This window comes from Elephas maximus, chromosome X (assembly GCF_024166365.1).
Source record: "Elephas maximus indicus isolate mEleMax1 chromosome X, mEleMax1 primary haplotype, whole genome shotgun sequence".
NCBI classification, from domain to species: domain Eukaryota; kingdom Metazoa; phylum Chordata; class Mammalia; order Proboscidea; family Elephantidae; genus Elephas; species Elephas maximus.
This window is the reverse complement of record NC_064846.1, coordinates 44,755,736-44,899,914: the sequence shown is the minus strand read 5'-3', so window position 1 is coordinate 44,899,914 and position 144,179 is coordinate 44,755,736. Positions and strand designations below refer to the sequence as shown.

At 41.2% G+C, this 144,179-nt stretch overlaps 1 protein-coding gene across 1 annotated transcript; it reads right to left on the bottom strand.

The window, feature by feature from the left end:
* Positions 1–28,964: 28,964 nt before the first annotated feature.
* Positions 28,965–115,325, bottom strand: LHFPL1 (LHFPL tetraspan subfamily member 1). The gene is made up of 5 exons (XM_049872321.1): positions 115,278–115,325; positions 105,702–106,340; positions 87,566–87,664; positions 56,761–56,974; positions 28,965–28,982 (listed from the first exon to the last, which is right to left on the bottom strand). Exons 2-4 carry the CDS (start codon positions 106,081–106,083, stop codon positions 56,793–56,795), a joined length of 663 nt encoding a protein of 220 aa, XP_049728278.1. The 5' UTR covers positions 106,084–106,340; positions 115,278–115,325; the 3' UTR covers positions 28,965–28,982; positions 56,761–56,792.
* Positions 115,326–144,179: the final 28,854 nt, after the last annotated feature.

Genomic DNA, 144,179 nt, shown 5'->3' with positions numbered 1-144,179 from the left:
ATACCATGGACTGCCAGAAGATTGAACATATCTGTCTTGGGAGAAATACAGCTAGCATGTTCCTTAGAAGCAAGGATGGAGAGACTTCATCTCACGTACTTTGGACACGTTATCAGGAGGGTCCAATCCCTGGAAAAGGACATCATGTTTGGTAGATTGTCAGCGAAAAAGAGGAAGACCCTCAACGAGATGGATTGACACAGTGGCTGGGATAATGGGCTCAAGCATAACGATTGTTGAGGATGGTGCAGGACTGGGCAGTGTTTTGTCCTCTTGTACACAGTGTTGCTATGAATCAGAACCCACTTGATGGTACTTAACAACAACAGAAATCCTGAATCTTTATCACATAATTCACCCAAGCATCAGATTCAAATAACTGAAAGCTTATCGGGCATCTATCTTAGTTATCTAATGCTGCTGTAACAGAAATACCACAAGTGCATGGCTTTAACAAACAGAAATTTATTCTCTCACAGTCTAAGAGGCTAGAAGTCTGAATTTAGGGCACCGCCTCCCAGAGAAAGCTTTCCCTCTCTTTATTCATTCTGGGGGAAGGTCCTTGTCATCAATCTTCACTTGTTCTAGGAGCTTCTCAGCGCAGGGACCCTGGATCCAAAGGATGCGTTGTGCTCCTTGTACCTTCAGGTTCTGCTTCCTGGTTCCTTGGCCTCTCTGTCTTTTGGGCCCTTGAGTTGGCCTAGTGTCTGCCCTGCTTGAGCAGGTGTTCCAAATCTCTTTGGCTCTACCAATAAGTGCCTGGAGGCACCCTACTCTGCCAGGAAGCCTCTTGCACACAGATACTCAGCTCTCTCACTTTGTGGGTCAGCTCCAGCGCTGTCTGGTGCTGGTCTCCTGGTTCTGCTGGTGCTGGTTCTCTGCTGCTGCCACTTCTCTGCTTCTGCCACAGCCTGGCTCCCTCAGTGCCATATTTTTTTAATTTTTATCTTTCCCCTTCTCCATTTTCCTTCTCATTCCCATCTAGGCCCTGTGCTCCCTCTGCCCCTTCCTGATGGGCTATGCCACACTGCTCCATGAGAGAGACATCGTCTCACCACCACCCCAATTCCGCCCTACCCCCAACAGCCAGCTCCCCAGCACCATATTTATATTTGTTTTTGTGTTTGTTTTTCCTCTCTCTCTTTCCTTTCTGCCTTTTCCTTTCTCCTGCCTACCTAGCCTTTGGTGACATCCACACTCCTTCTTGACAGGCCAAGCTGCACTGCACAGCTAGAGAGCTACTGGCACACGTCTTGCCAGGTTAGGTCTGTTTCCACCCACCAAATCCTACTGCACCACCTTTTTACTTATTTTTATTTTTTCTCTTTCATTCTTTTCTTTTTTTGCTTCTGTTTCTCTCTCTTCTTTCTCTCACCTGCTTAGCTTCACACAACATACCCTCTCCCTTCTTTCCTGACTATCTGCACTGCATGCTGAGCACCACACCACTGAGCAACACAGGTATGGACCACTGGACCCTGCCCTACACTGCTCCCCAGACCTTCCCCATTGGCCCCAGCAAAAGACCCATTCCCACCCCTCCCCCCGCTGGACATGCCTTGCTACACCACAGCTGACCAACTGGCCCTGTCCACCTGGACAAGGTGGTGAGAAGTATTGTGCCCACTGATGAGCAAGTAGCAAAGCACACCCAACCTGCCTGCACAGACATAACCAAATAAAACAAAAAGTCAGAACAAAACAAACAAATCTACAATCAATAAACAAAGAAAATAATTCCTGAATGTCCTGAAGAGAGCAGACAATATCAAAACATATTTAAAAAATTGGGACAAGAGATAAAAGGAAAGGGAAGCAAGCAGAGAGTGGGGACTTCATACCACCAAGAAAGCAGTGCCAGGAGAAAAGCACGTCATTTGAACCTGGGGTTCCTGCACAGAGAAGTTCCCAGTCCAGGGGAAGACTGATGAGAAGAACCTTTCTCCAGAGGCAACAGAGAGAGAAAGCCTTCCCCTGGAGCTGACACTCTGAATTTGGACTTCTAGCCTACTAGACTGTGAAAAAATAAATTTCTCTTTGTTAAAAAAAAAAATCAGGACAAGATGGCTCCAGAAAGTGAACAAAATAAAACACCAGGTGAACCTCCAGTAGAAGAAAAGGCACTGGAACTACCTGATGGGGAATTCAAAACTCTAATATTCAGGATTCTCCAAGAGATTAAGGAAAAGACAGACAAAAATAAGGAAAATATAGACAAATTCAGGGAAGACACAGGCAAAGAAATGGAAAAATTCAAGCTAATAATACAGGTACAAAATGTCAAAATAAACTAACAACTAGAAATCATACAAAACAGCAATTAGAAATCCAAAAGAAAAACAAGATTTCAGAAACGGACAGTGCAATATACAGAAAGTTTTCAGAGCAAATTTGAAACAATTCAAAACAGGATCAATGAAATAAAAGACAAATCCTTGGATACCACTTTGTTGAGGAAAAATTAAAGAAAAGAATGAAGAAACCTAGGGAATGATGTGGGATATAATCAAAAGCAAAATTTTGCCTGTGATCAGAGTTCCAGAACAGGGGGAGAAAACAGAAAACACAGAGAGGATCACTGAGGATTTGCTGACAGAAAACTTCCCTGGTATCGTGAAATATGAAAAGCTGGCCTTCCAAGAGGCTCAATGAACACTATATTGGATAGACCCAAAAAGAAAATCACCAAGACATATCATAAACATACTTGCTAAAACCAAAGACAAAGAAAGAATCCTGAGACCAGCTCAGGAAAAATGAAAAATCACACACCAAGGAGAAACAATAAGACTAAGCTCTGATTACTCAGCAGAAACCATGCAGGCAAGAATGATATGATATACATAAAACCTTGAAAGAAAAACATTGCCAACCAAGAATAATAAAGAATAATACATGTCGCAAAATTCTCATTCAAATATGATGGCGAAATTAGGACATTTCCAGATAAACAGAAATTAAGGGAATATGTAAAAACCAAACCAAATTTACAAGAAGTATTAAAGGGAGCCCTTTTTTTATGGTTAGAGAACCAACAGCATCAGACAACAGCCTGAATCTAGGATGCAAGACCACATCAGGCAGATACCAACCTAGGTAATGAACTCTCAAGGATAAAACAAAACTGAAAGATTTACAACAGTGAACCAAAGAGATCAATCTGTAAATGACAACAAAGTCACAACAATAAAAGAGGGAGTACAGAACGTAGGTATAGAACTTTCAAACGGATTGAAAGTCAATATCAGGTAATAAATGACTGGTTTAAACTTAGGAAGATAGGAGTAAATTTCAAGGTAACCAAAAAGAAATTTAGCAAACCTACTCATCAAAATAAAGAAGAAAAACATAAAGTCTCAGTAAACACAAAATCTACAAAAACAGGAGAAACAAACAAAAAAAATCCACAAACAAAATGAATTCAACACAGAAGAGTAAGAGGAACAAAGAAAACATCAGCACCACAAAAAAGTACTATGAAATGACAGCAATAAATTCACACCTATTAATCACGCTGAATGTAAATGGCTTAAATGCACTCATAAAGAGACAGGGAATGACAGAATGGATTAAAATCAGGACCTATCAATATGCTGTCTACAAGAGACACACCATAGAAACAAAGACACAAAAATATTAAAAATCAAAGGATAGAAAAAATATGTATCAAGCAAACAACAACCAAAAAAGAGCAAGAGTGGCAACACTAATCTCAGATAAAACAGGCTTTAAAACAAAATCTACCATAAAAGACAAAGAAGGGCATTCCATAATGATTAAAGGAAAAACCCACCAAGAGGACATAACCATAATAAATATCTATGTACTCAATGACGGTTCTCCAAAAATACATAAAACAAACTCTCCACAGAACAGAAAACAGAAATTGATATTCCACAATAATAGTAAGAAACTTCAACACACCACTCTCGGTAAAGGACAGAACATCTAGAAAGAAACTTAATAAAGACACAGAAGATCTAAAGGCCACAATCAACCAACCTGACCTCATAGACGTATATAGAACACTCCACCCAAGAGCAACAAAGTGCACATTATTTTTCAATGCAAATGGAACATTCTCCAGAATAGACCATATCTTAGGTCATAAAGCAATCCTCAACAAAATACAAAAAATTGAGGGAATACAATGAATTGTTGCTGATCACAATGCCATCAAAGTAGAAATTAGTAACAGGAAGATTAAGGAAAAAAACATGGAAACTGAATAACATCTTGCTTAAAAACTATTGAGTAATAGAAGAAATCAAAGACAGAATAAAAAAAATTCTAGAATCAAATGAGAATGGAAACCGATCATACCAAAATGTTTGGACACAGCAGACATAAATTTTTGGCACACCATCAGGGGTAATTTAAAGCAATTGAAACACACATCAAAAAAGAAGAAAGGGACAAAATCAAAACATTAGCTATACAACTTGAACAAATAGGAAGAGAACAGCAAAAGAAGCCTACAGCCACCAGAAGAAAGGAAACAATAAAGATTAGAGCAGAAATAAATGAAATAGAGAATAGAAAAACCATAGAAAGAATCAACAAAACCAAAAGTTGGTTTTCTGAAAGGATCAACAATATCAACTAACCATTGGCCAAATTGACCAAAAAAAAAAGGAGAGGACAGAAATAACCCAAATAAGAAATGAAATGGGGATATTACAACAGACCCAAATGAAAAAAAAAAAAAATCACAACAGAGTACTATGAAAACCTATACTCCAACAAATTTGAAAACCTAGAGGAAATGGGCAAATTTCTAGAAAAACACTACCTACCTAAACTAACACAAAATGCAGTAGGAAATCAGAACAAAACCATAACAAGAGATTGAAAAGGTAATAAAAAAAACTCCCAACCAAAAAAAACCCTGACCCATATTGCTTCACTGGTCAATTCTATCAAACATTCAGAGAAGAGCTTCCACCAGTATTACTTAAACTATTTCAGAGCACAGAAAAGGAAGGGATACTTCCAAATTCATTCTCTGAAACCAGCATAACCTTGATATTAAAACCAGGCAAAGACACTGCCAAAAAAGAAAATTACAGAACAATATCTCTCATGAATATAGATGTAAAAATTCTCCACAAAATTCTAGCCAATAGAATTCAGCATCATATCAAAAAAATAATACACAACGACCAAGTGGAATTCATGCCAGGTATGCAAGGATGGTTCAACATTAGAAGATAAATCAATGTAATCCACCATATAAATAAAACAAAAGAATCACATGATCATCTCAATCGACACAGAAAAGGCATTTGATAAACTCCAACACCCATTCCTGATAAAAACTATCAATAAAAATAGAAGGGAAAATTCTGAATATAATAAATTTCATCTATACAAAACCAACAGCTAACATCATTCTTAATGGAGAGAGACTGAAAACATTCCCCTTGAGAACAGGAACAAGACAGAAAAGCCCTTTATCACCACTCCTATTTAACATTGTGCTGGAAGTCCTAGCAAGAGCAATAAGGCAAGAAAACGAAATAAAGGGAATCCAAATTGGAAAGGAAGAAGTAGAACTGTCCCTATTTGCAGATGACATGACACTATACATAGAGAACCCAAAGGACTCCACAATGCAAGTAGTGGAACTAATAGAATGATTCAGCAGAATAGAAGGATACAAGATAAACATACAAAAAAATCAATTGGATTCCTATACACAGATAAAGAGAACTAAGAAAAGGAAATCAGGAAAGCAAAGCCGTTTGTAATAGCCCCTAAAAAAAATCTAACCAGGGACATAAAAGACCTACACAAAGAAAACTACAAAGCACTACTGGAAGAAACCAAAACAGACCTACATAAATGGAAAAAACCTACTATACCCATGGAGAGATAGGCTCAATATCGTGAAAATGTCAATTCTACCCAAAAAAAAAAAAAAAAAACCTAGTGCCATACCCAAAGCAAACTACAAATACAATGCAATCCGGATACAAACACCAACATGTTTGTGGAGATGGAAAAAGTAATCATTACCTTTATATGGAAGGGGAAGAGGCCCTGGGTAAGTAAAGCACATAAGAATAAAGTAGGAGGACTCGCACTATCGGACCTCAGAACCTACTATACAGCTATGGTAGTCAAAACAGCCTGGTACTGGTACAATGACAGACACATTGACCAATGGAACAGAGCTGAGAACCCAGATGTAAATCCATCAACGTATAGTCTTCTCATCTTCCAAAAGGTCCAAAGTCCATTAAGTGGGAAAAGGCAGTCTTTTTAACAAATGGTGCTGACAAAACTGGATGTCTGTCTGCAAAAAAATGAAACAGGATCCATAACTCATACCATACACAAAAACTAACTCAAAATGAATCAAAGACCTAAGTACAAAATGAAAAACTATAAAGATCATAGAAGAAAAAATCAATGGTAGAGGCCCCAATACATGACATAACCAGGATACAAACCCTAACAATACACAAATGCCAGAAGATAAGGTAGATAACTGGGATCTTCAAAAAATTTTTGGATATGACAAATCTGACAAAGTTCTAATCTCTAAAATCTATAGGAAAATCCAACACCTCTACAACAAAAAGACAAATAATCCAACTAAAAAATGAACAAAGGGTATGAACAGACACTTCACTAAAGAAGACATTCAGGTGGCTAACAGATACCTGAGGAAATGGTTGCAATCACTAGCCATTAAAAAAAAAAAATTAGAGAACTGCAAATCAAAACTACAATGAGATACCATCTCACCCTGGCATTACTGGCAGGAATCAAAAAAACAGAAAATAACAAATGTTGGAGAGGCTGCAGGGACATTGGAATTCTTATGCACCGCTGGTTGGAATGCAAAACGATAACAATTGTGGAAAATGATATGACACTTCCTTAAAAAGCTAGAAATAGAAAATACCATATGATCCAGCAATCCCACTCCTAGGAATGTATCCTAGAGAAATAAGAGTCATCACACAAATAAGACATATGCACACCCATGTTCACTGAAGCATTATTCACAATAGCCAAAAGATGGAAACAATATGATGTTTTCAATTGCCTCACATGCATGTTAAGAGTGGACACTGAATAAGGAAGACCGAAGAAGAATTGACACATTTGAATGATGGTGTTGGCGAACAATATTGACTATACCACGGACTACCAAAAGAACGAACAAATCTGTCTTGGAAGAAGTACAACCAGAATACTCCTTAGAAGCAAGGATGGCGAGACTTTGTCTCAGATACTTTGGACGTGTTGTCAGGAGGGATCAGTCCCCGAAGAAGGACATCATGCCTGGTAAAGTAGAGGGTCAATGAAAAATAGGAAGACCCTCAATGAGATGGATTGACGCAGTGGCTTCAACAGTGGGCTCAAGCGTAACAACGATTGTGAAGATGCTACTGGACCGAGCAGTGTTTCGTTCTGTTGTACAGAGGGTCACTATGAGTCGGAACCTAATCGGTGGCACCTAACAGCAACAAGGAAGACCACTCAATATAACTATTATTCTAATTTATGAACCTACTACTAATGCCAAGGAAACCCTTGTGGCGTAGTGGTCTTATTCTTTGCCTCTCGTAGATCAATTTACTACTGTTAATAATTACTTCACCTTCTAAATTGCCCTGAGTCAAAGGGTAAAATTGGTCCATTACTTTAAAGAGAAATGCTTTGCATTTTTATAGCTCCTTACAATTTTCAATAGACTTTGTCATCCATTATCTCTGTTAACCCTTAAAACAATTTTAGAAAGTGGGTGTGTTGCTGTTGTTGGTTGCCGGAGAGTTGGCTCCACTCATTGCGTTTTTTGTATAATAAAATGAAACTTTGCCCCGTCTTGACCATCTGCATAACCTTTGCTATAGATGAGCCCATTGCTGAGGCTACTGAGCCAATCCATCTCATTGAGGCTTTTCTTCATTTTCACTGGGTTGTGCTCTTTTAATAGATGAGAAAACCTAGGCCAAAGGAAGTTATTTTTCTGGGGCTACTAAATGGCAGAACTAGGATTTCTGTTTTCTAGTCTGTGCTTTTCTTAGTTGGTATTGCTTTGCTGGTCCCTTTCTATTAGTCCTCAAGATGCAGGAATGGATTGCCCAATAAGCGAGGCACACAAGGGCTTGCTTGTGCTTACTTACTGATCTGTGGTGCACAATTTCACCTGTTTTGCACTACATGTGAAATTGTGCACTACAGATTAATAAGTAAACACGATTGAGCCCGTGCATACTTTGCTTACTGTAAGCCCATGAGTACCTTGCTTACTGGTTAATCCACCCCTGTCAAGATGTGTGCCCTGTCAAGTACCCCAGTAATCAGAATATAAAATTATCAGGTATGCCTATGGGAAATGCTTAGTCCTTTGATTTCCGAGCCAGAGATAAAACTTATATAAACCTGTGAAGAGTGGGAAAATGTTAAAATAATGAGAAAGTGGAGGGTTAGTAGAGCCATAACTTATAACATGTGGGCTCCAAGCAAGGGCAGTCAAAGATTATATGACAAAGTTGGTGCTCTGGCTTGCTGGTTTATTGTTTGAGTCCAAGTAGACTCTTGGTAAAATGTAAAGTAAGAAAAGCTTGGCATCAGGACTGACACTTCCTGTGCTACCCCCGTCAAGCCCACGCCCTCTCTGGACCACCCACACTTTGCTAACATTACCTCTGTCTTTTATGTGCTCAACCTACCTTGCAACAGTGTCCTGGTTCCACATCCTCTCACTAAAGCCTAGATCTCCAATGCGAGCAACTTAAAGACAGCAGAGGAAAGGGACTTCATTATTTAATTTATTCAAAGTGAGTGGAGAAAAGGTGATTTGAGACTTCATCCTCCCAGTGGTATTGTATGTATTTGGAGAGCAGGTACAGAAGCCTTTCCAGTATCCCTTTCATACAGCTCATCTGACTACTTACAAAGGAGGAAACAGCAGCACAGAACGCTCCTCTGCTGACCCAGAAACCAGACCTTGCAAAGAGGTAGAACAGGCAAAGATGAGGCCACAGTGGTATTGTCTGAGACTTGGAGCTGCAGCCAACTACTGCCTTCTCTGACCAGTCCTCAAGCATCCAAGATACCTCATAGAAATTTCTCTTATTTTTTTCTTTTAAGAATGAGATTGGAAAACAGGAACTGTCAATTCTGTTTCTGGATCTACTATACTTAGTCTCTGTTGCCATGGGTTAACACCTGATCTGTATTCAGTCATTTAGTCAACAAACATTAAGCACCTACTTGCATCATGTCCTGTAGAAGGTGCTGGCGATACAGCTATGAACAAGACATGGACCCTGCTTTCGATGAGCTTACAGTCTAATGGGGATGACAAGCAAGGAAATAGATCATTACAATAGAGTGTAACTAGTGTTAATCTTTCTTCAGCAAACATTTATTGAGCACCTATTATGTGCCAAACACTGTACTAGGTACTAGAAACACTGTGGTAAGCAGGAAAGTTCAGAGGCATCTTCCCTATTTGTGTGCCCCTAGGACCCTGCATCCAACACAGTTCCTGGCACAAAGACAGCTCTCAGTAAAGATAGGAAATCATCTACTCTGAAGGTTTCCTAAAAATTTTTTTTTCCAAATAGTGGAACCCTTTCTTCAAAGCAAATTTTGCACATAAACCTAATGTATAAAAGAAAGGAAAGGGGAATTTTCTGACTAAACTTGGGAGTGTGAGCCCAAGAACTTTCCTTTAGCATCCTATTCTTCTTGCCTCTTCTCTCTTCCCTCCAACATCTCTCCTACATCTAAGCAGTCCATGAAGCATCTCAGAAGTATGAGGAAACCAGTGGAGCAGTTTGTTTCTTACATTCTGGGTCTCAGCCCAATAGCATGAAAGTCACATGGAGAGTTTGTTAAATAGCCTGATTCTTGGGACCCATCCCAGACGTAATGATTTAAATTCCTTGGAGGTAGAGCCCAGGAGTATGTATGTTTAACAAAACCTTTCAGGCGATTCTGATGCATTTGAGAACCACTATCTAAGAGGTTTTGTCCACAACAGGGCATGTTAGTTATCTATTACTGCATAGCAAATTCCTTAAAATTTAGGGTCTTAAAACATGTAAAAATTGCATGGTGGAGTTGTCTGACCTCCTTGTCTAACTTCGCAAAGGAGGAGAAGAATCATTATCAGCGTCAGCCCAAAGCTAATTCTATAAGGTAGAGGTCAAACATACCTCTACCCTCCAAACTCTTTTACCAATTCTGACATCAGCTGTCCCTCTCACAACACTTTCTCCTTTTCTCCTGGGTTTAATAATTCATTACAATGGCCATACAGAACTCACAGATCATACTCACAGTTGTGGGGTTTATTAGGGAAGTAAGAAGTTACAATTCCGGATACAGATCTTAGATCAGGACAGCCTCTGCTCAGCTGTGCATGCAGGCAGGACTCTCTCTGGCCCTCAGCCCCTTGACAGAGCAGAGTAAGTCTCAGCCCGAAGGTGCTCAACTCTCTCGCTCTGTAGGTCTATGAGCCTAGCTCTGCCACATGCCCAGAGGCACCCCATTCCACCAGCAAGCCTCCTGCCTGAAGGCTGTCTGCTTTCTCGCTCTGTGGGCTGGAAAGCTCACCGTGCCATCTCCTGCCAGTCTCCTGGTTCTGCTGCCACTGCTGCCACCATTTCTCTGCTGCCGCTTCTTGCCATCTTGCCTCTTCAATGTTACAGCTATGTCTCTCTGTCCCCTGCGTCTAGGAGGGTCTCAGCACAGGGGTCCTAGGCCCAAATGGCACGCTCTGCTCCCATCTCTTCTTCTTGTGGTGGTCAGGTTCCCCCTACTTTGGGGTTGACTTTATTTCAAGCCTAGGGGAATAACAAAACTGACCAAAATGGACCAAGCATGGTCCCACCCCAACTAGGGTAATATGCACATTATTTGCATAGTCCTACCCACTCATTTAGTGGGAGCTATAAGACCATGGCTAGAAGAAGGGCCATATTATGTAACTCACTGTACCATAAAAAAATACCCATTTGTTTATTTATTTTATTATTTTTTAATTTTATTGTGCTTTAAGTGAAACTTTACAAATCAAGTCAGTCTCATACAAAACCTTATATACACCTTGCTATATACTCCTAGTTGCTCTGCCCCTAATGAGACAGCACACTCCTCTCTACCCTCTATTTTCCTGTCCATTCAGCCAGCTTCTGTCACCCTTGGCCTTCACACTTCCCCTCCAGGCAGAAGCTACACACATATTCTCATGTCTCTCCTTGATCCAAGAAGCTCACTCCTCACCAGTATCATTTTCTGTCTTATAGTCCAGTCCAATCCCTGTTTGAAGAGTTGGCTTTGGGAATGGTTCCTGTCTTGGGGTAACAGAAGGTCTGGGGACCATGACCTCTAGGGTCCTTCTAGCCTCTGTCAGACCATTAATTCTGGTCTTTTTATGAGAATTTGTGTCTGCATCCCACTGCTCTGCTGCTCCATCAGGGATTCTCTGTTGTGTTCCCTGTCAGGGCAGTCATCGGTTGTAGCCAAGAACCGTCTAGTCCTTCTGGGTTCAGGCTGATGTAGTCTGATTTATGTGACCCTTTCTGTCTCTTGGGCTCATACTTACCTTGTGCCTTTGGTGTTCTTCATTCTCCTTTGCTCCAGGTGGGTTGAGATCAATTGATGCATCTTAGATGGCCACTTGCTAGCATTTAAGACCCCAGATACCACTCTCCAAAATGGGATGCAGAATGTTTTCTTAGAAGATTTTATTATACCAGTTGGCCTAGATGTCCCCTGAAACCATGGTCTCCAAATCCCCACCCCTGCTACGCTGGCCTTCAAAGCATTCAGTTTATTCAGGAATCTTCTTTGCTTTCTATTTAGTCCAGTTGTGCTGACCTTGCCTGTATTGTGTGTTGTCTTTCCTGTTAAATAAAGTAGTTCTTATCTGCTAATTAGTGAATACCTCTCTCCCACCCTCCCTCCCTCCCCCTTCTCGTTACAATCAAAGAATATTTTCTTCTCTCTTTAAACTATTTTTTGAGTTCTTATAATACTAGTCTCATACAACATTTGTCCTTTTGCAACTGACTAATTTCACTCAGCATAATGCCTTCCAGATTCCTCCATGTTATGAAATGTTTCAAAGATTCATCGTTGTTCTTTATGATGCATAGTATTCCATTGTGTGAATATACCATAATTTATCCATTCATCCATTGATGGGCACCTTGGTTGCTTCCATCTTTTTGCTTTTGAAAACAGTGCTGCAATGAACATAGGTGTGCATATATCTGTTCATGTAAAGGCTCTTATTTCTTTAGGATATATTCCAAGGAGTGGGATTGCTGGATCGTCTGGTAGTTCTGTTTCTAGCTTTTTAAGAAGGTGCCAAATCGATTTTCAAAGTGGTTGTACCATATTACATTCCCACCAGCAGGGTATAAGTGTTCCAGTCTCTCCACAACCTCTCCAACATTTATTATTTTGTGGTTTTTGGATTAATGGCAGCCTTGTTGGGTGAGATGGAATCTCATTGTAGTTCTGATTTGCATTTCTCTAATGGCTGATGATCGTGAGCATTTCCTCATGTATCTGTTAGCTGCCTGAATGTCTTCTTTAGTGAAGTGCCTATTCATATCCTTTGCCCATTTTTTAATTGGGTTATTTGTCTTTTTGTTGTTGAGTTTTTGCAGTAACATGTAGATTTTAGAGATCAGCTGCTGATCAGAGATTGTCATAGCTAAAAACTTTTTCCCAGTCTGTAGGTAATCTATTTACTCTTTTGGTGAAGTCTTTGGATGAGCATAGGTGTTTGATTTTTAGGAGCTCCCAGTTATCTAATTTCTCTTCTGGTGTTTGTACAGTTCTAGTAATGTTTTCTATACTGTTTATGCCACATATTAGAGCTCCTCATGTTGTCCCTATTTTTTCTTCCATGATCTTTACCATTTTAGAGTTTATATTTAGGTCTTTGATCCATTGAGTTCGTTTTTGTGCATGGTGTGAGGTATGGGTCTTGTTTCATTTTTTGCCAGTACCCTTTGTTAGAGAGACTGTCTTTTCCCCATTAAACACAGTTTTCACCTTTGTCGCATATCAGCTGCTCATATGTGGATGGATTTATGTCTGGATTCTAAATTCTGTTCCATTGGCGTATGTCTGTTGTTGTACCAGTACCGGGCTGTATTGACTACTGTGGTGGTATAGTATTTCTAAAATCAGGCAGTGTGAGGACTCCCATTTTGTTCTTCTTTTTCAGTAATGCTTTACTTATCTGGGGTCTCTTTCCCTTCCATATGAAGTTGGTGATTTGTTTCTCCATCTCATTAAAAAATGTCACTGGTATTTGGATCAGGATTACATTGTATCTATAGATCACTTTGGGCAGAATAGACATTTTTACAATGTTGAGTCTTCCTATCCATGAGAAAGGTATATTTTTCCACTTACGTAGGTCTCTTTTGGTTTCTTGAGGTCGTGTCTTATAATTTTCTTTCTTTAAGTCTTTTACGTCTCTGGTTAGATTTATTCCTAAGTATTTTATCTTCTTAGGGGCTATTGTAAGTGGTATTGATTTGATTTCCTCTTTGTCGCTCTCTTCATTGGTGTAGAGGAATCCAACTAATTTATGTAGGTTTATCTTGTATCCTGATGCTCTAATAAACTCTTCTATTAGTTTCAGTAGTTTTCTTGAAGATTCTTTAGGTTTTTCTGTGTGTAAGATCATGTAAACAGAGAGACTTTTACTTCTTCTTTGCCAATTTGGATGCCCTTTCTTTCTTTATCTAGCTTTATAGCTCTGGCTAGGACCTCCAGCACAATGTTGAGTAAGAGTGGTGATAAAAGGCATCCTTGTCTGGTTCCTGATCTCAAGGGGAATGCTTTCAGTCTCTCTCCATTTAGGATAATGTTGGCTGTTGGCTTTGTATAAATGCCCTTTATAATGTTTAGATATTTTCCCTTTATTCATATTTTGCAGAGTTTTTTTTATCATGAATGGGTGTTGGACTTTGTCAAATGCCATTTCTGCATCAATTGATAAAATCATGTTGTTCTTGTCTTTTGTTTTATTTATGTGATGGATTACAGTGATTGTTTTTCTAATGTTGAGCCATCCCTGCACATCTGGTATGAATCCCACTTGATCATGGCAAATTATTTTTTTGATATGTTGTTGAATTCTATTGGCTAGAATTTTGTTGAGGATTTTTGTGTCCAAGTTCATGAGGGATATTGGTCCGTAATTTTCTTTTTTTGTGGTGCCTTTACCTAGTTTTGGTATCAGGGTTATGCTGGCTTCATAGAATGAGTTTGGGAGTATTCCGTCCTTTTCTAGGCTCTGAAATACCTTTAGTAGTAGTGGTGTTAACTCTTCTCTGAAAGTTTGGTAGAACTCTGCAGTGAAGCTGTCAGGGCCAGGGGTTTTCTTTGTTGGGAGTTTTTGATTACTTTTTCAATCTCTTTTTTGTTATAGGTTTATATAGTTGTTCTGCCTCTCTTTGTGTTAGTTTAGGTAGCTATTGTGTTTCTAGAAATTTGTGTATTTCCTCTAGGTTTTCAAATTTGTTAGAGTACAGCTTTTCATAGTACTCTTTTACGATTCTTTTAATTTCACTTGGGTCTGTTGTTGTATCCCCATCTCATTTCTTATTCATATTATTTGCTTCCTTTGCTTTTTTTTCTTTTGTCAGCTGGCCAATGGTTTATCAATTTTGTTAATCTTTTCAGAGAACCAGCTTTTGGTCTTGTTAACTCAATTTTTTTTCTGTTTTCTATTTCATTTAATTCTGCTCTGATCTTTATTATTTGCTTTCTTTTTGTACTTGAAGGTTTCTTTTATTGCTCTCTTTCTATTTGCTGAAGTTGTAGGGATAATTCTTTGATTTTGGCCCTTTTTGCTCTTTGTATGTGTTCATTTATTGGTATAAATTGACCTCTGAGCACTGCTTTCACTGTGTCCCAAGGCTTCTGATAGGAAGTGTTTTCATTCTTGGGTTCTATGAATTTCTTTATTCCATCCTTAATTTGTTCTATAATCCAGTCATTTTTGAGCAAAGTGTTGTTCAGTTTCCATGTGTTTGATTTCTTTTTCCTGATTTTTCTGTTATTGGCTTCTAGTTTTATGGCTTTATGGTCAGAGAAGATGCTTTGTAATATTTCGATGTTTTGAATTCTGTTAAGGCTTGCTTTACGGCCTGATATGTGGTCTATTCTAGAGAATGTTCCATGTGCATTGGAAAAGAAAGTATACTTGGATGCTGTTGGGCGGAGTGTTCTGTATATGTCTATGAGGTCAAGTTGGTTAATAGTGGCATTTAGCTCTTCTGTGTCTTTATTAAGCTTCTCTCTGGATGTTCTGTCCTTCACTGAAAGTGAAGTGTTAAAGTCTTCTACTATTATTGTGGAGCTATATTTTATCGATCTCACTTTTCAATGCTGTTATAGTTTGGTTTATGTCTCTTGAAGCCCTGTCATTGGGTGCATAAATATTTAATATGGTAATGTCCGCCTGGTATATTGTCCCTTTAATCATTGTATAGTGTACTTCATTATCCTTTGTGGTAGATTTAAGTTCGAAGTCTGTTTCTCAGAAGTTAGTATAGCCAGTCCTGCTCTTTTTTGATTGTTCTTTGCTTGATATATATTTTTTCCAGCCTTTGAGTTTTAGTTTGTTTGTGTCTTTAAGTCTAAGGTGTCTCTCGAAGGCAACATATAGACGGATCATTTTTTTTTTTATTCATTCCGCAACTCTCTGCCCCTTTATTGGTGCATTTAGTCCATTTACATTCAGTGTGATTATAGATAGGTATAAGTTTAGTGTTGTCATTTTGATGCCTTTTTTTGTGTGTTGTTGATGGTTTCATTTTTCCACTTACTTTTTTGTGCTGAGTTTTTCTTTGTAAATTGTGTGTTCCTCTTTTTCATTGTAGTTGATTTTGTTTTCACTGAGTCTTTATGTTTTTCTTCTTCTTTTGACGTGTAGTATTGTTAGTCTTCTTTGTGGTTACCTTAATATTTACCTCTATTTTTCTAAATTTAAACATAATTGTTATCTCCCTATATCACCTCGATTTCCTCTCCATATGGAAGATCTATGCCTACTTTATTATGTCCCTCTTTATTGATTTAATGTTCTCATACTTTACATAATGACATCACTGACTCCCTGTTTTGAGAGTTTTTTTTTCTTGATTTATTTTTGTGATTTCCCTATCTGAGTTGATATCTGGTTGTTCTGCCCTGTGTTCTAGTGTTGGGTTGACATCTGATATTATTGATTTTCTAACCAGAGTATTCCCTTTAGCATTTCTTGTAGCTTTGATTTGGTTTTTGCAAATTCCCTAAGCTTCTATTTATCAGTAAATGTCTTAATTTCGTCTTCATATTTGAGAGACAGTTTTGCTGGATATATGATTCTTGGCTGGCAATTTTTCTCCTTCAATGCTTTATATATGTCATCCCATTGCCTTCTTGCCTGCATGGTTTCTGCCAAGTAGTCTGAGCTTATTTTTATAGATTCTCCTTTGTAGGTAGCTTTTCGCTTATCCCTGCCTGCTCTTAAAATTTTCTCTTTACCTTTGGTTCTGGCAAGTTTGATTATAATATGTCTTGGTGATTTTCTTTTGGGATCTACCTTGTATGGGTTTTGATGAGCATCTTGGATAGATATACTTTCATCTTCCATGATGTCAGGGAATTTTTCTGCCAACAAATCTTCAACAGTTCTCTCTGTATTTTGTGTTATGCCTCCCTGTTCTGGTATTCCAATCATTCACAAGTTATTCATGTTGATAGAGTCCCATATGATTCTTAGGGTTTCTTCATTTTTTTTTTAATTCTTTTATCTGATTTTTTCAAATATATTGTTGTCAAGTGTTTTATCTTCAGTTTCACTAATTCTTTCTTCCACTTCCTCAATTTTGCTCCTCTGACTTTCTATTCATTGGTCTAATTCTGTAATTTTATTGTTAATTTTCTGAATTTCTGATTATTGTCTCTCTATGGATTCTTGCAGTTCATTAAATTTTTCATTATGTTCTTGAATGATCTTTTTAATTTCTTCAACTGCTTTATCTGTGTGTTCCTTGACTTTTTCTGCATATTGCCTGATCGCCTTCCTGATGTCTCATTGTTCCTAATGTCTTGAAAAGTTCTGCATATTAATCTTTTGTATTCTGCATCTGGAAACCCTTGTGGGGTAGTTGTTAAGTGCTATGGCTGCTAACCAAAGGGTCGGCAGTTTGAATCTGCCAGGTGCTCCTTGGAAACTCTATGGGGCAGTTCTACTCTGTCCTGTGGGGTTGCTATGAGTCAGAATTGACTCGATGGCAGTGGGTTTGGTTTTTTGGTTTGGTATTCTGCATCTGGTAACTCCAGGAAGGCACTTTCACCTATAAGATGCCTTGATTCATTGTTTCGAGAGCTTGTTGAAGCGAACATGGTCTGTTTCTTTATGTGATTTAATATTGACTGTTGTCTCTGAGCCATCTATAAGTTATTGTATTAGTTTATTTTATGTTTGCTTACTGTATCCTAGCTTCTTGGTTTGTTTTGTTTTGATATGCCCAGATAGGTTGCTTGAGTGAGCTAGCTTGATTATTTTCACCTTTGAAGCTCTGACGTCCTGTCACCAGATGGCTAGAGCTGTTATCAGGTATATCAGTCTAGGAGTCCATTCACTTTTCTTGTATGAATTCAGCTCGGGTGTCCAGGTAGCTGGTCATCAAGTGTGTGGTACAGGCTCTGTCCTACAGTCTTAGAGGGGCAGGGGTGATTGGTGTAGGTACCGATATCTGGTTGCAGCAGGAGGTCACACTCTGAACAAGGCAGGGGGCTGAGAATAGTCCCCCACGTGTCTCTAAGGAAAGCATGTCCCTGTTCCCTCGAGTGTACAGGTGGGTAGGCTCTTCAGATGGACCGTTGGCACCCAAAGTTTTCGATTGTAGAGACTGGGAGGTACCAGTTGTCCTTGGAGTTATGTGTGTATGTATATGTGTACATACATGTATATGTATGTATGTATAGATAGATATAGATAAGTGTACAGATAAAAAAGTGAATTTTAGATAGGTATAGAAAAGTAATTTTTATAGATAGGTATTATATATTAGATTGAGGAAGTTCACTTCTATTTCTTATGTCTGTGTAAGTAATTATATATTACAAAACAGTCAGTGAATTTTTTTAGATTGAATTTAAAAATATATCATATCAAAATATAAAGCTACATAAAATATGGGGCAATAATCATGAAGAATATGTCGGTAAAATATAAAAGATAGTCATTGTCATTAACCTCCCACCTGAAACAATAAATCAACCATACAAAGTATGTTCTTGAAGAACCTTCTCAATTTCCTTGACTGCTTTATCTGTGTGCTCCTTGGCTTGTTCTGTGTTTTGCCTGATCTCCTTCCTGATCTCTTGAAGAGTTCTGTATATTAATCTTTTGAATTCTACATCTGGTGATTCCAGGACTACATCTTCATCTGGGCGAGTCCTTGATTCTTTTTTTGGGGGGGGGAGTTTGTTGAAGCAATGATGGTGTTTTTATGTGATTTGATATCGATTGTTGTCTCCAAGCCATCTATAAGTTATTGTATTAATTTTTTTAATGTTTTCTCACTGTGTCCTAGTTTCTTGCTTTGTTTTGTTTCAATATATCCAGATAGGCTACTAGAGTGAGGTAACTTGATTATTGGAGCCTTTGAAGCACTAATGTCCTGTTACCAGATGGCTAGAGCTGTTAACAGGTATATGAGCCTAGGAGTCCACTCACTATTCTTTTATAGGTTCAGCTCGAGTGTCCTTATAGTCGGTCACCTAGTGTGCAGTGTAGGCTCTCACCTACTATAGTAGAGGAGCAGTGGTGATGGGCGTATGCACAGGTTTCTGGTAGCAGCAGGGGGTCACACTCTGAGGAAGGCAGGGCCTGACAGCCTTCCCCTGAGTGTCAGTGAGGAATGAGCATCCCTGTTCTCTACAGCACTCTGGTGGGTGGGCTCTGAAGCTGTACCTTAGGCACCCAGTGCTTATACCTGTAAGGACTGGTAGGCACCACTACCCTTGGACCCCTTTTGCAGGTGGGTAGGTGACGTGGATGGAGCCTCCAGTCCTCAGGCCCCTGCTGTGTGTAGGTGAAGGCCCTGTTTAATAGGCAGAGTGGTATCAAACCTCCAAAACCTGCTTTTCCACCACATAGCTGAAACAGTTACAATCAGGCCTCAAACAGATTTGCCCTTGCAATATAATAGCCAGATCCTATCTGGTGTAGTCGAGCCACCTGGATCCATGCAGGAGTGAAAGACAAAGTCTGTGGATTGCTTGTGCCTGGACTGGAGCTGCTTCTGCTCTGAGCTTTCAGATTAGGGGAGTCAGCAGATTATTTTTTCCCCGTTTGTTAGTTTGTTCCTTCTCCAAGGCCAGGAGAATGGCTCAGGGAGAGCAGCAGGACGTATCTCAGGTCCAGGGAAATCAACTGTTAATGAAGCCAGCAGGGTCAGAGGGAGGAGGGATCAGATAGATAGGAGAGAGTTCTTTCAGAAGCAGGAGATATTAGATCCCCACAGTAAATTAGATAAAATCACTTATCTTATGCCAAGAGCACAGTTTTATCTCAGATTCCAGAGGCATGTGTAGCTTGTGTGCACTGGCTGGGTCCTCACAGAGACTGCCCCAGGGGGTCAGGGCTGTGTCCTGTGCTTGCCTTCTTTTGCTGAAGCAGCTATGTTCTAAACTCCACTGCCAGTCCAACGGCCATCATACCTGGGGGTCAGGGATGCCAGCACTTCAGTTGCCTTCTTTCCCTGAAGCTGCTGCTTCCTAAATGCCATGGCCAGCCCCACTGTAGACCTGCTACGGGGTCAGGAGTGTGTCACTCTGCTTGCCTTCTTTCGCTGAAGCTGCCATGTCCCAGGAAACTACCATCAGCTCCCCCACAGTTGTGCCAAGGAATGAGCCAAGGAATTGGAGCTGAGGAGCAGCTGTGGGCTCAGCAACCCCTCGCTTCTGTTGCACTGTCTTTCCTTCCCCTGTCACTCAATCTGATTCCTTAACTTTGCCTTTGATGCTCAGGGTTCCTAGCTTGTCATATATATAATTGATTCACTTGTTTTTTTGGGTCTTTGTTGTAAGAAGGATCACCGGAAGCATCTGACTACTTCACCATCTTGGCCCCCCCCAAAATACCCATTTATTAACTCATAGTTCTTGTAGATCAGAAGTCCAGGCACGGTGTTGCTGAGTTCTCTGCTCAGGGATCTTCCAAGGCCAAAATGAAGGTATCGGCTGGGCTACATTTTCATCTGGAACTCAGAGTCCTCTTCCAAGTTCATGTAATTGTGGCAGAATTCAGTTCCTTGGGGTCATAGGTCTGAGATCCTATTTCCTTGTTGGCTGGCAGTCAGGGACTTTACGTAGCTACTAGAGGCCATCTGCATTCCTTTCCAAATGGCCCCCTCCAGCAACAGATCCTCTCCCTTGTGTTAAATTCCTCTCACAAACTTCAAGTCTCTTTTGTCAAGAAGATCCCAGTCCCTTTCAAGGAATCACCTAGTTAGGTAAGACCCAGCAAGAATAATCTCTCTTCCTTAAAATCAACTGATTTAGGATTTTAATTACATCAGCAAAATTCCTTCACAGCAGCACCAAGGCTTATGTTTGATTAAATAATTGGGAGAAGGTATGTGTATACCAGAGTGTGGAAATCTTGGGGGCCATCATAGTATTCCGACTACCATACAATATCTTTTTTGAAAAACTCATTTACTCTTTATTTTGCAGTTAGGTTTCATACTAGAATAATGAGCCAAAAACAGTGAAACCCACAGGGGGACTCTGGGGACTCATATTTTCCAGAGCTCTGAACTCCTACCACTTATCAGTCACGAATTGGGAGGAGGATTGGTGATCCCACCATGGCAGGCCAGGGCAGGAGGCTTGAAAAAAAAGGATTAAAAAAATCCAACATCCTGGGTGATTAAATTTTTACAGGGGTGAGCTTAGTATTAGCTGTGAATAACAACCAGCAGTTGTATGGTGTGATTTTAACACGAAGAAAACTAGAATTTGAAAATCACTGTTCTAAAACCATCATTCTCAATTCTGTCCCTCCTCAGCAATACCTGTAGCCTCACTGCAAACCTAATGAATCAGAGCTTTAGGGACAGGGTCAAAATATCTTTAGTTTTGCCATCCTTGTTGGTGAATTTAATGATGTACACCAATGCCCTGGAAACTAATGTGTCTGGCACATTATAGTCGCTCAATAAATATTTCTTCTACTTGGAAAGAAAACTTTAGATAATTTTCAATCATTTATTTAGTTGCATTTTTATAACTTATTTTATTTTATTTTTTGTTGTTGTTGAGAATAGACTCAGCAGAACATACACCAATTCAACAATTTCTATATGTACAATTTGGTGACACTGATTACATTCTCAAGTTGTTCAACATTCTTACCCTCCTTTTCCAAATTGTTCCTTCCCCATTAACACAAACTCACTGCCCCCTAAGTTTACTATCTAATCTTTGAGTTGCTATTATTAATTTATTTCCATATAGATAGTTCTTAAAAGAATTCAGTGCTCAAGGCAGGCATTCTTCACCAGTTAAGCTGAACTATAGTTTTAAGAAGAATTCAGGGGACATTTTTAGTTTAAGTTTTAAAGATTACCTCAGGGCAATAATTTTAGGGGTTCAACCATTCTCCATGGCTTCAGAAAATCTGGATTCCATGAAAATTTGAAATTCTGTTCTGCATTTTCTCCCTTTTGATCAGGATTCTTCTAAGTTGCATTTTACTGTCATCTAGAACTTTAATTTTGGAAAGTAAACTCAGAGTCTAATGAACCTACAGGTGATATTCATCCCCAGGTTCTATCTGAAAGCCAAGGGCAATGATATTTGTTTTTCTGTTTCTGACTTAGGCTTCAGACAGAACCTGAGGGTTCTGTTGCTTGTGTCTTGACAAGCAGCACTTTACATATGAGGTCACAGGATCCAAATTATTGACCCTAATCCTCACCATTCTGCAGATGAGTGGAGCCCGACTGAGCATATGTCTGGCCTCTTGCTCAGAAACCATTCTTATCCAGGCTTTCATTGGATCAGTCTTAATTACCTTGCGTGAAGAAACAACTTGTTCCTCAGCCAAGCAGTATCACCCACCCTGGCTGGTCAGCAAACCTTGTTTGTGACACAAAGCAGTTTAAAAACATATTTTTTAAAAAAACAAGTTCTAGGAAGCACACGAATCAGAAAATAAGCAATTAGCATATGCATCTGGGGTCATAGAACAGCAGAAATGTTGGCATGCGTGTGTCATAGATTGAATTATGTCCCCCCCAAAATGTGTGTATATTGATTTGGCTGGACCGTGATTCCTGGTATTAAGTGATTTTCCTGTACGTTGTAAATCCTGCCTCTATGATGATAATGAGGGAGCATGGGCTGCAGTTGTTTCAGTGAGGCAAGACTCAATCTACAAGATTGGATTGTGTCTTGAGGCAATCTATTTTGAGATATAAAAGAGAGAAGCAAGCAGAGAGATAGGGGAACTTCATACTGCCAAGAATGAAGAGCAGGAGCACACATCCTTTGGACCCAGTATCCCTGCGCTGAGAAGCTCTTTGACCAGGGGAAGATTGAGGACAAGGACCATCCTCCAGAGCTGAGAAGAAAAAGCCTTACCCTGGAGCTGATGCCCTGAATTTGGTCTTGTAGCCTACTAGACTGTGAGAGAATAAATTTCTCTTCGTTGAAGACATCCTCTTGTGGTATTTCTGTTACAGCAGCACTAGATGACTAAGACAGTGTGTGACAGGGGCGAGAGCAGAGACAAATAAGAGGGGTGGGAGCCATGGGTACAGCTTGCATCCTATAAAAGAGAAAGCATGGAGGGCAATGAGGAGAGAGAGGAGTGGGACCATGAGAAGATCTATTAATAAATGGCAGAGCTGGGCTTTGAACTCTGGTCTGCTGGAGTTCAAAAACACACTCTTAATCTCTACAATGCTGAAAGTGGAATCTAAATGGATTATGGTGATGGCTGCACAATGGTTAATGTACTTAAAACCATTCAGTTGCACACTTAAACCAGGTGAATTTTATGATATGTAAATTATACCTCAATAAAGTTGATAAACCCACACGCGTCTGTAGTTTGTCGTACTGCAGGGGGCTTGCATGTTGCTGCGATGCTTGAAGCTATGCCACTAATACAATAAGGGTCACCCATGGTGGACAAGTTTCAGCTGAGCTTCCGGACTAAGACAGACTGGGAAGAAGGACCCAGCAGTCTACTTCTGAAAAGAATTAGTTAGCGAAAACCTTATAAATAGTTGTTATACCAAAAAGAGTTGGTCGACTTTCAAGCATTTCAAGAGGTGGCATATGATCAGGAACCTATGATACTGAAAGAAAAAGTCCAAGCTGCACTGAAGGCATTGGCAAAAAACAAGGCTCCAGGAATTGACGGAATATCAATTGAGATGTTTCAACAAATGGATGCAGAGCTGGAAGTGCTCACTCGTCTATGCCAAGAAATTTGGAAGACAGCTTCCTGGCCAACTGACTGGAAGATATCCATATTTATGCCTATTCCCAAGAAAGGTGATCCAACTGAGTGTGGAAGTTATTGAACAATATTGTTAATATCACACGCAAGCAAAATTTTGCAGAAGATCATTCAAAAGCGGCCACAGCTGTATATCAACAGGGAATTGTCAGAAATTCAGGCCGGATTCAGAGGGGAACGTGGAACCAGGGATATCATTGCTGATGTGAGATGGATCCTGACTGGAAGGAGGGACTACCAGAAGGATGTTTGCCTGTGATTTATTGACTGTGCAAAGGCATTCGACTGTGTGGATCATAGCAAATACGGATAACATGTTGAAGAATGGGAATTCCAGAACACTTAATTGTGCTCATGAGGAACCTATACACAGATCAAGAGGCAGTTGTTCGGGCAGAACAAGGGGATACTGAGTGATTTAAAGTCAGGAAACGTGTGTGTCAGGGTTGTATCCTTTCACCATACCAATTCAATCTGCAGGCTTAGCAAAATAATCCGAGAAGCTGGACTGTATGAAGAAAAACATGGCATCGGGATAGGAGGAAGACTCATTAACAGCCTGAGATATGTAGATGACACACCCTTGACTGCTGAAAGTGAAGATGACTTGAAGCACTTACTGGTGAGGATCAAAGGCCACAGCCTTTAGTATGTATTACACCTCAACATGAAGAAAACAAAAATCCTCACAACTGGACCAATAAGCAGCATCATGATAAACGAAGAAAAGACTGACGTTGTCAAGGGTCTCATTTTACTTGGATCCACTATCAACACCCATGGAAGCAGCAGTCAAGAAATCAAAAAAACTCGTTGCATTGGGCAAATCTGCTGCAAAAGACCTCTTTAAAGTGTTGAAAAACAAAGATGTCACTTTGACAACTAAGGTATCCCTGACCCAAGCCATGTTATTTTCAATCACCTCATATGCATGTGAAAGCTGGACAGTGAATAAGGAAGACTGAAGAAGAATTGACGCCTTTGAATTGTGATGTTGGTGATGAATATTGAATATACCATGGACTGCCAAAAGAATGAACAAATCTGTCTTGGAAGAAGTACAGTCAGAATGCTTCTTAGAAGCAAGGATGGCGAGACTGCATCCTACATAACTTTGAACACGTGGTCAGGAGGGATCAGTCCCTGGAGAAGGACATCATGCTTGGCAAAGTACAGGGTCAGTGGAAAAGAGGAAGACCCTCAATGAGATGGATGGACACAGCGGCTGCAACAATGGGCTCAAGCATAATAATTGTGAGCATGGCGAAGGAGCAGGCAGTGTTTTGTTCTGTGGTACATAATGTTGCTATGAGTTGGAACCGATTAGATGGCACATAACAACAACAAAGTTGAAAATGCAGATTCCTGGGCTCCACCCCAGACGTACTGAACCAGAATCCCTTGGAGTGGAACCCAGAAATGTGTGTTTTAACAATCTCCCCTGTTGTTTCTGATGAACGATAAAGTTAGAGTTGCATCTGGAAACAGATGAATCATAAATCTTTGAGCCCAGGGGTAAAAGAAGCAGAATGAGATTTATAACACCATTTATGTAAATTAAAATCCATACATATTTTGCAAGAACACGCACAAACAAAAAGATATGCGTTGACTACCTTAGAATAGTTGCCTGCAGTAAAGATAAACGAGAGAAACAGGTAGAGAGACTGGAGAGAGAAAGAGAGACAGAAAAACAGAGCAAGGGCCTTTGGGGGAGACCTTTGACCAAGTGTGGGGAGCATGAAGATCCTATCTTTAAACTCATCAAGGAGAGGAGATCCTTCTGCCTCTTTCCCAGCTTGCCCATTCTAGTTTTACAGCTGGCCTGGTCTTTCTGTTTAACAATGATCCCTCCCAATGCCATGCAAGCCCAGTACTTCCTGATCTATCGTATGAACCTCTAAGCTTCAGCAACAAAACCACAGGGCAGAGTGTGTTGATGACTCGTCACTGGAGTGCTGCTGCCAGAAGTGAAGGACTTATATTTCAGGTTAGATTGAAATCAATTCTCCACTGGTTGCTTTTATGTGTTAAAAACAAAACACAAAAGAGCCACAGTTAAGTACTTCTGATGCCCAAGCTGTTTGCAGAATAAGGATGGGGTAATTAGCAACAGGAAGCATGTATTAAGAACATGCAATTAGAATCTATTGGGCTATAACTGCTGCCTAAGCCTTTCAGTATAAATCATCAATATGCTATTCAATGACTTATTCCTCTCCACCAGTGGTTGAGAACCAGGGGTTCTCAAAGTGTGGCCTCTGGACCAGCAGCATCAGCACCCCCTAGGAACTTGCTATTGTTGTGTGCCATTGAGTCAATTTTTGACTCATAGTGACCCCATGTGACAGAGTACAACTGCCCCCTAAGGTTTTCTGGGCTGTAATCTTTTGGGGAGAAGATCATTAGGTCTTGCTCCTGCAGAACTGCTAGGTGCGTTTGAACCACCAACCTTTTGGTTAGCAGCCAAGGGCTTAACTATTATGCTTCCAGGGCTTCTAAGTTGTTAGAACTGCAAATTCTTGGGCTCCACCTCACTTACTGATTCCAAAATTTTGGGGGTAGGGCCCTGTTATCTGGATTTTAACACACCATCCATGTGCTCCTGGTGCACTGAACTGCTGAACTTCTACACTCAAGGGGAGGAGCCAGCTTAGCCACCACCACTGCCTCACCAAGCTAAGTTCCCTGTTAACTTGGGGGTGAGTCACCTTTAACTGGGTTAAGAAAGGGATGAAACCCTTTGAGAGCTAGTCCCAAGAGTAAAATCCAGGCACTTTTAAAAATACTACACTCATTCCTCTCCTGCCAGAAGCATCTACAGCCCCTCTATGTCACAAGAAAACCCTGTCACAACTCCATGTCATAATGCATCTCATCCCGTAACTACAAAAAAAAAAAAAAAAAGACAGTTAATTGGAAAGAGACCTCTTTCAGCTTGTTAAAGTTTCTTAGCTAGTTCTGCATAGTTGTTCCATGTAAATTTGTGCAGAAGGACAACCTCAAGGTACTAAGGAGCTGAGCAAGTAAAGCAGTCCATCTGAGCTCTTCTTTTCTTTTCTCCCTCTTCTGCATGTAAATTATTAGTCAACATCTCAAACTCAAGTGCCAACAGGAACAAGATGAGTAACATGAATGAGTAATGATGTGGGTCTGGCATCAGAGAACCTGACACCCAGCCTCTATCAGAGAGTAAAAGGAAGTGGTGAGGACCCTGGCAAACTGGAGAACACATAATCAACTAAGCAGCCAGCTGCTACTCCACTCCAGCTGATTGTAAATAAGTGTGGATGGTGTTTATATGTGAAATTCTTGTATTTTTAAATGCTGGCCTCAATTAAAACTACAACACTGTGATAACCAAATGAAATATATCAGCTCATGGACAAACTAGTTGGGATTTCTGATTTATGTTAAGCTACTCTGCCCATACCGAGAAGGCTTGGATGTCCTCAGATGGTCTTCCTACTCTCCAAGCCAGAGAAAGGATCTTCAGGCCACCCAGTGTCAAGAGCCCAATAAGAGGTCTGGATTTAGAAAACTCCGATTGTCTTGTACCGTGGTTGGACTAAGCTCTTAAAGACTGGCAGTTATGTTTTCATGATGGAGCCTTCGAGAACTTGGATAGAAAGGGTTGCTTCTCTTTACCCCTCTTCCTGTGGATCTATACTTAAATTTTTCCAAGCCTCTTACAATGTGGCTTTCCTTGCAAGGGGTAAATGCCACTAACTCCTAAACGATGCCATTCCATAAGAGACACTGTAAACACAAAGCCAAAAGATTGGTGGAGAAAAATTAAAACTACAATAAGATGCCACCATACACCCATCAGGAGTCCTTGGGTGGCACAATCAGTTAAGGGCTTGATGACTAACCGAAAGTTTGGTAGTTCAGACACACTCAGAGGTGCCTCAGGAGAAAGGCCTGGATGCCAAAATTAGTGGATGAATGCTTAAGGAAAAACAGGAGATTTCCATAGTCTCAAAGTGCCTCCCCCAAGGTACGTATTAATTACAAAGGGAAAATCTAAAATTATTTCAAAATTAAAAGTAACAAAAAATTACACCTTGATAATTGTGCATTTTAGGATTTGTCTCGTGGGCTACAAAAGCATACATGCATACACATATGTATTTTACATGACTTTTTTTTTTTAAGGCAACTAGAAGTGCCTTTAAAAAGTCATGGTAGACAGAAATACACTGGCTATAGGCATGTTCTCAGGAGATTGATTTTGGAATTGATACATATGGAAGTTGAGATGCTGAAAATTGGTTCCCTTAATTCTCCCTTTGCCTGCATACTCTTTGGGAAGGCTTTGTGTTCCTCCAGGGAAAGGAGTGCTGTTGATTGAAAGGGTTTTAGAAAGAGCTGCCAATTTTTTCTTCAATCCTTCAATAGCTTCATTATGAGTGTTAATTATGATGGTTATAATTTATATGAATACTACTAATGTTATATAAGGCATATAAAAAAAGGCATAGTAATAACTTAAATTACAGAAGACTTTGGGATTTGCAAATTCTCTCACATATGTTATTTCATGTCATCCTGTCTTGGCTTTAGGGAAAAGATTGTGTATGTGTAAGTAGTGTATTCAGGAAGCCATCCCGAGGAGCAGGAATAAAGGATAGGGGAATGAAACAGGGAAGGAGAAAGTCAATATAAGGAGGCATTCTTCAGTTGGTTATCTCTGTGGGTGGTTGGGATCTTCTTAGGAACCTTAAGAAATGTGTCTCAGAACCATCAACCCAGGGGACAAAAGTGCAAGGTATTTATCCACTTGCTTTGGCTCCCATTGGAGTGGGTTGTCCCAAGGACATCCAATGCCAAGGTGTCCTCAAAAATACCATGGTAGGGAATAAAATATAGCAGCAGTGGGTCCAAGGCAAAGCAGTTACAGGTTACATGTGGCAAACTGGGTGGAAGTCTGCAAGGTTATACAGGCAGTCTCCGGGTTGTGAACAAGATCTGTTCCTGAGTGTGTCTTTAAGAATTTGTAGGTAAGTTGGAATAGATTCCTACGTTCTTCTTTAGCCTTACTTTAATGCAAGAAAAGGCTCGAAACCTTTTCAATGATCTAAAAGCTGCACTTGCAGCAAGCAAAGGTGCTTCTGATGAAGAATTTGTTGTGAGTAGGGGTTGGTTCAATTGTTTCAAAGTGAGGGTAAATTTACAAAACATCAAAGGGCAAGTACAAGTTGTCTGCAAGTCAGACGTTCATAACTCCAGACTGCTTGTAATCAGTGCAGTAGTGGCAGGAGTAGGAGGTAAATTCAAGAGGGTTTTAAAGCACCCAGAGGTGTCCCATACATACCCTTATAGCAACTCTATGACAAAGACAGGCATTAAAAGTCGAACTGTTAATTCCATTTTCAAAAGGGATAAATCTATCAATGATCTATTGTGCTATCATTAGTAAATGACTTGGCCACTCTGTGCCTCACATCTGAAAAAAGAAAAGAAAAAAAGGGTTAAAACCTTGCACCCCTTCCATTATGAAAATAAAAGAGAACACCTGAAAAATGCTGCGATGCCCCAGAAGAACACAGCTATGTAAATAAATTATTGTTATTATCCTTTATGGTCTATTTGAAAATAACATGAGTCTTTTTTCATTTTGAAATATTGAATTCTACATCTAGAAAAATTGAAAAATACGTAGGAACCAATTTTATCTTTTCATGCCTATCTCTCACTGACTTTAAAGGAAGTTTGGCACTCCCTGTCTATACATAATTATACAAAGTAATCATAAAATTCCATATTTTAGTACTTGTATAATTAGTCTCAAAAGTCAATAATGAACTACAAATATTCATAGAAAATATTCCTTTCTAATTTTAGGGTTGATAATTCGCTGCTGCTGCTATTTGTGCATGAAGAACAACTATTGGTATGATTATGTCTCAGAATTTATGCCTTCATTCTGGAGCTAAAAGACTTTTTTAAAAATTTTACTGAAGTTGTAGCATTCTTTGAAGGAAGCCATATCAAAACCTTCCCTGGCTGTCTGGCCATCTGTGACACAGTGCTAGTCCAATACATCCCCATCTCAAACTACAATAGGGGGCCATTTCTTTTTAGTCTAAAGTGACGCATGTATATAGAGATGACATGGAATTTCTGGTCTAGTAAGCAAGCCACTGCTTGGCCATGGTCTGGGCCCTGTGACATGAATGATTCTATTTTTCCTGATGAATTGGCCTTTTTTGTGTGTGTGTGGTCATAGAGTTATGGCCATAGCCTTGGGAATGTAACCCAGGTAACCACACATTTTTAAGCCATCATTGTCACCTTCCTGAGAGCCAGGAGAGTGACTCAGGCAGGCAATAGTATTTGAGAGAGAATTCTAGGACTGTGAGAGCTCATATCTTCCTCTTCTTATTCCTTTACTTCCTCTTCCTCACCTTTATTATCATCAACAGCATGTTCTGTGTTCTAGGTAATGTTCAAGGTGCTTTATATTTTTAACTCATTTAGTCCTCACCATAATGCTAAGCAGTAGGTCATATTATCAAACCCATTTTACTGTTAAGAAAACTGATGATTTGTTAGGTTAACTAAATTGTCCAAAGCCACTCAGTGGCTGAGGTAGGGTTCATACCCAAGTCTGTCTGATGCCAAAGCATTTATTTCTTCTCCCTAGGCAGAGTTCTGCCCCTGAAAAAGAATGGTTATTGTGCCCTCTGGACACTGATTATCAAAGTCACCTTCACTCTGGACTTGAATTTGTTCTCTCAGTCTTTTCTCATTGACCTAAGACAGATAAAATTACTGCTCTGGCTTCCATGTCATGCTCCCTGGCCACAATAATCTCTGGCACTGACCGTATCCTAAAACTGTGTACCTAATCCAACAGTCCTTGGTGTGGAGGTCTGGGGTCCAGAAAATTCATAGCTCTAGTCTCTCCAGACCTTCATGATGCCTATATCCCAGTTCTAAAATGCTTCCCCACTACTTCATTCATTCAAAATATTTCTATTCTACAACTACTATGCTGGGAACTAGAAATACATTGCCCTTGCATTCATGGAGCTTGCCACCTAATGGGAGAGACAGAATCACACACAAACCAACACACACACACGTATATATACAAGAACAGGTAAAATAATTTCAAGTTGTGATAAGTACAATAAAGGAAACTGATAAGGTGCCATACAAGAGAAAATCCAAGTTAGGTCTACTTTAGATAGCCAGGGAAGGCCTCCCTGAGTAGGTTAGGGTCAAAAGATAGGAAGGAGGAAGTCATGTGAAGAGCCAGAGAAAGAACACTGCAGACAGAGGAAAGAGGAAAGGCAAAGGGCAGAAGGAAAAAGGGCTTGACTCGTTCAATTAATAGAGAGGAGATCAATGTGGCTGGAACTCAGTGAGCAAAAGAGGGATGATAGGAGATGCAGTTTGAGAAATACACTGGGGCCAGATCTTGACCAGATTTTTTGGGCCTTGAAAAAGTATCTTCATTTCATTCTTAGAGTTATGGAAAGTCATTAGTTTTTAGTTAGGGGAGTGATATGATCTAATTCACAGTGTGGAAGATCATTCTGACTGCTCTGTGGAAAATGGATTAAATGGAGGAAAAAGTAGAGGCAGGGAGACCAATTAGGAGGCTCTTGAAGTTGTTCTGGTGAGAGGTAATAGCAGTTTGGATTGGACCAGTAGCCGTGGAGGTGGTGAGAAATGATCAGACCCTGATCCAGCATGTATTTATTTTGTTTGTTGTTGTTGAGAGTATACACAGCAGAACATACACCAATTCAACAGTTCGTACATGTACAGTTCAGTGAGACTGACTATATTCTTTGAGTTATGCAACCATTCTCACCCTCCTTTCCTGAGTTGTCACTACCCCATTAACATAAACTCACTGCACCCTATGTTTTCTAATCTTTCTAGTTGCTATTGTCAGTTTGATCCCATATAGATAGTTCTTAAAAGAGCAACAATACATAAGCCTTCATGCATTTTGATGGTGGAACTGACAAGATTTGTTGACAGATTGGAGGTAGAGGGGTGAAGAAAACATAGGAACCAAGGATAACTCTTAGGTTTTGGTCTGAGCAACTGGAGAACTGGTATATCCATTTATCTAGATGTGGAAAGAAGGCTGTGGGAGAAACCAGTTAGGGGGGAAATATCAAGAGTTCTGTTTTGGTCATATTGAATTTGAGGAGCCTATAAAATTTCAGTGGAGATGTTGAAATTGGCAATTGTATAAATGAATCCATAGTCCTGGGGAGATACCAGGGCTAGAGATGTAAACTGAAGAGTCAGAATACAGATGGTAAATAAAACCATGGGGCTGGATGAGATCACTTAGAGAGAGTATATTTGCTTATTTTGTTTATTGTCTGTCTCCTGCCTCACACTAGAATATAAGCTCCATGAGGGAAGGGATTTTTACTCATGGTGATTCCCTAGTATCTATAGAAGTGTCTGACATTTATTAGGAGTTCACTGAATATGTTGACCGAATGATTTTAAGTTTTTCATCAAATGCCCCACCAGTGGCCCTTACAGCTCTATTTGGTACCACCATTACCTCCCACCCTGTCTTTCTTTATTCTTTCTTGTTTCTTTCATGAAGTCATATTCACTCATTATAATTATAGTTGTCACATTTCTAAGGTTGAGGGAAAGTTCTTAGCTGGTCATGTCTGCCTCTCCTGACTTGTTCACTCTGAGCTTCCCTTTCCTAGACCGTCTGACCTTTTTACTTGCCACTATTCTCACTTTTCTGCCCTAGTACCCTAACTGCCCTAGTACTCTAACATAGACAGGACACCTACAATTGGACCCTACATAATTATGTATCTGAATTATAGTCAGGTTGCAAATTGGCAAAGACTGACCATAATTTGGATATACAATTATGTATCTGAATACACTGACCATGAAGAAACTGGAAGGAATAAATGGGCTAACACCAGATCTGATCACATTCCTTGAGGCAAATGCAGTCTACTGCTTATGCACAGATTGGGCGACTTAAATCTACTGTCTAGAGTTTGTAACTCCAGTAAATGTTTCCAGGATCCTTGTAATCTGATTTTAGTGTATAATTTTCTCCAGAAACTTTAAAACAAATCCTCGTTGTACGTCTAGTTTGCGTGCCACCAAATACAATGCCACACTAAGTCTACATCTCAATGTGTTGGCTGAAGCCAGCGCTCAGCCTTGGCGACAATGTCATTAGAGGCTGCCTTTCCTGAGTGCTTTCCCTTTTTCAGATACTCACTGAAAAAGGGAAAGAGCCTGCCTGGAACAGTCAGGTGGCTGGCATTCCTGTGGACTAATGGTGTTTCTTGCTTTAACAATGGATTACAGTTGAACAGACCATACAGTCTGCAATAGAGCACAAATAGTAATTTTCTAGATTGGATTGACACAACCCAACCCAATAGCGACCGAGTTACATTAAGTAGAAAAAGAGAGACAAGCTTCCTACCTGGATTAATACAGTACCTACTTCTGTGGGCTTTTGTCCTTCCCATGCACATGTTCTCTAGGTCACTTCCAGAGAAATTTCTCACTGGTCTATTCACATGCTTAAGAACCTCTAGCGCCTCTTCTGTAGGTTATCAACTTCTGAATTCCTCTGGCATCCTTTCAAGGCCACCATCATCTGACTCCAACTTAGGGTCTAGTCAGCCCCATCCTTCCCAACATACACACAAACACACACACCCTCTGCCTAAATAGTCAAGTTGCTCCACTGCTATGCTTTTTCCTCCACCCTGATGCCAGTGGCCATGCTCTTTCCTACTTTTGTGCCTTTGCCCACACTGTAGCCTCAGTCTTGAGCACTTTCTCTTTTTCTTGTCAATTGAAATCTTGCGTTTATTTTAAGGCCTAGCTTAAAGCCAACTTTTTTTGTGTGTGTGTAAGCCTTTTTTTTTTAAGCCAGCCCATTGTGATATTTTCCTTCCTCATTTTCCCCTCATTCTTTCATATACCTTTAATGTATAGATTTTATCATTCATATCATGGGGAAGTAACTCGGTCCTTCCCCATGATAAAGCTTTCTACTCATTTTAAACCCTCCAAGATGCTTATGGGGATGGAAAAACTACATATTCTCAATGACCCTTGCTAGGCCTTAGCACTGTTGACTATTTCCCCATAGGAGACAGTGTGGGGAAGACTGAGCAGGCATAACTCTGCCCTGCCACCAGATCCAGTATGTTCTGAGTGGTTCTGCTTTTACTCACTCTGTGTTTTGAGTTTCGGAGTAAGATTATATTTGAAAGAAAGGGGCTCTGATGATTTCTTTTAAAGTATGAAAATCACTGCTATAGACCATTCATTCATTCAACTTTTTTTTTAACATTTACTATGAGGCCAGCCCTGAGCTAAATACTCCTATGGGCAATTAAAAAAAAAATAAAAAACCTATTGCCATCAAGCACATTCCAACTCATAGCAACCCTATAGGACAGAGTAGAATTACCCTATAGGGTTTCCAAGGAGCAGATGGTGGACTTGAACTGCTGACCTTTCGGTTAGCAGCCTGAGCTCTTAACCAGGGCAATTAGAAAGGGGAATATTTAGGGACTTGAGTTATTGTGGAATCCATACAAATAGAATTTGGAAGTGTAGAGACAATGGGGAAGAGCTTTCTAGGGAATCACAGTAACTCATCATCTAGTGTTTGATGAACTAAAGAAGAGCAGACATTGGCTTTCTATCCCTTCTCTCTCAAAGTGAGGGGTGCAAAGAGTAGAGCATCCCTTTGCCAGTCCTCTTTACCAGTCCTTCTCTCATTGCCCATTCCCTTGCAGGTTTTGCCACACTGGCTAGACCTCAGAATGATGGAGTATTATTTTCATGCATGTTGTCTTGGTTATCTAGTGCTGCTAAAACAGGAAACCAAGAGTGGATGGTTTTAACAAAGAGGAGTTTATTCTCTCACAGTCCAGTAGGCTAGAAGTTCGAATTCAGGGTGCTGGCTCTGGGGAAAGGCTTTGTCTCTCTGTTGGCTCTGGAGGAAGGTCCTCATAATCAGTTTTCCCTTGGTCTGGGAGCATCTCAGCACAGGAACCCCGGGTCCAAAGGACTCGCTCTGCTTCTGGCACTGCTTTCTTGGTGGCATGAGGTCCCTCTGTCTCTCTGCTGGCTTCTCTCTTTTATGTCTCAAAAGAGATTGCCTCAAGACACAATCCAATATTGTAGATTGAGTTGCCTCATTAACACAACTGCTGTCCATACCCCCTCATTAACATCATAGAGGAAGGATTTACGACATACAGAAAAATCACACAATACCGGGAATCATGGCCCAGCCAAACTGGTACACACATTTTTGGGGATATATAATTCAATCCATGACACAGGTCTAAATCAAACCAGAAACATTGGTGATGGAGTGCCGAGTTGGTTGCTTTCCTTTTTAAGCACCAGTCTTCCCTGTGGACACTGGTATTTGTGTGTCTGCTCACATAGCAGGCTGCCTACATCAAATCTTCCTCCTGACTCTCCAGGTCTACTGGGAGACTGAGTTAGCATCAGGACACTGCTTTGCCCATAATTCATTTGTGTAATATTGAACGCCAAGCACCTGAAGCAAAGTGTTCTGCTGTCACCACCACCAGGGAAAACTGAATCATGTGCAGACACCAGCGCCCCAGGCTGCTGGCTAAGAATAAGATAAGCTCAAAATAGCTTGCATTATTCTCAGTGGACCTGATTGCCTGCCAGCCCCCTCTTTACCACAGCTTATGATTGGCTGAAGAGTCAGGTAGACAGCTAGTCCCTGAGCCGTGGAATAACAGTGACAACAGAAATAAATCTCCTGCCTGAGTTAGAGGCTCGTCAAAGCAGAAGGAAGACATGCTCAATCATTCTGCCACTTACACAGCTGTACTCAGGATTTCTAGTATGGGCTTCAGGGGTTTCTGGATCTCCCCAGTTCAGGTGGGTGTTACGAGCATTTGAGGAGTGAAGGTTGGGAATAGGTCAGGAGAGGTAATTGGGCTTTGTGGCCAGGTCAAGGCAGGAGGTGTGTGTCGATGAGCTCACACCCAGGCCCTGTTCTCTGTGCATAGACCTGTATTCAAACTGCCTGAATGGAAAACTAGAGCCAAGACATGCGTGACTAATGGGAAACAAGGAGGGTTAAGAATGGGAGCGCCTTTCTGACCACAAGAAGACACACTACTCCATACCAGCTCATCTAGAGCTGGACACACCTTTTCTGAGAATGAGCTCAAAGCAGGAAGTGAAATCATTGGTGTTTCCTAGACTTGAGTCTCACCTGTTGACCAATCTCAGACAGCTCAGAGCTCCGAGAATGCCAACTCACCACTTCCATGCTTTCTCTCAATTCTGACCCCAGAAAAGGCATTTACCTCTCTGCTAGCATCTGATGGTGATAGGGCAGGATGAATTAAATTCTTGACTCTACCCAACCAAAAGACAGAAGGCACGCATCCTTTTAGGACTAGAAGACTTATCGATAATAAGATGCAAGCATGTGTGAATGTGTAAGCTGGCAGTTCTTATTAACTTTAAAGGCCTGCCATATAAAAACCAAGAGTTCTCAACAGGGGCAGGGAACAGATCTTTAGAGCAGGAGTATTTTGAAAAATAGACCAAGGTTATCATGAACCCCACCTTAAACTTTATATGCACGCATTAGCAAGTCACTCTTATTAATTTCCTAATTCACTGAAGAGACAAAAATGGCCCAGATATGTAACATGACCTACAGAAGGTCACCCAGCTGAGAACCATGCCAGAACTGGCCTGTCTTTTCAAGTGCCAAAGCAGCCATCACAGTCAGCCACCTTAAACCTTTGACCATGAGAATAAGTGACTTAGAGAGAATCCCTCATGCAGCACTGAGAACAAGGCTTGAGAACAATCTTCCTTCACTTGAAAACTCTGTCACAACTGATCACAAAGAATATTTATTCATACATCATCCTGCATCCACAAAACTACATTTCATTCCTCCTTCCCAGCCCCATGCTACAAAAAACCTTCATCTGTACCTCTACAGCCCTCACCACTGCTTCCACTAAATCAGATTCCTTCTGCTCTTCTCCAGCTTCACAAAACCCTGTTCTCTCAGTTCCTTTACATGATTCTGAGGTCACCTGTCTTCTGGGTGCCCTTTTCATATATGGGTTCTAGGCTCCCTGACAACCGTACTAGCTCCTTAAGGACAGGAGCCAAATCTCCCATTTCTTTTGGATCCCCAAGAACAGTCAGAAAATGTCTGGACACATAGTGGGCACTTATGCTGAAATGATTTTCTACCCTGTTTAATGACATGAAATGACAATAAATGTCACGGCACTCCAGTAATGTTGACTGAGTGACTGCCGAGGGACAGGAACAGGGTCACCTCATCCTCCTCTCTGCCCTCTTTTTTAGTCTTTTCCAAACACCATGGAAAAGGCCTTGCTCTCTGCTTCTGTTAGACTGTTCTATTTTCTACCCTTACACTCTAGGCAGTGAGAAACTCAAATAAGAATAAAGGGCATTTGTCTCACTCTGAAAGGCTGAGGTTTTTTCTGCGCTGCTCTGGGGGCCGTCACTCTCCCAACCAAACAGCTGAACAGCAAAAAAAAAAAAAAAGCGAAAGTAGGAATAGGGAGAAGGGGAAGGGAGGGAAGGAGGAAGAAAAAAAGGAATGGAGGTGCAAGGAAAGGAAGAGTAAACATTACACAGGCCACTGATGCCCTCCCTGCTGAGAATAGGAAGGGAGCTACATTTTGCAAAGCACTTGTAAGTAAATATCCTCTTTCTCTGGACAAAGACCCTAATGGGAACTGAAAGAGGAGTGAGCCCTTTTCCATTCTCACGGTCATGTTAAAAGTGTAGCTTCATTATCTGGCTCCTCATCAGCCCCAGAAAGAGGGCAGCAAGTGCCTAGTGGTTTATTTTTATCCCTGATATCATCTCCCTGAATCCAGAGGGGGCCCAGCCTGGCTTATTTAAGAGCACAGGATGTTACTGTTAAACTCGTGTGTGCCTTAGGTACTCTTCCTGCCTGTTGTAGGGGAGAAAGAACCTAAGCTAAATCCCATTGGCTCTATCACCTTCATCTTCTGGCCAGCAGTTTAATGGTAGCAATGAACTGGAGAAGCAGATCAATGACACTTCAAGTCCAACTGAGCACATTGAGCAATTGCACCTGGGCCAGGAGCTTACATAGCTAATAGCTCAGAGCTCTGGAGTACTTACTGGAAGCAAGACTTTACATTAGGACAGTGGGCCTTTTCCATGGGTATCCTGGGACGAGATGAATTCAATTATGTGTTAGTTTCCTATTGCCGCCTAATGAATTACCACAAATTTTGTGATTTAAAATAACACGCATCCTTGAGCTCACCATTCTGTAGGCCAGGAGTCCAGCATGGTCAGGGTCTTACAAGGCTGGAATCAAGTTATCAGCTAAACTGCATTCGCATCTAGAGGCTCTTCCAAAATAGAGCTTAAGTCTCTATTTCCTTGTTGGCTGTCAGCCAGGGGGTTACACTCTGCTCCCTGAGGCCACCTGCATTTTCTCATGTGGCCCTCTGCATATTGAAACCCACAACAGCACTACGAGACCTTCACATTCTTCCAATCTCTCTGATTTTCCCCTCTGCCTTCCTTTTCTGCCAGTAGCCAGAAAAAGTTTTCTGCTTTTAAAGGCTCATGCCATAAGAATAGGCCCTCCTGGATAATTTCCCTACCTAAAGGTTAACTATATAACATAATCACAGGAGTTATATCATATTAAGGAGGGGACCCTGGAGGGGTGCGTGTGGGGGGGTGGTGCATGCATACACACTTTTAGAATTATGCCTACCAACAGTAACAAAAGAAAACTTGTGTATGCGCAGGCACCCACCCACAAACATCACTCCCCCCCACCCCGACATGCACTGTGCACAGGTTTGCAGACCTGTGAGTCCATAAACCAATACATTAGCCAGGATCCAGGAATAGTCAGGATTTTCTCCAACCTCTCCTTTTCTTGTCATTCTTCTGGAAATATAACAGATCTTACTGTTCTCATCATTTCAGAAAATAGTGTAGTCCTTGAACTTAAACCACCATCAAGTGACTGAATTTACAGTTCTGGTGGAGCAATGCTTTCAGATCAAATTCTTCCTCAGGATTGTCCAAAACAATAGAAACCATTTTTGTTTGTTGGTTTTTCGAAAGTGCTCAAGAGATGATGGGACATAAAACAGCTAGAGGTAGTTCTCAGGGTGGAGCAGTGTGTCATGGCCATTTACATTTCATAAGCTGCCTGGAACCTCAAATCTCTGAGTTGCTGATTTTGAAAATACTTCTCTTTATCTAAATGATCACGACTTTTCAGTCATTTAGAAATAAAACAGGTCTCTGACTGCTGTTCCATCCAGTCTAAGATGTGAATTCCAAGAGAAGACAGGGTACCTGAGTGAAGATATGAAAGCAGAATAGATTAGAGTTAGTGGGTAGAGGGCTAGTGTCCATGCACTGTTATGAATATTTGCAGAGGAAAGGAGATACATGTTATTCTTCGGAGTCCAATGCTGTGGAGTGTGCTGTTGAGTCAATTCCAACTCATAGTGAACCTATAGGACAGAGTAGAACTGCCCCATAAGGGTTCCCAAGGCTGTAATCTTTACAGGAGCGGATCACTGGGTCTTTTCTTCCACGGAGCCACCGGTGGGTTCAAGCCACTGACCTTTTGGTTAGCAGCCCAGAGCTTAACCATTGCACCACCAGGGCTTCTCTCAGAATCCAATAGGGATGGAAAATATTTTTTTTTTAGGTTAGAAGTCTCTGAATGGCGCAAACGGTTAACATGTTTGGCTGCTAACAAGAAGCCTGGAGGTTTGAGTCTACCCAGAGGTATCTCAGAAGAAAGGCCTGGTGATCTACCTCCAAAAAGCCAGCGACTGAAAACCCTATGAAGCACGGTCCTACCCTGACATACGTGGGATCGCCATAATCTGGAATCGACTCAACAGCAACTAGTACTGGTGGGTTAGGACGGAGTATGCCAGCCAAGCATACTTAAAGTGTGTGAGGATTCTAGCCTTTTTCTTTCCAAAAGCAATCAGAAAAGATAAATTTTAGAGGATGGTCCCCATATGTACCTCCAACATACATTTGAGTTATATTTATACCTAACAAAGTGTTTATATACATGGACTCTTTTGATCTTCCCAAAACACCAAACCAAACCCATTGCCATCAAGTGGATTCTGACTGATAGCGACCCTGTAAGGACAGAGTAGAACTGCCCCATAAGGTTCCCAAGACTATAAATCCTTGAGCAAGCAGACTGCCACGTCTTTCTCCCCAGGAACTGCTGGTGAGTTCAAACTGCAGGTCTTTCAGTTAGCAGCCAAGCACTTTAACCACTGTACCACCAGGGCTTCTTTTGAGTTTCCCAACTACCCTGTAGAAAAGATGACTATGTGAAAAAAAAAAATCCCTATCCAAATTTGCTAATTGAAAAGAACCCTCATCTGGCAAGAGTTGGAGTAATGAAAGACAATTGTGTTGTTAATGAGTTAATGTTCTACACTACCTCTGACTCAGACCTAAAATTATGCATGAGGATGGGCTGGTGCTGGCTGAGAGATGGGAACTGTGAAGGAGCTTAGAGATCTTTGGGGAAGTGTAGTGGCAGAGAGAGGAGGAAGACTTGCATAACAAAGAGAAAGGGCCTTTTCCCTAGGTAGTATGCCAAAGACTTTGGAGTTTGGTTCAGGGTCCTGGAATGCTACTGAGTCAGAATTTTGTATGAATAATGAGAGCATGTCTGACCTAGAAAGGAGAAGAGAAATATATAAATTTCAGGCAAAAAGGCCTTTGCATTCTTGGGAGCAAGGGAGCTGAGGAAAAAAAAAATTGTGGCGTTAGACTGAGGATATAGAAGTATAAGGGAATTTAATAAGCCCATGAAAACTATAAAATCACAATTTACATTTCAGTCTGTAGTAATCTGAATTCAATATAGGGATCATACACTTTTAATTTCCTTAATTTGTATGAGCCTTGAACCCTGAGATTTTTCTTCAGGTTATAAATAAAGTCTTTGCATTCTAAATACTGGGATGTGATAAACTGGCAGTACTACCTGGCCAATAATCCAAAGTCCCTTGGATCTTGTGGTAATACAGATTCCTAGACTACGACACAGACCTATTGAGTCAGAATCTCCACAAACACTATTGAAGAGAAGCATCAGAGAAATTGAGGGAAGGTTTGGGACTCTAGGAGGAGGGCCTTCAGAGAAGATCCATTGCCTTTTAATCGATGCCGACTCATAGCAACCCTATAGGACAGAGTAGCACTGCCTCTATAGGGTTTCCAAGGCTGTAAATCTTTACGGAAGCAGACTGCCATATCTTCCTCCTGAGGAGCAGCTGGTGGGTTCAAACTGCTTACTTTCTGGTTAGCAGCTGAGCCCTTAACCACTGTGCCACCTCAGAGAAGAAGAAACCTCTGGAAGGCAGGCAGGGAAAGTCAGCTAACAATAGAGACTACAAGGCTGTTCTTTGGAGGCCACACTGACCATTTATTATTGGAAGATATTATCATTTTTCTTTTCAGATAAAGAAGCACATAGTCAGGGAGGTTAAGAGGCTTGCCTAAAGTCGCACAGGTGGAACCCATGTCTTCTGAACTTTTTATCAGCTTTCATTTCTAGGCTCGTGACTTTGAGTATATTATTGTAAGATATTGTTGAGTATGGCAAGGATTGAAGAAAAGGGGGTTAGAAGAAAGGGGAAGAGAACTCTTTATTACATGTATCACAAACACTAAATGAGGGTGATCAAACAGTGACTAAAGTAATTGGTGAATTATTGAGCTGGTAAAGTAATAGATGACAGTCTAAATGTACTACCACCAAAAAAAAAAAAACTACCAAGATTCATAAAAATATAGATATCCATTGGCACAAATATATTAATTTTACAAAATTTTAATCTCATTGAATTGGTAAAGTAAAACAATTTGATGTACAGAACTGACAGTCTTAGATGAGGATTTCGCATGCTGACAAGCAAGTGCGTTCACCTGTGTCATCTCTTGGTGAACGATGGTATTGCATTTTTGCTAGGAGTGCATGTTTAAAATGACCAAGAGTGAATATAATTTCTAGAAGCTAAGCATGTGGACTCAGAAGATTTTGAGATATTGGAGACCTTCTTAGGGCTTAAGGAAGTGGCAGAAGGAGGAGAGCAAGGCACCACAGGCATGACAATTATGGCAGAGATAAAGCGCTTACTAAATGATCTATGTGCTAACCTACATTTCCCAAACTCCCTTGCAGTTAGATTGAGGCCATGTAGCTAGTTCTGACCAGTGGACTCAGTGAAAGTGATGTGTACCACTTCTAGCTCCAGGAGTTTAAGAGTTGGTGTTCCTTCTCCATCTTTCTCTTCTTCTTTTACAGTGAATTTGGAAGCTAGATATTTAGATGGCGGTATCGCAAAATGGAGGGAGCTTGGATCCCCAAGTCACTGATTAGAGGAGAACCTGTATCAACCTGCAAGACTTAGTGAAATAAACTTTTGTTGAGTTAAACTGCTGAGATTTTGATTTGTCTTTTGTGGCAGTTAGTGATTACTAACCACAACTAATATAATCCTCTCCTCATGAAAACGTCCATTTCAGTCAGTCTTTTGAATGATCCCCATGCCCCTCTTATACATGTCATAAAATACATTTCTAATTGCATGAAAAGTTTGATGGTAGAATTGTATTAATGCTACAAAAATTCATTTTATAGCACTTTCTTGGAAGGCACTTATTCCATGAAACTATGTAGCTAATGGAAACCCTGGTGGCGTAGTGGTTAAGTGCTACAGCTGCTAACCAAAAGGTTGGCAGTTCAAATCCACCAGGCTCTCCTTGGAAACTCTACAGGGCAGTTCTACTCTGTCTTATAGGGTTGCTATGAGTCAGAATCGACTCGATGGCAGTGGGTTTTTGGTTTGGTATGTAGCTAAAGTTTAGCTATATTTTAAGATTCCCTTCAAGAAAACTGAGTATTGGTATAAGGAATAGTTTCAGGAGGCGAATATAAATCTTCTACGACTAGATTGTGGTGATAGTTTCACAACTCTATAAATTTACTAGAAAAAAATGAAGTGTACACCTAAAATGAGTGAATATTATGGTATTTAAATTAATTTGTTTTAAAAAAAAGTCAACCAGGCATGGACATTTTCATAAACCTTTGCACATATTTACATATTGATTACATTCATTCTTGAATTCAAAAAGTCCTAAGTACACACCCATAAGATAATGTATTAGCAGAATAACGCACCTTTATAGTCAGGAGAGCTAAGCAAAACACTCCCAGACCCAGCAAAAAGTCAGGCCAATAGCATCTGTAGAGTGGTTTGAGGGCTGGCTTTTGTTGACAGGTTTCCAACAAGAGAGAGAGATGATGGTACATAAAACAGCTAGAGATAGTTCTCAGAACATGGAATACTTGGAAATCCCAACAGAGGAAACACCTCTCACAGATTTCTAACTTCTCATCCACATTATAAGTAGCAGAAGCTAGGGAGTTGGCTCATGCTTAGAGAGAGATGACTAGAAGCAGTTTAGAACTGGTCGTTCTTTTAAGCAAAAGGGACAAGTAGTCCAATGTTGCCTTTGGAATTCATTCTTTCACTTCTCTTCCCCAACTTGTGCTCAGGGCCCTCATGCTGCCTATCTGTCCAGGAATGGCGGAAAATTAGATATCACATAAAAGTAATCATGCTGAACTGTTGAGAGCATATTCCCGATGAAGTTGAGAAGAGGCAGTTAGGATGGACAAAACATAAACTAAATGAATATCTCCTTAATGGTGAAATTTAAGATATAAATGACAGGTTGGTGTGGAATATATTATTTTAGTAAAGAATTCTTCCAAATCCTATTGAAATTATATCACATAGGCAACCATTTATTTTGTAATAACAGTAATATACAACTAACATTTATTGAGCATTCATTATGTCTAGGCCATGTGCTAAGTACTTTGTATCATTATCTCATGTAAAACTCCCCCCTGACCTATATGGTGGGTATCATTGTCCCCAGTCTACAGATTAGGAAACTGAGGTTATTGAGTTAGTTCAAAAGAGAAACCACAGATCCAGAATAAAAAAGTGAAAGAATGGAGATTGACATAATTGAGTGCCTAGGTTCCCACCTCACGATCACAGACATATAGAGAGTTCAACCCTCACTATAACTCTGCAAGCCTGGTATTACTGTATCTACTTAAAGATGAGTAAATAGGCTCATTCTTTCAACAAGTGTTTATTGAGTGCGTACTGTGTGCCAGGCACTGTACTGGATGCTTAGGGAACAGCAGTCAATAGATAAGTTCCTATTTTCCTGGAGTTTACATTTTAGTGGGAGGGAGAGGGAAACAATAAATAAACAAGAAGAAAAAAAAATGGAGCCCCTGGGTGGTGCAAACAGTTAACAGTTAACGTGCTCAGCTGCTAACTGAAAAGTTGGAGGTTCCAGTCCACCCAGAGGTGCCTTGGAAAAAAGACATGGTGATCTACTTCTAAAACAACCAGACATTGATAACCCTACAGAGCACAGTTCTACTCTGTAACACGTGGGGTCACCATGAGTTAGAATCAACTTGACAGCAACTAGTTTTTTACTGGTGTGATGAAGCAGAATAAAGCAGAATAAAGGGGATAAGGATTCCTTGTTCCATCTCTACAAAAAAACTGCTCTCCTGGATTTACTCTTTATTATTCCTGTGTTTATGACAAACACACATACACTACATATATATCCATAAACAATATTGTATCCATCAGTTTTTGCTGTATATCAAGCCTAGTGTCATACAACAACAAGCATTTATTCTCATGTTCCCAGATCTCTGTCTGCTGCTCACCATATATTTTCATTCTGGGGCTGAGACTGAAGGGAAAGTCTCAGGGACATGAATTTCTCATGGCAGAGGTCAGAAGATCCCACAAGAGCAAACTGAAAATGTGATGCCTCTAAAGGCCTGGCTTAGAACTCTTACACTCTCGTTTCTGCCCACATATTCCACTGAAGCAAATGCCGTGGCCAACCCCAACATCAATGGGCTGGGCCAGTATGTGTGTGTGTATATATATATATATATATATATAAAGTCATCCTTGAGTTGATTTCAATTAATGGTGACCCCGTGTGTATCAGAGTAGAACTGTGCTTCATTAGGTTTTCAATGGCTGTAATCTTTCAGAAGTCGAAGAACAGGCCTTTCTTCTGAAGCACCTCTGGGTGGATGTGAACTGCCAACCTGTTGGTTAGTAGCCAAGCGCTTAACCATTTGCTCCAGAGGTGATGGGAGGAGGAGTGAATACTTGTTGAATGAAACTCTAGTCTATAACAAATATGTAGTATTGTCTTGTACATTTTCAAACTTTTTGTAAAATGTATACTGTGAAATCTTTTTGCAACTTGCTTTTTTCACTCAACATTATGATTTTTAGATGTATCTGCACATGTAGCTCCAGGTCATTCATTTTCACTTTCATTGAATAAATATATCAAATGTATTTTTCTATTGTCACCCCCCCAGACAGATATTTAGTGTTTTCTATTCTGGACATCGAGGACATTGACAGTTAGAATTGTACATATTTTCTTGTTCAGTTTTGCTAGTTTCTCCACAGCATATTCATGGAGGTGAACTTATTGGATATAAGTGTATGCCCACATCTTCAACTTTACTAGATACTGACAAATTCTTCTCTAAAGGGGTTGATGATTTACACTCCAACCAGCCAGATGTGACAGTTCCTATTTCTCACCAGAAGAAAGGCCTGGTAATCTACTTCTGAAAGATCACAGCCGTTGAAAACCCATGGAGCACAGTTCTACTCTGACACACCTGGGGTCACCACTAGTTGGAATCTACTCAATGATTACTGATGTTTTGTTGCATACGTGAACATTTATTGTACACTTCCAGCACCTCACCAACACTTGCTATGATTGAACTTACATTTGTATTAAACTAATAAATATATAATTAACTTTTATTTTGATTTTAATTTGCATTTTCTTGAGTTCTAGTGCAGTTGAGCATCCTGTCAGGTTTCTTCTTCAGTACGTTACTCAATCATATTCTTTTCACTCATTTTTTTTTTGTTTCTTTTCCTTCTTGACTTGTAGTTCTTTGGATCTTCTAGATATTAACTATTCGTTAGTTATACCTCTACAAGTGTATTCTCCCAGCCTGAGGCTTGACCTTTCATTTCGTTTATGATATTATTCATTGAAGAAGTTTTTTAAATATCAAATGTATATATTTTTTTATCATCAGTTGTTGACTGTAAGTGCTCACTCCAGGATCCAGGCTGCTGTCACCTAGTATATTGCCTTTCACCATGGGGAGGGGAAAAAAGAGCTCTGGAAGGGCTCATGCTGGCAGTTAAGTACTTTGGATTGGAAGTGGTACACATCATTGTTGCTCACAACCCACTGGTCAGAACTAATCATGTGGTCACTCCCAAAGACAAGAGGCCCAGAAAAGGCAATCAGGTGTTATTATTGAGCAGAACATTTTAAACTTCATGTAGTCAAATGTATCATTCTTTTGATTTGTGGCCTTGCTTTTTGTGTCTTAAAAAAAAAATCCTTTCCTACCCTAAAGTCATAAAAAAAATATTTTCCTGTATTATCTTTTCAAAGTTTGTATTTTTTTTTCACATTTAGGTCTTTCATCCAGTTGGAATTGAGATATTCATAAATGAGGTGTGCTGGGGATCTAATCTTATTTTGTTTTCCCAATGGGTAATCTATTTCCTGTAGGGTTTGTTGAATAGTCTATCCTTCTCTCATGTGTTTATTATGCAACATCTGTCATGTAACTATTTCCTTATAATCATGGGTGTGTTTCTTGATCCTATTTTCTGTTCCATTGATCCATTTGTTTATCCCTGTGTCAATACCACGCTTACTAATCATTATAGCTTTGCATTAAGTCTTGATATCTGAATATAAATGTTAAGATTAGCATGTAAAGTTACACTATAAAAAAAAGATGAGATGTTTATTGGAACTGTGTTGAATTCAGATTCATTTGGAGAAAACTGACACACTTTAAGATATAAAGTGTTTCCATCCATGAAACCTATTTATCTCTTCATTTAGTCTTTTACCTTGCCCTTCAATAATGTAGCATTTTGTAACTTTCTCCACATCTTTTGTTAGATTTAATTTTAGGAACCTTATGTCTTTGATTGCAATTGCGACTAGGATGTATATATATATATATATTTTATTACAGTCTCTAATTGGATATTTCTGGTATAGAATAATGCATCCTTGCCTTTTTTTTTCTGACTTAAATGAGAATGTTTCTAAAATTTCATCATTTAGTGTGATATTTGCTAAAGGCTTGATATACACCTGTTATAAGGTTAGAACGTCCTTTTTTAAGTCCCAGTTTGCTAAAACATATTTTCTATCATGAATGTCTTAGGACGGTAGCAGTAAGGATAAGAGAAGTAGACAGATAAGGAATGTATTTTGAAGGAAGAATTGACAGGACTTGCACATGAATTGGATGTAAGGGCCGAGGGAAGAAAATAAGATTACTCCCAGAGTGATAGCAGGAGAAATTGTTTGGAGGAGGAGGAGAGAAAACTAGTAATTTCCTTTTGCACAGGTTAAATTTAAACAACATGACCATGGTTAAATCAGAGTATTAGCAGCATATAAATGTGATCATCTGGGGGAATTTTCTATCTAGAGAGGAGCAATGTACCCTGGAGGATTTCAATATTTAAGAGGTAGAACAGAGGCAGGCAGAGGAGTAACTAGGGTATGGCAGTATGGCAGGTATTACACCAGCCAGCCCTAGGAGCAAGATGCCACTGAGCTGTTTCTATTAACCTGGTATGGCCAGCGGCATATCTATGGAAAATGGCCCCTATGGCAAGCACTGAAATTGTGCCCCTGTCCAAACATTTGACAACACTCTTTTAGATAACTTTACCATAATATCAGCTCAAAAATAAAAGTCAAACTCATTAATCTTTTAATTAATACATTACCATGCTTGAGGAAGGATGTTGGGCCATACGGGGATAATAGAAACTGCTTAGTGATGTCACATGCCCAGGGCTGATGCAATGCCCTAGATAAACCACAAAAGCCAGAAAAGGATGAAATGGGTCACCCAAGGAGATGGGGGAAAACCAGGTGCTGTATGGTGCCATTTACTTACTAAAATAGGGGTAACTATTCAAGGAAGGTTTAACCCAAAACCAAACCCATTGCCATGGAGTGGATTCCGGCTCAAGGAGGGTTTACCCACCCACTGCCATCGAGTCGATTCTGACTCATAACGACCCTGTAGGACAGAGGAGAACTGCCCCATAGAGTTCCCAAGGAGCGCCTGGCCGATTGGAACTGCCGGCCTTTTGGTTAACAGCCGTAGCACTTAACCACTACGCCACCAGGGCTTCCAAGGAAGGTTTAGGGAGGAAGATTTAAGTTTTGGTTGTGGAGATGTACATTGTGTCAAGCCTGTTAGATATCCATGTAGAAATATGGAGTAGGTAGTTGAACATATGAGTCTGGAGTTCAAAGGCAAAGTTTGGGCTGGAGATATCAATTTGGGAGTCAACAGTATTTAAGTCAGTGGTTCTCAATCATGGCTGACCTTAAAATTACATAATGACTTAAAACATTTATGTATGTAGAAGCCCTGGTGGCACAGTGGGCAAAGCAATTGACTGTTAACCAGAAGGTCAGCAGTTTGAAACCACAAGCTGCTCCACAGAAGAAAGATGTGGCAGTCTGCTTCTGTAAAGATTTACAGCATTGGAAACCCTAGGTTTTGAATCAACTCGACAGCAGTGGGTTTGGTTTTGGTTTTATGATAGGCCTTACACTAAAAATAAATAAAATACAAAAAAAACAGTTGCCATCAAGTCAATTCCAACTGATGGCAACCCTGTGTGTGTCATAATAGAACTGTGCTCCACAGGATTTTCAATGGCTGATTTTTTGAGTTTGGTCTGGGTATATATTGAAGGAGACCTGGTGATGCAATGGTTAAAGTGCTTGGCTACTAACCAAAAAGCTTCCAGCCACTCCGCTGGAGAAAGATGTGGCAGTCTGCTTCCTTGAAGATTTACAGCCTTGGAAACTGTATGGGGCAGTTATACTCTGTCCTACAGAGTCTCTATGAGTCAGAATCAACTTGACGGCAGTGTGTTTGGTTTTGGTTTGGTATATATCGGTGCCTCTCAAACTTTAATACATAGGAATCACCTGGGAATCTTGTTAAAATGTAGATTATGATTCTGTAGTTCTGGGGTGGCACTTGAGATTCTAAATTTCTAACAAGCTCCCATGTGGTATTGATGCTTTTGGATCATACCTCACATTTTGAGTCAGCAAGAGTGGCACAGATAGTATGCAAAACCATGATATTGGATGAACTCACTAAAGGGGTGGGTGTTGACAAAGAAGAGGTACAAGGGCAGTTATTGTTTTTCTCTGTGTGGTTGGGTACTTGCTGCAAGCACAGAACAGGTAAATTATTACATTTAACCAGGCTTAGGTTTTTACAGACAAATATATTACAGGAGGAGTGAGGGGCAAGAAAGTGGAGCATTTATGCAAGGGATGAATACAATGATGAATACACTCTAGACTGAATGAGTAGTTTGGCCAATGAGGACATGAGGAGGTTGATAGATAATTGGTATTCTTGATGGGATCAAAGAGTTGGTACAGCAGGGATATTAAAAAAAATGAGCTGAAAGGATAAGAAGTGTTGGTCAGGAATGAGAGGCTTGAAATCGAGATTTTTGATGATAACGAGTTTATTGGTGATGTCAAGAGTGGGAGCAACAGAGGTTGGGTGGTAGAAAGAAGTCAAAGAACTTAGAGGCCAAAAAGTTGGCAGAGTCCCACTTGGTAGCTTGAGGGGAAAGGTGTGCTATTGTAGAACTCACAATCAATCTCCAACCAGGCCATGGTATTGGTGGACCATGGATGTTGAAGAGAATCCAAAAGGATGAGAGACATAGGAATGGAAGAGAGGGGGGCCAGGTGTTAGAACCCTTAATGAATGATGGATGACTAGAAGGCCAGCAGATGATAGCAGCATTGAAGATGGGGATGATGTGGTCTAGTGGCTGCTAGCGAGTCTGATTCAGTTGAACTGGAGCAGGACATAGGCATCAAATTTTTGAAAAAGCTTCCCAGTTGATTCAAATATTAACCGGGATTAAAAATCACTGTGCTAGAGTAAGGATGCAGTGCAATTGAAAGGTGTAGGGCCACTGCATCTCTTCTCTAGCTCGTGGGTGGTATGGAGGCCAATATCAGGCAGAAGATGTTATCTTAGAAAGTTTAGTAAGCTCGGAGAAGTTATGTAACTTGCCCAACGACACACAGCTAGGAAATGTTTGAGTCGAGATATAAACTTTGAATTGCCTGACTCCACTTCACTTTACCAAAGTGCTTTGGAGGGCAGAATTTTACCACAGAAGACACAAAGAGATACCTTGGAAAGAAAGTCAAAGTGCCTCAATGAGATTCTAATGCGCCGCAGTGGGAGGATGCGATGACTCCCATATTTACCTCTTTATCTACCTCTCTTTATTCCCCTTGATCTTTCTAGCAGCTTTGCCAACTTGTTTCCTGCCTGTAGTTGCCACCACCTCTCCAGGAAGCAGAGGCATTGCATGAAAAGGAGCCAACATTGGGGGCTGACCACAAGAGCACCAGCTGGCCTTGATGGCTCCCTCTCCCAAGGACTGTGCTCTGAGACCTTTCAAGAAAGGGAAGAAGGAGCAGGATACAATGCTGCAGTCAAAACCAAGCATTTTATCTTCCCCTACTTTTGCCTCCTAACGTATCAGTAGCTCTGTATAATGAAAATTTAATTCATTTGTGTGCACACATAGCAACTGTTTATTTGCTGTTAACTTTGAGGACTCAGTGGGGGTTCGATGCATTTAGAGAAGAGATCAACACTGGGAGAGCCTAGTCTCATAAGTAGATGAGAGGAAAATTGAGGCTGTAAATGCATCTCTCCACATCTGAGGGAGAGGCCAGTAATAAATACCCTCCATCTCCCTCCTGCTCAGAAAATGCTCTTAAACCAAGGACAAAGGGTAGAGATGACTCCCTGGAAGGGTCCTGCATCCTATCTGCTAAGAAAGCCTTACTTGGCCTGGTTGGAGATTGATTGTGAGTTCTAGAAATAGCACACCTTTCCCCTCAAGCCACCAAGTGGGGTGCCTTCCATCCTTTACAAAATGCATTCACTATTAATTTTCTTGAAACTTCCATTTTTTCCCACTGACAGGCTGCCTCGGGACCAGATACAATCCCTAAGCTTCTCCACATCAGTGTTTTGAAAGAAAGTGAAACCCAGGCTCTGAGGAAAGTGTTCCTTTCACTTCTGGTGAGGCTGGACCCTCTCTCCAAGTGCAGCTTTTTTGACAGCCTCTGCTTCCCAGCAGCTTCCTCTTTCCCTTGGATTCCCAGGCTTTTTGCTCATTTAGGCAAAACATCATTTCACCAACTACTCTTGCAGAAGTCAGAAGTCCCTTTCCCAGAAGCCAGAGCCTTTCCCTCTATGGTTGGAGCATATGCTTCTGCAAGGAGGACCCCACTGACTGGAAGTCACCAGTAGCTGTAAGTGAGTGGAAGCAGCTGCTCCCCTGGGAGCAGGGATAATGAGGGGTGACAGTAGGGAGGGAGAAGCTAAGTGAATTAACATGAGCAGCTTATCAAGAGCCACTCCAGGTATAGAAATCTTTACCCTACAGATACAATGACATGCCAAGTGGGCAGTTGCTGCCCACCTATCATTCTTTTCTGAAAGTAGTGTCCTGTTATATGGGATCTTAAGAAATATTCAGCCAACTGTGCTTTTAAGTTAGTTGGGATGAATAGCCTCCCCTCCTCTGACATACCCCCAACACCTTCAGAAAGGACCCATGGTTAAGCACCCAGCCTGCATACACAGACAGGAAGCATGACAGCCAGCTAGGCATGGGACAAACCACAGAGTCTCTGAGGTCCTTAGTTCACTCATCCAGCCCTCCACTAGGCCCATGGGCTCTCCTTCCTCTTGGCTCAACAGCAGCCAAAGGAGGCAGGCTTAGCTTCGAAGAGCCTGCTCCAGGCCACAGAACAAGGAAACCAAAACAGGCTAGTCAGACATCTATGCAAGAACAAGGCTTGGAAGAAAAGAAACCAGCCGTGGGCAGGGGGGAGTTTAAATTTAAATTGAACATGGGGCTGGAACCCTCTTTGAATAAAAGCCCCTGCCAACCTGGTTTCTTCACAGAAAAAAAATCCCTTTTTAAATCCTGTCCCCTTTCCCTGGAAAAGGGGTGGAAACATTCCAACTAACTTCTACATTCAGGGTGACAGTCTTGTGAAATAGTTTTTTTTTTTTTCCTCAAAGTAACCCCTTCCTTTCCAGTCTCCCCTCTAGGGGGCAACCACTTCACAGCGGGTTTAGATATCTGGGCCATGATGGGGAAACGAAGTATGCGCTTCCTGGGAAGCCACAGGTAAGGGAATCGCAGTGTCAGGTGAAGAACAATCACTGAGCTGGTATTTTCCATTTTTCCTTTCACACCCTCAAGATGCATACTCTGACCTTCCCTGACATGCTCTGTGCCAAAGGAGGCTGACCTCAATGGACTGTATCAACAGGCTTCCTTGCCAGCTGGCATAGGGCTGGGTCTGGCTAATGGTAGACACTGGCAAGGGATCAGAGAGCAAGAAAAGAGTGAGATATAGATATTTATTCCTCTGTCTCCCTCCCTACCATTTAGTCAGAGACTACATTCTGCTACCTAAAATCGTAGCTTCTGTCAGGCACCCCCTCTCACATCACTACAGCTCTTGCTGGGTTCCAATAATACCATTTGTTTCCTTGCCCCTTCAGTCTTAGGCGTGATAATAGCTCCCACTGTTGATAGTTTCTGTATGTCTCACCATCGCCTGTAGGTTCCCTTAACCCTGCCTAACTGGTTGCTGTAAAGTCGATTCTTACTCATGGCAACCCCATGTGTTATAGAGTAGAACTGCTCCACAGGGTTTTATCGGCAATAATCTTTACAGAAGCAGACGGCCACAGTGCAGCTGGGTGGGTTCAAATGGCCAACCTTTAGGTTAGTGATTGAGTAAAAACCGTTTGCACCACCCAGGGCCTCTAGGGCTAGGGTTAGAATGTTGCAGTTCCCTAACCCCTGCCTATACCACAATAAATGGTCCCTTTTTCATTAGTCTTGGCTCAGCTAAACCCCTTGAGCACACCACCTGTTTCCTGTCAGGACCTTGACCGGTATACTCATTTCCAGAAATCCCATCCCACAGAATGCCCAGAAGGTTCCCTAGCCTGAGAAGAGCGATCACCTGATCTAACTGCCTTTCCTAAGTTCTTGGCATATTCTCCATCATACACTGGGATCTCTTGATTTCAGGTTGCATTACTATATCTACGTAATAAAAAAAAATGGAGTTGGGTCAGTTCCATTTTTGTTTTGCCTATTTTTAGTCATCTTTCTTGGGAAAAGGGGACCCTAGCAACTCAATTATATTGTTTCCTTCGTAGTGAGGCACAAGTGCCCAAATTGCCTGACTTTAAACACTTTATGCCATTCCAAAATACTTGACCTGAATTCCATCATCAGTCACCTGTCATTCCTCTTGTAGTCCCAACCTTAGTGATAAGAGCCACTCACCTGTCAGGGTGGGCTTCTAAAACTTTTTGCTTGCCCTCAGCTACACATATTCATTTGACTTTAAGTCCTGTACGTTCTACTTCCTAAATATCTTCTTTCAAATTCATGCCATCTGCTCCAGCCCCATAGGCCTTAGTTCAGGCCTTCATTTTTTTTTTCCACCTAGACTATCAAAATATCTGTAGCTTGTGTCTTTTCTCTTTCATTCTCCTCACTTTACCCAAAACACAAATATGGTCACATCACTTTCCTTTCAATGGCCCTCCTTTAGGATAAAATCCAAACTCCTTATCCCAGCTTAGAAGGTTTCACAGAAACTAGCTACTGCTTCCCTTTGCACTCTTAGCTTTTGTTATCTCCCTCTTTACGCACCTGTCATCCTCATGATTGTGCCATACTCTATCATGTCTTCACGCCTTTGCTTGTGCTGTACCCTCCTCTAGTACACTCTTAACCTTGGCCAACTAACTTCCCTTATTCATCTCTCGGATTCATAATAGGCATCATCTTTTCTTGGAAGTTTTCTCATGAAACTCCCAAGCTCGTTTAACTTGTCTATGTGATCCTTTATCCTGCCCCTTCACCTTCAAAGTGCTTAGACTGTTTGACAATCATTTATGTACATGTCTAAACATAAATTATGTACATGTCTAACATAAATTTTTTTTTCTAACCATACCCTACCACTATCCCTTTTAGGATGAGAACCTGTGTCTTTATCTTTTCATCCCCAGTCTTAGCACAGAATGGGGCTTATAGTAAGATACTAGAAAATGTTTGCTGAATGAATGACTGAATGAATGAATGCATGAATGGACTACACTCTTGAATTCACTTACCTAAGTGACGTCAATACAAAGACCCATATAACTCACAAAGACAGTGTTATCATTTCTTTCCCTCTAGGCAGGGCTGTTATTCATAAGGTTTTCACTGGCTAATGCTTTTCAGAAGTAGACTGCCGGGTCCTTCTGCCTAGCCTGTCCTAGTCTGGAAGCTCAGCTGAAACCTGTCCTCCATGGGTGACCCTGCTGGTATCTGAATACCAGTGGCATAGCTTCCAGAATCACAGCAACACACAAGCCCCCACAGTACGACAAACTGACAGACACATGGGAAAACTGCCAAAAATTCAGGCCGGTTTCAGAAGAGGTCATGGAAACAGGGATATCATTCCTGATGTCAGATGGAACCTGGCTGAAAGGAGAGAATACCAGAAGGATGTTTACCTGTGTTTTATTGACTCTGCAAAGGCATTCGACTATGTGGTTCATAACAAACTATGGATGACATTGTGAAGAATGGGAATTCCGGAACACTTAATTGTGCTCATGAGGAACCTTTACATAGATCAGGAGGCAGTTGTTCAGACAGAACAAGGGGATACTGATTGGTTTAAAGTCAGGAAAGGTGTGCGTCAGGGTTGTATTCTGTCACCATACCTATTTAATCTGTATGCTGAACAAATAATCCGAGAAGCTGGACTATATGAAGAAGAACGGGGCATGAGGATTGGAGGAAGACTCATTAACAGCCTGTGTTATGCAGATGACACAACCTTGCTTGCTGAAAGTGAAAAGGACTTGAAACACTTACTAATGAAGATCAAAGACCACAGCCTTCAGTATGGACTGCACCTCAACATAAAGAAAACAAAAATCCTCACAACTGTACCAATGAGAAACATCATGATAAACGGAGAAAAGTTTGAAGTCAAGGATTTCATTTTACTTGGATCCACAATCAACAGCCATGGAAGCAGCAGTCAAGAAATCAAAAGACGCATTGGCATTGGGCAAATCTGCTGCAAAGGACCTCTTCAAAGTGTTGGAGAGCAAAGATGTCACCCTGAAGATTAAGGTGCGCCTGATCCAAGCCATGGTATTTTCAATCACATCATATGCATGTGAAAGCTGGACAATGAATAAGGACGATCGAAGAAGAGTTGACACTTTTGAATTGTGGTGTTGGCGAAGAATATTGAATATACGATGGACTGCCAAAAGAACGAACAAGTCTGTCCTGGAAGAAGTACAATCAGAATGTTCCTTAGAGGCAAGGATGGCGAAACTGCATCTTACATACTTTGGACACGTTGTCAGGAGGGACCAGTCCCTGGAGAAGAACATCATGCTTGGCAGAGTACAGGGTCAGCAGAAAAGAGGAAGACCCTCGACAAGGTGGATTGACACAGTGGCTGCAACAATGAGCTCAAGCATAACAATGATTGTAAGGATGGCACAGCACCAGGCAGTGTTTCGTTCTGTTGTGCATGGGGTCTCTATGAGTCGGAACCAACTTGATGGCACCTAACAACAACAACAACAGGCAGGGCTGTGCCCAAACCACCCTGGAATGATTAAGAATAGAAAGAGATGAGCTGGCCTTTTGAGTCATAGGCCTTCCCCCGTCCCTAAAAACTATAGTTATGGAACAATAGAGCTGACCTGAATTAATTGGTGTTGGGGGGGAGGTTGAGACAATTTCTGCCCCCAGGAGACACCAAGTTCTTCTACACCATTCATCAGCCTTGAGCACAGACGGGATGGAGGCCAGGCCTAAAAATATATTAGCCCTAGGTGACATCAGAGCTGTGTTCGTTCATGTCTAACTTACCGCAGATGGAGGGGAAATCCATTGACAAGCAGTCTTTGAAACAGAGAAACTTGTATCATGGTATGAACAACTACAGGGGCAAGAGGCCACTGCAGATTTCCTAGTCAAGAGAAATGAACTATGATAGAAATTTCAATAAGGAACCAGCAGAAACATCCTTATTCTCATCATTGTGAATTCATATTTATTGAGTGCCAGGCAAATGCTAGTCTTTGCTCAGAACATTTGATAAACTCTGCTTCTGTATCTATAAGGGACTGGGGAATGCTTGCAACTATATTTTCATTCCAGTCACCCAGCCAGGACACAAAACGAATGTCTGTGACTATTCTAAGGCATAATGAGGAAGGAGCCCCAGACAATAGGCAAGCATCCTTGATTAGTGTTTTTGCCACTGGGAAGGAGATACCCTCCCTCCAAACACCCCCGTAACTGAGGAGAAAGAGGATCAAAAGAGGAAGAGTCATACAATTTGCGTAGTAGTACTCCAAAGATATTTGAGGGTGGCAATCAATACCAGGTGGAGCATCATAACAATGGAGTGGTAGGAACCAGCCCTGCCCATCTCCTGGCCCCTCCTTGTACAACTTTTCTAACCCATCCTTTAAACTTTGGGGTTACGTAGTAGACAGAAGCTGTAGAACTCTGAAGAGCTGCATTCCCCTTATTTTTTCATAAAGGAACACTGTGGGACTTGGGAGCTAGTGGGTACTCACTGACTGGGTACAAGTTTGAGAGAATCACTGTTCTCGATGAATTTTGTAAATAGCCACTGGCCTACTGGCTTATGGGAAGGTGAAAATGAATGATAGGTGATTTTAAAGGCATGCAAACACTAGGTTACACTACTGGCAAATGGGTGGCAACTGGCCTAGTCTGGTACCTCTTTTCAGGGCTCCCTTCCCTTACTTTTCCTACCCTCTCCACTCCTCTGCCCAGGCTCAAGGTTTGTGGCAGTGATCAAGTTCCATGGCATAAGAATTGGTGTTCCTCATAATGCTCTCCACCAACATGACTGGCTTGGGGTTTCTTCCAGCAAAGCAAGAAAGCCAGGTGCAGATCAACATGGCTGCAGCTGCTCCACCTCCAGCACAGTAATAGGCCCAGCCAAGCTGACAGGTACCTGAGAAAATAGAGACAGAGGTAAACATGAGGGTTGGGTTGTCTTCTTATACATTCTTTTTGGGGTATTAGGATTAGGGTAAAAATGGGCAACAGTGAATGTGACTTGGCATCCTGTTTCCTTCCTTCCTGGTTCTTTGCTTTGGAAAGAGGTTATAAAATTGTAATCTCCTATTATGGTAGGATCCTGGGGTGGTGGCAATGCCGATGAAAGTTATGAAGACAAGAATGACTTTACCAGGTGCCAAGCACTATGCAAAGCTCTTTACAAATACATTGATCATTACAGCAACCATATGAGCTAGGTATTCTTACTATCTCTGATTCACAAAAAATGAGTCAACTGAGGCACAAGTTGAGTAACTTGTAAAAAAATCACACAGGTAGAAAGTGGTAGCATCAGGATATGAACCCAGGCTTATCTTGACCCTAAAGCTCCATGCTCTTAACCACAGTGATACACTACAGTGTATGGGTTGCTTTCAAAGAGTCATATCCTGCATTACCGGGAGATTTGACAAACAAAATCAAATCCCTTGCCTCCTACTACATGTCTCTACCCTAACCTGATCTTTCAAAACCCAGGGAGAAAATATGCATTGGAATCAAGGCTAAGGTTCTAAGGGGGTAGTTTCAGTTTGAAGGATCATGGGAAAGGTCACCTGCTCAAAAACCTCCTTCCCAACACCATTCTATCAGAGGTAGATTCTTTACTTTGAAGAATTTGTGGTTTTTAAGGGTCCCCTCAGAAAGTATCAGTGCCCAAGGAAAAAAGGAGAGATATTATTTTAAGGGGGATCAAGTAACTGACTGCTAAAATCAAGTGGTTAAGCAAACATGACCTGGGGAATTGGGGTAGGTACTCAGTGATACAAAATTGCAGAGGGGTCCCGAGAAAGGTAAGCAGCCACACCTTCACCTACTTCTCCTACCTCAGTGCTTGCAGAAAGCTAGTTCTGATTACATGAGTCAGGTGGGGCTGTCAAGACTGACTTTCATGACAACTTATTTTTTAAAGGCTAAATTGAGTCAAATAACCAATTATTTCTGTCCTCACGGTGCCAAGTGAACCTGAATTTTCTTCCTTTCAATTGATTGCTTGGTGTGTCAAAGAAGGACTCTAAGATGGCTCCAAGTTAGATTGCTTCACTTTTTGATTCAGGCCAGTCTACTTTAATCCAAATTTTCTACCTCAGAAATAGTCTTTCTACCACAAAGTCATCACTCATACTATCTCTCCTGCCAGAAACTCTTTCTCCCTTACTCACCAATTCATATATTTCCCAGAACACTATTCAGGACTCAGTACCTCCAGAAAGCCTCCACTGATTAACTCAATAGCCCTAAAGGAATTCATTTCTACAACCCATACACAGCTGTACCTGTTGGGTGAAATATTGGGAAAAATTTTGCATTTCACTTCTTTTTTTAATCTGCTTTATACAGATTGTTGGTTCAGCAATGTGGATGTATTTGTCTATTTTTGTGATAACTCCTCAGAGTGTTCTGCCAGCAGTCAGTGCTCAGTATGAGTGATTTAGATTAACAATACTTTGAAGCTGGTTACACTCACATTTGTAATCCTCAATACCTAAAACTATGCTTAAATTTTTAATTAAAGTTTTAAAACCAGCCAAAGACGTATTCTATTTGTTTCTGGAATGTGCCCTTCTTCACCATGCACATTTTGTTCCCTCTGCCTGAAATGCTTACTACACATGCATGTATGCACACACACTCTCTGCTTAGTCAATGTTCATTCATCAGTGCTCAGCTCAATTGTTAATTAATTAATTATTAATTAATTAATGATTGAGCCAATTAATTAAACCCTTCTTTAACCTCCCCAAGTCACATTCCCTCATCAGAGGCTCTCATTAACACCATATACCTTTCCTTCCTGTCCTTGAATAAATGAAGAAATGAAGACTGTCTATCCCCTCCTATAGCAAGAGTCAAGTCATACTCCTTCAGAGGAGACAGTACTTTACCAGTAGGCTGGCACAGTCATATAACTTCCTGAAATCCCATGTCCCCGCTCAAATTCATGGTGAGAACTAGAATATAACAGCTATAGAAACAATGCAATCCACAGAGGGAGGAGAGCAGTGATACAGACCAAATGTCTTTAATTCTAATCTGGTGTTCTGCCCTCTAGTGATTTTCTCATCCAAAAAGAGCCATTTTCCTATTATAGGATCCTTGAAGCTATACGCCCTAAAGATGGGGCACCTAAACTAATTTGTAGTAGACTCACCTGAGCTTCTCCCCAAGCCAAAATCCCCTGTGCTTACATGGTATAGTAGACAGAAGCTAGCTCTGGGTTAGCACCACTGCCAAGCAACTTTTTCCTCCCCAGTGTGCTCCCAATCTACTCTAGGCAAGGTATCAGAAGTCTCATTCTGTTTCTTCAGTTGCCTGTCAGGTCATCCCCTCATTAGAGTAGCAAAGATATTTCTATTAGGTACATGCACCCTGGGAACAGGGAAAAACTTGTTTCACTAAATAAAAGGAATAAATGCATAGCATGTCATTACCCCAAAGCCCTAGGCAGGAAGAAAGCTGACAGAGTGGGCAACTCCGGAGTGGAAAGCTGGCTAGAAAGGCCTCAATAAACCTTCCTAAAGTCAGAACCAGGTACCACTGGGCTAGGAACCAACACCAAAGTGCTCTCATCATCACCTCTACACATTCTGAGTTTCCTCTCACAGAAACTCGTATTAGGCTGCTCAAAAACACCCAAGCCCAAGGCTTCTGTTTCACAGGAAGCTAAAGAGAAACAGAAGTAATATAACTTCTATCCAACCCCTTTCCACAACCCTACCTGCTATCTGTTTGAAGGAGCAGAAAGGTTATATCACTTGCATTGCAAAAGGAAACAAACAAACAAACAAAACCCCCAAACGGACTATTTAGGAATTCCCTTTCCAGTTTGAGAACCATCGTCAGTACTCAGCTACACCACAGAAAGCTTGGACACTGGTCTGATGGCCTACAGAGGAACTTGTGTTTCCTATGGATAGATGCAGAAGTAGGGAGCCATGGCAACAAGCTGCCACCCATTCCCTTCATTCACCCTGTTAGTGAAGACCCATGGACAATCATCAATTCCTAGGTCCCATTCCTTGAAGTACTGTTGATCCTTCTATTCATCTGAAATGTATTTATTGAGTGTCTACTCTGTTCCAGCCATTTTGAATATACAGGCCATTGGATTATCAAAACAGCCATGATTATTTGCATTTTAAAGCTCAGGGAACTGAGTCTCAGAAAAGTGAATGACTTGGCCAACTCTTAAGTGTCAGAGCTAAGATTTGAATACCAGCTTAACTCAAAGCCTACGGTCATCCATTTCAACCATGCTAGGAAGGTGAAGCCAAGGACACAAATGACTATGGTCCAAGTTTTATGGGCAAGTATGATGCTTTCAACTAATCACTTCACCTTTCTGGGCCTCAGTTTCCTTTTCTTTAAGTGGATCAGATTTTGCTGAAGAGATTTATAAATGTACCTTCCAATTCAAATTTTCCATAACAGTATAAATGTGATCAATACTTTAAGACATATGAGTAAAGTACTATAGGAACATCCAGGGAATGAGGAGTTATTTGTAGCTGGGAGAATTCAGGCTCCGGTAAGCCTGTATAGGGGAGATAGCACTACAACTTGACTTTAATAGCAGGAAGTAGGCATTCCAGGAAGAGGGAGAGGTGGTGTGAGCAAAATTATGAGTGAGAAAATAGACCACACGCTTGAGAAACAGTACTCTGTTCATAGTAGTTGCAGAAAAGTAGATATAGTTGGCAAATTATAAGCTGAATCTAGATCAGGAGGCGTTATGAAATCTGTCATCTTTTCTACACGCATCAGGGAGCTAGCGAAAGTTTCTGACTGGAGATAATACGATAACGCAAGGCTTTTCAACCTGGGCAGTAATGATATTTGGAACAGATAATTCTTTATCGGTAATAAGGGCTGTCCTGAGCATTAAAGGATGTTTAGCAGCATCCCTGACCTCTACCCACTGGATGTCAGTAGCACCCTCTCCTAGTTATGACAACCAAAAATGTCTCCAAACCAAAAAAAAAAAAAAAAACCATTGCCTTCTTTTTTTAGTTTTGAGATATGCTTGTGAAAGGCAAAATGGAAGTTTATTATTATTTTTTTAAATTTTATTGTGCTTTAAGTGCAAGTTTACAAATCAAGTCAGTCCCTCACACAAAAACCTATATACACCTTGCTATATACTCCCAATTGCTCTTCCGCCAATGAGACAGCCCGCTCCCTCCCTCCCCTCTCTCTTTTCATGTCCATTCCATCAGCTTCTAACCCCCTCTACCCTCTCATCTTCCCTCAGACAGGAGATGCCAGCATAGTCTCAAGTGTCCACCTGATCCAAGAAGCTCACTCCTAACCAGAATCCCTCTCCATCCCATTCTCCAGTCCAATCCCTGTCCGAAGAGTTGGCTTTGGGAATGGTTCCTGTCCTAGGCCAACAGAAGGTCTGGAGGCCATGACCACCGGGATCCTTCTAGTCCCAGTCAGGCCATTAAGTCTGGTCTTTTGGCAAGAATTTGGGGTCTGCATCCCACTGCTCTCCTGCTCCCTCAGGGGTTCTCTGTTGTGTTCCTTGTCAGGGCAGTCATCGGTTGTAGCCGGGCACCATCTAGTTCTTCTAGTCTCAGGATGATGTAGTCTCTGGTTTATGTGGTCCTTTCTGTCTCTTGGGCTCATTATTACCTTGTGTCCTTGGTGTTCTTCATTCTCCTTTGATCCAGGTGGGTTGAGACCAACTGATGCATCTTAGATGGCTGCTTGCTAGTGTTTAAGACCCCAGAAGCCACTCTCCAAAGTGGGATGCAGAATGTTTTCTTAATAGATTTTATTATGCCAATTGACTTAGATGTCCCCTGAAACCATGGTCCCCAGACCCCTGTCCCTGCTATGCTGGCCTTCGAAGCATGCAGTTTATTCAGAGAACTTCTTTGCTTTTGGTTTAGTCCAATTGTGCGGACCTCCCCTGTATTCTGTGCTGTCTTTCCCTTCACCTAAAGTAGTTCTTATCTGCTATCTAATTAGTGAATACCCCTCTCCCACCCTCCCTCCCTCCCCTGCTCAAAACCATTAAAGACTATTTTCTTCTCTGTTTAAACTATTATTCGAGTTCTTATACTAGTGGTCTCATACAATATTTGTCCTTTTGCAACTGACTAATTTCACTCACCATGATGCCTTCCAGATTCATCCATGTTATGAAATGTTTCACACATTCATCACTGTTCTTTATCAATGCGTAGTATTCCATTGTGTGACTATACCATGATTTATTTATCCATTCATCCGTTGATAGGCACCTTGGTTGCTTCCATCTTTTTGCTATTATAAACAGTGATGCAATGAACATGGATGTGCATATATCTGTTCATGTGAAGGCTCTTGTTTCTCTAGGATATAGTCCAAGGAGTGGGATTGCTGGATCATATGGTAGTTCTAATTCTAGCTATTTAAGGAAGTGCCAAATCTATTTCCAAAGTGGTTGTACCATTTGACATTCCCACCAGCAGTGTATAAGTGTTCCAGTCTCTCCCCAACCTCTCCAACATTTATTATTTTGTGTTTTTTGGATTAATACCAGCCTTGTTTTATTGGATTGAGATGGAATCTCATTGTAGTTTTGATTTGCCTTTTTCTAACGGCTAAAGATCGTGAGCACTTCCTCATGTATCTGTTAGCTACCTGAATGTTTTCTTTAGTGAAGTGACTGTTCATATCTTTTGCCCATTTTTTTAATTGGGTCATTGGTCTTTTTGTAGTTGAGGTTTTGCAGTATCATGTAGATTTTAGAGATCAGGTGCTGATCAGAAATGTCACAGCTAAAAACTTTTTTACAGTCTGTAGGTAATCTTTTTACTCTTTTGGTGAAGTCTTTGGATGAGCATAGATGTTTGATTTTTAGGAGCTCCCAGTTATCTACTTTTTCTTCAGCACTGTTAGTAATGTTTTTTGCAGACGGACATCCACTTATGCCAGCACCATTTGTTAAAAAGACTGTCTTTTCCCCATTTAACTGATTTGGGGCCTTTGTCAAATATCAACTGCTCATATGTGGATGGATTTATGTCTGGCTTCTCAATTCTGTTCCATTGGCCTATGTATCTGTCGCTGTACCAATACCAGGCTGTTTTGATTACTGTGGTGGTATAATAGGTTCTAAAATCAGGTAGAGTGAGGACTCCCACTTTGTTCTTCTTTTTCAGTAATGCTTTAATTATTCAGGGCCTCTTTCCCTTCCATATAAAGTTGGTGATTTGTTTCTCCATCTTATTAAAAAATGTCGTTGGAATTTGGATAAGAATTGCATTAAATCTATAGATCGCTTTTGGTACAATAGACATTTTTATAATCTTAAGTTTTCCTATCCATGAGCAGGGTATGTTTTTCCACTTATGTAGATACCTTTTGGTTTCTTGCAGAAGTGTTTTGTAGTTTTCTTTGTATAAGTCTCTTACATCTCTGGCAAGATTTATTCCTAAGTACTTTATCTTCTTGGGGGCTACTTTAAATGCTATCGATTTGGTGATTTCCTCTTTGATGTTCTTTTTTTTTGTGTGTAGAAGGATTCAACTGATTTTTGTATGTTTATCTTGTATCCTGATGCTCTGCTGAACTCTTCTATTACTTTCAGTAGTTTTCTTGAGGATACCCTAGGGTTTTCTGTGTATAAGATCATGTCATCTGCAAATAGAGATACTTTGACTTCTTCCTTGCCAATTTGGATGCCCTTTATTTCTTTATCTAGCCTAATTGCTCTGACTAGGACCTCCAGCACAATGTTGAATAAGAGTGGTGATAAAGGGCATTCTTGTCTGGTTGTGATCTCAAGGGGAATGCTTTCAGACTCTCTCCACTTAGGATGATGTTGGCTTTTGGCTTTGTATAAGTGGCCTTTATTATGTGGAGGAATTTTCCTTCTATTCCTATTTTGCTGAGAGTTTTTATCATGAATGGGTGCTGAACTTAGTCAAATGCCTTTTCTGCATCAATTGATAAAACCATGTGATTCTTGTCTTTTGTTTTATTTATGTGATGGATTACATTGATTGTTTTTCTAATGTTGAACCATCCCTTCATATCTGGTATGAATCCCACTTGGTCTTGGTGAATTATTTTTTTGATATGTTGTTGAATTCTATTGGCGTAAATTTTGTTGAGGATTTTTGCATCTAAGTTCATGACGGATATAGGTATGTAATTTTCTTTTCCTGTGGTGTCTTTACCTGGTTTTGGTATCAGGGATATGGTGGCTTCATAGAATGAGTTTGGGAGTATTCCTTCCTTTTCTATGCTCTGAAATACCTTTACTAGTAGTGGTGGTAACTCTTCCCTGAAAGTTTGGTAGAGCTCTGCAGTGAAGCCGTCCAGGCCAGGGCTTTTATTTGTAGGGAGTTTCTTGATTACCTTTTCAATTTCTTCTTTCGTTATGGGTCTATTTAGTTGTACCTCTGTTTGTGTTAGTTTAGGTAGGTAGTGTGTTTCTAGGAATTCACCCATTTCTTCTAGGTTTTCAAATTTGTTAGAGTACGATTTTTCATAGTAATCTGATATGATTCTTTTAATTTCAGTTGGGTTTGTTGTAATAGCGCCCATCTCTTTTCTTACTCGAGTTATTTGCTTCCTCTCTTGTTTTTCTTTTGTCAGTTTGGCCAGTGGTTATCAATTTTGTTGATTTTTTTCAGTGAACTGGCTTTTGGTCTTGTTAATTATTTCGATTGTTTTTCCATTTTCTATTTCATTTAGTTCACCTCTAAGTTTTATTATTTGTTTTCTTCCGGTGCCTGAGGGTTTCTTTTGTTGCTCTCTTTGTATTTGTTCAAGTTGTAGGAATAATTCTTTGATTTTGGCCCTTACCTCTTTTTGGGTGTGTGCATTTGATATAAATTGACCTCTGAACACTGCTTTTGCTGTGTCTCAAAGGTTCTGAAAGGAAATGTTTTCATTTTCATTGGTTTCTATGAATTTCTTTATTCCATCCTTAATGTCTTCTGTAATCGAGTCTTTTTTGAGCAGGGTATTGTTCAGTTTCCAAGTGTTTATTTCTTTCCCTGCTTTTTCTGTTCTTGATTTCTACTTTTATGGCCTTATGGTCCGAGAAGATGCTTTGTAATTATGTCAATGTTTTGGATTCTGCTAAGGTTTGCTTTATGACTTAATATGTGATCTATTCTAGAGAATGTCCCATGTGCACTAGAAAAGAAAGTATACTTGGCTGCTATTGGGTGGAGTGTTCTGTATATATCTATGAGGTCAAGTTGGTTGATTGTGGCATTTAGATATCCCATGTCTTTATTGAGCTTTTTTCTGGATGTCCTAGCCTTCACCAAAAGTGATGTGTTGAAGTCTCCTACTATTATTGTGGAGCTGTCTCTCACTTTTCAACACTGATAGAGTTTGTTTTATGTATCTTGCAGAACTGTCATTGGGTGCATAAATATTTAATATGGTTATATCTTCTTGGTATATTGTCCCTTTAACCATTATATAGTGTCTATCCTTATCCTTTATGTTGGATTTAACTTTGAAGTTTAGTTTGTCAGAAATTAATATTGCCAGTCCTGGTCTTTTTTTATTGTGTTTTGCTTGATATATATATTTTTCCATCCTTTGAATTTTAGGTTGTTTGTGTCTCTAAGTCTAAGGGGTGTCTCTTGTAGGCAGCATATAGACAGTTCGTGTTTTTCAACCCATTCTGCCGCTCTCTGTCTCTTTATTGGTGCATTTAGTCCATGTGCATTCAGCATAATTATGGAGAGGTATGAATTTAGTGCTACCATTTTGATGTCTTTTTTGTGTGTTGTTGAGAGTTTCTTTTTTTCCCGTTTAATTTAATGTGCTGAGTAGATTATCTTTATACATTGTTCTTTCCTCATATTCATTGTTGTTGATTTTGTTTCTGCTGAGTCTCTATTTTTTTCTTGTATTTTATTTTGATGTGTAGGATAGTTTTTCTCCTTTGTCGTTACCTTATTATTTACCCCTATTTTTCTAATTTAAACCTAACTTTTATTTCTTTGTATCACCTGTCTTCCTCTCCATATGGAAGATCTATGACTACATTTCTTCTTCCCTCTTTATTGTTTTAATATTGTCTTCTTTTACATAGTAACATCGCTGTTTCCCTGTTTTGAGCATTTTTTTAACTTGATTTATTTTTGTGATTTGCTTGTCTGGATTGACTTCTGGTTGCTCTGTCCAGTGTTCTAGTCTTGGGTTGACACCTGATATTATTGATTTTCTAACCAAAGAACTCCCTTTAGTATTTCTTGTAGTTTTGGTTTGGTCTTTAAGAATTCCCTAAACTTCTGTTTATCTGGAAATATCCTAATTTCACCTTCATATTTAATAGACCGTTTTGCTGGATATATGATTCTTGGCTGGCAATTTTTTTCCTTCAGTGCTTTATGTAAGTCATCCCATTGCCTTCTTGCCTGCATGGTTTCTGCCGAGTAGTCCGAGCTTATTCTTATTGACTCTCCTTTGTAGGTGACTTTTCCTTTATCCCTAGCTGCTCTTAAAATTCTCTCTTTATCTTTGGTTTTGGCAAGTTTGATTATAATATGTCTTGGTGACTTTCTTTTAACATCTGCCTTATGTGGAGTTCGATGAGCATCTTGGATAGATATCTTCTCATCTTTCACGACATCAGGGAAGTTTTCTGCCAACAAATCTTCAACAACTCTCTCTGTATTTTCTGTTATCTCTCCCTGTTCTGAAACTCCAGTCACTCGTAGTTTATTTCTCTTGACAGAGTCTCACATGATTCTTAAGGTTTCTTAATTTTTTTTAATTTTTTATCTGATTTTTCTTCAAATATATTGGTGCCAAGTGTTTTATCTTCAAGTGCACAAATTCTGCCTTCCACTTGCTCAATTCTGCTCCTCTGACTTTCTATTGAGTTGTCTACTTCTATAATTTTATTGTTAATCTTCTGAATTTCTGATTGCTGTCTGTCTATGGATTTTTCCAAGTTATTAAATTTTTCATTATGCTCCTGAATAATCTTTTAAATTTCTCCAACTGCTTTATCTGTGTGTTTCTTGGCTTTTCTGTGTATTGCCTGATTTCCTTCCTGATGTCTTGAAGGGTTCTATATATTAATCTTTTGTGTTCTGCCTTGGGTAATTCCAGGAAGACATTTTTATCTAGAAGATCCCTTGATTCTTTGTTTTGAGAGTTTGTTGAGGCGATCATGCTCTGTTTCTTTATGTGACTTGATGTTGACTGTTGTCTCTGAGCCATCTATAAGTTATTGTATTATTTTATGTTATGTTTGCTTCCTGTGTCGTAGCTTCTTGCTTTGTTCTTTTGATATACCCACATAGGTTTCTTGAGTGGGCTAACTTGATTATTTTCACCTTTGGAGCTCTGACGTCCTGTCCCCAGATGGCTAGAACTGCTATCAAGTATATCAGTCTAGGAGTCTATTCACTTTTCTTGTATGAATTCAGCTCAGGTTTCCAGGTAGCTGGTCATCAAGTGTGTGGTACAGGCTCTGTCCTACAGTCTTAGAGGGGAAGGGGTGACTGGTGTAGGTACAAGTATCTGGTTTCAGCAGGTTGTCATGCTCTGAACAAGGCAGGGAGCTCAGAATCATCCCCCAAGTGTCTCTGAGGAAATTGTGTTCCTGTTCCCTAGAGCATACAGGTGGGTAGGTTCTGCAGATGGACCATGGGCACCCAATGTTTTTGGTTGTAAGGACTGCAAGATATCAGTTATCCTTGGACACCTGTCACAGGGTGAGTTGTTGACCTGAGTGGAGCCACCAGTTCTTAGGCCCCTGATGTGGGTAGGTGAGGACCCTGTTTAATAGGCAAAGCAATGTCAAACATCAAACACCCACCTCTCCACCGCACAGCTGAAACAGTTGTAGACTGCCAACAAGGGTCTGTTCTCCTCAAATAGGCCCACACAGGTCCATACAAAGGAGAAAGGTATTCAATGTCCACAGACCATTTATTCCTGGACAGGAGCTGCTTCTGTCCTGAGCTCCCACAGTAAGTGGAGCTGGCAAATTATCTTTTCCCCTAATTGCATATTTATTCCTTCTCCAAGGCCAGGAGGATGGCTCTGGGTGCTCAAAAGGACCTATCTCAGGCCCAGGAAAATCAGCCATTGAAGTGGGCTTGGGGGAAGGGACGGTAAAATATATGCAAGTGCTTAGCTTTTGCTGAGAGTGCCATTCTTCTCTGGTTCCGGAGGTGTGAGTAGGCTGTGTGGGTGGCTGCTGCTCCCTGAGGAAACTGCAGCCGAATGATAGTACCAGCCCACCACCACTGCTCCCGGGAATGGTGCCTGAGGGATCCCGGCGATTCAGGTCTGGTAACTCCTCTCTGCTTCTGAATTGTCTCTTCCTCTCCCTGCCCTTCAGTTCATTTTCTAACCTTGCCTTTGATGTTCAGGGATCCTAGATTGTCATACATATACTCGTTTCAGTTGTTTTTTTTTGGGTCTTTGTTGTAAGAGGGCTTGCCAGAAGTGTCTGTCGATTTCGCTGTCTTGTTCCCGCCCCCCAACCCATTGCCTTTAAGTTGATTCCAACTCATAGCAACTGTATAGGAAAGAGTAGAACTGCCCCATATGGTTTCTAAGGAGTGGATGGTGGATCAAACTGCCAACTTTTTGGTTATCAGCTGATTTCTTAATCACTGACATTACTAAATTTTACCCAGGGGGCAAAATCACCTCTGATTGAGGACCACTACTATGTTTGGGAAGATTAACCTGAAAGCTCTGTGAAAAAGAGATTGGAGGTAGGTGAAGGCTATAGGCAGAGACTGGTCAGCCAGAGGCAAGGGATGCTGTTCCACATGGAGAATATATAAGATATCCCTCCGAGACAAAGAATTTTCCAGGCCAAAATGTCAATAGTGTCAAGATTGAGCAACCATGATCTAAGCAAACACCATATATTTATACTTTGAATTCTTCCAAAATGAATCTTGATGACTGAATTATCAGCCCAACAGAATGGAATCTTCTCCAATGGCCATGCATGATCCCTCATTGACCTTGGAAGCAGCCTGAGACTGAGCCCTTGGTATGGTCAGCCTTGAGAATTCTGGTATGTTAGACCAGGGAGCTGGGGGAATGTCAAGATGAGAGATTCCACAAGGTATTGAGGAGGAAGCATTGATTCCCTGGGAGTCAGGAGATTGGGGTCTATGAAAAAATATCTTAACCCCACTGGGCCTCAGCTCTCTCACCCAGAAAATGAAGAAAGTAATTATTTGCCTAAAGACAGGGCAATAGGACCAGATAAGCTCTTGAGGTTCCTTTGGGAAACAGCCTGGCTCACATTGCCTTGCCTTCAAGATTGAATGTACTGACTGAGCCTCCACACTAGAATCATTCAAGAGACTGTGTGCTCAGAAAATACTGCAGTGAGCTGACATCTCACCTGGAGATTTTCTCTACATGTATGCATGAGTATCTGTGAAGAGAAAGATTGGGTGCCAGGATGGCGGGGGGAGAAGAGGTTCTAACTGTTAATTAGTTTTATGCAAAGCTTCTGGATGAGCCCTGGGCTAAGCCTGTTTCTTTTTGTACTCTTCTATATCATTTCTAACACCCTATCTGTGAGTCACTCTATTCCAGTGTTGAAATTGCTGTGACTGGATCCTTCATAAAAGTTATTAAATCATCACTTAGCAGTGGGCCTAACATTTAAACCAAGACACATTGCTTTTATTCCAAGTTGCAAATCAAATTAGTTTGGAGTTTGACTCTGTTTCGTTTGATTCAGCATTAAGCTATGTTATTACAAAGCTGCTGTTTGGACAGCAAATTGTCATTGGCTACTTCTGAAATTAACCCTCTTCCCTTACCAGAACCCCAGTGCTATGCCCTTAAGGGGCATGGTGTTGGGCCAGCTGCCGATGGATCATGACAAGCTACTGGGTGGAGTTAGCCCCAAACCAACGCTTCTAGTGGTCCCTAGCATTGGTGTGGGTGTCAGGGTTAGGAATCAGAGTAGAACAGAGCTTAACAAAAAGGCTGTGTCTGCAAGGGGCATGTTAAGAATGTCAGCATAGAAGGCAAGAATGCTAGAGAATTAATCTAAAGAAAGGAGGCCTTTTTGGAAGAAGAGGGAAACAATGTTGGAAAGAAAAGGCATAAAACGGGGGTGAGTTAAGTCTGCCTTTTGGGTTTCTCAAGTCTACCCTTTCAGAGAGTCATCTGTTGGAATTCCAGGCCATGAAAGTTTGGAGGAAGAGACAGGGAAGCAGGGGTACAGCACATGCTGAAGACTAACACCTCCCAGACTGACTAGAGCTAGATGAAATGTAATGGAACTTGCAGATATGTGAAGGTTTGATTTGACAAAAGTGTTGCCAACAATGAAGTTCTGAGAGCTACTACTCCAGGAGAAGGCATGCCTGTAACCCTGGAAAAGTGGTAGGAAGCCTGGATATTGATGTAGTATCAGGAGAAAATGATGAGGGGGAGCGGGGTTAAGAATAGTGAAGTAGCTTGGAGCTTTGGGGTGGTACAAGCGGAGATAAAGTTGTTTGGAGGATGTGAACAGCTCAGGGTTGAAGAGAAGGGACTGTATGTACATTCAAAGAAAAGACCCAAATTCTAGGAACTCTTGGAGTCAGGATGTTGGGGTGCTTCAGGTAGAGTGCAGAAAGAACGTTTTGATGTCTACTTTTTAATCCAATGTGCTCCAATAGCCAAGGAAATTGAAAAACACTGTTCTGCCTTTAGGTAGGTAAAATAAGGGAAGGAGTGACCCCAAGGATGGAGGAGGACCTACAATGGGAACTTGCATATCACCCTCAACTTCACCCCAACACAAAGGACCAGGACAGATCTGCAGATAAATCTGTCTGCAAGCTACTTTTGGTCCTTTGAAGCCTTCTGCATATGAAGCCAAGCTGCCTACATTGTTCCTTCGGGCAAGACCCTCAGCTACAGAGAGGCATCTAGGGTTCCTTTGGAATTCTGTGGAGTAGACAGAAAGGTGGAAGGAATAGAGAAAGATCAAAGAGTAGAAGGAGGCTAAAGGAGGATCAGTTGGGTAGGTGGAAGAGAAAGAAGAGAGGAAAGGCAGGAGGAGTTTGTTTAGAGAACATTAGGAGATTAGAACATTAGAGAAGATGATACCTGGGAACCGAGGGGTGAGGGACTTGAGATCTTCAACACATCCCTTCCTGGTGAGAGTATTATTTTCTTCAAAGCAGACTCAGCTCAGGTAAGCCAGCTGTTCCTGTCATCACTGTGACACTGTCCAAGCTTATGAAACCAGGTCTGCAGTCGCCTCCCAAACTCAGCTGTTTGTTGTGTGTAGTGGTTGCAGAGGGGGAAGGAGGGTTGCTATTTGCTTACTCAGCATATTTTTGCTATGAAGACTTGAATTTTGTTTGAACAGGAGCAGCAGGGGTTTGCATGAAGCTGGCGGTACCATCTGTTCAGAGAGATACTGCTGACTTTAGGGTCTTCATAGGTGGGAGTGTAAAAACATTTCCAATGCAGCCAAGCTAAATGAGCAGAGAACTTTCTCTGCTAGGTTCAGCAAACACAAATGAATAATCTTCAAAGATAAAGCAAAGCCAATAAATTCAAAAGCAATTGCCAAACCCCCACCACTGCCCTCAGTAGAAAGACAGCCAAAGCTATGAGAACTGCTCTCTTCTCACTCTCCAAGCTGGGCTTGAGTGTCAACAGGAGCCCAGATTGGAGGCTCAGAACCTACCGAAGATTCCAGGAGGCTGCCAGGCTCCCTTGCCAGGAAAAGGCAAAAAAAAAAAAAAAAAAAAAAAAAAACTCTGAAAACTTCAGGGAAACACGTTATTGCTAGTAGCCCCTGACTCTTTGACCCAATCTTGGTCCAACTCAATGTTCTAAAGAGGAAGGGAAGACCTGGGTACTTGCTGAGAAGGCAGGGAAGTATTCAATGAAGAACCAAGTCCCTCATGATCACAAAGATGCTCTAATATGGCTGATTGTTTTTTTCTCTCACACACTTCAGCCAAACAAATTGATACCTTCTATTGAAATTTTCCCCACCACTACTTAACATTTGCTCCTGACCTCTCCTCATATTTTCCATCCAGTTCTCTATATCATTTCTTGCATACCTAGCCTGACTTTTAGCTACTTTGTTCATCTTTTTCTTCAATGGGGGGATACCATGTCTCAGGCCACTTTAAACTGTGCTTCTGGGTCTTTCTCTAGAACTTACCCACACCTGCCCCTGAAAAAGCCTCCATCTCATCCTCAGTTGCCCTTCGTACAGCTCATCAGCTATACTTGGAGTAGTTTCTCAGAAGGTCTTTGGGCACTCTCCTTAAGGAGACAGGTCAAAAGCCAGCTAAGCAAGTATTGGGCCTCTTTGGCTCAGCATGAGCTCTCTAGGACACTTGGCCTCTAGAAACTGACCTCTCTCCTCTACCATCTGCTCAATGGACTGCTGCTTGTATCTACTTGAACTTTCTCAGCTAACTAAGTCAGTAACTGAAATAATAATAGCTAATATTGGTCAAATGCTTCCATGTGCCAGGCACTGTGATAAGCTCCTTAATCATGTTGTTCTCACATAGGTAAGGTTAATAAAAGAGATAAGTGAAAGGGAGTCAGAGGCAGAAGTGGGACAAGTAAATCAGGGCTTCGACCAGCTTTGTTCCAGTTTGAACCCTTGCTGAGAATTTGCATTTCCACCCCAGATATACTGAATCAGAATCTACAGTTTAACAAATCCACCAGGTGGTTCTTATGTATAATAAATTTTGAGAACTACTGCTCTACTAGTGGTTCTCAGAATTGGTCCCTAACTAGCAGCCTTAGCATTACCTGGGAACTTCTTAGAAATGCAAATTCTCAGCAGGGATTTGAACCAGAAGCAACCGGTTCAAAGCCCTGAAGTAAACATACTATTAGTATGACAAGTGCTATGGTACAAAGTGCTTGTTGTTATTGTTAGTTGCTGTTGAGTTGGCACCAACTCATGGCAACCCCATGTACAACAGAATGAAATATTGCCTAGTCCTGATCCATCTTCCTGATCAATGGGTCCATTGTTGCAGCCATTGTGTAGTGCCTTCCAACCTAGGGGGCTCATCTTCCAGCACTATATCAGACAACACTCTGTTGTGACCCATAAGCTTTCACTTGCTAATTTTCAGAAGTACATCACTAAGCCTTTCTTCCTAATCTGTCTTAGTTTGGAAGCTCCATTGAAACCTGTCCACCATGCGTGACCCTGCTGGAATTTGAAAGGCTGGTGGCATAGCTTCCAGCATCATAGTGACACACGCAAGCCACCACAGTACAACAAATGGACAGATGGGTGGTGGACAGATGGGTGGATAGTGTGCTACAGGAATACAAATGAGGAGCATCAAATCCAATTAAAGAGGGCAACGAGTTTTCAAGGAAGACTAGGAAGTTACCTAGGTGAGGAAGGGGAGAAGGATATTCCAAGCAAAGGGAATAACACATGCAAAGTTGCAAAGGTATGAAGGAATATAGCATTTTCACTTTTAGGGTGGCTGGATCATAGACTGACTACGAAGTGGCACGTCTCAAGAAAAGAATCTGGAGTGGAAATGCTAGTGATAGCCAAGGTCTCTGTAGGCCACGCCAAGGAATTTGGACTTTATCCTGAATGCAGTGGGGAACCATTACTAAAGATGCCAGATTTGCATTTCAGAAATAGCGCTTTCGCAGCAGAATGGGTGGCAGGTTGAGGGGGTGGTGTGCAGTACCTTTAAGGATAGGGAGAGAGAGTTAGAAACTGTTTTCAGTAATTTCAGGTCAGAACTAAAGGAAGGGAGAAAGATTCTAGAGTTATCAGTCACTTCTTCTGAGGATTCAACTTATTTGGGATTGACTTCATTAGGGTTGTATGTGCCTCATTCAGCATCTTGCATGCGATAAGTGTCTGGGTTATGCTCATTGACTGATTGTTACCTTTGTTTGCTAAATCCTTAAACACTCAAAGATGCTAGAACGCAAGACTTGGCAAGCTGAACTAACTCAGGAGTCAGGGACAAATGTTCCCTCTTTCCAGCCATTGACTTAGCCCCATACCAGCAATGCCAGCTTTGTGCATTTGCTATTGTCATCCATGTTCCATCAGCACACAGACGTAGACTATAGAGACTTTCCTAGGGTCCAAGATCTCTGAGTATTAACAAATGACACAAATAATGCTACCCAACACGCGTATAGCACTTTACAATTTACAAGGCACTTTTAAAATCCATTATCTCATTCAAACTTCTTTCATCTGTTTTCTTCATCCATAAAGTCCTGACCAGACACAAGAATATTATTGTAGAGGAAGGAGTTGAGCAGACAGATGAAATGTCTGAACAAGGTTACCACTTACTCAGATGGTATAAAGACAGGGCCCAGGTCCAGCTGTGCTTGGGAAGTCAGTGCAGTATCATGAGAAGAGCACTGGATGAGGATTAGAAGGGACTGAGCTTAAAACCATGCCCTTCAGTTACAAACTGAGCCTCTGGGCAAGTCATTTATCTTTTCTGAATTTCAGCTCCACCATGGGTAAAATGGAAGTGATGCCACCTACTTCACAGAGTAGCTGTGAAAGTCAAATGAGATGACATATATGAAGCACTTAGCACAGCACCTAGAATAACCAATACATCTCAGCTTCCCCTTCCCCTCAATTCAACACTCTGTCAACTAGTCTACTAGTTTCCAAAATGTCTATGAAGAGCTTTAAAATACAGATTCCTGGGCCCCACGCCACACTACTTACCAGACAGCCGTAGCCTAAGATGTCCCTGGCCCTAGCCATGGTCTTTTCAATTGCCTCATATGCATGCAAAAGCTGAACAGTGACAAAGGAAGACAGAAGAATTGATGCATAAGAACTGTGGTATTGGCAAAAAATATTGAATATACCATGGACTGCCAAAAGAATGAACAAATCAATCTTAGAAGAAATACAACCAGAACGTTCCTTAGAAGCGAGGATGATGAGACCTCAGCTCACTAATTTCGAACATGTCATCAGGAAAGACCAATGCTAGAAAAGAACGTGATGTTTGGTAAAAACGGAGGAAACCCTCCGTGAGATGGATTAATACAATAGCCACAACAATGGGCTGAAATATATCAAAGATCATGAAGATGGCGTAGGACCAGGCAACCTTTCATCCTTTTATACATAAGGTCATCATGAGTTGGAGCAGGCTCAACGGCAACTAACAACAACCACAGGCCTCACACAGATCTACAGAATTAACACCTCTGCGGGGAGGACCTAGGTGATGCTGATGCACAGCTCAGTTAGGGAACCATCTGAACCAGACCCTGTCATTAGCCCAACCTGTTGTTGCTTTTAGAGGAAAAATGGAAGGGAACCTTTACTGAGAACTTACAGGGTGCCTGATGCAGTGCTAGGGGCCTTCACTTGAAAGATCCATTCATATGCTTTTTCTCTCAGTTCACCTGGACGTGGCTTGGCAAAGATGACTTAAAGAAAAATTATCTAACAAAGTGCACAGACATATATCTTGATCCGTGTAACTCTAACTTTGTTAGGAAATTGATCCTACCATTTGCATGAGTTGTCCCAGGTTTTCCTCCTAGTTTCTACATTTGAAACCTGTTCCACTTTATCAAAAACTTTCTGGGTTAGTCTAACCTGTAATAATACCAATAATAGTAATGACATTATTGCTAACAGTTATTGAGTGCCGGTACTGTACTAAGTGCATGATGTCCATCATTTCATTTCGTCCTTGTAAGAGATTTGTGTTTTTAAAAGACTTGTGAAGTGGGTACTGCAGTATTAGCATTCCCGTTAAAAAATCGGTTCTCTTTTTAAATAAAGGCTGAGGATACAGGATCAGTCCAGTAGGCAGGGAAAGACAAACAGTAAGTGTGAGGGGGAAAAAAAGGAAGCAGATGCTGAAGTATATGGAAGGAAATCCAGTGGAAGAAAGAAATTAAATGTGATTCACACTCTTGAACCTGAGGCCGGACTGACAAAGCAGCCAAGCATAGAACGAATTCGCCTGGCTTTACTGCCATCATGTGGTGATCTCATGTACAGACAACTGGTTTAAATTTTGCGTTCATTTTTCATTGAGCCTACTAGGAGCTAGGCCCTTCTCAATTCCTTGGGGAAATCAGGCCAAATAAAGCAGACAGTTTGCCCTTGAGGCCTATGTAAGGGCCTTGTCTCCCATTGGAATCACCAAGCTGGAAGTCACCTTAGGGATCGACTACTTCAGGGGTGAGCACTCTTTTCTCATGAGGGCTATTTCGGGAGAGGTGAAATGTTTGTAAGAGGTAGAAAATTATTTTTTCTATTCAAAGAGAGAATAGCTTAGAGTCACATAGGTTGTATAGAGTCTCATTGCTTTAAGTACGTCACTATTTTGCATAGAGGATGATCAGTGAAAAAACTGGCACTGAATTTTAGCCACTAAAATGTTAAAAAAAAAAAAAAAGGGAGGAAGAATCTAATAATGCTCGAGCAGCTTTCTAATCTTTTATCCCTTATGCCTGTAGGGTATTGTTTTCATAAAGCACATTTAAATGTGCACTTTGTCATTTTCTGGCCAAAGCAACCCAGGAAGATTGGGAATATCCTCCTCACTTTAGTCTTGGAGAAACAGGTTTAAAGAAGTGAGATGACCTGACTATGGTCACACAGGAAGATGGCATCATACCTGCACTAGAATTTGTTGAATCTATTTTTTTTTTTATTCAATGCAACATTTACAGAGCACGGAGAGTGTGCTGGCAATTAGGGATATTCAGTTGAATCAAACCACTTCCTGACACCCTGACCCTCTTCTGCCTCTTCCAGGTCAGCCCAGCTTCTCCTGTGAATGGAGACTCCTCTCTGTGTGGGAAAGGCAGGAAACTGGAAAACCATAAGCGACATCTGAGCCATGAGTTTTTCAGGAGGAATGGCTGCCGGGACATTCAAGCTAATGTTGCCGCAATAGATAGCTTGTATTTGGCAATTCCCTTTGCTAATTCCTGCCCCTTGCCCCCATGGGTGAACGATAGTAAAGGGCTCCTCTCCTCTAGGAGGGCCGTCATAAGTACATTGGTTTATTTTTTTATCACCTTTTTCCTTTTTAGGAGCAAAATAGATGAATATGAAATTAGATCAAAAAGGTAGAAGGGTCACAACAGGGAGCTAGGTAGGTACTAGGAGCCTCTGGTTTCTCATCAATCTGGTCTAAAGCTCTCTTTGTAAAAACAGGAAAACTAAGACCCAGAGTGGGAAAGAGACTTACCCAAGCAACCTTAAGGAAATTAGAACTGAGGTCTCCTGGTACCCAGGCCACGGGTGTTTCTACCTCACTGCTGCCCCTCTGTGGGCATGAGAATGTATTAAACTGCCTCATTGTGCACTGGTGAGCGCAAGAAAACAGACTGTCCATAAAGAAGGAAACCGACAGAGAGGAAAGGTAACAGGAAATGCCTAGATGCTGAACCCACAAAGGCCAAACCCCAAGTCGCCATAAAAGGCTTTGAACTGGCAAGAATGAGAGGAAATGATGGAAGAGCAAAGGAAATGGGCCTCTGGGAGAGGAAACACAGGGAGCACACACAAAGCCTTTGAGTAGCCTCTGTTGCAGGCCTTTCCCAAGGTGGGTGGGTTCTTCCCTCCCTCCCAGGAGCCAACATGGGGCATCTCCTTCAAAGATCCCCTTCAAAGCTCTTGAGAACTGGGCTGACTGCCTGCTAATAGTAACTTACTTTTAATGCGGCCAATTCTGCTAAACCCTTACATGTAGGCTTCATTTAATCTTCTCAGTAACTCTATGGAAAGAGATACTATTATCAATTTTCATTTTACAGATGAGGAAACTGAGACACAGAGGTTAAACAGCATGCCCACAGTTGTACAACTGTAAGTGTCAAGGCATAGATTTTAACCCTTAGCCTGTGCTTTCATTCACTATGCTATATGTACTGCTTCCTAGCTGGAAATGTTCTTCTTCTGAAAAATAAAACACTGGGAGCCTTTTCATTTCCATTGCTGGTATCACGATAACGATGATGATAACAGACAATGGGTACTGACTGATTACTATACATACCAAACACTGTTTTGAAAGCACAATCTCATTTAATCCTCACAACAATTCCCATGAGGTAGTGTCTTCGCTATGTGGTGCTGCTATAACAAAAATACACAGGTGGATGGCTTTAATAAATAGAAGTTTATTCTCTCACAGTTTAGGAGGCTAGAAGTCCGAATTCAGGGTGCCAACCCCAGGCGAAGGCTTTCTCTCTCTGTCGGCTCTGGGGGAAGTCCTTTGTCATCAATCTTCCCCTGGTCTAAGAGCTTCTCAGTGCAGGGACCCCAGGTTCAAAGGGCTCACTATTATCCTGGCTCTTGTTTCTTGGTGTTATGAGGTCCCTGTGTTTCTCTGCTCACGCCTCTCTTTTATATCTCAAAGGAGATTGGCTTAAGATCCAACCTAATCTTGTAGATTGAGTCCTGCCTCATTAACATAACTGCCTTTAAACCTGCCTCGTTAACATCATAGAGGTTAGAATTTACAACACACAGGATAATCACATCAGATCACGAAAGGGTGAACAACCACAAAATACTCAGAATCATGGCCTAGCCAAGTTGACACACAATTTGGGGGGACACAATTCAATTCACAAAAGGCATCAGCACATTCATAATGCTAGATAACTTGTCTAAGGTTGCAGAGCTGAGGGTGTAGCTGATGTTAAAGTCCACTCTTAACACTATGTAATGTGTACCCAGCCCTTGCCGCATGGATTCTCCCACCACTGTTAATGCCAATCAGAGGTGGAATTGACTGCATCAATTTAGCATTGAACTTCTCAAGGATTCATCAGTGTGGGATCAAATCCTCATTTGATGGCTAGAATCCAGTCAGCACCTTTCTTACCTTAAAGCTTTCATTTACTTAATCAAGTTAAGGCGTGGGAAAGCATTGCACTTGACTGGGCTGTTGCTGGTAGCCTTTGCCTGACTTTCCCCGTCTTAAAGAATAAATGGTCCATTCAACAAACAAATATTGGATTTCCATTGAGCATCATCTATAATGAGCCTGGGAGTCAGGAACTTAGTTCTAGGTCCCTGGTTGTGGGGCTTGAGAAAGTCACCTGTGTTTATTGGGCCTCAGTTTTTCTGACTATAAATGAAACAACCCAATGATTGGCTTGCAAAGTCCCTCCCATTGTAGGTTTCAATGCAAGCTCCTGATTAATGTTTGCCTTTTTCTGTTTCCTTTTATATATTTGATTGTTCGTTTCTTCTTTAAACAAAGGAAAGAAGAGAGGGAGTCAATTCACTAAATTGCTCAACTGAAGACTTGTTGGTGAATGTCCGGGAAGTAATCTGCCAGCAGAGGAGAACAGACTGGAGTGGGGTGGGAGGGCTGGAACTGCAGGGGACATGGAGGATGAACAGGGAAATATGTAAGGAGATCCTAGAAACAGGTGAGGCAATGGAAGGAAGGAGGCCAGACCTTTAGGGGGCAAATCCTTTGAGATTCCTTTTTCAAATGTGTGTTTATCCCTTGAAGGCTGTGTCTTCCTCAGTCTTTCTCCAATCATTCACTGCTCCCACCCCACAAGATCTCTTTCTTTCAAAAAGGGAGACTGAGATAAGAAGTAGATAAGGAGTAGACATCCCAGAAGACCAGAGAGAGGCCTCAGGTAGACAGAATATGATCTGAGAACAGATGGAACACACAAATTTTATATTTCTTTCTTATGACTAAGTTTAGCAAGACAATTTAGCTGCCTCTAAAAAAAAATTTTTTTTTTATTAGTCGAGTCAAATCTAGAGACACTTTAAAATTTCCCACACACAGCCATTCCACTGGGGACTTCTTCCTGAATCCCAGCAGGCCCAGCCACTGCTATATTTTTACTCTGATTATACTCCAAGTTTGATGGAGGACTGAGGCAAAGGATGAGGGTGGGGGGACAGGATGCTAAACTGGGTACTTTCCATGATGCTTCAGACATTTGTTTCTGAAAACAATAGAGCTAAAGTGCATTTTAAAGAAAAGCAGTCCAGTGACTTAAGACATACCCTCACCAATGGAGGAGAGGAAAAAAATCATTTTAACACACACAAGACAAGAATTTGGGAGACAGGCACCATTAACAGTTCTGCTGCTAACTTGGCTGTGTAACTTTAGACTCTTCAAGTCTCAGGGTTTCCTCATTATAAAATGGGTATATTACCATCTGCCATGCATGAGTTTTTCAGGATTAAACTGGATCATATTCATGAGAACATGTTGCAAATGTGATCCACTGATAGATGGTTCAGACTTTACCTTAGAATTAACTGCTATTGATAACATGATGATTTTATAAGCTCACTTGAAAACAGCTGTGTCCCATTAGAAATATTTAGCTTCCGTAAATTTTCAAAGACAGCAGTGATGCTGCTTCAGGTGTAGAATTCTTGCCTTCCATATGACAGACCCGGCTTCGATTCCCAGCTAATGCACCTCAAAAGCAGTCACCACTCATCTGTCAGTGGAGACCGTATCTTGCTGGGGCTGGGAAAAAGACTGATTTTTCATTTTAAATATGTATTTTTTTAATTTATTGTGCTTTAAGTGAAAGTTTACAAATCAAGTCAGTCTTTGATACAAAAACTTATGCATACCTTGCTATGTACTCCTAGCTGCTCTCCCCTTAATGAGACAGCACACTCTTCCTCTCCACCCTGTATTCCCCGTGTCCATTCAACCAGCTCCTGTCCCCTTCTGCCTCATTTTAAATCTTTATGTACTGTTTTATTTTGTCATACACGTGAATTGTTGTTTTTGTTGTTAGGTGCTGTCAAGTCAGTTTTGACTCATGGAGACCCTATATAAAACAGAAGGAAATTCTGCCTGGTCCTGTGCCATCCTCACAATCATTGTTAAGTTTCTTGTTGCAGCTTGTGTCAATCCATCTCATTGAGGGTCGTCCTCTCTTTCGTTGACCCTTTACTAAGCATGATGTCCTTCTCCAGGAACTGGCCCCTCCTGATAACATGTCCAAAGTACCTGAGACAAAGTCTTGCCACCCTCGCTTCCAAGGAGCATTCTGGCTGTACTTCTTCCAAGACAGATTTATTTGTTCTTCTGACAGTCCATGGTATATTCAATATTCTTCACCAACACCGTAATTCAAAGGAGTCAATTTTTCTTTGTTCTTCCTTATTCATTGTCCAGCTTTCCCATGCATATGAGGCAATTGAAAATATCATGGCTTGGGTCAGGCACGCCTTAGTCCTCAAAGTGATATCTCTGCCTTTAACACTTTGAAGAGGTCTTTGCAGCGGATCTGCCCGATGCAATACGTCATTTGATTTCTTGGCATTGATTGTGGATCCAAGCAAAATGAAATCCTTGACAACTTCAATCTTTTCTCTGTTTATCATGATGTTGTTTATTGGTCTAGTTGTGAGGAGTTTTGTTTTCTTTATGCTGAGGTGCCATCTATACCGAAGGCTGTAGTCTTTGATCTTCATCAGTAAGTGCTTCAAGTCCTTTTCACTTTCAGCAAGCAAAGTCGTGTCATCTGCATAATGCAGATTGTTAATGAGTTTTCCTCCAATCCTGATGCCCCATTCTTCTTCATATAGTCCAGCTTCTCGGATTATTTGCTCAGCATACAGATTGAATAAGTATGATAAAACGATACAACCCTGACGTACACCTTTCCTGTCTTTAAACCACAAAGTTTCCCCTTATCCTGTTTGAATGACTGCCTCTTGATATATGTATAGGTCCCACATGAGCACAATTAAGTGTTCTGGAATTCCCATTCTTTGCAGTGTTATCCACAATTTATGAGCCACACTGTCAAGTGCCTTTGGACAGTCAATATAACGCAGGTAGACATCTTTCTGGTATTCTCTGCTTTTAACCATGATCCACCTGACATCAATAATGATATCCCTGGTTCCACATTCTCTTCTGAATCCAGCTTGAACTTCTGGCAGTTCCCTGTCAACATACTGCTGCAACTACTTTTGAATGATCTTCAGCAAAATTTGACCTGTGTGTGATATTAATGACATTTTTTGACAATTTCTGCATTCTGTTGGATTACCTTTCTTTGGTGTGGGCACAAATATAGATGTCTTCCAGATGGAGATCACATGGTAGAATTTTGCAAGACCAACGATTTCTTCATTGCCAATACTTTTTTTCAACAGCATAAACAGTGACTACATATTAGGGCCTTGCCAGATGGAATACACAGGAATCAAATCAACTACATCGTGGAAAGAGACGATGGAGAACCAAAATACGATCGGTTAGAACAAGGCCAGCAGCCAACTGTGGAACAGAAGATCAATTTCTCATATGCAAGTTCAAGTTGATGCTGAAGAAAATGAAAACAAGTCCGTGAGAGCCAAAATACGACCTTGAGTATATCCCATCTGAATTTAGAGACCATCTCAAGAATAAATTTGACACATTGACGAGTTGTGGAATGACATCAAGGACATTGTACAAGAAGAAAGCAAAAGATCGTTAAAAGGACTGGAAAGAAATAAAAGACCAAAATTAATGTCAGAAGAAATTCTGAAACTTGTTCTTGAACATAGAGTAGCTAAAGTGAATGGAAGGAATGACGAAGTAAAAGAGCTGAACAGGAGATTTTTTTAAAGGGTGGCTTGAGAAGCCAAAATAAAGTATTATAATGAAATGTGCAAAGACCTGGAGTTAGAAAACGAAAAGGGAAGCGCACTCTCGGCATTTCTCAAGCTGAAAAAACTGAAGAAAACATTCAAGCCTCGAGTTGTGATTTTGAAGGATTCTATGGGGAAAATGGAAACACTTGTGGCGTAGTGCTTAAGTGTTATGACTGCTAACCAAGAGGTCGGCAGTTCAAATCTGCCAGGCACTCCTTTGAAACTCTATGGGGCAGTTCTACTCTGTCCTATAGGGTCACTATGAGTCAGAGTTGACTCGACGGTAGTGGGTTTGGTTTTTGGTTTGGACGAGGAAAATATTGAACAACACAGATAGCATCAAAAGAAGATGGAAGGAATACACAGAGTCACTATACCAAAAAAAAAAAAATTGATTGACATTCACCCATTTCAGAAGGTAGCATATAATCAGGAACTGATGGTACTGAAGGAAGAGGTCCAAGCTGCACTGAAGGCAATGGCAAAAAACAAGGCTCTAGGAATTGACAGAATACCAATTGAGATGTTTCCACAAACGGATAGAGCACTGGAGGTGCTCACTTGTCTATGTCAAAAAATTTCAAAGACAGCTTCCTGGCACATGAATTACTTTTGATAAAAATAAAAAGCTAGGTTATAGATAAACATATGTGTGTGTTTGTGTGTGTGTGTGTGTGTGTGCTCGGATGTGCTTAAGGTTTGGCTTTTTTGTTGTTGTTGTTGTTATCCATTGCTGCATAATAAACTACTCTGAAGCATAGTAGTTTAAAGCAACAACCATTTTATTATATCTTATGACTTTGTGGGTCACAATTTGGTCAGGACTCAGCAGGGGGAGTCTTCTGCTCTGTGGAATCAACTAAGACCACTCAGAGGTATTCACCTGGCTGGTATAGAGGATCCAGAATGACTTTACTCACATATCTGGTGCCTGGGAAGGGATGGATGGAGGGTCACTCAGCCGAACTGCTCTCTTTCTCCAATTATCTCTGAGCTGTTCCATGAAGTCTCTCCATTAAAGTAATCAGACTGTTTATGTGGTCACTCAGAGCTCCAGAAAAATAAGGTTGAAACTGTCAGATCTTTAGAAACTAGCCCTAGAACCAGCTTGATGTCATTTTTGCTATACTCTTTTTTATTGGTAAAAGTAGTTATAGATCTAGCATCTCTATGGAAAGAGTGTCAAAGAATGTGTAGCTATATTTAATCCACAACAGACATCAAGGTTGTTGTCTTAATAAAAAGTTATATCTTCAATAATTAAACTTAGGGCTAAAAATCATATCTGTGGATGGTTCAAGATAATTTAAATGGAAACCTAGGGAAAGAGGAAACGGAGACATGTGTGTGAACCCTTCATGCTGGAAACTGCAGGAGGTATGTCAGAGTGTCAGAGTGAGGAATTTGTTTTAGTTACTTTCAAAATCATTTTGCAGACTGACAATGCCTGCGTCTATTCTCTTCTCTATCCCCTTCATCTCTCTCAAGCAAGTCATGATTACAAGCTTTGCTACTCAGGTAAAGACCATGACTTTTCTTGGCTCTGTGCATCTCCCCCCAAAATACAGAGCACATAGTAGAATATGGACCCCACAAGGGAGTCAAAGTAAATGCTACCCCCAGTACATTCTACTCTGCTATCATTTAAAGAAGGTCACCATCTTTGAACCAAACCCCATGCTTGGTACATTAATACACCTTTTATTATTTCATCCTTACAACAACACTGAGTCAGTTATTATTATTATCCTCATTTTACAGAGAAGGAAACTGGAACACAGATATCAAGTGACTTACCCTATACAACGACTTAGGTGGCAAGGCCTGGATTCCAACTGAGATCTTTTACTCCAAAGTCTATGATCTTTCTATGTGCCATGTGATCTCTCAAGGTAAAAAGAACATCAGTCAGACACTGGATACCTAGGATACCTTTCTTCTGTCTCTTCCATCTATTCACACTATACCTAAAGTGTGTCAAGGATGCTTTAACATTGCCAGAAACTCCAGAATGATAAAGGATGGACTTTGAGGAGAAAGGCCATACTTGTAGCCTGCCACAAGCTTGGAATTCCCAATACACTATAAGAAATTTATTTATAATTCTATTTCGTGTTTTGCTGTATCTTCCAAGGTCAGCTATTGCTTCTGGCACTTCCACCTTACAAGAGACAAACTGTTAATGCAGTTGCATCTGTCATTATGTTTAGGCCACTGACAAGAGAAAGGTCAGAGATGGCACAGGTTATCTCTTCTTTTCAGTGTTAACCAAAAAGTGTTAATGGAGAATATGGACAGAACAAGTTGGTAGAAGGTTTCCTTTTGGAATGATAAAAATGTTATAAAATCGGCTGTGGTTATGGTTGTACAACACTGTAAATATACTAAATGACACTGAATTGTACATTTTAAAATGGTGATTTTTATATTTATTTTACTACAATATAAGTTTTAAAAAAAATGAAGTTAGTCTCCTACATCACACTATATACTGAAATTAACTCAAAATGGATCAAAGACCTAACTCTAAGATCTAGACTATAGAACTCTGAGAATAAAAAATAGAGAAAGTCTTATGACATTGGATTAAGCAATGGTTTCTTAGGTATGACACCAAAATCACAAGTGACAAAAGAAAAAGTAGATAAATTGAACATCATCAAATTAAAGGTTTTTGTTCTTCAAAAGATTTCACCAAGACAGTGAAAAGTTGATGGACAATAGATAACTGGTAACTTTGGTGAAAGGTAAGATAGTGCACAATACTGGGAAAGTCAGCACAACTTGACCAACGCAAGGTGATAGAAGCTTCATAGACACATTGAAACTCCCTGAGGGGCTGAATTACTGGGCTGAGTGCTACCAGGACCATGGTCTCAGAGGACATCTAGCTCAACTGGCATAACATAGTTTATAAAGAAAATGCTCTACGTCCTACTTTGGTGAGTAGCATCTGGGGTCTTAGAAGCTGATGAGCAGCCATCTAAGATACTCCCCTGGTCCCACCCCATCTGGGACAAAGGAGAATGAAGAAAACCAAAGATACAAGGGAAAGATTAGTCCAAAGGACTAATGGACCACAACTGCTACAGCCCCCACCAGACTGAGTCAAGCACAACTAGATGGTGCCCGGCTACTACCACTGACTGCTCTGACAGGGATCACAATAGAGGGTCCAGACAGAGCTGAGCAAAAATTCTAATTCAAAAAGAAGACCAGACTTACCAGTCTCACAGAGACTGGAGAAACCCCAAGAGTACGGTCCCTGGACACCCTTTTAACTCAATACTGAAGTCACTTCTGAGGTTCACCCTTCAGCCAAAGATTAGACAGGCCCATAAAACAAAAGGAGACTAAAGGAGCACACTAGCCCCGTGGCAAGGACAAGAAGGCAGGACAGGACAGGAAAGCTGGTAATGGGGAACCCAAGGTTAAGAAGGGGAGAATGGTGATATGTTGTGGGGCTGGCAACCAATGTCACAAAACAATATGTGTATTAATTGTTTAACGAGAAACTAATTTGCTCTGTAAACCTTCATCTAAAGTACAATAAAAAAAAAGAAAGTGAAAAGTTGAAACGGCAAATGTTTTGTTATATGTATACTTACCACAATTTAAAAAAAAGTCAATAGATAACTCACAGAACGGGAGAAAATACTTGCAAATCATGAACCTGAAAAAGGTCTCATACCCAGGATATATAAAATCAACAATAAAAAGACAAATAACTGAATTTAAAAATGGGCAAGGAACTTGAATAGACATTTCTCCAAAGATACACAAAAGAGCAATAATACATGAAAAGACGCTCAACATCATTAGCCATCATGAAAATGCAAATCAAAACCACAATGAGATACTACTTCACACCCACTAGGATGGCTATAATAAAATATATGGAAAGTAACAAATTTTAATGAGGATGTGGAGAAATAGGAATCCTCATAGACTGCTGGTGGAAATGTAAAATTGTGCAGTCTCTTTGGAAAACAGTTTAACAGTTCCTCAAAAGCTAAAATATGGAGTTACCATTTGACCCAGAAATTCAACTTCTGGGTATATACTCAAGAGAAATAAAAATATATGTCCACACAGAAACATGTATACAAATACTCATAGCAGCATTATTCATAATAGCCCAAATTGGAAACAAATGTCCAACAATTTATGAGCATATAAACAAAATGTGGTCTATCCATATAGTAGAATATTAGTCATAAAAAGGAAAAAGTATATGGTACAACCTGGATGAACCTTGAAAACATTATACTAAGTGAAAAAAGCCAGTTACGAAAGACCATGTATTGTATGATTTCATTTCTATGAAATGTCCAGAATAGGCAAATCTATAGAACTAGAGAGTAGATTAATGGTTGCAAGAGGTTGTAAGGAGGAGTGAATTGGAAGTGACTGCTGATAGGTATGGGTTTTCTTTTTGAGGTGATAAAAATGTTCTGGAATTAGATAATGTTTGCAGAACCTTGTGAATATACTAAAAAATGTTGATTATATACTTTAAAAGGGTGGATTTTATGGTATATGAACTATGTATCATTCACATATTATTTAAAAAATGGTAGAATCGTAAGTCCAACAACCAAGTAGGAGAAATGTGCTAAATCTTTATCTTTCTCCACCCTAGATAGCAGGACCAGTGGTTCTAAGCATATAATAGACTGTGGAAAGATATAATTAAGGAAGTGGAACTTCTGGCCAACTCTTGTGAGCTAGCAAGGACAGGTAAGTCTGGCCAAGCCACCACTTCCCACAAGCTAATTGGGTGAGAGAGGTTTAAGTAAGTACCAACAGCAAGCAGATTCCCCTCCAAGAGGTAATGCACTTTGGAAAACAGATTTCCCATGAACCATCACTGCCATCCTGCCCAGACCATCTTACCTAACTGAAATTGATTGGAGACATTCCCACATGTTTGCATTATCTCCGGACTATTCCATCCTAAGGGGTATAATGCACATCCTGAGCTTATCAGCAACCCTGGAAAGAAGAGCATATACACAGGTAGAAAAAACATAATTCTTCTGTCATCCCAACATTCCTTCTAGATTACCTCAGCTCGAATTCTACCTCTTCCACTCAGAACTTACCCTTCCCCTTTTACCTTAAATGTTTATGATACTAACAGCTCAACATTATTTCTTTGCCCTGTCACAGATGGTGGGGTGCAGTAGATAGCGGAGGGGACAATTCACAAAGAAAGGGCAGTACCGGCAGTCCCTGGGTTGTGAATGTCTGACTTACATACATATGAACCAACGCCCATAAAGCCTATTATATTAAAAATCTGAGGTACATACAATGGATTGAAATAACAAATGAGTGTTGCTTCATGACACACATCAAAACATTATTATTGTATTATTATGTTAAAAATGTTTTAGTGTTTAATGTTTTTTTATGCATAGAAAGGTACACTATATACTAAGAAGAACAATCGACTAACTGACATTAGATACAAACCATTATCTAGCTGTTCCGACTTACCTACAAATTTGACTTAAAGAAAGATTTAGGAGTGGAACTCATTTGTTATTCGGGGGCTGCCTGTATTGTGAAGTGAGACGGGCCAATGTACTTTTTACAGCCGAAAGTTTTTTGACAATGAATTGCAAGGCGAACTTGGCTGCTCCAACCAGACCCCTCTTCTACTTTGGTCTGGTTACAGAGAATAACAATGAGGAGACTGCTATTCTTTCCTAAAATCCAGCCTTTTTTTTAAGAGTCAAGAGGGTCCCCACTCACTGAAGGTAGGCTATAACTTCTGTAACTTGTCAGCTGCCTGACTGAGACCTAGAGAAAGCATACAAGCTACGTAGGCTTCTCTTGGTGAGCAGGACACCATACTCCCTCTTCCCTGAGAAATCATTCTTTCTTAATGCCAAGCATTCTTCCCTTCTTTGGCTTCCAACACCTTCCATCTAGCCCCTGCCTTCACCCCCATTTTGCTTAGGTTATTCAGTGACCATGAGGAAACTCTGTGAGACCTTAGCCAGAAACAATCTTACTCTTCCTACCAGAGATACAAATCTGGGTCTGTTTGCCACACTCCCTTCAAAGGGAAAGTGCCTCACCTACGGCTCTTGTCTACTATGTAGATTTTCACATTTCTTAATCTATGACTCCATCCTACCTCTGGTCACAGTGGATTGGACCAAGCATTGGCACGTAACACAAAAAGAATCAAATTCATTGGCTGCCAGTAATAGGTGACATTGTGGCCTGGCATGAAGACATGAGTTGGGCCAGATTCTTGTTTTTGGAAATTTTAACAAAGAAACACCATGATGCTGAGATAGTTAGAAGATAGACTAGAAGTTGGAAAAAACAGAAGAAACAGACAAACAAAAACACCAGAAGGTCGAATCAAGGCTGTGTCAAGCTGAAGCCAAGTTCAAGCCAAAGTTATGAATGGATAGCCATGATGTGTAAGCTGAGCAAACTGACTGATAGAGGGAGAGAACAGGGGAGACAACTGGAATGAGGCAGATAAACTATGAGAAAAACTCCATACTGCCCATGAAAGAATTAGAGAGAAGCCCATCCTTTCCTGATGGATTTCCCATTCCACTTTTCTTATATTCTCATAATAAATTCTCTTTTCCTTGAAAAAAAACTCAAGTGATTCTCTGCTGTTTGTAACCCAAAGAGCCTATTTACAAGGACACTGTACTTGGGTACCATATCAAAGGTCATAGGAGAGTCACTTGCCATGAACGCAGAGGCACAAACTGGCACATAGCACAGAGCTGCCACAGAGCAGGTGCTTGATTAATAATGAATGAATGGCATATTTATAGCTTCCAGACTCTGGGGCTCAGCTGGACAAGTGAAAGGCAGGCTGCTCCAGGGACATCTGACCTCACCTTCACTTCTCTTTCCTCATAGAGGAAGATTCCATATACACCCTGAGGAGCTAATAATCCTACTTTGCCTTCAGATGAATCTTTTTGGAAGAAGATCTCAAAGTAATCTCCCAGCTTGTCAGCAACATGGCAACCAGCTTTTCACAATACACAATGGGACCGCAGGAAAAGATAAGGGCTTGAAGAAATAGCAAGAAGGGTTTAAGTAGAACAATGGGGAGAACTTTCCGACAGTGAGGAAAGGTTCAGGAACTAAAAGAATGATCAATTAAGGTTAAAAATTCTCTTCAGTGAGATGCGTAAAATTAACAGGCATTATTAGCTATCTTGTAGTCTTAAACTGAATGAAACTGATCACTCAGAGACCTTTCTAGGCTCTGGAATCTACCCAATGGAAATGGAACAACACCCCTTTTTTTTGACACAGAAGCTGAGATGTTACAATATGAGGAAGTAGCCCAGACTATACACAAAGGAGATAGGACAAACTGGAAATGGAACCCAATCCTTGTCCTGCTACAAGTTTATACCCATTGAAGGAAGAATTAATAAAAACTGAACCTTCACAGAGACACTAGGAAGAAAAGAACACGAGTTTATAAAAGAACATCAGCACTGCTTTTCAACCTACACAGAAATCCAGAATACTCAAATCCGTGAGGCTAGCACGAACCCTGACTTCTCAAGCAGGAACTAGTGCTGGTCAAGTGCCTTACTTGGTGTGGGGGGAGCCTTCCATCTTTTTCAGGTTCCCCTGCTCTGCACAGCTTACCATATTGAGGAGCTCAGGTCAAGGATTACTTATTTCAAAAAGCCTTCCCTCACTACCCCCTATTCACAGACTAAATTCTCTCTGTTCCTACAGCACCCCGTGCTTACTCTTGTGATTCAAATACCCTGTGCTATACGTTTGTCATAATTGTCTGTCATCTGCTTCCCTCACTAGAGTGCGCATTCCTTGAAGACAGCAGTCATATTTATCCTCAACTCTGTATCTTTTTACCTGGTACATAGTAAGTGCTCAATAAATGCATCTGTTTCGGAGTAGGCTCTTCCTATCTAACGGAGAGACTCCCTTGCTACATTTCTCAAGGGAGAAGGCCTCTGAAGGGACCTCCATGGCAGGATTGGGTGACCATCCTGGATACCTGATAAGCTTCTCATAGAAGCTTAGAGAGAAAAGGCCTTTGGAGATGGCCTACTCCAATCTCTGTCCCTTACACATGTGGGTGTTGAGACCCACAGAAGAAAATGATTTACCCAAGGTCATATAACCAATTATTGTCAACATTTTTCCTCACTAATCAGAGGAATCATCAACCCTCAGAGGATCTGTTCTTCTAGAAACCTGCGTGCGCGGATGACCATCGTTTGCCACCAGAGTCTCTAGCAGGCACTAGAAATTTTGCAGGATTTAGATTCAGAGGCAGCACAACACGATGATTTAAAAGAATGGGCTTTCTAGTCAGCCTAAACCTACGACCAAATTCCACTTCTGCCACCTAGAAGCTATGTGACCTTAGACGAGTTACTTAAACTGCCAGTGCCTCAATTACCTCATCTTTAAAATGAGAATAATAATAGTACCCTGCCTTACTGGGCTGTTTTGAGAAATAATGAGATTAAAACATAAAGTGCCTGGCATATACAAAGTCCTCTCCTGATGCCTCCTCTCCCAGTTTCCACCTATATGCCCCACACTAATTATTTCCTCACCTGTTTGTTTTCACAAGAAATAGCTGAAAAGCCAAACGCTGAGTAGGACAAACTCAAATTTGTGCTTCATTCAAAAGCTGTCTGGTAAAACTTAAACCAAAAACATCCCCTGAAGTTTTCTTAAGACCAAGCAATAGTTTAGCCTAACTGGTCAAAAAGTTCAACCTAGAGCATTATGCTCTATTAAGATCTATCTATATGGGATCAACTTGATGACAGCAACTCAAAAGATCAGATAAGAACCTTAGGGGGCGGTGAATTTAAGATAATGAAGGAGGAATGACTCGGGAAAAGGAAGGTGAAAATGGTTGCACAATGTCAACGTCACTGAATTATGTATGTAGAAACTGTTGTATTGGCATATGTTTTACTGTGTATATTTTCAGCAACAAAGTAACCACAAATAAAAAAATAAACAAAAAACAGAAGTTGCCTGGTTGGAGTCAGCTTGCAGTTTTGCAGAGGCGCTTGGCCACAGCTCAGGAATCTCTGGCAAGCATGGGTTCTGCCCTAGCGCATGTGGCTCCAAGCTCTGCCCAACCTGCCCTCACCCCTCCCCCATAGGATCATCCTGCTTTTTAGATAGGTGAGCAAATACATAAACATATTTCATGGAGACATTTGACTTGTACCTGACACTTAATTCTACTACATTTTATCGTAGTAGGAGAAAGGTATTCTGGTGGACATATTAAAAATCAAGATGAATGGCCAATGTTCTGTTACCTATATATTTACCACAATAAAAACAAAGAAAAATAAATAAATGAAAATGAAATCACAAGGTAATTTATTCTCAACTATGTTTGTCCCCAACAGTTCTTCACATCAATTTGGGGTTGTAAAGATATGGTTGAAATAACAATAAGGAATTCATTTGCTGGTGGCCAAAAAAAAAAAAAACCATTGCCACCAACTAGATTCTGACTCATAGCGACCCTATAGGACAGAGTAGAACTGTGCCCGTAGGGTTTCCAAGGAGCAGCTGGGGGATTCGAACTGCTAATCTTTTTGTTAACAGCTGAGCGTTAACCATTGTACAAAATTCTGGAAGCCCAAAACCAAACACACTGCTATCAAGTCGATTCCGATTCATAGCAATGCTATAGGACACAGTAGAGCTGCCCTCATAGGGTTTGTAAGGAGTGCCTGGTAGATTCAAACAGCCAACCTTTTGGTTAGCAGCTGTAGCTGTTAACCACTACGCCACCAGGGTTTCTACTTCTGGAAGAGTGAGGGCTTATTAAAAATGTAGATTCCCAGGTATTTGATTCAGTAACTGGGGTCCAAAAATATGCATTTAAAAAACAGCCCAGGATGGCTTTACTGCAAAGTTCTACCAAACTTTCAGAGAAGAGTTAACACCACTACTACTAAAAGTATTTCAAAGCATAGAAAATGACGGAATACTACCTAACTCATTCTATGAAGCCGCCATTTCCCTGATACCAAAACCAGGTAAAGACATCACACAAAAAAGAAAATTACAGACCTATATGCCTCATGAACATAGATGCAAAAATCCTCAACAAAATTCTAGCCAATAGAATTCAACAACATATCAAAAAAATAATCCACCACGACCAAGTGGGATTTATACCAGGTATGCAAGGCTGGTTTAATATTAGAAAAACCATTAATGTAATCCACCACGTAAATAAAACAAAAGACAAAAACCACATGATCTTATCAATTGATGCAGAAAAGGCATTTGACAAAGTCCAACACCCATTTATGATAAAAACTCTCAGCAAAATAGGAATTGAAGGAAAATTCCTCAACATAATAAAGGGCATCTATGCAAAGCCAACAGCCAACATCACTCTAAATGGAGAGAGCCTGGAAGCATTTCCCTTGAGAACGGGAACCAGACAAGGATGCCCTTTATCACCGCTCTTATTCAACATTGTGCTAGAAGTCCTAGCCAGAGCAATTAGGCTAGACAAAGAAATAAAGGGCATCCGGATTGGCAAGGAGGAAGTAAAATTACCTCTATTTGCAGATGACATGATCTTATACACAGAAAACCCCAAGGAATCCTCCAGAAAACTACTGAAACTAATAGAAGAGTTTGGCAGAGTCTCAGGTTATAAGATAAACATACAAAAATCACTTGGATTCCTCTACATCAACAAAAAGAACATCGAAGAGGAAATAACCAAATCAATACCATTCACAGTAGCCCCCAAGAAGATAAAATACTTAGGAATAAATCTTACCAAAGATGTAAAAGACCTATACAAAGAAAACTACAAAGCACTACTACAAGAAATTAAAAAGGACCTACTTAAGTGGAAAAACATACCTTGCTCATGGATAGGAAGACTTAACATAGTAAAAATCTCTATTCTACCAAAAGCCATCTATACATACAATGCACTTCCGATCCAAATTCCATTGTCACTTTTTAATGTGATAAAGAAACAAATCACCAACTTCATATGAAAGGGAAAGAAGCCTCGGATAAGCAAAGCATTACTGAAAAAGAAGAAGAAAGTGGGAGGCCTCACTCTACCTGATTTCAGAACCTATTATACAGCCACAGTAGTCAAAACAGCCTGGTACTGGTACAACAACAGACACATAGACTAGTGGAACAGAATTGAGAACCCAGATATAAATCCATCCACATATGAGCAGCTGATATTTGGCAAAGGCCCAGTGTCAGTTAATTGGGGAAAAGATAGTCTTTTTAACAAATGGTGCTGGCATAACTGGATATCCATTTGTAAAAAAATGAAACAGGACCCATACCTCACACCATGCACAAAAACTAACTCCAAGTGGATCAAAGACCTAAACATAAAGACTAAAACGATAAAGATCATGGAAGAAAAAATTGGGACAACCCTAGGAGCCCTAATACAAGGCATAAACAGAATACAAAACATTACCAAAAAAGATGAAGAGAAACCCGATAACTGGGAGCTCCTAAAAATCAAACACCTATGCTCATCTAAAGACTTCACCAAAAGAGTAAAAAGACCACCTACAGACTGGGAAAGAATTTTCAGCTATTACATCTCCGACCAGCGCCTGATCTCTAAAATCTGTATGATTCTGTCAAAACTCAACCACAAAAAGACAAACAACCCAATCAAGAAGTGGGCAAAGGATATGAACACACACTTCACTAAAGAAGATATTCAGGCAGCTAACAGATACATGAGAAAATGCTCTCGATCATTAGCTATTAGAGAAATGCAAATTAAAACTACGATGAGATTCCATCTCACTCCAACAAGGCTGGCATTAATCCAAAAAACACAAAATAATAAATGTTGGAGAGGCTGCGGAGAGATTGAAACTCTTATACACTGCTGGTGGGAATGTAAAATGGTACAACCACTTTGGAAATCTATCTGGCGTTATCTTAAACAGTTAGAAATAGAACTACCATACAACCCAGAAATCCCACTCCTCGGAATATACCCTACAGAAATAAGAGCCTTCACACGAACAGATATATGCACACCCATGTTTATTGCAGCTCTGTTTACAATAGCAAAAAGATGGAAGCAACCAAGGTGTCCATCAACGGATGAATGGTAAAATAAATTGTGGTATATTCACACAATGGAATACTATGCATCGATAAAGAACAGTGACGAATCTGTGAAACATTTCATAACATGGAGGAACCTGGAAGGCATTATGCTGAGTGAAATTAGTCAGAGGCAAAAGGACAAATAATGTATAAGACCACTATTATAAGATCTTGAGAAATAGTATAAACTGAGAAGAACACATACTTTTGTGGTTACGAGGAGGGGAGGGAGGGAGGGTGGGAGAGGGTTATTTACTGATTAGTTAGTGGATAAGAACTACTTTAGGTGAAGGGAAGGACAATACTCAATGCATGGAAGGTCAGCTCAACTGGACTGGACCAAAAGCAAAGAAGTTTCCGGGATAAACTGAATGCCTCGAAGGTCAGCGGAACAAGGGCAGGAGTTTGGGGACCATGGTTTAAGGGGACTTCTAAGTCAATTGGCAAAATAATTCTATTATGAAAACATTCTGCATCCTACTTTGAAATGTGGCGTCTGGGGTCTTAAATCCTAACAAGCGGCCATCTAAGACGTATCAATTGGTCTCAACCCACCTGGATCAAAGGAGAATGAAGAACACCAAGGTCACATGATAACTATGAGCCCAAGAGACAGAAAGAGTCACATGAACCAGAGACTTACATCATCCTGAGACCAGAAGAACTAGTTGGTGCCCGGCCACAACCGATGACTGCCCTGACAGGGAGCACAACAGAGAACCCCTGAGGGAGCAGGAGATCAGTGGGATGCAGACCCCAAATTCTCACAAAAAGACCATACTTAATGGTCTGACTGAGACTAGAGGAATCCCGGCGGTCATGGTCCCCAAACCTTCTGTTGGCCCAGGACAGGAACCATACCCCAAGACAACTCATCAGACATGGAAGGGACTGGACAGTGGGTAGGAGAGAGATGCTGATGAAGAGTGAGCTATTTGTATCAGGTGGACACTTGAGACTGTGTTCGCATCTCCTGTCTGGAGGGGGGATGAGAGGGTAGAGAGGGTTGGAAGCTGGCAAAATTGTCACGAAAGGAGAGACTGGAAGGGCTGACTCATTAGGGGGGGAGAAAGTGGGAGTATGGAGTAAGGTGTATATAAACTTATATGTGACAGACTGACTTGATTTGTAAACGTTTACTTGAAGTTCAAAAAAAAAAAAATCCCAGTGATTTTGATGCATCTGGTCCTGGTACCAACACCACTAAAATATTGAGTGGGAGCACTGACATCAAGGAAAAAATTTAAAATTATAAAAAAAAATTAAATACAGCCCTGTGACGTATGAACTGTAACCTTAGTTTGTGCTTCCCTTATGTATCATTTCTATCTCCCAGTTTTACTGTCCCTCCAAATACATACGCCCCTTGGAGAAGTCTGTCCCAACTGCATATGCTTAGCTAGATACTTTTCTGTTCTCATCTGCCTCTAGGAAGGGAAAGAAAGTCCTTATGAGGTCCCTGGGTGGTGCAAAAGGTTAATGGGCTTGGCCGATAACTGAAAGGTTGGAGGTTTGAGTCCACCCACAGCTGCCTTGGAAGAAAGGCCTGGTCATCTACTTCTGCAGAAATCAGCCATCGAACACCCTATGGAGCACAATTCTACTCTGACACACACGAGGTGGCCATGAATTGGAGTCAACTCAACGACAACTGTTTTTTTTTTTTAAGTCATACTTACTACCTTACTGGAGTCCTTGGGTGGCGCAAACAGTTAAGTGCTCAACTACTGGCTGAAAGGTTGGCTGCTCGAACCCACCCAGAGACACCTGAGAGGACAGACCTGGTGATTTGCTTCTGAAAGGTCACAGCCTTGAAAACCCTATGGAGCAATTCTACTCCGCACACATGCACTCACCGTGAGTCAGAATCCACTCCACGGCAACTCCAGTAGACTACCATTTTGTTTCCCTTTCTCAATTGCCCCTTCCACAAAAATCGCCTATCACAAAATACACCAAATCTCCTCCTCAAACATGGTTGCTGTATTCACTGAATTCACTGCCCTGACTAAGCAGAGGCCTAGGGTTAGACACCATAGCCAGCTTCAGCCCTTGTGGCAACCTCAACACCTACACAAAATTTCAGGTGCAAAATCTCAGGCACAACTTGGAATCCTCCCTCCAGCTACATCTCAGCTGCCCTCAGCCTTCCCCTGCATCGAGAACTACTGCATGTCCATATCCCAACAGCTGTATACCGACTGCCATCAAGTTGATTCTGACTCATAGTGACCCTACAGGACAGAGTAGAACTGCCACATGGGGTTTCCAAGGCTGTAATCTTTTTTCTTTTTAATTGTACTTTAGATGTAGGTTTACAGAACAAACTAGCTTCTCATTAAGCAGTTAGTACACATATTGTTTTACGGCATTGGTTAACAACCCCGTGACATGTCAACACTCTCCCTTCTTAACCTTGGGTTCCCTATTACCAGCTTTCCTGTCCCCCCCTGCCTTCTACTCTTTGCCTCTGGGCTGGTGTGCCCCTTTAGTCTCCTTTTGTTTTATGGGCCTGTCTAATCTTTGGCTGAGAGGTGAACCTCAGGATTGATTCCATTACTGAGCTTAAAAGGTGCCTTACTCCCAGGATTTCTCCAGTCTCTGTCAGGCCAGTAAGTCAGGTGTTTTTTTGTGAGTTAGAATTTTGTTCCACATTTTTCTCCCATCTCTGTCCAGGGCCCTCTATTGTGATCCCTGTCAGAACAGTCAGTGGTTGTACTGGACTCAGTCTGGTGGATGCCATGGTAGTTGTGGTCTGTTAGTCCTTTGGACTAATCTTTGCCTTGTGTCTTCAGTTTTCTTCATTCTCCCTTGTGCCTGAGGGGGTGAGACCAGTGGAGTATCTTAAATGGCTGCACACAGGCTTCTAAGACCCCAGTCACTACTCACCAAAGTAGAATGTAGAATATTTTCTTTATCAACTATGTTATGCCAATTGAGCTAGACGTTCTCCAAGACCATGGTTCTCACAGCCCTCAGCCCAGCAATTTGGTCCTCAAGGGAGTTTGGATGTGTCTATGGAGCTATGGCTATGGCTGCTAACCAAAAGGTCGGCAGTTCAAATCCATCAGGCACTCCCTGGAAATCCCATGGGGCAGTTCTACTCTGTCCTACAAGGTTGCTATTGGAACAGACTGCTCAGCCATGTCTTGAACAGAACCTGCACCATTTTTTCCTTCCTTAGTCTGTCTCTATCTCCAAGTATGATTTTGCTGTTTTTACAGTTTAGTTCCTTCAAGAGTTAAAAATTAACCAATGTTCCCCTTAGGACCGTAGAAAAACAAGTGCTATCGATCTAAGCCTGTCAGACAGGAGAATGCACCCATGTTGTGACCAGGAACCAGGATGGCGCCAGTCACCCCCTGGACTGGTGGGATAATGACAGGGAAAGGTCAACATGTTTGAGGCGTGACTACTGAACCCACACAGAAGGAGCATGGACATTCCACATGTTCCTAAAACCCATGTCCCCTTCCCTATAAAACTCCCAGCTGGCCTCCAGTTCGAGGAGGCAGGTTAAGGTGGAGATCAACCCCCTCTGTCTCCTATATATTGATATATAATAAAGCTCTTGATACCCACCTCACCCGTCTCAAGAATCGACTGTTTGTGGCAGGTGGCTTTAACTCACAAAATTTCAGTAACACTATGTTTTGTGCTTATGAGTTGGAATCGACTCGATGGCAATGGGCTTGGTTTTTGGATTTTTTTATGGAGCTTACATGACCTTGCCTTGTACAAGTTGTGCTGGCTTCCCCAGAATTGTGTAGTGTCTTTACCCTTCACCAGTTACCACTTATCTATTGTCCTATTTAGTGTTTTCCCATCCACACCCCTCCCCTCCCTCATAACCATCAAAAATTGTTTCTTTTTGTGTGTAAAACTTGTCATGAATTTTACAGTAAGGATCTCATCCAATATTTTTTCTTTCGTGATTGACTTATTTCACTCAGCATAATGCCCTCCAGATTTATCCATGTTATGAGATGCTTCACAGATTCATCATTGTTCTTTATCCTTGCATGTATGTATCCATTGTGTATATGTACTATAGTTTGTTTATCCATTCATCTGTTGGTGGGCATCTAGGTTGTTTCCATCTTTTTGCTATTGTGAACAATGCTGCAATGAACATGGGTGTGCATATGCCTATTCATGTGACAGCTTTTTTTCTTTAGGATATATTCCTGGAAGTAGGATTGCTGAATCATATGGCATTTCTATTTGTAGCTTTCTAAGGAAGTGCCATGTAATTTTCCAAAATGGTTGTATCATTTTGCATTTCCACCAGCAGTGCATAAGAGTTCCGATACCCTCGCAGCCTCTCCAACATTTGTTATTTTCTGTTTTTTTAATTCCTGCCAGTAATGCCGAGTTGAGACGGTAACTCATTGTGGTTTTGATTTGCATTTCTCTAATGGCTAGTGATTGTGAGCATTTCTTCACGTGTCTGTCAGCTGCTTGAATGTCTTCCTTGGTGAAGTGTCTGTTCATCTCCTTTGCCCATTTTTTAACTGGATTATTTGCCTTTTTGTTGTAGATGTGCTGGATTTTCCTGTAGATTTTAGAGATTAGGCCTTTGATTTGTAGTAGCCAATTTTTTTTCCCAGTCTGTAGGTTCTCTTTTTACTCTTTTGAAGTCTTTTGATTGGCATAAGTGTTTAATTTTTAGAAGATCCCAGTTATCTAGTTTATCTTCTGCCATTTGTGTGTTGCTGGTTATGGTTTGTATGCTGTTAATGCCATGTACTAGGGTCTCTAGTGTTGATCCTATACTTTCTTCTATGAGCTTTATAGTTTTTTGGCTTTATATTTAGGTCTTTGATCCATTTTGAATTAGTTTTTGTGTATGGTGTGAGGTGTGGGTCCTGTTTCATTTTTTTTTTCTTTTTGTAGATGGACATCCAGTTTTGCCAGCACCATTTGTTAAAAACACTGTCTTTTCCCCATTTGATGGACTTTGGGCCCTTGTCGGAGGTCTTGTGACCGTAGGTGGATGGATTTACATTGGGGTTCTCAATTCTGTTCCGTTGGTCAATGTATCTGTCATTGAACCAGTACCAGGCTGTTTCTTCCATGGAGGGGCTGGTGGGTTCAAACCACTGCCTTTTGTTAGCAGCCAAGCACTTAACCACTGTGCCACCAGGAATCTTTAATAGCTGTATAATCCCCTCAGACTTCACATTCTCAATTAGGTATGTACCTAATTTTTTGCCTCTGGGCAGAGAAAGCCTCCTTTCTGGGTGTTAGCAACTCCCTTCCCGCCCCCCTCCCATGCATATACAAGTGTAGCAGTTAGGCAGGAAACCATTTTGTCACAGTCTCCACCTCCATTCCCAAGTCCCCTGTCTTTGCATAGCTGCCAATCCTCCTCTCCAAACATGGTTTTTAGGTAGGTTGAATCTACGTCCTTGAGAGAGGCCTAGTACTGGTTAATTTGTTATTAAGTTGCTCAGTTTATAGCTCTTTTAGTAACTCAAACTTAGTTCAGTGGGAATTTTACAAGCCTGCCTTCCAGCTATATCTCAGCATTCCTGATCCAGGGAACTCACCCATTCGACCTCCCCACATTCTCTCCCAGAGTTACACGGCAGTTTAGTTGATGAGCTAGAGATGAAGAAAGTAGATTAGGGGCAGCTTTAAGAAGATGCTGCACTTGACTTGATCTTTGAAAGATGGGCAGATATTTATAGGCAAAGGTGGGAAAAAAGGGGAATTCTAGAAAGAAGTAACATTTTTAACAAAACAGAGCAGAGGTTCTCAAACTTTAGTGTGTTTTGGAATCATGCTGGGAGGCAGGTTGATAAATAACAAAATTCACAGAAGTAGTTACCTTTGCGTTGGCCACAAGAGAATGTGATTAGGGTATGAAGGGAGCTTCAACTGTATCAGTATTATTCTATATCTTAAGCAGAGTCATGGGTACACATCTGAAATATTTTGTAAAACATTTTCAAAACTGACTCAGCCTGAAGGACTATGTAAAATGCAGATTACCAGACTCCATAGTTCTGATTCAGTAGGCACAATATGGCACAAAAGAATCTACATTTATTAACAAGCACTCCAGGTAATTCTTCTGCAAGTGGTTCATGGATCACTCTGAAAAAACACTGTGACAGCAATTCTTGCCCAAAGGGGAAAAAAGCCAAGAGCATAAAGTCCAGGACTGGAAGTCAAAAGCCCTGGGCCCTATTCTCTGCCCTGCCCTGATTTGCTACATGAGTCTTTGCTAGTAGGTTAACTTCTTGGAATGCCATTTTCCCCAACGGGAAGCCACATTATAATCATTGCTCAGCTTGATGAGAATAAATGAAATTATGTCTGGTGAAACTTTGGAGAATTTTCCAGGAAATGCATGATTTCCAGAGAAGATCATGGTTTTTAGAAAGATATCACCCTTTCCTGTAATCAAGTTTTTACTGCTGTGTTTCCAGTGGTGGTTTTCATTCACCTTGAAATATATAGCATTAGGACCTTACATGGAGAAAAGCACTGGTGCCTGTCTAGGTATGTGAATCCTGTCCCCTTAAAAACTATCCAGGATGATGGTTCTCACTTAGGCTGGGGAAGGGGAACACAGCATACACATCAGAGTCACTGGGGAGATTTCAAAACGTACAGCCTTACACCTGTTGCTGGATGTATGAGAATGGGAAGGAGGGCTGGTCACATTTTTTAAGCCCTCCAGGTGTCTGTGAAATATTCCCTGCTCTAGAAAGATTCTTGGCCTCCCTCGAGTAACCCAATCCAAGACCTTACACTTTTTCCGGCCAAGAAGTTCCTTATATTTACTTCTCACCTATTTCTTCTTTGTTTAGCTCTCACTGAAGATAGAAAATTACTCACAAGCATCTTGCATATGTATACACAGGGGAATTAATGTGAATAATAGCCATGTTCTCAAGGACTGGGGGCCAGCTAGTTGGAAACCTCAGCATCCCCAGGGTTGAAATAATCTCCTGGCCAGATGTTTCCTTCACTGGTTGGAGCAGGGCACAAATCTCCCAGTGGAAGACTCTCTGGACCCCAGGCTTGTCCAGCTGGACCAGCTGCAGGTGGAGCAAATGGGACCCAAGGGCCCCATCAGGTCACCTTGCTGAGTATGACTCAGGCCAGCAGCTCTTTATTTCTTCCTGTCTCTCCCACTTCCCACCGCTCATCTCTGTGGGCAGCTGCTAGACCAGGGAACAAGAGCTGGGCAGGGGGAGGAGGGAGTTCTTAATGGATACTCCATCTCTTCAGTGGTTTGGGGTCTGGCAAAGATAAACCAAACCTGATACTAATTGGCTCCTCCCCATGATGTATTTCGGTTAATGCACTAGCTGCCGAGAAGCAGCCTGGCCTGGAGCAGCAAAATCAATTCCCCCCGGCTGAACAAGCTTAAACTTAACCCCACAGATCATTCTCTTGTATCTTTTAACCATGGAGCTCAAAATGCTGTTCAGGCTTGGCTTCCTGCCACTCACTGGCAAAGGCTGTCTTGGAGGGTCGGACCCAAGATCTCAGAAGAGCCTTGGGTAATGGTCATGTGCCAAGGGCCTCCTAGAAAATGTGGTATGTGCAAGGAGTGATCACCATTCTCTCACATTTGAAAAGGAGGCAGGAATTGCTTAGTTGGTCTGTGTTACAGATAAGGAAGCTGTGGAGGTCTAGCAATCTGTCCACTATCATTCCCCTGCCCAGGGATAAGCCTGGTATATACCCTGGGTCTTCACCCTTTTCATGACTACTGTCAAATGGCACTTTATTTTTGAAACTTAGAAGACTCTCATCTAAATGCAAACACTGGGACCATGTGCCTATGACTAGGGTCAATGGAGAATACAGAATGACAGAATCATATCAGATGAGAATACCACTCAGATGTTTTGACTTCTACTGTAAGACAGTTAAGGAGCCCTGGTGGCTCCGTGGTTAAGAGCTCAGTTGCTAATCAAAAGGTTGACAGTTCGAATCCACCAGGTGCTCCTTGGAAACCCTATGGGGCAGTTTCGCTCTGTCCTAAATGGTCATTATGAGTCGGAATCTACTCGATGGCAACAGGTTTACAGGTAAGACAGTCAAACCTCTTCCCCACCCAGCCTATCAGTGTCTGTTATGGATTGAATTGTGTCTCCCAAAAATGTGTGTCAACTTGGGTGAGCCATGATTCCCAGTATTGTGTGATTATCCATCATTTTGTCATCTGATTTGATTTTCCTGTATGTTGTAAATCCTACCTCTGTGATTTTAATGAAGCAGGATTAGATGCAGTTATGTTAATGAGGGAGAACTCAATTTACAAGATTAGGTTGTATCTTGAGTCAATTTCTTTTGAAATATAAAAGAGCAAAGCGAGCAGAGAGACAGGGGACCTCATGCCACCAAGAATGAAGAACCAGGAGGGGAGTACATCCTTTGGACCCGGGGTCTCTGCACTAAGAAGCTCCTAGACCAGGGGAAGATTGAAGACAGAGACCTTTCCCCACAACTGAGAGAGAGAGAAAGGCTTCCCCTAGAGCTGGCACCCTGAATTTGGATTTCTAGCCTCCTAAACTGTGGAAGAAAAAACTGCTTATTAAAGCCATCCACTTGTGGTATTTCTGTTATAGCAGCACTAGATTACCAAGATGACTAAGACAGTGTTCAAATCTCCATTACCTTCCCACACCTTCCTTCAACAATTTCCTTTAAGTTTCTAGACCTAGGAGGTGAGATCAACTAAAATGTGCCATATGGAGAACCGTAATGGTTTTGTAAGAGTCTCAGTCAAGTAGATAATACTCAGTGTCTGATGTAGGCTGCTGCTACTGGCCCTCTGATTCCTGCCAGTTAGCCACTCCCTGACCTTTGCTGGAAACTCTTAGAAATGCAAGTGAGGCTAAGTTATCACCCAAGTCAAAAGAGAATTCTGAGTGGTACCAGCCCTGCATGGAAGCCTGGAATAAAAGGAAAGAATGTCAACCGGCCTACATTTGACATGTCCAACTTATCACAACATACACTATTTACTAATGTAGTCGTGCACTCATTCCTTCTACTGTTACTGAACACCTTCTCTGTGCCAGGCACTGAGCTGGGCGCTGGGGTTACACACATGAATTTCAGGTACCACCCCTTTCTCCCGCTAGCCATGTCAATTCTTGAAGTAACGTGTCCATAGAAGTGCAGACCTAGCTATAGCATGCTCATGAAGGAAGGTAAAAGGTAATTCTAAGGCTCATTTGTGATTGCCTGTGAAGTCCCAAAGGGAAATCAGATCACTGGTTTGGACCAGCCTTAGCATTCATTTTGGTACCCTGGTTTTCAAGGGGAAGAAAGAAACTAATCTAACTCTGTTTTTCGATGTGGGCAGAAAATCAGTAGCTGCTAAAATGGGAAACAATTCAGAGATAAGAGAGGCTAGAGTGATATTTCAGATTTAAAACTTTTCCAATGCATCTGAGGAAAGAAGAAACCAGAAAACATCACCTTGACTAGCACGACAAATGAATCTGGTGCTTTTCATAAGCAAGCCAGAAAACCGCAGTACCTCAGCCCAGGGTTTCTCAACCTTGGCACTATTGACATATTGTGTCAGGTAATTCTTTGATTTGGGGAGGGGAGGCTGTCTTGTGCACAGCAGGATGTTTAGCAGCATCCCTGGCCTCTATCCCCTGGATGTCACTAGCACCCCTCTAAGTTGTGACAACCAAAAATGTCTCCAGGCATTACCAAATGTCACCTAGTGGACAAAAGCACTCCCGGTTGAAAACCACTGCCTTAGCCCAACACTATCATCTCACCACAAGGCCACCTGAATGTAGTCATTGGACAGAAGAAAGAAAATAAGATCTGAGCTATATTCCCAGTGGACAAATTCAAGGAAAGTGAAGCGCAGGAGAGGTCATGTCATTGGTCCACGGCTGCAGAGCTACTTGGTGAAAGAGCCAGAAGTAGAGTCTGGGTTTCCTGGCTCTAGTCACCCACAGTGTGCTGCTTATGGAGATGGTGATGATAATGAACGAGATGATGATTCTAAAATTCAGAGAGCAACAACAACAGCAAAAACAAACTTGAGCAATAGGTTCTGCCAGCACTTTTTCCCAGTGTCCCATGCAGGTCTACAAAATAGCTCCAATATTCATACACATATTTGTCCATATCTGCCCACTCTTGTTTTTTCTTCCCAGAAAGTTCAAATTACACAACTCCCATTGCCTTACTGCAGCTGGCCGTTTTTACATTTTCCTCTTTCCTAGTCTATCCATTCACTGCCAGCATCCCAGTTTCCCTGTACTAAAATTAGAGGGAGCCTGAATGAGGGAAAAGACAAGTGGGTATCTCAGGACCACAAAAATCTGGGTAGAACTTTTCATGAATACCAGACAAGGCTAGTCTTAGATGTAGGACAAATAAACAGTCACCTCCTATAAGCCTGGTACTTAGCACTTCACTATTAGAAATTTGTTTCTTTGGTGAGAACAGTTCATTGAACTCTTGATTGTAATTAGCACCTGTGTTTATCAGATCACTGTCCTCTGAGATAACCACCAAAGAGCAGGGCTCTCAGAGATCAAGTTTATTTGGGAGCAGTAATGCTGCAGTATATGTTTCTGCTCTAGGAAGGCAGCTCCAAATAATATTCTGCACTGGGTACCTCACAGGTAGAAGGAAGTGTCAAAAATGAAGGCTAAGCAACAGAGAGCAACTCTGCCTATTGGCCAATTTTTCTATGAATAAAAACTCTTATGTAGATTACACTTTGGGAAATCCTACACTAGGTATTTCAAAGGAGTCCTCATCCATGGCCTTAGAGCTGGACTTTAAGAGAGGGAGCGAGAGCAGATTTAACCATAAGGTCCCACTTCCTACTTTCTTCTCTAAAGCCCCCCAACCTACCCAATTCCAGGGACCCAGGTCTTACCTCCGACGAACTGTGCTGCTCCCATGCAACGTCCCATCATTCTAGAAATGAGCTCCTCCATGCAACAGCCCAGGACAGCAGCCAGTGCCACCAGGAGCAGCAGAGCACAGCCGGCACCTGTCACCACCGTGCACATCTGCCAGGCCAGGCTCGGAATGGCACTGAAGCTGGCATAACGCCCACACTCTTCCACCATGATCAGACTGTGCCCCTCCCCCCGCACAGGGTAGTTGCACCTCCGGAACGTGCTGAATGACACTGGCTTCCCCAGCTGGGATCCAAAGAGCCAGTAAGGCAGGAAGTAACTGGTAGAACTGGCCACAGCAGTAACAAGGGACAGGAAGGCCCAGAGGGTCCCCACCAGGGTCAGGCTGCTCCTCATGGTCTCAGATTTCTCTGCAGGGATGGGGAGATGAGTTGGGTCACAGCATCAAATTCAGGAAGTTACCATGTAGGCTCTAATGACTTAGTTTTCATCTGGCTGGCCAGTTCTGGGACTTGATTATGTGCCACTTGGCCCTTGCTTCTGGCTGAGATTATTCTCTTGAGGACCATTTGGGTCCCTGTGGAATTCTGCTTCCCAGCACTTTTTTCATCTTCTCTTCCTTCTGTCTGATGCAGAGTTCTATGGTCTCTAGGCTGCAATAGAAGAACCACAGAATTGAATTAGTGACTGCTCTGCCAACTCAAATGCAGCCTGATTAGACAACTTTTAATTCTTGTCATGCAACTTGGAATAAGTAGCAATAGGAGAGGAGCTGAATGTAAACAGGGCTGCCCTGAGTACACCCAGACTTCCAGCTTAATGGCCTTGCTGGCCTGGAAGCCTGGAAGGAGGTGGTAGTATCTCAAGAGGGTCAGGGAAAAAGTTGTTTTCAGAGTGAAGGGGGAAGGAAGACAACTCACAGGGTCTGCTCCTACTAAAAGGGGGGAAGATGGAAGGAGAACTCAGCATGGAGTTACATTTCACTTGGGTAGGGTGTCCAACAGGGTGTTATAGGCTTTTCACAGGGATACATCAACCATGTTGAAATGGGTAGAATAAGGGGCGCCCAGTCTCACGCCCTATACCTATCGCTGAGTAAGCACTGTTAAGTCACTTTTCCCACAATCAAAATGGGAAACAACTTCCCAATCAGCAAGGCCTTAACTCCAGACTGGCTATACGAAAAGCTGCCTTGTCCTTTTCTGGATATAGTCAAGAAAGCATCCCATCTCTTGGAGATGGATCAGAGAGCCCTGGCCTGGCAGCAGGAGCTCATATTTGTAAGGACCTCTCAAGGTCACTTTTGGACAAGTAAGTCTGATTTAAGATGCTGAGAGTCTTTCCAGATCTGATCTCCTCAACCCAGCCACAAATGGCTTTCACAGACCCCTCTAACAAAAAGCAACTACTTCCCTCCCAACTCCATTAATCTGCCATTGCTTTCTGGCCTGTTTCATGGTTAGGGCGGCCAGAGACCACACTGCAACTTGATGACAGCACCCGTGAATGTCTCCAGCAGGCAGATGTGGGAGTAGGTTTCAGAAACTTTTTCATGATTCATTTCCATTGTTTAAAGTTATATGTGGCGCTGTTGAGTGCAGGGAGACACAAGGCAGGGGAAGTGCAGCAACCGGCTGTTTGGGGTCACCACATGGCTGATTTGGGACATTGTTAGGAGCAAGAAGCAGTTGTACCTAAGTCTCAGGGTCCATGCCCAGCCACGAGCCCTTTCACAACCCTCCTCAGTGTCTGGCACAGAGTAAGTGCTTCAATTAATGTTTACTTACTGAACCCCATTTCATAGACTAATCTAATTTCCAGGCTGGCAGGGACCTTAATAAGGGGCCCTGGTAGTGCAGAGGTTAAGTGCTTGGCTGCTAACTGAAAGGACGGTGGTTTGAACCCACCAGCCACTCTGTGGAAGAAAGACGTGGCATTCTGCTTCCATAAAGATTACAGCCTTGGAAACCCTCTGGGGTGGTTCTACCCTGTCCTGTAGGGTCACTATGAATCAGTATCAACTCGATGGCAATGGGTTTGGTTTTTTGGGACCTTAATGAATCACCTAATCCAATCTTCTTGTTTTACATATAGGTGAGAGTGGTGCAGTATAGGGGGAAGTGATTTTTCCCAATTCACAGAGTTAAGTTAGCAAGCAGCAATACCGGAAGCAGAAACCTGATCTCCAGATTCCTAGGCCAACACTTTTCTACCACACAGTGCTAGCCCCCCTTCTAAATCCCCCCCTTACTTTACAAATGAGAATATGGAGAGGAAGTGATTTACCCAAGGGTAAAGGGCTAGTAAGGTACACTGGCCAGACCAGAGCACAGTTATTTGATTCCTAGTATAACACTTTTTTTTTTCATCTCACCACAATTCCCCTCTTGATGCATATGCAGTTTGTGCTGTGTGTTTTGTGCAGGAAGGGAGTAGGGCTCATAAATTGCAGGTGCTTACTTTGGAATGTTAGGGCTTGGGAAGAAAGTGCCCTGAGCTGGGCCCCTGGGAATGAGGCTTTGTGCCTAAAGAGTGAGGGGAATGAGAGAAAGATGTGATGTGGGATTAAAGGCCAACAGGAGAAGGAGTGGAACTAGTTTTGAGTAATTGCTGTCAGAAAGCAAGTATGCTTGGCTGCAATGAGGTAATGCCTCTGCTTGTTTTAGTCGAGTTTGTAACACTGAAAAGTGCAAGCAGCCCCCTCTGGTATGGACTCACTTCCTGGTAAAGAAGCCTAGGCTGAGGAAGAGAGGAAGAAAGCTGATAAACAGCTACAGGCTGCTTCACAGAATTCCTCCTGTATCCATTACTTCATGTGCTCTGCCCAGCTATCCTCTGAGATTGACAAGAAAGGAATTACCTCTGCTTTACAAATGAGCAAATGGAGGTTCAGAAAGCTAAGTGGCTTGTCCAAGTTTACACAGTGATTCCATGGCAGATCCCTCATTTTTCACTTCTTCATCTGCAGCCTTCTTCCCAGACACCCCATCACCCTGAAAGTATTACCACAAAAGCCCATACGGCATTTTAAAAAACTTCAAGTTTGGAGACAGAATTAGAGATGAAGACAGGGAAGATAGGAGGAAGACCACTTTTTCTAGACACAGTGTGTAAACCCACAGAACAAGAGCATTAGGAGTTTCTAGCTCAGCAATTGTAGTCAGAACTTATGTCCCTTATGTCCCCCTCTACGAGCGACATCACCTTGAGATGCAGTGCTGGTGGGAATGCAAAATGATACAACCATTTTGGAAAACGATATGGCGCTTCCTTAGAAAGCTAGAAATAGAAATACCATATGATCCAGCAGTCTCACTCCTAAGAATATATCCTAAGAGAAATAAGAGTTGTCACATGAATAGACATATGCACACCCATGTTCACTGCAGCATTGTTCACAATAGCAAAAAGATAGAAGCAACCTAGATGCCCATCAACAGATGAATGGATAAACAAACTGTGGTACATACACACAATGGAGTATTACACAACAAAAAAGAACAACAATGAATCTGTGAAGCATCTCATGACATGGATGAACCTAGAAGGCATTATGCTGAGTGAAATAAGTCAATCATAAAAGGACAAATATTGTATGAGACCACTATTGTAAAAACTCATGAAAAGATTTACATACAAAAAGAAATAGTATTTGATGGTCACGAGGGAGGGGAGTGGTGGGGATAGAAAAATACTTAATAGACAATAGATAAGTGGAAACTTTGGTGAAGGGTAAGACAGTACACAATACTGGGGAAGCCAGAACAACCTGTACAAGGCAAGGTCATGGTAGCTCCATAGACATATCTGAACTCCCTGAGGGACCGAATTGCTGGGCTGAGGGCTGTGGGGACCTTGGTCTCAGGGGACATCTAGCTCAATTGGCATAACAGAGTTTATAAAGAAAATGTTCTACATTCTACTTTGGTGAGTAGCATCTGGGGTCTTAAAACACTGTGAGTGTCCATCTAGGATACTCCACTGGTCTCACCCCTTTGAGAGTAAGGAATAATGAAGAAAACTAAAAACACAAGGAAAAGATTAGTCCAAAGGACTAATGGACCACATCTACCACGGCCTCTACCAGACTGAGTCCAGAACAATGAGATGATGCCTGGCTACCACCACTGACTTCTCTGACAGGGATCACAATAGAGGGTCCCGGACAGAGCTGGAGAAAAATGTAGAACAAAATTCTAACTCAAAAAGAAAGGCCAGACTTCCTGGCCTGACAGAGACTGGAGAATCCCTGAGAGTATGGCCCCCGGACACCCTTTCAGCTCAGTAATGAAGTCACTCCTGAGGTTCACCCTTCAGCCAAAAATTGAACAGGCCCATGGACCAAAAAAGACTAAAGGGGCACACCAGCCCTGGGGCAGGGACTGGAAGGCAGGAGGGAACAAAAAAGCTGATAATAGGGAACTCAGGGTTGAGAAGGGAGAGTGTGGACATATCGTGGGGTTCTTAACCAGTGTCATAGAACAATGTGTGTACTGTTTGATGAGAAACTAGTTTGTTCTGTAAATATCCACCTAAAGTTCAACTAAAAAAAAAAAAAAAAAACAGTCCCAGTATAACTACAAATAGAAGTAGCAGATAACTTAATAAAAAATTTTGGGGAAAAGACTATATCAATGAGTGGTGCCCAGGCTATATTAGAAATAAGGTAGAAATAAGGGAAGGGTTTTTGACATAAGGTTGTCCTCATTTGTGACAAGTCAGAATATTTAAAAATACTACTAACCACTATCGCCAAAATTTTATTTTAAAAATGGCATTTTTAAGATAAAAAGAAGGAAGGCAGAGTTTCAAAATGAAATATTTTTAACTTTAAGAAAACTCGTTCTTCAAAATTAAAATTAAATTAAATACTTTCAACTTTAGGGAAAACTCATTGTCCTTATTTCATTTAGGTCTAAGGTGGCCAACCATGCCAGTTTACCTAGGACTGATGGGTTTCTTGGGATGTGTGATTTTCAGTGGCAAAACTAGGACAGTCCCAGACAAACCAGGTTGAGATGGTCACCCTATTTAGGACTAGAACCATTCATGGATAGCAGGTTGAGAACACTGTCACCAACAATTTTCTAATGTCCTCTCTCCAGGACTCAAACAATATAAAGTTAAATGTGACCATGGAATTAAACATTGGAGAGAGAAAGCCTATATACTTTTAACGTAAACCTTTCTGAATCATAGATTTGACCTTATGCAGTTAAGGAAGAGATCTCAGAGACCCAATTGCTCAATAGTTTTCAAGTACAAAAGAAGCCCCAACCCAGGTTTTCCTGTGGCTGGATAGAATGGAGGAGCCCTGGTGGCACAGTACTTAAGCACTCAGCTGCTAACGGAAAGGTTGGAAGTTTGGGTCCACCAGCTTCTCCACAAGAGAAAGATATGGCAGTCTGCTTCCATAAAGATTATAGCCTCAGAAACCCTATGGGGCAGTTATACTCTGTCTTATATGGTCACTGTAAGTCTGATTCTTTGGCGACAGGATTTTTTTTTGCTTTGCTTTGATAGGTGGCAGTAGGGCAGGTGGAGTCTGTGCACACAAACACATGTTTTGGACAAAGAAGTGCATTCAGTTGAATGCTTTTAGTTCCATTGTCTGCAATGAAGTAACCTCCTTTCACCACAGCCCTTTAAAGCAACCCAAGTTCATTTCCAGGAACTAGCCAAGTCTTTGCACTGACATACATAAAGATCAGAAATAGTGCTAAGCTTCATTCTATCTCTATTTATCTTGAATATTTCACTTATGCAGAATCTGAGTTTTCCTTTTTCTGCAATGTTCAGTCACACAGCCAGCCACACAGGATTTCAGGAACCAAGAACTCACTCTAGAACTCCTGCTGAGTGAGTGGTCCAGTAACTAGGCATTGATAGGGCTACAGTTAAACCTCTCTTTTTAGATGTTACATTGTCTTTCATCCTTCCCTTTCTCCATTTGCTAAATGGGTCACCTGTCTGTTTCTGAGAGTGGTTGTTCGAGATGCAGTGAATATGATCAGAAAGTTGTAATAACCTGGATAGAAGCATGAGGTCTGTTCTGAATTTACTGTCCTTACTAAAGCCTAATATTTGCTAATCTGTAGAGACATGGTCATCATTCTGACACGGCTTCATGGGTAGAGGTCACCTCATCCTATACGAGGAAGGAAACCCACCTAAGCCATACATGTCAAATAGTTATCTATCCTACTTTTAAAGAGCTCTATGGAAGAGGGGGAGTCAACAATTTTTCTCAGTAGCTTAACAACTTTCATTGTCAATAAGTCACCTGTTATGTCGCTTTATAATCCTTTCCTGCTATAACTTAAGGTCAATTCCTCTTGTTGAGTCCTCAGGGGGACTGGAGAACAGCTGGCCACTGTCCTTCAGCTGAGAGCCCTGCATCAGCTCAGATGGCCGGTACGTTACTTTTAGCCTTCCCCCCCCCCAAAATAAGCACTGGCTCTCTCCTGTGGTGTTTTATTGCCAAGTCTTTAATCATTTGCTTGCACTTTCTCACTCTCCTGTGTACCTACTCATATGTAGGCACTTACTTAGTGTCAATGAAACTGGAAACATTGCTCTTACTGCTCTTAGAAAAGAAAAATCTTCATCTTCTACCCAGTCCCCACAGAAAAAGGCTCAAATCTTTTGCTCTTCCTGAGCTCATCTGACACATTCTAAGTTAAGAAATGGAAACCTTACCAAGGATAACAGGGTAGAGGCAATGCAGCCAGGGACTCTCTTTCAGCTGCTGAAGAAAACTTGGCTGTAGGACTGCTAGTTTAGGACTGGTCCAAGAGGAGAGTGGCATATAACAGAGGTGGAGGAGCAGCTTTGTTGACACTGGTATGGCCCAGGAATGAGGACAGGCCTTTCTCTTCACGGCCCCCAGACATTGCACATTACCTACCTGACAACCTGTTATAAATACATCTCAATCAGTGTTTAGACTTCCCTAGGAAATGAACAAGATGTGCAGCCCTGGTGGCACAACAGTTAAGGGTTTGGCTGCTAATGGAAAGTTTGGCAGTTTGAACCCACCCAGTGGCTCTGCAAAAGAAAGAACTGGTGATCTGCTTCCATAAAGATTACAGCCAAGAAAACCCTATGGGGCAGTTCTACTCTATCACATGGAGTCTCTATGAGTCGAAATCAACTCCATGGCACACGACGACAACAACAAATAGAGTCCTGGTCCAAAAAAATGTCTTTCCCCAATGTTACTCCTTTTATCAAGTTGAGTATTTAAATGGCCTGACCATTCTAGATCTTCCTGCTTCAGACACAGCCTCAAAAAAAAAAAAAAATCTATTACCACCTGCCAAACACTTCTTTCCTCATTTTCTGTGTCCTCATTTTCTGCTACCTGTGTCCCTCAGAGAAGCCCTGGTAGTGCACTGGTCAAGAGCTACAGCTGCTAAACAAATGTTGGCAGTTTGAATCCATCAGCCACTCCTTGGAAACCTTATGGGGCAGTTCTACTGTGTCCTATACGGTCTCTATGAGTTGGAATCGACTCGTAAGTGACTCTAGGAAGACCTACCTCACTTTTTGACCTAAGTTTTTTCTTTCAAAGTCCTAAGACTTCATGCTTGCTGAAACTCTTTCTAAGCCTTCTTCCTTCCCTCCTCTTCTACTCTGGGTAGAAAGAGTAGCAAACTAGCTGTGTTGGCTTTCTTTCTTTATTTACATTTGTCCATCCTGATGTGGAGGTAGTCACGGCTGGAAAGGCATTAACAGGCAGAAAGCCAAAGAATAAGGGGAGAAAGGAAGACCAATCAAGCAATCTACAATCTAGAAGGTCAACTCTAAATAAATACAATTGGCTATGCTATGGTAGAGAAATCTCATAAAAAGAACCTCCACATCAAGTCCTGGGCTATTTCCTTTCTCTAGACTTTGAGGTTAGAAGGGTGGGAACTGGAATGAGTTCCCCAAATTTCATAGGAGCTTCTGCCTCCCCTGCAAAAAATGCTTCTCACGGAGGATCCCATCTGTCTTCTGCTTTGGAAAGTGGGTGCCAACTAGAAATCTTCTTCATGCCAATTCCTACTCTGGTTGGACAGATGCCATCACGTTCAGTGATCGATTGGCTGACTAGGAGTCCTATCTCACACCCTCAACCAGTTAGAAATTATCCTTACCAGCCTGCCCTGGCAGGACACTGTTGGGTTTTATCAGTGATGGACTAACTGGAAAAGCATGCTCCCACACCCTTAGGTTCATAGCCAAACCCTGCTATTGTTGCCCAATAGTTCCTCTACCGTTGGTCTCAGCTGGGAATAAAATGCCACCACAGCTTACCACCTACATCTAGTGAATGTGGTCAGTGTGGGAAACAGTGGACTGAATGCTTCTTAGCCACTTCAGAGGAGTTGGGAGGCAGCATGGTATATTACCAGTGTATCCCAAAATGGGAGCCCCAATCTCCTTGCTTCAGAATCACCTTTAGTGTTTGTTTAAAATATGGAATGTGACACTCCTCCCAGATTCATTGAGTTAGAACTTATGATAATATGCACGTTGAAAATTTCCTAGTTGAGTCTGATGAGAACTAATGTCAGAGAAATACAGTTGTAGTGAAAAAGAGTCCAGATTCTTGAGGCAGATCTGTGATGGGGTCCTGAGATCTGGCCTTTACATGCTATGTGAATTCGAGAAGATCACTTACAACCTCCACGTTTCAGTTTCATCTATAAACTAGAGATGCAAAGTTTAAAATAGGGTTGTAAAGATAAAGTGAAATAGCATCTGTGGTATGCCTAGCACGAGGATAAGTGTCAATTCTCCCCCTTCTACTAGAGAAAACCCCATTCTTCCAGAAGTAATAGAGATACTTTCCCTAAGAAGTAGAACATCACTCCTCTCCCTTCTACTCTCCCCACAACCACCAGCTATATCCGTGATTTTGTCTCACCCCCAGGCTTCTTTCTGCTTTCAGTTTTCCACCACAAATGGAACCACTCAGTCTAGTGGTCCGGTGGTCCAGTGTTCTTTTTAAGAAAGAATTTATACTTCAACTATTTCAGTATCTTCTGGGAATCATAGTGCTTAGTGCATAGTAGGAACTTATAAATATTTATGGAATGAATGCAATCTTTTATTTCCAGCCAAACTGGCCTCAACATCTGCATTTCAGTTTAACCCCACCACCCCATTTCAGTCCCAAACCCCAACTGAGGAAAGTCTAAGAGATGGACCTATCACATTAGCAATCCGAATCCACTTTTACTTCTATAGTCGAGTCAGACCAAAATCCCTCCCTCCACTCCCAGAGACATGCACTTCCTCTCCTCGCGTTACTGACTCCCCTGGGGAAAACAACTGGCACTGGACCCTCAGCACCTCAAACCGTGGCAATATGAAATGCGAATCCAGCCCTGGCTCCTCTCAGCCTCTGTGCAAACAACAGACTCTGAGGAAGGAGAAATGCACCAGGCTGCCCTTGGGAAGAAAGCAGCTTCTCAGAGCTTTGAGATGAAAGGACAGGAAGCCAGAGCAAGGAAAGGGAGAAGGGGGGCTGAGCAAGGGGAGACCAAAGCAGTTTCTCATCCAGCTGTTTCAATTGCATTTGACCCAAGTTGCAAATTTACCTTCCGACCAGACCACGAAGGCTGACTGACTTGTTCCCTCTCTTCGAGCTCAGATCTGAGAAACAACTTCCCACAGCTTGTCAGACGGGGATGGGAATCCCAGCTGCTCATTGCAGTGATGTCTCAAAACCTTGCTTTACCTTTGGGAGAGAGGGGCGGAGTCCAACCTAATGGGAATTAACTCCAAACACGCTGGAGGCTTCAAACCCAGACTGAGACATGCAGGCACTTGAAGTAGAAAGTAGTTCCGCAGACAGAGTGCTCCACCTCCAACCTCACAGCTGCCGAGTGTGCTCTGTGTGTGTGTGTGTGTGCAAGCATGCCAGCACTTGAACTGCATATCTATCTCACTACCACACTCTCCATTATATGTATTGGATAGCAGGCTTATGTGGCTGGAAAGGACACAGAGAAACACAAGCGTAAATGGAATTGCCTCCTTTCCCCCAACTGATTTCTGCTGTCTGATGGGGAAGATGCTGCAACAGAGCAATCTTTGGCTCCAAGAGATGTAACAAACTTACATGTAAGAAACCATTGAAATCACACATTGAAAGGGTTAAATAAGGTCTCTAATATAACAGTGCTACTGTTTAGTATGTAACAAACCAAAAAAACCAAACCCACTGCCATTGAGTAGATTCTGACTCATAGCGACCCTACAGGACAGAGTAGAACTGCCCCATAGAGTTTCCAAGGAGCACCTGGCGGATTTGAACTGCCGACCTCTATGGTTAGCAGCCGTAGCACTTAACCACTACACCACCAGGGTTTCCTAGTATGTAACAGTACTACTGAAAGCCAGCCTCTAACTTAGTCCAAAGCAGCAACAACTGCTTTTCTGCTTGGGACAAAAGGTGAGAAATCTGGAGGTTAATGGGGCTTTGCCTGAAGCTCTGCTCCAATCTGATGTCATCTCTCCCATCTCTGAATGTCCCTGGTATTCCATATTTATTTTGAGAAACTTACACTTTCTACCTTGTATTAGTCCTTTCCCTATGTGTCTCATTTCTCATTCGAGATGCCTTGTAAGCAGGGAACTTTGGAAGGAGGTATGATGACCAGTGTAACTGAAGAAAGCTTATTGGAATGATTCAAAGTAACTCTCCTTCTACGATGACCCAGTTCCCTTCCCAGAATGGTATAAAAGTTACCAGGCCTGCCCCCTAGCATGTTGTGGCAATGATTTAAAATATGAGAGTAAATGAACCAGCAGTTTCACACATTTACTGTACCTTCATTATTTAATTAAGTTGCTAAAGTTTTCCCTGCCTGCTGTAGGTGTAAGTTTTCATCCTGTTTTTTTTTTTAATCAATGATATATATATAGCCTTATATTCACGCATGCATTTGGCTATCTAGATACTTCCCATCAGCAGTTTATAACCTTTTTTTTTTTTTGCTGCTCTAATACATGGATAAAACACATTCCCATCTGTAATAATGGCTCACTAAGGCAGTTTCTGGGGGAGGGTGAGATGATTCCCTAGGTGGACTATCAGGCTTTTGGAAGCATAAATTCCCCAGGCAATTTTTATAATCTCACAGTTGGTGCCTCCCTTAAGTATCACTGCTTCAGATACAGGGATACATAAAGAGAAATGCTCGACTTTCCTTCATTTAAAAAAAAAAAAAAGGCCAATATTAACAGAAATATACTAACAGTGTGTAATGTGGCTGAAAATTTTGACATATGAAAAAGAGTCCATTCTGCTCTGCACACCAATAAATATTGTCCTTTGCTCAGTGGCTGCATCTGTTATTTGGAGAGTCTATAAAAAAAAATTTTTTTTAATCACTATTTGCAACTCTAAGAAGAGTTTACTTTATGTCCTTTTTTCCCCCTTCTTTTTCCTGTGCCTCCAGTTTCCTTAAGTGGAATAATATGGACACTTAGTGTACAATAAATAATAATCTAATTTATTGGGTCAAGTTTTATTTTTTGTTCTTAACAGTTGATAGTTGTCAGAAAAAAAATTGCTTGCATATATTAAGTCTTGATAATTTTTCAATTAACAAGGTTCTTCAGCCCTGCTCCCATAAGATCACGCAGGAGCATTGTGAAGGGACCACTTCTTCTAATGTATTTAGAGGATAGGATGATATATAGCAGTGGTTAAGAGCTCAGCTGCTAACCAAAAGGTCAGCAGTTCGAATCCACCAGCCACTCCTTAGAAACCCTACGGGGCAGTTCTACTCTGCCCTATAGAGTATCTAAGAGCCGGAATCGACTAGATGGCAATACAGGTAAATGATGCTAAAATGGATATTGGCCAGGGAATACCTAAATGCTGCCTTTGATAGGTATGGAATAAGAGATTCTGTAAAGACAAAGATATGAGTGGTGGATAATTCTGATACATATCTGCATTCCTATCCCTAGTTTGCCAAACACTATTCTACACAATAGCATTTCCCAAGCAAAATCAACACTCCCACACATTTTGCAGTCTAGATAAGGGGTCAGCAAGATGTGGACTGTGGGCCAGATCCAATAGGCTGCCTGTTTTTGTGAATAAAGTTTTATGGGAACTCAGCTACACCTATAAATTTTTCTATTGTCTATGGCTGTTACCATGCCACAATGACAGAATAGTTTTGACAGAGACTGTATGGCCCGTAAAGCCTAAATATCTACTATTTGGCTCTTTACAGAAAAAAATAAAAAGGCTTCTAACCCCTGGGGTGGACCAATAGACTATAGCAGAGATGTTAATGTTAATTGTTAGGAGAAAGTTGAAAGAGAAGGAAAAGATAAGATAAAGAGAAATGCTACTTGCTTTCAGCTTTGTCAAAGCTCCAGTCAACCCTCACCACTTCTTTAGAATCTACCACCTGTGAAGTTAACAATAAACCAACCAAAAGCAAACCCACTGCCATTGAGTTGTTTCCGACTCCTAGCGACCCTATAGGACAGGGTAGAACCGCCCCATAGAGTTTCCAAGGAGCGGCTGGTGGGTTTGAACTGCTGAGCTTTTGGTTAGCAGCCCTAGCTCTTAACCACTATGCCACCAGGGTTTCCGAAGTTAACAATACACTCAAATATACACTTAAAAAAATTATAGAGACTGGAGACACCCTTGAAACTGTGGCCCCTGGATACCCTGCTAACCCAGAAATAAAGCCACTCCCAAAGTCCACCTTTCAGCCAAAGTTTAGACAGGCATATAAAACAAACAATAACACACGTGAAGAAAGTTCTTCTTAGTTCAATAAGTATAAAGAGACCAAATGGGCAACACCTGCCAAAAGCAAAGACAAGAAGGGAGGAATGGACAGTAAAACTGGATGAATGGATATGTGGAACCCAGGGTGTAAAGGGAACAGGGGAGAGTGCTGACGCATTGCAGGGATTGCAACCAAAGTCACAAAACAATTTACGTATAAATTTTTTAATGAGAAACTAGTATGTACTGTAAACTTTCACCTAAAGCACAATTAAAAATAAAAGATTGTCATCTAGTCAACTTTGGCTCATGGTAACCCCATTTGTGTCTGAGTAGAACTGTACTCCACAGGGTTTTTGATGGCTTTTTTTTTTTTTTAGGTAGATTGCCAGGCCTTTCTTCTGAGGAATCTCTGGTGGACTCAACTTTCAAGCTTTTGGTTAGCAGCCAAACACGTTTACCGTTTGTACCACCCAGGGACTCCAGGGACTAATGTTCGATATAAGCCAAATATTAGCAGTTTTGTAACAATGTATTTCTCTTTCAACTGTTCTTTGAATCTATGTTCATGGTTTTTTTTTCCCCTATTTTTTTTTTTTATATTTTATGTTACTTTTTTCCTCTTTTGTCAGAGGTGATTCTTTTGTGGACGCTACTTGATTATGTTTTCTTATTACTATAGGTGTATGTATGTTCTATTCCAGTCTTCCAAAGAGGACCCATTTATTTCTAATCATTTCTATAGTCCCATTGACCTTGAACTTTGGCGACTTTGTATTTAAATGCTCGCAAATTTAAACTAGGTCGTTGTTAGTTGCCATTGAGTTGATTCTGGCTCAAGGCCATGTGGACAGAGTAGGACTGTTCCACAGGGCTTTCAAGGCTGTGCCCTTTCAGAAACAGATGGCCAGGCCTATCTTCCAAGGCACCTTTGGGTGGGTTCCAATCGCCAACCTTTCGGGTTAACCATTTGAGCCACCAGGGACTCCAAAACCAGGCAGATCACATGAAGGAGCCCCTGGTTAGCACAAAAGGTTAAGTGCTCAACTACAAACTGAAAGGTTGGCAGTTCAAACCCACCCAGAGGTGCCTCAGAAGAAAGGCCTGGCAACTTTCTTCCAAAACGGTCACAGCCATGAAAACCCTATGGGGATCAGGTCTACTGTGCAACAGATGGAGTGGCCATGAGTCAGAATCAACTCAGTGGCAACTGGTTTGTTGCGTAGACCCCATGAACTGTCATCCCATTCAGGATGAATATGGAAGGTACACCTTGCTTATAGTATAGTTTCAGTTTTAAACTGAAAAGCTGGAGATGAGACTTCTGCTGCATTTTTATATAATGATCAGAAGTGATCACACTTTTGTTGAGTTTCCCTGATGAGCTCAGCAGGTAAACTAATAATGTTAACCAGTGGCGTGCTGGTAAAAGTTTAATAACTGGCTCTGGGTGAGGTAGTACAGCCATGATGTGTGATATTTGCTGATTATCATGATGTAAATACTCCCACCATGGACAATTTAAACTATCGATGCAATGTCACTGGAGGTGGAATTGGGAAGAGATATGCAGAATCATCTCTCATGAGCTGGAGTAAGCCAGCTCCAGCACACCACTGCAACTCGGATTCGAGGAGTTACTTCAATCTTGGTTTGTGTAGATTTATGAGCTACATACGATATTAACTAAATCAGATAGCTCTCATAGTTGTTTCACATGTTGCATATTAGGCTTTTACCCACTACACAACAGGTTCGCTGGCGCTGAAGCACTTCAAAAATGTTTTGTTGTGGCCAATTTCAAGCTTGTACAGAACAATTTGTGTGTTTTTCAAAAATAAGCTACAGATAAATTTCTCGTGACTCCTGCTGCCTGCTTTAACAGATTTTGAGGGAGGGTGTTTATTATATTTGTAATAGGTAAGAAAATAAACCAGATTGCAAAACTTTTTTTTTTTAACTTAAATGATGTACCAAGTCTTTGGTTCAAATTTTGTAAGGTAAGTTAAACTAAATTGCATTACATTAACCATTATGAGTTTATTTCTGTGTATTAAAATAAACTTCTAAAAAAATTGTAGAAAAGTTCCATTAAGATGTTAAATGTGACTCTTAAAAAAAATCCTGTATACTGGGGGTAAATCCATCATACTGCTAATTGCCGCCCTGCTTGGAGAAAGGTAACTTACTTATTAATCACCGACATGTGCCAGGCACTGTGTTAGGTGCTGGGATGACAGGGTTAAGAAGATAGACAGGCCCTCTGCCCTTGTGAAGTTTACATTGTATTCATGGAGATAGAAAAGATGAAAGAAGCAAACAAACATGATAATAGCAGATGGTGATAAAGTATGAGTGATTAAAAAATAGTAAAGTGACGGTGGCAGAATGATTTGGAAAAGGACAGCGAGAACGCTTGCATAACTAGAATGTAATCAATGTCACAGAATTGTACATGTTGAATTGTTGAGTTGGTGTGTTATGTTGTGTATATTTTCACCATAATTAAAAAAAAAAGTGATGTGATAGAGTAATGGGGATGTGAGAGACATACCTAAAATAGAGCAATCAGAGAAGGCCTCTCTGATGTGGCATGGAGCTAAAAACAAGAAGAATGAGAATCAAAGAGTAGCTGGAAGTAGCAGGAGGAAGAATGTAAATTCAAAGGCTTTGAGGAGGGAAGAATCTTGGTATGTTGAGCAAAGTCCAGTAAGGCTGAAGCATGGCGAGCCAATCAGAGAGTGGTACCAGATAAGGCTGGAGAGGTAGACAGAGCCAGGTCGTGCAGGGATTTGTAAGCCAGGTAAGGAGTTAGAATTTCTTTTTGAGAGCATTGCAGGCTATGAACAAGCCTGCCATGAGCTTAGTGTAGTACAAAATAACCCACATAAATAGGTAATTGTGGCAAAATGCAGTAGGCCGATGTAGCCTGTCCCCAGCCTTGAGGCCATTTAGACCACAAAACCTCCGGACATACCTCTATGAGAAAAGGAACAGCTAGAAGAAACAGTGTCCTTCAAGTCATCCTTCAAGTTGTATTTTTATCTTATGGTTTCCTAGGCACTGTTTTTTTACAGATTTGGCTAATGCTAAACTGAAGTGAAAGCCACCTTGACTGAATCTGAGTCATTATCTTCCCCAGTCTTTGACCCTGGACCAAACTGTCCAGTCTGGCCTAGGTCAGGGCGATGGGAAGCCACTGACTGGCTTGAAGCATTATTTGCTTTGTATCTGAAAGCTGTCTTCTTTTTTTTCCTGAAAGCTATCTTCTAGTAAACTTTAGAAATTGTAATATTGGCATTTTCAGGCTCCAGGCCTTTCTCAAGGCTTACTTCTCTCAGTGATCATCTTGCGTTTATAACCACCAAACTTCACTTTTCATTTCCATTTTGGCCCCTGCATTCAAGGTACCCTGACGTTGAACTAATTAAAGGGTCGATCTTCCTAGGAACAGAAAGAGCATTTTTTCATGCTCCACTTAGTCAAGGTACCACTAGAATTCTATTCCTAGTGCAGTGTCCTAAATGATGATCTAGATAGCTGAAAGAACAAATGGTCTCCTCCAAAATCTCTCAACAGCATTTCCTCTGCCATCCTCTCCCTTCTCTATTCCACCTTTCTCATCACTAAGCCATCAATGTCTTTTGAAGCCTTTCTAACCCTAATGCCCCTGTCCCTTTACTCTGCCAGGTCCTGTTGGGGATTGGCCTCTGGTAGTGGAAATGATTTTCCAAACCACCCTGATTCATTCCCCAGAGGATAATCTAACTGGGTTGTAGGAGTTTCACTGAAACAAGAAAAGCAGCATTTAGAATCAAGAAATCCTTATTGTTCTTGCCTCTGCCTCCTGAAGCATGTCATGGGGCTTTGCCAATTTGAGGGCCTGAGTCACAAAGACTTTTGCTTCTGGACATTCAGTTTGTTATTACAGCATTACTACACTTTCTCTGCTTTGTTGAATAGTGTAGCCAGCCAGGCTGCTCCAAAAGGCCTGCGCAGCTACACCAAAGAGAGACACCCAAGGGAGCCGAGTGAATGAGTGTTCTTCTGGCCATTTCAGTTCTGGCTCAGAGACTGGAGGCAAAGCAAGGGTTACAGGATTACCAAAAAGTGTTCAGGAAATAAGACGCAGAGTTCAGGAAGTATACAACAGACATTTCCACAGGGGAGATCTAACAGGGCCAGTGGCTGGCCAGTGGAGACAGTGCTGTGAGCCAGTATGCTTGCCCACAAAATCCCATGAAGCAACAGCTTCAGGGAGTAAAGACCACTCAATAAGAAAGGCCCTGCCCTATGAACCTCAGCTATGTTCTCTGGGTAGGTGTCATGGATTGAATTGTGTCCCCCCAAAACTATGTGTCAACTTGTTTAGACCATGATTTCCAGTATTGTATGGTTGTCCTCCATTTTGTCATTGTAATTTTGTTAAGAGGATTAGGGTGGGATTGTAACACCACCCATAGTCAGGTCAGCCGCCCTGAGCCAGCATAAAGGGAGTTTCCCTAGGGTGTGGCCTGCACCACCTTTTATTTCTCAAGAGATAAAAGGAAAGGGAAGCAAGTAGAGAGTTGGGAACCTCATACCACCAAGAAAGCAGCACCAGGAGCAGAGCGTGTCCTTTGGACAGGAGGTCCCTGTGCCTGAGAAGCTCCTCCTCCTTGACCAGGGAAAGATTGAACACAAGGGCCTTCCTCCAGAGCCGACGGAGAGAGAAAGCCCTCCCCTGGAGCTGATGAATTTGGACTTGTAACTTACTAGGCTGTGAGAAAATAGATTTCTCTTTGTTAAAGCTGTCCACTTGTGGTATCTCTGTTATAGCAGCACTAGATAACTAAGACAGTAGGTATTTTGGTGCTGGTTTAGGACCACCCAAAAGCACATTTGGCCATTTGCCTAGTGAACTACGTTATAAACCATATTTTCCTGACAGCCAGAAACTTTGTCCTGCCTCTTCCTGGGATGTAATCCTATTCTTTTGGGACATCATAGGCACACCCATGATTCTAAAATGCTTTCAATCTAGAAGACCTGCCTGGGAGACTGGCATCATGGGTACTTTCTGGGTATTCTAGGCCAATATGTCTAAACCTTTGCAAACAAGACTTGTCTTTCAATGAAACCCTTAAATTTGAATAGCAAAGTTGATTCTCAAAACAACCTATAAAATAGGCCTTACCTCTGTTTTCAGAGCAGAAAACTGAGGGTTAGAAAAGTTAAATGACTTTCTCAAAGCCACAAAGCTCTTAGGTCTACTAAGTGGAGGATTCAGAAAATGATTTGAAGACAAAAGGCAGGTTGAATGGGAGTTGAGGGCAAGGTCCAAAGGGGATATGAGGGAAAAGGAGAAATACAGTACAAATCTCACCGTTTGTTTTGAGCAACTGGGTGCAGAGAGATACTCTTCAGATAGCAGTGTCCCTACCTCCCTGCACTCCTTCCCCTTGGTTATGGACAAGTAAACGGAATTCAAGTTTATGGGGCAGTTCTATTCTGTCCTATAGGGTCACTATGAGTCGGAATCGACTCGACGGCACTGGGTTTTTGGGTTATTAGGTTCAAAAAGAGCCCTGGTGGTACAGTGGTTAAGTGCTACACTGCTAATTGAAAGGTTGGTGGTTTGAACCCACCAGCAGCTCCAAGGGAGAAAGATGTGGCAGTCTGCTTCCTTAAAAGATTTATGACCTTAGAAACCCTATGAGGAAGTTCTACTCTGTCCTATAGGGTCACTATGAGTTGGAATCAACTCAACAACAATGGGTTTGCCTTTGGTTTATTAGGTTCAAAGTACCTTTGGGACATCCTAGTAGAGATTTTATACGCGTTTGAAGCTCAGGGAAATGCCTGGGCTGAAAGTTCAAGTGTGGAAGACACCAGCTCTAAGAGTAGGTGACATGAACAAGGTGTCTGTGAAATGTGAAGGCCAAGGACAGGAACAGCCCTGAGAAACACCCAAATTTAAGGAATGCATAAAGAGACAAGGACCTGTGAAGGAGACGAAGATTGGTCAGTCCTCCCCTCACCATCCTGTTTCCCACACACCACAGGCTCTGAAAGATGAAAGCTGACTCAGTAAGAGCTGGCTCAGGAAGAATGTAGGGGTGTGAGGGTGAGAGAGGAGGCAGAGTGGTTAAAAATCCTTCCAGCATTAAGTGCTTTATTGACCAACTATTGCCCGTGGATAACCAAGGATGACTGTGAGAAACCAATCTCACTCAGAAATGCAACTGTATTTCCAGCTTGTCTAACAAATTTCTTTCATTTTTAATGAGTTCTAAGGGGCCACTCAGTACCTGATGTGTGCTGTGCTTGGCAAAGAGCTGTCAGCTCTGGTACCACCTGATTTCTTTTCTTGAATTTAGAGAAATTTCGAGGAATGACAGGGAGACTGGAAACAGGTTCAAGCACCTTGGATTTGGCCTTCAGCAGTTCCAAGTAATGTGTCTCCTGTGTCTTCCTCCTTCATTCTTGTGGGATACCACAAGCTAAATTAATGCTATTGGAGTTACTCCAAAAATCAAAGGTTCTCTGTTTGACCTTCGACCATCACTTTCACCCTTTCCAAACCTTGATTTTCCTGTATATGGAAAATTTTTAGAAATTCAAACACTGTCGTGATACGCCATGGGGGCAGATCATCTATTAAGTTGCAAAATGATTTGGAGGATGTAATTAGTATTACTATTACTAACGGGACCACTATGTTTATTCTACACTGATTTATTAACCGCCTATTATTTGCCAGGCACTGGAAATACAGTGGAGCATTGGTGGTGTAGTGGTTAAGAGCTCAGCTGCTAACCAAGGGGTTGGCAGTTCGAATCTCCCAGCCACTCCTTGGGAACCCTATGGGGCAGTTCTACTCTGCCCTATAGGGTTGCTATGAGTGGAAATCAACTTGACGGCAATGGGTTTGGTTTGGAGATACAGTAATAAAACAGGACAAACAGGGTCCCAGCTCTCACAGAGCTCATATTCTATTGGAGAAGAGTACCAATAAAACAAGTGAGCAATTAATGAATTAGAGTAATAAATTCTAAAACAAAAATAAAATAAGGCCATAGGACAGAGTGTTGGAGTAAAAGTAGGGGCAAGTTTAGATTAGATGGTATAGTCGGGAGAGGCTCAGGTCTCAGATGATATTTGACATGACAACTAAAAGTTCAAAAGAAGCCAGTCATACAAAAAGCCAAGGTAAGAAAATCCCAGGTAGAGGGAACAGAAAATGCAGAGGCCTCAACTCATAAAAATGCTTGAAGTGTTTAAGGAACAAAAAGCAAATTAAGACCACAAGCAAAGGAGAAAGAAGACCACCAAAGACACAAGGTAATTATGAGCCCAAGAGACAGAAAGGGCCACATAAATCAGAGACTGTATCAGCCTGAGACCAGAAGAACTAGATGGTGCCTGGCTATAACCGATGACTGCCCTGACAGGGAACACAACAAAAAATCACTGAAGGAGCAGGAAAGCAGTGGGATGCAGACCTCAAATTTCCATAAAAAGACCAGACTTAATGGTCTGAGTGAGACTAGAAGGACCCTGGAGGTCATGGTCCCCAGACCTTCTGTTAGCCCAAGACAGGAACCATTCCCAAAGCCAACTCTTCAGTCAGGGATTGGACTGGACTATAAGATAGAAAACGATGCTGGTGAGGAGTGAGCTTCTTGGATCATGTAGACACGTGAGACTATGTGGGCAGCTCCTGTCTGGAGGGGAGATGAGAAGGCAGAGGGGGACAGAAGATGGCTGAATGGACACGGAAATACAGGGTGGAGAGGAGTGCGCTGTCTCATTACCAGGAGAGAAACTAGGATCGTATAGCAAGGTGTATATAAAGTTTTGTATGAGAGACTGACTTGATTTGTAATCTTTCACTTAAAGCACGATAAATTTTTTTTTTAAAGTTAAGGACAACTGGATATCCACATGCAAAAGAATGAAGCTGGATCCCTGCCTGGCCTCATATCATATACAAAAAGTAACTCAAAATGGATCAAAGACCTAAATATAAGACCTAAGGCCATAAAACTCATAGAAGAAAACTTAAACATAAATCTTCATAACCTTGGATTAAGTAATGATTTGTTAGATATGATACCAAAAGTACAAGCAACAACAAAAAACTGATAAATTGAACTTCAAGATTTAAAAAAAATTGTATATCAAAGGACACTATCAAGAATGTGAAAAGACAACACACAGGATGGAAAAAAATATTTGCAAATCATGTATCTGATAAGGATCCAGTATCCAGAATATATAAAGAACTCCTAGAACTCAACTACAATGAGACAAGCAATCCAATTTTAATATGGGCAAAGGATTTGAGTAAATATTTCACTAGAGAAGATTTACAAATTGCAATAAACACACGACAAGATGCTCAATTAGTCATTAGAGAAATGCAAATCAAAGCCACAATGAGATACCACTTCACACCCACTAGGATGGCTATTATAAAAAATAGGAAAAATAACAAATATTGTGCAGGATGTGGAGAAATTGAAACCCTTGTGCATTTCTGGTGGGAATGTAAAATCATGCAACCACTGAGGAAAATATTTTGGTGGTTCCCAAAAAAGTTAAACATAGTTACCATAACCAACCAAAACCAAACCCAGTGCCGTCGAGTCGATTCCGACTCATAGCGACCCTATAGGACAGAGTAGAACAGTCTCATAGAGTTTCCAAGGAGCACCTGGTGGATTCAAACTGTCAACCCTTTGGTTAGCAGCTGTAGCACTTAACCACTATGCCACCACGGTTTCCATAAAAAAAAAATTTTTTTTTTTTTTTGGAAATTCCACTCTTAGGTATATATCCAGAAGAACTGAAAACACTTGTCCACACTAAGAAGTGTACTTGAATGTTTATAGCAGCATTATTCATAATAGTAAAAAGTAGAAACAACCTAAATGTCTGTGAACTGATGAATGTATAAACAAAATGTGGTCTATCCACACAACGGAATATTATTCATCCATAGAAAAGAGTAAAGTACTGATACACGCTACAACATGGGTCAACCTTGAAAACGTTATGCTAAGTGAAAAAAGCCAATCACAAAAGTCAGCATTGTATGATTTCATTTATATGGAATATCCAGAATAGGCAGGTCTATAAAGACAGAAGGTAGATTCGTGGCTGCCAAGAGGAGGGGAGAATAGAGAGTGACTGCTTATTGGGTATGGCATTTCTGTTTGGAGTGATGAAAAAATTCTGGAATTAAGTAATAGTGATGGTTGCACAACATTGTGAATATACCAAAAGCCACTGAATTGTATGCCTTAAATGGGTGAATTGTATGATACGTGAATTATGTCTCAACAAAGCTGTTACAAACAAAAGCAGGCTAATGTAACAGGAGAATGGTAAGCAAGAGGGAACATGATAGAAAGGGCAGAGATGGAAATTGCCTAAGGATGTGGTTAACTCACTGGACTACTAACTGAGAAGTTGGTGGTTCAAACTCACTTAGATGCTCCTTGGAAGAAAGGCCTGGTGATCTACTTCTGAAAGGTCACACACAGCCTTGAAAACCCTATGGAGCAGTTCTACTCTGCACACATGGGGTCACCAGGAGTTGGAATCAACTTGATGGCAATGAGTTTGGTTTTGGTCATCTGCCTAGATGAGCAGGTTCCTTGGCCTCTATGTGCTAAGCCCAAGGCCTTTCCTTTCCATTTAAAAATCAGCACTCCAAAAGCAAAGAATGGAGCACCCTATAACAACTCAGGGAGAAAGAGAATATTCGTCCCTGCATCTAGAGCAGAAGTAGTCCAAGTATCCTCCCCAGTCCTACTCAAGGTGGGAACTTCCTTCCAAGCCTGCTTTCCCCAACACTCCAGAGTCAAGAGAGGAATCAAAGAAGCAATCCAGAGAGTGAGATAGTAAACTTATCTCAAGGACAGAGAGGTTGAGTGTCTCCCTGCATCACATCAAATGCTCCGCTCTCCAGAACTATGACCCAAAGATACCTTGGCTAGCATTAACAGCTTACTGTGTGCCAGGTATTATATTGCTGTTGTTGTTATGTGCCACCGAGTCAGTTCCTATGTGCAACAGAACGAAATACTGCCCAGTCCTGTGCCATCCTCACAATCATTGCTATGCTCGAGCCCATTGCTGCAGCCACTGTGTCAATCTATCTCGTTGAGGATCTTCCTCTTTTTCACTGACCTTCTACTTTACCAAGAATGATGCCCTTCTCCAGGGAATGATTGATCCTTGCTGATAACATATCCAAAGCGCATGAGGCGAAATCTCACAATCCTTGCTTCCAAGGAGCACTAGGAATGTACTTCTTCCAAGACTGACTTGTTCATTCTTCTGGCAGTCCTGGTATATTCAATATCCTTCAGCATTATATTAGGGACATTTATATAGATTATCTCACTCAATTCCCAGAACAATCCAGTGAGGATTTACACATTTACATCCCTAATTCAATAGCTGAGGGAATTGAGGTACTGCTGGGTCAAAAGCTTGTCTAGGACCTCACAGCTAGTAAGAAATAGTTCCCAAGTTCTGTCAATCTGAACTTTCTCTTGAGCTCCACATCATACTTCTCTGCTTTTCCTGGGCCCCAGGGTGACTCCTCTTCTGTGGAGTTAGGAGAAGAGTCTCTGCAATCCTTTAAGATGTTAGGGGTATGCTCCTAAGACCTTATATTCTTTCTTCAGTGAATTTAATGGTCAACTATGGATGTAGCTGTCTACCTCAGAGGAGATAGGCAGAAGAATATCAGAATGTCCTGTCTGTACACCTTCATGAAGCTACTTCTCTGACCCACCTTGTTTTTCATGAGAAATTAAGGGAAGAGTGTGTTTATAATCGGAAACCCTGGTGGCGTAGTGGTTAAGTGCTACGGCTGCTAACCAAGAGGTCAGCAGTTTGAATCTGCCAGGTGCTCCTTGGAAACTCTATGGGGCAGTTCTACTCTGTCCTATAGGGTTGCTATGAGTCGGAATCGACTCGACGGCAGTGGGTAGTGGGTTGGGTGTTTATAATCAAGGTTTGAACTTTGTTTCCTTCATCACATGGTAACCTTCACTCCAGAACTATAGCCTAAAGGTGTCTTTAGCTAGCAATCCTAGCTAACAAATACTAGGTACTTAATGCATTACCGTTAACGCTATGATTCTGACTCATAGCGACTCTGTAGGATAGAACAGAACAGCCCCATAGGGTTTCCAAGATTGTAATCCAAGGCAGACTACCACATGTTTCTCCCATGGAACACCTGGTGGGTTTGAACTGGTGACTTTTTGGTTAGCGGCCACGCGCTTAGCCACTGCACCACCATGGCTCCTCAAATATTGTGGTAAGTGCTTTTACATAGATTATCTCATTTGATCCTGACAACAACCCTGTGAGACAGGTACTATTTTATCATCCTCTTTTTATAATTGGAAAAACTGAGGCATAGCTATGACTACAAACTTGTCCTAAATCTCTCAGTTCGTAATACTGAAGCTGATGTTCACTTTCGGTCAGTCAGACCCCAAAGCCCTTACTTTTAACCTCTATATCGTACTGTCTCACTTCAGGCCCTTCAGTGCTTCTTTCTTGGGGAGCAAAAGAGGGAGTCTTGAGTTCCTTCTGAAAGTTAGGTGTATGCCACTGAAGTATTTTATTATTTCTCCTGTGAATCCACTGGACTAATGAGCAATGACTATGGTTATGCAGGGGAGTGAATGACCTCCTCAGGCAAGGAGATTTGCAGAATATCAGAGTCTTCCTGTACATTCTGAAGCCACTTCCCTAAAACCTATCACTGCTCCTATGTAATGACCTGAGATCAATGAGATGGGCACTTCAACAAGTCATGATCTTTTCTGTGAGTCTCTGATATTGCTTACCTTTGAAATGGAGCAGAACTCTGAAGATTCCAGGTCTTTCAAGCCTCCTTCTTCCCATCATTTGTCAAAAGTGTCCTGTGACCTTAAAATCCAGGACTAGCTGTGTCAAAAGCTGGTGAGGTCTTTGAAGCCTTTCCTTTGAGGCCAGGGAAGAGAAAGTATAAAATGAGGGTTCTTGCTAGGTCTGTTAATCAACCTCTCGGAAAATCAGGTCCACTTAGCTAACAGAACATCCTGCCCTTAGGCTTAGCTTTGTTGCCCATATCTGAGTGTCTGGGTTCCAAAGCTGCTCCTGTTCCCTTCTACCAAGTGTGACCCTTCAAAGTAATCTCTGGGAGCACTGCCTATAGTGAAGACCACTCACAAGTGAGGGCAATGGCAGTAGAACTAGTTGCTGCAGCTAAGACTGTACCAGTGGCATGCACTCCCACGTTCATCTCCCCAGACAAAGCCAGATTCCATTGATACTGACCTCCATCTTTTGCAGAGCAGCATCTTCCAGGAAATGCAAATATTCAGGTTGGCCATAGCTGGCTCTGTGCCTGCAGCTCTTTAATAGAAATAAGACTAATAATGGAGTCTTGTGTGAAAATAGAGAGCTGAATGACATCAAATAATCATGAGGCATGCTGCTGATTAATGGGCCAATTGTCCTGAAGGTCATCTGGTCTGAGCTTGGCTAGAAAACATCAAAATGTGGGTTGTAACTGAAAACAACAGCTGCCTCTTGAGAGATTCAATTTTAGCCAATTTTAGGCACATTTTTGACTCACAGATGGGTTGTACCTTTAACTAGGGCTTGTATCAGCTTTTCTTCATGTTTCCCAAAAGGGCAGCTGATCTTTGATGCATACAGCCTCGTTTTCCCTCTTTGTGGAATCCCCGAATGTCCAGCCTGCACTGCTCCAAGCAATTTCTATAAAAATCGGCCTTTTGATATACGTTGTTGTTGTCGTTAGGTGCCATCGAGTTGGTTCCAACTCATAGCGACCCTATGTACAACAGAACAAAACACTGTCCGGTCCTGTGCCATACTCACAATTGTTATGCTTAAGCTCCATTCTGCAGCCACTGTGTCAATCCATCTCGATAAAGGTCGTTGTCTTTTTCGCTGACCCTCTACATACCAAGCATGGTGTCCTTCTCCAGGGACTGATCCCTACTGACACATCCAAAGTACGTGTATATTTCAATATATACCTCAGAACAAAGAGTGTAAGTCCCTGGTCTCTCCCCTGGGTTTTCTTACTGTCACTTATTCTCTTTCCTTTCTTTCTTTTTTTTTTTTGGAGGGTGGGGGTAGATTCCCAATGTTCCCCCTGGAGAAGAAAGAAAGCCCTCAGTAAAAACACTATATATCTGAAAATAAATTATTGGTAGGCTTGCCACGAGACACAAAGAAACAAAACAAAAGCCTTCATTAAATAAAAATGTCTCTGGTGGGTTTCAATGTGGTAGCCCCATTTTAGTTAGTTTTTAGTAGTATGCCATATTCTTATCTTGTTCAATTGCTTTCTTTTATCAGTGAAAGGAAACTATTATCATTTTTAATAGAAAATAACTACTTTGGCTCTGCTAAAGTAAGCACTCAGGATGGATCAGAAAGTTTAGACTTCCTTACCTATGGCTACCTGCTCTGGGCCCCCTGCTCAGCCTGACCTTGAGTCTGGTCAATGACCCTCTAAATGGGGAGATGGCCTCTGCAGAAAGCCCTCTCTGCTCTGACTTTGGCCAGTTTCTTGGCTGACCTCTTCCATTATCCCAGCAACCCACACAAGAAACAGTACTCCTGACAGATTCTCCAGACCTCACCACCTGAGACACTCAAGCCATAAATTTTTTTGATAAGTACCCTGACATCACAAAAAAGAGTGATGGCTTTCATATATATTCTCTGGAAGCAATACTTTTGTTGCTATTTTTTTTTAATGATGGTTTTCTTTTTTTGTTTAACAATATATCCTTTGTTTCATCAACAGCACCTCATGTGATGGGCCAAGTTGAACCCCTGTGGGTCCTGGAAAACTTAGAGACTTTCTTATCAGCTTCTACCTGTTCTTTAAGTAACAGCACACTCTACCCCAAGTCAGGCCAAATGACCCTCCTCAGGGCATACTTGGCACTCTTGGACTTTGTGATTTAAAGTATAAATAACTGGGAGGGCTCAATTTGATAGATCATCCTTTGTTTCATTCTTTCCATTTTTGATGGATGGATGAATTTCTTGTCTTAAAAACAGAGAATGGTACTATATAGTTAGCTAGAACAGGCATGCAGCAAGATTTACAGAGGCTTAGGGATTTCTTCATGTATGATTGTATATTATAGAGCCTTAAGTGTTTTAATCTGAGCATTCTGCTCCCCCACCCCCAAGCCCCAACCTTGAGTCTAGCCAATGGATCCTCAAAACAGGGAGCTTACGTTCCCAGGAAGCTCTCTGCATTTTGGCTTTTTATTGACTGGAAGACAGACTTTTGGCTGACCCCTTTCTTGTACCACCACGAGAATCAGTATTCTTAACAAATCCTTCAGGCCTCACTCCATTAACCACTTAGGACATACAGTCTTATTCTAGGTATCTTGGCAACATACAAATAAGTGGTTGCCTTCAGGTGTCATCCCGTGAAGGGAGCTAATCGTTGTTAGGTGCCATTGAGTCGGTTCCAACTCACAGTGAACCTATGTACAACAGAACAAAATGCTGCTCGGTCCTGGGCAATCCTCACTAATGTTATGCTTGAGGCCATTGTTGCAGCCACTGTGTCGATCTATCTCTTTGAGGGTCTTCCTCATTTTTGCTGACCTTCTACTTTACCAAGAATGATGTCCTTCTCCAGGGACTGGCCCCTCCTGATAACATGTCCAAAATACGTGAGATGAAGTCTCCATCCTTGCTTTTAAGGAGCATTCTGGCTGTACTTCTGTGAAGACAGATGTGTTCGTTCTAGCAGCCCATGGAATATTCAACATTCTTCGAAATATCATAATTCAAAGGCATCAGTTCTTCTTTGGTCTTCCTTATTCATTGTCCAGCTTCCACATACATATGAGGAGACTGAAAACATGGCTTGGATTAGGCATACCTCAGTCCACAAAGTGGCATCTTTGTTTTCAACACTTTAAAGAGGTCTTTTGCAGCAGATTTGCCCAATGCAACATGGTTTCCTGTCTTTCTTCAGTTGTGTGTTTTTGTTTTGTTTTGTTTTCCTTTCTTGGTGAGAAGAAATGATTTGTAACTTTTAATGGAGGGTAATGGCTTGCTGTTAGCTAAAGAAAGCTTGGGGGCATAGTCTGCCCTTTTCTAACCAGATCCCACTCTTCCCCTGACCTTGATGTAGCCAGTGGACTCCTTAAACAGAGAGTTTGCCTTTCCAAAAGCCAGTTACTTGATTAACATTCTTTCTTACACCTCACCCACCACCACAAGAATCAGCATTCCTGACAACCCCTCCAGGCCTCCATGAGCCACTGAAACCATAAAATATTCTGTCAAGTATCCCTAAACCGAAGGAAAGTATGAAGGGCTTCAAGTGTTATATGTCAAGGGGATACTTCTTGATCTTCAGTTTTGAAAATTTGTGTTTGTTTTCTCCCTCTATTTTGTTTCTTAAGTCTTGTGGTCATCCAAGGTAAAAAAAAAAAAAAAGAAAGAAAGAAAGAAAGAAAGAAAATCTTGTGGGCCATCACCATCACAACAGCTTAGAAACTCCCACATCAATGCCTCCAGGTTATGTAATAAATTAACAATAATTGGCTGTCCCCATGGGACAAAACTGAGCCTCCTGTCTACCCAAAAGCCTTCTCTCTCTCTCTTGCTCTTCCTTCCTCTTTCTCTTGCTATTGACTTGGATCCTACTCCCAACCTTGCGCCAAAAGAAACACACTCACTCACACACGCACACACACATGCAACGTACCCTCAGGAAATTTATAAAAGTCTTTCATATGTGGGTATAAAAGTCTAAAAGTAAGAGCCCTTTGGGAGTTTTTCTTGCATGGAGGAATGTCGGGGATTACATTGCTTATTTCATTGTAAGGATTTTTTTTCCTTGTTACCTCTTTAGAAATGCCCTCGCTGGTATCTCCAGTTCCTATGATCTTAAAACAGAAGAGCATGTGGTTCCCCTGGATCTGGCAAAAGTGATCCTCTTCTTTCTTGGGCCTTCTAATTCTTTCTATGCTCAACATCAGTCTCTTATTTTAAACCTTTCCCCAAAACACTAAAATATAAATAAAAACTTGTCTTCAAGAAACAAAAATTCATTAAGATGCAAATATAAATGACTGATAAGTTTGAATGCCATAGACCCCTAGTCCCTTTTCTTTTTTTTTAATGCTTTTATAAACAAAAGGTTGATTTTTTTTCTTTTCTCTAGCTTGCCTCTTTACAGATATCCTCAAACAGAGAGATATTTTGTCCCTCTGGGTCAGGCAGGGATGACCCCCCATTATGAGGTATAAATGACTGGGACAGTGCCCTATGGTAGCCCCTGACTTTTTTGTTATTTCCTTTCTTTAATGGCAAAAGGAAGAAAATCCTATCTTGTAAAAAAGAATGTCATTTTGCAGTTAGCTAAAGAAAATATCTTTCCTTCTTCCTAGGAAGAAAGACCTGGCAGTTTACTTCTGAAAAGAATTAGCCAGTGAAATTAGTCTATGTTCAACCATTTCAAGAGGTAGCATATGATCAGGAATGGATGGTACTGAAGGAAGAAGTCTAAGCTGCTCTGAAGGCATTGGTGAAAAACAAGGCTCCAGGAATTGATGGAATATCAACTGAGATGTTTCAACAAACACATGCAGTGCTGGAGGTGCTCACTCATCCATGCCAAGAAATATGAAAGACAGCTTCCTGGCCAACTGACTGGAAGAGATCTATGTTTATGCCTATTCCCAAGAAAGGTGATCCAACTGAATGTGGAAATTATAGAACAATATCATTAATATCACACGCAAGCAAAATTTTGCTGAAGATCATTCAAAAATGGCTGCAGCAGTATATCGACAGGGAACTGCCAGAAATTCAGGCCGGTTTCAGAAGAGGACGTGGAAGCAGGGATATCATTGCTGATGTCAGGTGGATCCTGGCAAAAAGCAGAGAATACCAGAAGGATGTTTACCTGTGTTTTATTGACTGTGTGGATCATAATAAATTATGGATGCCATTGTGAAGAATGGGAATTCCAGAACACTTAATTGTGCTCATAAGGAATCTTTACATAGATCAAGTCAAGAAGCAGTTGTTCTAACAGAATAAGGGGATACTGATTGGTTTAAAGTCAGGAAAGGTGTACATCAGGGTTGTATTCTTTCACCATACATATTCAATCTGTATGCTGAGCAAATAATACAAGAAGCTGGACTATATGAAGGAAAACGGGGCATCAGGATTGGAAGAAGACTCATTAACAACTCGTGTTATGCAGATGACACAACCTTGCTTGCTGAAAGTGAAGAGGATTTGAAGCACTTACTAATCAAAATCAAAGACCACAGCCTTCAGTACGGATTGCACCTCAACATAAAGAAAACAAAAATCCTCACAACTGGACCAATGAGCAACATCATGATAAACAGAAAAAAGATTGAAGTTGTCAAGGATTTCATTTTACTTGGATCCACAATCAACAGCCATGGAAGCAGCAGTCAAGAAATCAAAGGACACATTGCATTGGGTAAATCTGTTGCAAAGGACCTCTTTAAAGTGTTGAGGAGCAAAGATGTCACCCTGAAGACTAAGGTGTGCCTGACCCAAGCCATGGTATTTTTAATTGCATCATATGCATGTGAAAGCTGGACAACGAATAAGGAAGACTGAAGAAGAATTGATGCCTTTGAATTGTGGTGTTGGCGAAGAATATTGACTATACCATGGACTGCCAAAAGAACGAAGAAGTCTGCCTTCGAAGATGTACAACCAGAATGCTCCTTGGAGGCAAGGATGGTGAGACTGCGTCTTACATACTTTGGACATATTGTCAGGAGGGCTCAGTCCCTGGAGAAGGACATCATGCTTGGCAGAGTACAGGGTCAGCGGAAAAGAGGAAGACCCTCAACGAGGTGGATTGACACAGTAGCTACAACAATGAGCTCAAGCAAAACAATGGTTGTAAGGATGGCTCAGGACTGGGCAGTGTTTCGTTCTGTTGTGCATAGGGTCACTATGAGTCAGCACCCAACAACAACAACAACAATAACAACAAGGAAGACCAGTTAGTACGACTATTATTCAAATTTCCACACCAATCACTAAGGCCAAAGATGAAGAAATTGAACGTTTTTACTAGCTTCTGCAGTCTGAAATTGATTGAACATACAATCAGGATACATTGATAATTACTGGTGATTGGAATGTGAAAGTTGGTAACAAAGAAGAAGGATCAGTAGTTGAAAAATATGGCCTTGGTGATAGAAACAATGCTGGAGATTGCATGATAGAATTTTACAAGACCAATGACTTCTTCATTGAAAATACCTTTTTTTTCACCAACATAAACAGTGACTATACACATGAACCTCAGCTGATGGAACACACAAGAGTCAAATCAACTACACCTGTGGAAAGAGACAATGGAAAAGTTCAATATCACCAGTCAGAACAAGGCCAGGGGCTGACTGTGAAACATACCATCAATTGCTCATATGCAAGTACAAGTTAAAACTGAAGAAAATCAGAGCAAGTCTACAAGAGCCAAAGTACGACCTTGAGTATATCCCACCTGAATTTAGAGGCCATCTCAAGAATAGCTTTGAGTCAGTAACAGAAAAAGCAGGGAAAAGAAATCAAACACTTGGAAACTGAACAATACCCTGCTCAAAAACAACTGGGACATAGAAGACATCAAGGATGGAATAGATTCATAGAATCCAATGAGAATGAAAACACTTCCTATCAGAAACTTTGGGACACAGTTAAAGCAGTGCTCAGAGGTCAATTTATGTCAATAAATGCACACATACAAAAGGAAGAAAGGGACAAAATCAAAGCATTACCCCTAGAACTGGAAAAAATAGAAAGAGAGCAACAAAAGAAAACTTCAGGCACCAGAAGAAAACAAATAATAAAAATCAGAGCAAAATTAAAAGAAATAGAAAACAGAAAAACAACTGAAACAGTTAGCAAGACCAAAGATGGTTCTTTGAAAAAATAAACCATCAGTCAGACTGACAAAAGAAAAACAGTGCACAAAGCAAATAACCTGAATAAGAAATGAGATGGGCGATATCACAACAAACCCAACTGAAATTAAAAGAATCATAAAAATTGTACTCTAACAAATTTGAAAAACTAGAGGAAATGGACAAATTTCTAGAAACACTTCTACCTACCTAAACTAATACAAACAGAGACAGAACAACTAAATAAACCTATAACAAAAGAAGAGATTGAAAAAGTAATCAAAAAATCCCAAAGAAGAAAAGCCCTGGCCCTGACGGCTTCACTGGAGAATTCTGCTAAAGTTTCAGAGAAGAGTTAACACCACTACTACTAAAGGTATTTCAGGGCATAGAAAAGGATGGAATACTACCAAACTTATTCTATGAAGCCAACATAACCCTGATACCAAAACCAGGTAAAGACACCGCAAAGAAAACAAAATTACAGGCCAGTATCACTCATGAACCTAGACACAAAATGGTCAACAAAATTCTAGCCGATAGGATTCAACAATATATCAAAAAAATAATTCACCACGACCAAGTGGGATTCACACCAGGTATGTGGGGATGGTTCAACATTAGAAAAACAATCAATGTAATCCATCACATATATAAAACAAAAGACAGGAACCACATGATCATATGAATTGATGCAGAAAATGCATTTGACAAAGTCCAGCACCCAGTCATGATAAAAACTCTCTGCAAAAGAGGAATGGAAGGAAAATTCTTAAATGTTATAAAGGGTATTTATACAAAGCCAACAGCCAACATCACCCTAAATGGAGAGAGATTGAACCATTCCCATTGAGAACAGGAACCAGACAAGGATGCCCTTTATCACCACTCTTATTCAACATTGTGCTGGAGGTCCTAGCTGGAGCTATAAGGCTAGATAAAGAAAGAAAGGGCATCCAAATTGGCAAAGAAGAAGTAAAAGTATCTCTATTTGCATATGACATGACCTTATACACAGAAAACCCTAAAGAGTCCATAAGAAAACTACTGAAACTAATAGAAGAGTTCAGCAGAGTATAAGGATACAAGGTAAGCATGCATAAATCAATTGGATTCCTCTACATCAACAAAGAGAGCAACGAAGAGGAAATCACCAAATCAATACCATTTACAATAGCCCCTAAGAAGATAAAGTACTTAGGAATAAATCTAACCAGAGACATGAAAGAGCTATATAAAGAAAACTACAAAACGCTACTGCAAGAAACCAAAAGAGACTTTTATAGGTGGAAAAACATACCTTGCTCATGGATAGAAAGACTCAGCATTGTAAAAATATCTATTCAGCCCAAAGTGATCTATAGATACAATGCAATCCTGATCCAAATACCAGTGACATTTTTTAATGAGATGGAGAAACAAATCACCAACTTCATATGGAAGTGAAAGAGGCCCCAGATAAGTAAAGCATTACTGAAAAGAAGAACAAAGTAGGAGGCCTCACACTACCTGACTTTAGAACATTATTATACCACCACAGCAGTCAAAATAACCTGGTACTGGTACAACAGATACATAGACCAATGGAACAGAATTGAGAATCCAGACATGAATCCATCCACATATGAAAAAGTGATATTTGACAAAGGCCTAAATTCTGTTAAATGGGGAAAGGACAGTCTGGTTAACAAATAGTACTGGCATAACTGGATATCCATCTGCAAAAAAATGAAACAAGACCCATACCTCACACCATGCACAAAAACCAACTCAAAATGAATCAAAGACCTAAATATAAAATCTAAAATGATAAAGTTCATGGTAGAAAAAATAGGAACAATGCTAGGAGCCCTAATACATGCCGTAAACAGTATTCAAAACATTACTAGAACTGCAAAAACAGCAAAAGAGAAATCAGATAACTGGGGGGTCCTAAAAGTCAAACACCTATGTTCATCCAACGACTTCACCAAAAGAGTAAATAGATTACCTACAGACTGGGAAAAAGTTTTTCGCTATGACATCTCCGATAAGCAGCTGATCTCTAAAATCTACATGTTAGTGCAAAAACTCAACAACAAAAAGAAAATAACCCAATTAAAAATTGGGCAAAGGATATAAACAGGCACTTCACTAAAGAAGGCATTCAGGTAGCTAACAGATACATGAGGAAATGCTCATGATCTTTAGTCATTAGAGAAATGCAAATCAAAACTACAATGAGATTCCATCTCACTACAACAAGGCTGGCATTAATCCAAAAAACAGAATAATAAATGTTGGAGAGGTTGTGGAGAGACTGGAACACTTATACACTGCTGGTGGGAATGTAAAATGGTACAACCACTTTGGAAATCGATTTGGTGCTTCCTTTTTTAAAAAGCTAGAAATAGAACTACCATATGATCCAGCAATCCCACTCCTTGGAATATATCCTAGAGAAGTAAGAACTGTCACACGAAGAGACATATGCACACCCATGTTCATTGCAGCACTGTTTACAGTAGCAAAAAGATGGAAGCAACCAAGGTGCCCATCAATGGATGAATGGATATATAAATTATGGTATATTCACACAATGGAACACTATGCATCGATAAAGAGCAGTGATGAATCTGTGAAACATTTCATAACGTGGAGGAACCTGGAAGGCATTATGCTCAGTGAAATGTCAGATGCAAACAAAAGGACAAATATTGTATGAGACCACTATTATAAGAACTCAAGAAATAGTCTAAACAGAGAAGAAAATATTCTTTGATGGTTACAAGTTGGGAGAGGGAGAGAGGGAGGAAGAGGGGAACTCACTAATTAGATAGGGGACAAGAACTACTTTAGGTGAAGGGATGGACAACACACAATACAGGAGAGGTCAGCACAACTGGACTATACCAAAAACAAAGAAATTTCCTGAATGAACCGAACACTTTGAAGGCCAGACTAGCAGGGATGGGGGTTTGGGGACCATGGTTTCAGGGGACATCTAGGCCAATTGGCGTAATAAAAGCTATTAAGAAAACATTCTGCATCCCATTTTGGAGAGTGGCGTCTGGGGTCTTAAATGCTAGCAAGCTGGGGCCTTAAACGCTAGCAAGCGGCCGTCTAAGATGTAACATTTGGTCTCAACCCACCTGGAGCAAAGTAGAATGAAGAACACCAAAGACACAAGGTAAGTATGAGCCCAAGAGTCAGAATGGGCCACAGAAATCAAAGACTACATCAGCCGGAGACCAGAAGAACTAGATGGTGCCCAGCTACAACCGATGGCTGACCTGACGGGGAGCACAACACAGAATCCCTGAAGGAGCTGGAGAGCAGTGGGACGCAGGCCCCAAATTCTAGTAAAAAGGCCAGACTTAATGGTTTGACTGAAACCAGAGGGATCCTGGAGGTCATGGCCCCCAGACCTTCTGTTAGCCCAAGACAGGAACCATTCCCAAAGACAACTCTTCCGACAGGGATTGGACTGGACTATAGGATAGAAAATGATACCGCTGAAGAGTGAGCTTCTTGGATCAAGTAGACACATGAGACTATGTGGGCAGCTCCTGTCTGGAGGGGAGATGTGAAGGCCAAGGGGGACAGAAGCTGGCTGAATGGACACAAAAATAGAAGGTGGAGAGAAGGAGTGTGCTGTCTCATTAGTGGGAGAGCAACTAAGAGTATATAGCAAGGTGTATATAAGGTTTTATATGAGAGACTGATTGATGCGTAAACTTTCACTTAAAGCACAATAAAAATTAAAAAAAAAAGGAATAGATTTGACGCATTGAACACTGATGACCAAAGACAAGACGAGTTATGGAATGACACAAAGGACATCATCCATGAAGAAAGCAAGAGGTCATTAAAAAGACAGGAAAGAAAGAAAAGACCAAAGTGGATATCAGAAGAGGCTCTGAAACTTGCTCTTGAATATTGAGTAGTTAAAGCAAAAGGAAGAAATGATGAAGTAAAAGAACTGAACAGAAGATCTCAAAGGTCACCTTGAGAGGACAAAGTATTATAATAACTTTGAGATAGAAAAAGAGCCGGAGATAGAAAACCGAAAGGGAAGAACATGCTCAGCATTCCTCAAGCTGAAAGAACTGAAGAAAAAATTCAAGCCCTAAGCTGCAACACTGAAGGATTCCATGGGGAAAATTTTAAACAATGCAGGAAGCATCGAAAGAAGATGGAAAGAACACACAAAGTCACTATGCAAAAAAGAATTGGTCGATGTTCAACCATTTCAGGGGGTAGCATATGATCAGGAACCGACGGTACTGAAGGGAGAAGCCCAAGCTGCACTGAAGGCATTGGTGAAAAATAAGGCTCCAGGAATTGACAGAATATCAATTGAGATGTTTCAACAAACGGATGCAGTGCTAAAGCGTTCACTTGTCTATGTCAGGCGATTTGGAAGACAGCTTCCTGGCCAACTGACTGGCAGAGATCCATATTTATGCCTATTCCCAGGAAAGGTGATCCAACTGCATGTGGAAATTTTGAACAATATCATTAATGTCACAGTCAAGTAAAATTTTGCTAAAGATCATTCAAAAGCGGAAACAGCAGTACATTGACAGGGAACTGCCAGAAATTCACGACAGATTCAGAAGAGGACGTGGCACCAGGGATATCATTGCTGATGTCAGATGGATCCTGGCTGAAAGCAGAGAATACCAGAAAGATGTTTACCTGTGTTTTATTGGCTATGCTAAGGCATTCTACCGTGTGGATCATAACAAATTATGGATGGCATTGCGGAGAATGGGAATTACAGAACACTTAATTGTGCTCATGAGGAACCTGTACATAGATCAAGAGGCAGCTGGTAGAACAGAACAAGGGGATACTGATTGGTTTAAAGCCAGGAAAGTTGTGCGTCAGGGATGAATCCTTTCACCGTACCTATTCAATCTGTATGCTGAGCAAATAATCCTTGAAGCTGGACTATGTGAAGAAGAACGGGGCATCAGGATTGGAAGAAGGCTCATTAACAACCTGCGTTATGCAGACGACACAACCTTGCTCACTGAAAGTGAAAAGGACTTGAAGTGGTTACTGATGAAGATAAAAGACCACAACCTTCAGTGGATTACACTTCAACAGAAAGAAAACAAAAACCCTCACAACAGACCAATAAGCAATATCGGGATAAGCAGAGAAAAGATTGTGTGTCAAGGGTTTCCTTTTACTTGGATCCACAATCAACAGCCATGGAAGCAGCAGTCAAGAAATCAAAAGACGCGTTGGCATTGGGCAAATCTGCTGCAAAGGACCTCTTCAAAGTGTTGAAAAGCAAAGATGTCAACTTGAAGTCTAAGGTGTGCCTGACCCAAGCTGTGGTGTTTTCAATCACCTCATATGCATGCGAAAGCTGGACAATGAATAAGGAAGACGGAAAAAGAATTGACACCTTCGAATTGTGGTGTTGGTGAAGAATATTGGCCAAAGTAAGAACAGACTGTCTTTGAAGAAGTACAACTAGAATGCTCCTTAGAAGCAAGGATCACAAGACTGGGTCTTACATACTTATCAGGAGGGATCAGTCCCTGGAGAAGGACATCATGCTTGGTAAAGTAGAGGGTCAGTGAAAAAGAGGAAGACACTCAATGAGATGGATTTCACAGTGGCTGCAACAATGGGCCCAAGCATAATAACAATTGTGAGTACGGCACAGAACCAGACAGTGCTTTGTTCTGTAGTCCATAAGGTCGCTATGAGTCGGAACTGACTCGACAGCACCTAACAACAACAACACAGAAAACATGAATCATCCATTTTCAGGTGGAGAGATTTCCTTGCCAATGGCCTTATATTTTGCAGCTTTAAATGTTTTAATCTGAGAACACTGCCTCCATGGACTATGAGTCAAACCAAGGGCCCTCTTAACTGGAAGCTTGCTTTTGCAGAAGGATGTTTGTGTTTTAGCTTTTTATTAACGTAAAGAGAGTTTTTTGCCTTACGTCTTTCCTTGTCACCCCTACCCACAATTACAGTATTCAGTACCCCTGACTGACTCCTCCCCACCAACACTACCGGCTTCTAGAAGCCACTTCAGCCATAAAATCTTCTGTTACGTGCCCTAGAACCACATATAAGAGTGGTGGTCTTTCTGAGTTATCACTCACAGGGAAACTTCTTGATCTTTAAAATATGATACCTTTTAAAGCTTTTAGAATCTATTTTTATTTTCTTTTTCTATTTAAACAATAGACCCTAAGTTATGTGGTCGACCAGGGTGAACCCATGTGGATCTTGAAAGCTAGGGATGCCTTTACCAACATCTGCCTGCTATGTAATATTTAAATAACAGCCTTTTTTTTTTTTTACATTTCGAATGTATTTTTGTTTTTTTTCTTTTATTCCATCAGTAACGCATTAAATCATGTGGTCTGCCAAGGTGACCCACTGTGGATTCTGAAAGCTCAGAAGCACACTTACTAATGTCTATGTGCTGTCCTCTAAATAACAGTGTGTTCTACCCCTGGGTCAGGCCAACTGACCCTCCTGTGGTCGACCTTTACATTCTTAGGATTTCTACTTGTGAGGCAAATACCATAGATAAAACAAAAATATCTCGTAAGCAAACTTGCTAAGAAGTCAGTTGCATGGAGGTATAAAGGGCTGAAAGGGCCCAATTCAGTAGCCCACCATTTTATTTCCTCCCTATTTCAGTGAGAGGAAGGTATTGGTTTATTTTAAAAAGGCATAACATCTAGTAGTTAATAATGTAAGCTTGGCATGTATTATGTGAGTTTTAGGGATTT

What these genes read in the sequence shown, in the direction of transcription:
- LHFPL1 (XM_049872321.1), bottom strand. Translation starts at nt 106,083, where the DNA reads ATGAGGAGCAGCCTGACCCTGGTGGGGACCCTCTGGGCCTTCCTGTCC. An exon ending in AGCAGCACAGTTCGTCGGAG is followed by an intron (nt 87,665 to 105,701) that starts GTAAGACCTGGG and finishes TCTTCTTTCCAG; the next exon opens with GGTTGCTGATAAGCTCAGGA. An exon ending in CTCCAATCAATTTCAGTTAG is followed by an intron (nt 56,975 to 87,565) that starts GTAAGATGGTCT and finishes CTATTTTCTCAG; the next exon opens with GTACCTGTCAGCTTGGCTGG.